The sequence below is a fragment of the Oncorhynchus clarkii genome, chromosome 24, assembly GCF_045791955.1.
Source record: "Oncorhynchus clarkii lewisi isolate Uvic-CL-2024 chromosome 24, UVic_Ocla_1.0, whole genome shotgun sequence".
NCBI classification, from domain to species: domain Eukaryota; kingdom Metazoa; phylum Chordata; class Actinopteri; order Salmoniformes; family Salmonidae; genus Oncorhynchus; species Oncorhynchus clarkii.
The window spans coordinates 44,330,891-44,475,069 of record NC_092170.1 but is presented as its reverse complement, the minus strand read 5'-3'; the positions used below and the strand labels follow the sequence as shown (position 1 = coordinate 44,475,069).

Sequence of the window (144,179 nt, the reverse complement as noted above, 5' to 3'; positions counted from 1 at the left end):
TACACCTACAGTAATATAAATACAGTATTATATTACAGTACATCTACAGTAATATAAATACAGTATATTACAGTACACCTACAGTAATATAAATACAGTATTATATTACAGTACATCTACAGTAATATAAATACAGTATATTACAGTACACCTACAGTAATACAGTAATATGAATAGTGTATCAGGTTGACACTTCTACATCTAGAGGCCTTAATTAACCAAGGCTTCCAAACTGGCAGGGACTCCATGGTTAAACAGACCAAAAGAACATGGCAACACGCTCAACCATTTAAGGGTAAAGTCTTCCTGCCACTCCAATCTGCCCCCTGTACATTTTAAACGTGTGGGCATTATAACCTCATAGGAGTGCTTGTTTGGTACAGCATTCTCATTCAAGGGTGCAACAAATATAGCCTCTTTACAAGCCACGCCTCAAAATATGTTAATGAGCGAGAAACAACAACACCATGCACCCACTAGTGGTCAAATGGTTTTTGGACCACCAAAAATACAGTATGTCACTGTATTCTGTGGCGTTGAATTACACTACCTTTCAAAATACAGCAATTATTTCCAAGCCAACAACATTTTTCCCACAATGCACCACCATTTACATTGTGCTGCAGTAAAAAATATTCAGAGTATTTTACTGCTGATTATACCGCAAGTGATGATGGTATAATAAAAGTTTTTCAGTACAGTGTACATTACTGTTAGGGACTGGGCCTCATTCCTCTACTGCCCCCCCCCCCCCCCCCCCCCCCCCGCTCTGCTCTGCTAAAGGGATGGACACATCTGGGCAGTGTGTGTGCGTGCGTGCGTGCGTGTGTGTGAATACTTGGCACGTTGGATCGGAGCGAGCGAGCGCTGCGACAGGTGGTTGATTAGTGTAGTCATTACCCAGCATACTTCACAACAACGTACCTCCTGATGGAGTGTCGGAGGGAAGGACCACCATATATAGACATGATATAGATATATAGATATCCTATATACATATATACATATATACAGGACCACCTATACAACAGGAATGGAACTGGGACTAGACGATGGAACCTGGAGACTAAATCACTGGAACTTTAGTTCGTCGTCAGTTGGTGTGGTTCCATTTACTTTCTTAATGCGTTGTGTTTTCATTTGTTCCCTTTAGATAGTTCAGGTAGTTCCGTTAGATTAGTTAGTTTGTTCATTTAGTTAGTTCAGTTAGTTTATTTAGTTCAGGTAGTTCCGTTAGATTAGTTAGTTTGTTCATTTAGTTAGTTCAGTTAGTTTAGTTAGTTCAGGTAGTTCCGTTAGATTAGTTAGTTTGTTCATTTAGTTAGTTCAGTTAGTTTAGTTAGTTCAGGTAGTTCCGTTAGATTAGTTAGTTTGTTCATTTAGTTAGTTCAGTTAGTTTAGTTAGTTCAGTTAGTTTAGATTAGTTAGTTTGTTCCATTAGATTAGTTAGTTTGTTCATTTAGTTAGTTCAGTTAGTTTAGTTAGTTCAGTTAGTTTATTTAGTTCAGTTAGTTCCGTTAGATTAGTTAGTTTGTTCATTTAGTTAGTTCAGTTAGTTTAGTTAGTTCAGTTAGTTCCATTAGATTAGTTAGTTTGTTCATTTAGTTAGTTCAGTTAGTTTAGTTAGTTCAGTTAGTTTATTTAGTTCAGTTAGTTCCGTTAGATTAGTTAGTTTGTTCATTTAGTTAGTTCAGTTAGTTTAGTTAGTTCAGTTAGTTCCATTAGATTAGTTAGTTTGTTCATTTAGTTAGTTCAGTTAGTTCCGTTAGATTAGTTAGTTTGTTCATTTAGTTAGTTCAGTTAGTTCCGTTAGATTAGTTAGTTTGTTCATTTAGTTAGTTCAGTTAGTTTATTTAGTTCAGTTAGTTCAGTTACTTAGTTCAGTTTGTTCAGTTAGTTTAGTTAGGTCAGTTAGTTTAGTTAGTTAGTTCAGTTAGTTCAGTTAGTTAGTTCAGTTAGTCCAGATCGTTAGTTCAGTTAGTCCAGATAGTTAGTTCAGTTAGTCCAGATAGTTAGTTCAGTTAGTCCAGATCGTTAGTTCAGTTAGTCCAGATAGTTAGTTCAGTTAGTCCAGATCGTTAGTTCAGTTAGTCCAGATAGTTAGTTCAGTTAGTCCAGATTGTTAGTTCAGTTAGTCCAGATAGTTAGTTCAGTTAGTCCAGATAGTTAGTTCAGTTAGTCCAGATCGTTAGTTCAGTTAGTCCAGATAGTTAGTTCAGTTAGTCCAGATCGTTAGTTCAGTTAGTCCAGATAGTTAGTTCAGTTAGTCCAGATCGTTAGTTCAGTTAGTCCAGATAGTTAGTTCAGTAGGTTAGTTCAGTTAGTTTAGGTAGTTTACTTAGTTAGTTCATTTAGTTAGTTAGTTCAGTTAGTTAGTTTAGTTAGTTAGTTTAGATAGTTCAGTTAGTTCAGTTAGTTTAATTAGTTCAGTAGGTTCAGTTAGCTTAGTTAGTTCAGTTAGTTCAGTTAGTTAAGTAGATTAGTTCAGAAAGTTAGTTCAGTTTGTTTAGTTTGTCCAGTAGGTTTGTTAGTTCAGTTAGTTCAGTAGGTTAGCTCAATTAGTTTAGATAGTTTAGTTAGCTCAGTTAGTTCAGTTAGTTTAGTTAGTTAGTTAGTTTAGTCAGTTAGTTAGTTTAGTTAGTTGAGTTAGTTAGTTCAGTTAGTTAGTTTAGTTAGTTCAGTTAGCTTGTTCAGTTAGTTCAGTAGGTTGGTTCAGTTAGTTTAGTCAATTTAGTTAGTTAATTTAGTTAGTTAGTTCAGTTAGTTAGTTTAGTTAGTTCAGTTACTTAGTTCAGTTGGTTCAATTAGTTTAGTTAGTTTAGTTAGTTTTCATAGTTCAATTAGTTTAGTTAGTCCAGATAGTTAGTTTGGTTAGTGTTCCTTAGTGTTCAGGGTCTATCTCTGCTCTGTCTAGCTGTTCCCTAATTACCCTACTCTACCTGAATCACATCACAGTGCCCAACATCAGCCCCACAGCCCCACTGCCCCACAGCCCCATTGACCCACAGCCCAATTGACCCACAGCCCCATTGACCCACAGCCCCACAGCCCCATTGACCCACAGTCCCACAGCCCAATTGACCCACAGCCCCATTGACCCACAGCCCCACAGCCCCATTGACCCACAGCCCCACAGCCCCATTGACCCACAGCCCCACAGCCCAATTGACCTAGAGCCCCACAGCCCCATTGACCCACAGCCCCATTGACCCACAGCCCCACAGCCCAATTGACCCACAGCCCCATTGACCCACAGCCCCACAGCCCCATTGACCCACAGTCCCATAGCCCAATTGACCCACAGCCCAATTGACCCACAGCCCCATTGACCCACAGCCCCACAGACCCATTGACCCACAGCCCAATTGACCCACAGCCCCACAGACCCACAGCCCATTGACCCACAGCCCCATTGACCCACAGCCCCATTGACCCACAGCCCCACAGCCCCATAGCCCAATTGACCCACAGCCCCATTGACCCACGGCCCCACAGCCCCACTGCCCCACAGCCCAATTGGCCCACAGCCCCACAGCCCAATTGACCCACAGCCCCACAGCCCCACAGCCCCATTGACCCACAGTCCCACAGCCCAATTGACCCACAGCCCCACAGCCCCACTGCCCCATTGACCCAAAGCCCCACAGCCCAATTGACCCACAGCCCCACAGCCCCATTGACCCACAGCCCCACAGCCCCACAGACCCAAAGCCCCACAGCCCCATTGACCCAAAGCCCCACAGCCCCATTGATCCACAGCCCCACAGCCCCACAGCCCAATTGACCCAAAGCCCCACAGCCCCACAGCCCCATTGACCCAAAGCCCCACAGCCCCACAGCCCCATTGATCCTCGGCCCCACAGCCCCATTGACCCAAAGCCCCACAGCCCTATTGATCCACAGCCCCACAGCCCCACAGCCCCATTGACCCAAAGCCCCACAGCCCCACAGCCCCGTTGATCCACAGCCCCACAGCCCCATTGATCCACAGCCCCACAGCCCCATTGATCCACAGCCCAACAGCCCCACAGCCCCATTGACCCACAGCCCCACAGCCCAATTGACCCAAAGCCATTGATCCACAGCCCAACAGCCCCACAGCCCCATTGACCCACAGGCCAACAGCCCAATTGACCCAAAGCCCCACAGCCCCACAGCCCCATTGACCCAAAGCCCCACAGCCCCACAGCCCCACAGCCCCATTGATCCACAGCCCCACAGCCCCATTGACCCAAAGCCCCACAGCCCCACAGCCCCATTGATCCACAGCCCCACAGCCCCATTGATCCATAGCCCCACAGCCCCACAGCCCCATTGACCCACAGCCCCACAGCCCAATTGACCCAAAGCCCCACAGCCCCACAGCCCCATTGATCCACAGCCCCACAGCCCCATTGATCCACAGCCCCACATCCCCACAGCCCCATTGACCCAAAGCCCCACAGCCCCACAGACCCACAGACCCAATGCCCCACTGCCACACAACCCCATTGCCTCACAGTCCCATAGTCCCACAGTGGTTCAGTCAGTGTGAGTGTATGGACCACGGGACAGCGGTAGAGAGAGATGTTCAGTCAGTGTGAGTGTATGGACCACGGGACAGCGGTAGAGAGAGATGTTCAGTCAGTGTGAGTGTATGGACCACGGGACAGCGGTAGAGAGAGATGTTCAGTCAGTGTGAGTGTATGGACCACGGGACAGCGGTAGAGAGAGAGAGAGATGTTCAGTCAGTGTAGGGGTGGTTATAGGGATTGGTCTTTAAGTACCATAGAGGCCTTCTGCAAACAACATGTGGAAAGGCTTTGGGCTCTAATGTAGCGTGGAGCGTTTATGTACTGCAGAGGACTGAGACTCCAACCACTGTCCGTTCGTCAGGCAGGCAGGGAGACAGGCAGGCAGGGAGACAGGCAGGCAGGCAGGGAGACAGGCAGGGAGACAGGCAGGGAGACAGGCAGAAGGGAGACAGGCAGGGAGACAGGGAGACAGGCAGGCAGGGAGACAGGGAGACAGGCACGGAGACAGGCAGAAGGGAGACAGGCAGGGAGACAGGGAGACAGGCAGGCAGGGAGACAGGCAGGCAGGGAGACAGGGAGACAGGCTGGCAGGGAGACAGGGAGACAGGCAGGGGGACAGGGAGACAGGCAGGCAGGGAGACAGGCAGGCAGGGAGACAGGGAGACAGGCAGGCAGACAGGCAGGCAGGGAAACAGGCAGGCAGGGAGACAGGGAGACAGGCAGGGAGGCAGGCAGGGAGACAGGGGGCGCATACAACCGTTCAGCCATGCCACGGACGCTGAGCCCAGACACTTCCTACAGAGACAGAACCTCATCATTTCCCTTCCCGTTACACACACACACACACACACACACACACACACACACACACACACACTCCTACTGCTCCTGGCTCAACTGTAAAGTGTACGGTAGCTCCTACCCACAATCCTCTCTGAGCAGGTGGTCCCTCCCTCACAGGGCTCTTTGTTTTTGTTGAGTCTCCCAGAGCAGCTGGAGAGAGAGAGAGAGTGAGAAGGAGAGAGAGAGAGAGAGAGAGGGAGAGAGAGAGAGAGAGAGGGAGAAAAGGAGGAGAGAGAGAGAAAGGGGGAGAGAGGGAGAGGGAGGGAGAGAGGGAGAGAGAGAGAGAAACAGAGGTGGCAAAGAGAGAGAGAGAGAGAGAGAGGGGGGGGGGGGGGGCAGAGAGGTAGAAGGAGAGAGAAAATAGAGAGTTCAGCAGCAGCTGCTGGAAAAAAATGTCCTCCTGCAAATATTGAAATGTAGTGGTTTTAAGAGGGGAAAAAATAAATAAACAAATAAATAAATAAACTGCAAGACTGAATGGAAGACAAAACAAGCATCAAATGAAGAAGATAGGCTTATAAGATTATAGTATTGAGCAGTTAGCTTAGCTATCTGGATTGTTTACCAATTGCTAAGCAGTTGCTAGGGCCTCTTCTAAAATAAGCTAACAAATTTGAATTAGTTAACAACACAATAGAAAGACAAAAGAAGGAAAGAAGACAAAGGACATCAAAGTAAACCTGCTCTCTAAAGACACAAGATACAATAATACAAGAAACAATGGCTGTTTTGGGAAAGGTAGGCTTCTAGTGCGACATTGTAGCCAACATCACCAGCGTTGCTATGGAAATTGTTTACCCACCAGACATCCAAAATGGAGAAAGCTTCACCTCTTTGATGATGGGACAGAACCATGAATGCCTGTTTGCAGATCTTCCCAGTGCCAAAAACAAGAGCAGAGAGGGCACATATGGAAAATAGTTATTTTCAACCATTTCCCTTTCTCAAGCAAAGAGAGGCATCAGCCAAGGATGTCAGATCAGCATTTTTGAAGAAGTTGACCAGAGCAACACGTAATCAAACAGTAAACTTCTACAATAATGGAACTGTATTGATACAAGGCAATGATTCAAGCCTCCAGGATTTAGAGAATATATTTGCTATCCTAAAAGTAGAAGCTGAACTCATCTCAGAAGCTGAGGAGAAAGTCAAGGAGGAAGATGGTGGAGAAAAGGGCCCCAACAGCCTCTGTGACCCAGCAATAAGCCCCTCAGTGTCCCTCTACGTACCTCACCTGCTGCACACAGAGCCAAGGACATGTCGACAACACCAAGAACACCTGCTATGCAACGTTTCCACAACACCCTCTCTCTAGTTGAAGCAGAGGTCATAAAACTCAGAGAGAACAAGCTTCAAGAGGAGGACACTGTCCAGAATCTCAAAGAAGAGATGAAACAGTTCAGGGAGGAGAGCAGAGCATCTATTGCTAAATTACCAGCATAGCCACCACACAGTCTGATGACACTGCACCAGCCTCCCAGTCTGCTCTAGCCCAAGTCAACCAATCAGCCTCCCAGTCTGCTCCAGCCCAGGTCAACCAATCAGCCTCACAGTCTGTTCCAGCCCAGGTCCTACCAGCCTCCTCTACTAGACCCCATCACAACACAGCTCTACTAGACCCCATCACAACACAGCTCTACTAGACCCCATCACAACACAGCTCTACTAGACCCATCACAACACAGCTCTACTAGACCCCATCACAACACAGCTCTACTAGACCCCATCACAACACAGCTCTACTAGACCCCATCACAACACAGCTCTACTAGACCCCATCACAACACAGCTCTACTAGACCCCATCACAACACAGCTCTACTAGACCCCATCACAACACAGCTCTTCTAGACCCCATCACAACACAGCAGTACTTGACCCGGCCCATCACAACACAGCTCTACTAGACCCGGCCCATCACAACACAGCTCTTCTAGACCCGGCCCATCACAACACAGCTCTACTAGACCCCATCACAACACAGCTCTTCTAGACCCCATCACAACACAGCTGTACTAGACCCCATCACAACACAGCTCTACTAGACCCCATCACAACACATCTCTACTAGACCCCATCACAACACAGCTGTACTAGACCCCATCACAACACAGCTCTACTAGACCCGGCCCATCACAACACAGCTCTACTAGACCCCATCACAACACAGCTCTACTAGACCCCATCACAACACAGCTCTACTAGACCCCATCACAACAAAGCTCTACTAGACCCCATCACAACACAGCAGTACTTGACCCGGCCCATCACAACACAGCTCTACTAGACCCGGCCCATCACAACACAGCTCTTCTAGACCCGGCCCATCACAACACAGCTCTACTAGACCCCATCACAACACAGCTCTTCTAGACCCCATCACAACACAGCTGTACTAGACCCCATCACAACACAGCTCTACTAGACCCCATCACAACACATCTCTACTAGACCCCATCACAACACAGCTGTACTAGACCCCATCACAACACAGCTCTACTAGACCCGGCCCATCACAACACAGCTCTACTAGACCCCATCACAACACAGCTCTACTAGACCCCATCACAACACAGCTCTACTAGACCCCATCACAACAAAGCTCTACTAGACCCCATCACAACAAAGCTCTACTAGACCCCATCACAACACAGCTCTACTAGACCCCATCACAACACAGCTCTACTAGACCCCATCACAACACAGGTCTACTAGACCCCATCACAACACATCTCTACTAGACCCCATCACAACACAGCTCTACTAGACCCCATCACAACACAGCTCTACTAGACCCCATCACAACACAGCTGTACTAGACCCCATCACAACACAGCTCTACTAGACCCCATCACAACACAGCTCTACTAGACCCCATCACAACACAGCTCTACTAGACCCCATCACAACACAGCTCTACTAGACCCCATCACAACACAGCTCTACTAGACCCGGCCCATCACAACACAGCTGTACTAGACCCCATCACAACACTGCTCTACTAGACCCGGCCCATCACAACACAGCTCTACTAGACCCCATCACAACACAGCTCTACTAGACCCCATCACAACACAGCTGTGCTAGACCCCATCACAACACAGCTCTACTAGACCCCATCACAACACAGCTCTACTAGACCCCATCACAACACAGCTCTACTAGACCCCATCACAACACAGCACTACTAGACCCCATCACAACACAGCACTACTAGACCCCATCACAACACAGCTCTACTAGACCCCATCACAACACAGCTCTACTAGACCCCATCACAACACAGCTCTACTAGACCCCATCACAACACAGCTCTACTAGACCCCATCACAACACAGCTGTACTAGACCCCATCACAACACAGCTCTACTAGACCCCATCACAACACAGCTCTACTAGACCCCATCACAACACAGCTCTACTAGACCCCATCACAACACAGCTCTACTAGACCCCATCACAACACAGCTCTACTAGACCCGGCCCATCACAACACAGCTGTACTAGACCCCATCACAACACTGCTCTACTAGACCCGGCCCATCACAACACAGCTCTACTAGACCCCATCACAACACAGCTCTACTAGACCCCATCACAACACAGCTGTGCTAGACCCCATCACAACACAGCTCTACTAGACCCCATCACAACACAGCTCTACTAGACCCCATCACAACACAGCTCTACTAGACCCCATCACAACACAGCACTACTAGACCCCATCACAACACAGCACTACTAGACCCCATCACAACACAGCTCTACTAGACCCCATCACAACACAGCTCTACTAGACCCCATCACAACACAGCTCTACTAGACCCCATCACAACACAGCTCTACTAGACCCATCACAACACAGCTCTACTAGACCCCATCACAACACAGCTCTACTAGACCCCATCACAACACAGCTCTACTAGACCCCATCACAACACAGCTCTACTAGACCCCAACACAACACAGCTCTACTAGACCCCATCACAACACAGCACTACTAGACCCCATCACAACACAGCACTACTAGACCCCATCACAACACAGCACTGACCACTACTCTAGGGTCGGGCAGAACACTGTCCTTCAGAGAGAGGGAGAAAGAGAGTGAGAGGGAGGGAGGGGGGAGAGGGAGAGGGCGAGATTAAGGTCTGCCAAGCTTTTTTGCTAAATTCATATCTCACAGTGTCTATAAAGGGGTGTTGATGTTAAAATGATCAAGGTTTTTATTAGACAAATACAGATAGTCAGACTGCCCCTGAGCTTACTAAGGTGAAGCACAGGACACTGCGCGAATCTCAATTGCGTTTCCTTGATCCCTCGTCCACTCTCCTCGTCCACTCTCCTCGTCTGCTTCTCGTCCAGTGAGCTTTGAGTAGGACACGAGGAGAGTGGACGTGAGAAATCAATGAAATCCAATTTCCACACTGCGTGACCAGGGCCCAGGGTTGTTCCTCAACAGGTCCTGTTGCAATCAGGGAAACTCTGTCCCTAACGAGGACTAACGAGCCGTGTAGAGTTTAAACACACAACCCCCCCATCCCTCACCCCCTCCCAGTAATTCTCCCTCACCTCAACCCCCCTCACCCACCTAAACTGTACAGAATGAGACAGATCTTTCTCTTTCAACTCCCTCCTTCTGACCTCATGTTCCCTTTGTGTGATCCTCAGCCACTTCCACTGATCAGCCTGTCTGCCATTATGTTAAATTATCTCCCCAGTCCAGACCAGTCTAGTCCATGGATAAGAGCCACTGGGCTTTATAAAGAGAAGTGATTACGTTTCTGTCTGCAATCTGTTGTTAGAGATCTACAGGGTTCATCAAAGAGAGAGAGAGAAAATTATGGTGAGTGTGTGTGTGATGCTGAAATTCTCTCATCCTATCCTGGTCCTATCCTGTCCAACTGGCCCTATCCTGGTCCTATCCTGGCCCTATCCTGTCCAACTGGCCCTATTCTGGTCATATCCTGGTCCTATCCTGTCCAACTGGCCCTATCCTCATCCTATCCTGGCCCTATCCTGTCCAACTGGCCCTATCCTGGTCATATCTTGGTCCTATCCTGGTCCTATCCTGGTCCTATCCTGTCCAACTGGCCCTATCCTGGTCCTATCCTGGCCCTATCCTGTCCAACTGGCCCTATCCTGGTCATATCCTGGTCCTATCCTGTCCAACTGGCCCTATCCTGGTCCTATCCTGTCCAACTGGCCCTATCCTGGTCCTATCCTGGCCCTATCCTGTCCAACTGGCCCTATCCTGTCCACCCCTGTCCAACTGGCCCTATCCTGGTCCTATCCTGGTCATATCCTGGTCCTATCCTGGTCATATCCTGTCCAACTGGCCCTATCCTGGTCCTATCCTGGCCCTATCCTGGTCCTATCCTGGCCCTATCCTGTATCCCGGTCCTATCCTGGCCTTATCCTGGTCCTATCCTGTATCCTGGCCCTATCCAGTCCAACTGGTCCTATCCTGTATCTTGGTCATATCCTGGTCCTATCCTGGTCCTATCCTGGTCATATCCTGGTCATATCCTGGTCCTATACTGGCCATATCCTGGTCATATCCTGGTCCTATCCTGGTCATATCCTGGAACTATCCTAGTCATATCCTGGTCCTATCCTGGTCCTATCCTGGTCTGATCCTGGTCCTCTCCTGGTCCTATCCTGGCCCTATCCTGGTCATATCCTGGTCCTATCCTGGTCCTATCCTGTCCAACTGGCCCTATCCTGGTCCTATCCTGGCCCTATCCTGTCCAACTGGCCCTATTCTGGTCATATCCTGGTCCTATCCTGTCCAACTGGCCCTATCCTCGTCCTATCCTGGCCCTATCCTGTCCAACTGGCCCTATCCTGGTCATATCTTGGTCCTATCCTGGTCCTATCCTGGTCCTATCCTGTCCAACTGGCCCTATCCTGGTCCTATCCTGGCCCTATCCTGTCCAACTGGCCCTATCCTGGTCATATCCTGGTCCTATCCTGTCCAACTGGCCCTATCCTGGTCCTATCCTGTCCAACTGGCCCTATCCTGGTCCTATCCTGGCCCTATCCTGTCCAACTGGCCCTATCCTGTCCAACCCTGTCCAACTGGCCCTATCCTGGTCATATCCTGGTCCTATCCTGGTCCTATCCTGGTCATATCCTGTCCAACTGGACCTATCCTGGTCCTATTCTGGCCCTATCCTGTCCAACTGGCCCTATCCTGGTCATATCCTGGTCCTATCCTGTCCAACTGGTCACATCCTGGTCCTATCCTGTCCAACTGGCCCTATCCTGTATCCTGATCCTATCCTGGCCCTATGCTGTCCAACTGGAAATATCCTGGTCATATCCTGTCCAACTGGCCCTATCCTGGTCCTATCCTGGCCCTATCCTGGTCCTATCCTGGCCCTATCCTGTATCCCGGTCCTATCCTGGCCTTATCCTGGTCCTATCCTGTATCCTGGCCCTATCCAGTCCAACTGGTCCTATCCTGTATCTTGGTCATATCCTGGTCCTATCCTGGTCCTATCCTGGTCATATCCTGGTCATATCCTGGTCCTATACTGGCCATATCCTGGAACTATCCTAGTCATATCCTGGTCCTATCCTGGTCCTATCCTGGTCTGATCCTGGTCCTCTCCTGGTCCTATCCTGGCCCTATCCTGGTCCTATCCTGGTCCTATCCTGGTCCTATACTGGCCATATCCTGTTCATATCCTGGTCCTATCCTGGTCCTATCCTGGAACTATCCTGGAACTATCCTAGTCATATCCTGGTCCTATCCTGGTCCTATCCTGGTCATATCCTGGAACTATCCTATTCATATCCTGGTCCTATCCTGGTCCTATCCTGACCCTATCCTGGCCCTATCCTGTCCAACTGGTCCTATCCTGGCCCTATCCTGGCCCTATCCTGTCCAACTGGTCCTATCCTGTATCCTGGCCCTATCCTGGCCCTGTCCTGTCCAACTCGTCCTATCCTGTATCCTGGTCCTATCCTGGCCATATCCTGGTCCTATCCTGGTCCTATCCTGGCCATATCCTGGTCCTATCCTGGCCATATCCTGGTCCTATCCTGGCCATATCCTGGTCATATCCTGGAACTATCCTAGTCATATCCTGGTCCTATCCTGGTCCTATCCTGACCCTATCCTGGCCCTATCCTGTCCAACTGGTCCTATCCTGGCCCTATCCTGGCCCTATCCTGTCCAACTGGTCCTATCCTGTATCCTGGCCCTATCCTGGCCCTGTCCTGTCCAACTCGTCCTATCCTGTATCCTGGTCCTATCCTGGCCATATCCTGGTCCTATCCTGGTCCTATCCTGGCCATATCCTGGTCCTATCCTGGCCATATCCTGGTCCTATCCTGGTCCTATCCTGGTCCTATTCTGGCCATATCCTAGATATCTAACAGTCTGTTGTTGGTTCCTGGATAACTAACAGTCTGTTGATGGTTCCTGGATAACTAACAGTCTGTTGATGGTTCCTGGATAACTAACAGTCTGTTGTTGGTTCCTGGGTAACTAACAGTCTGTTGATGGTTCCTGGATAACTAACAGTCTGTTGTTGATTCCTGGATAACTAACAGTCTGTTGATGTCTGGATAACTAACAGTCTGTTGTTGATTCCTGGATAACTAACAGTCTGTTGTTGGTTCCTAGGTAACTAACAGTCTGTTGTTGGTTCCTGGATAACTAACAGTCTGTTGTTGGTTCCTGGATAACTAACAGTCTGTTGGTTCCTGGGTAACTAACAGTCTGTTGATGGTTCCTGGGTAACTAACAGTCTGTTGTTGGTGTCTGGATAACTAACAGTCTGTTGATGGTTCCTGGGTAATTAACAGTCTGTTGATGGTTCCTGGGTAATTAACAGTCTGTTGATGGTTCCTGGGTCATTAACAGTCTGTTGATGGTTCCTGGGTAACTAACAGTCTGTTGTTGATTCCTGGGTAATTAACAGTCTGTTGTTGGTTCCTGGATAACTAACAGTCTGTTGGTTCCTGGGTAACTAACAGTCTGTTGATGGTTCCTGGGTAACTAACAGTCTGTTGTTGGTGTCTGGATAACTAACAGTCTGTTGTTGGTGTCTGGATAACCTCTCTAGGGTACGTGGGACAGTTGCATCCCACCTGACCAACATCCAGTGAAATTGCAGAGCCCCAAATTCAAAAACAGTAATACTGATTATAAAAATTCAGAAAAAATACAAGTGTTGTACATGTTATGTTATGTTATACATCGGTTTCACGGAGTCAGATTTCAAAAAGGCTCTACGGCGAAAGCGTACCATGCGATTATTTGAGAACATTGCCCAGCGAACAAATCATTACAAACAGTAACCAGCCAAGTAGAAGAGTTACACAAGTCAGAAACAGAGATAAAATTAATCTCTTACCTTTGATGATCTTCATATTGTTGCACTCAGAAGACATTCATTTACCCAATAAATGTTTGTTTTGTTCGATAAAGTCTCTCATTATATCCAAAAACCTCTGTTTTGTTCGCGCGTTTTCTTCAAGTAATCCACAGGCTCAAACGCAGTCACAACAGGCAGGCAAAATATCCTAATTGTATCCGTAAAGTTCATAGAAACATGTCAAACGATGTTAATATTCAATCCTCAGGTTGTTTTTAGCCTAAATAATCGATAATATTTCAACTGGACAATAACGCTGTCAATATAAAAGGTAAACAAGAAAGGCGCGCTCTCTGGATTGCGCATGACAAATGGAGTCCTTAGTCAATGGATACTGTAATGGCATTGAATAGAAAACTACAACAACAACAAAATCCTACTTCCTGGATGGATTTTTCTCAGATTTTCACCTGCTAAATCAGTTCTGTTATACTCACAGACATTATTCTAACAGTTTTAGAGTGTTTTCCATCCAATACTTCCAATTATATGCATATCCTAGCTTCTGGGCCTGAGTAACAGGTAACCTACTTCCTGGATGGATTTTTCTCAGGTTTTTCTCAGGTTTTCACCTGCTAAATCAGTTCTGTTATACTCACAGACATTATTCTAACAGTTTTGGAAACTTTAGAGTGTTTCCCATCCAATACTTCCAATTACATGCATATCCTAGCTTCTGGGCCTGAGTAACAGGCAATTTACTTTGGGCACCTCATTCATTCAAACTTCTGAAAACTGCCCCCTAGCCCGAAGAAGATAACTAACAGTCTGTTGATGATGTCATTAGTTGGCTGTATGAAACTCCTGGTAGATTAGATGGCTGTATGAAACTCCTGGTAGATTAGATGGCTGTATGAAACTCCTGGTAGATTAGATGGCTGTATGAAACTCCTGGTAGATTAGATGGCTGTATGAAACTCCTGGTAGATTAGATGGCTGTATGAAACTCCTGGTAGATTAGATGGCTGTATGAAATGTTTCTACCTAATGAAAATGCCATCCTGTACTCTGCCAGTACGTAACTGGTTGCTGCCATTGGGTGAACACATTTTTGTCCTTCTCATTCCTCTCTCCTCCCCCCTCCTCTCTTCTCCTCCTCATCCTCCTCCCATTGCATCTTTGCCCGTCTCTTCTACTCATTCCTTCTCTCCCCTCTCCCCCCTCTCTCCTCCCCCTCCCTACGCCTCTTTGCCCCTCTCGTCTCCTCATTCCTTATCCCCGCTCTCTCTTCTCCTCTCTCCTCTCTTCTCCCACTCCCTACACCTCTGTGCCCCTCTCGTCACCTCTCCCCTCTGAGATGTCAGCAATCAGTTTTGAGAAGCTTGAATCATTACATTGACTGCCTCGATTTTTGGGATACAGGACTGCTGGATCCCAAACACTGGGATCAATTTCATGGCAAGCTACCATTCCACACGCGCTCACACACATGACACAAGCATTCACCAACACACACACACACACACACAGCCTAGCCACAATTCCGCACTCCTCCCAAAGGCAACCAGACCACAGTTCTAACCATGACAGCGATAATATGATTTTCTTTGACACTTAGGCGAGTAAACAAACAACACATTAACACAAACAGAGGGGTAAACAAATCACTGGAATTTTCCAAGGAATGCAGAGAGAGGGGAAGAGGGAGAGGGAGAGAGAGAGGGGGGAGAGAGAGAGAAGGAGAGAGAGGGGGAGGAGGAGAGAGAGGGGGGAGTGAGACACAGAGAGATAGGGGGAGAGAGAGAAGGAGAGAAAGAGAGAGAGAGACAGAGAGAGAGAAGGAGAAAGAGAGAGAGGGGGGAGAGAGAGAGACAGAGAGAGCGAGAGAGAGAGAGAGAGGGGGAGAGAGAGAGAAGGAGAGAGAGGGGGAGGAGGAGAGAGAGGGGGGAGTGAGACACAGAGAGATAGGGGGAGAGAGAGAAGGAGAGAAAGAGAGAGAGAGACAGAGAGAGAGAAGGAGAAAGAGAGAGAGGGGGGAGAGAGAGAGACAGAGAGAGACAGAGAGAGCGAGAGAGAGAGAGAGAGGGGGAGAGAGAGAGAAGGAGAGAAAGAGAGAGAGAGAGAGAGAGAGAGAGAGAGAGAGAGAGAGAGAGTGGGCAGAGAGAGAGACCCTTGCTCACCAGAATAATGTCACAAATCGATAGAATGAAAAGCTTCAATAGTTGACATCGGTACAGTACTCTGTCGTCTCTCCTTGTCTTGTGCTGAAAAGACGTTTAGGGTCCATGGAGAAAATGCAATAATTCATACTTAAAATGTCCAAATTAAATCCTTTTGACCGGTTTTAAGTCAATACAAAGCTGTTAAAACGACCCAACATGGTTCTGATAAGATTTCAGTTTATACAAAAAGCTATTACAAAGCTAATGTTATAGGAGAGGACCAGAACAGTAGTCTAATGTTATAGAAGAGAGGACCAGAACAGTAGTCTAATGTTATAGGAGAGAGGACCAGAACAATAGTCTAATGTTATAGGAGAGAGGACCAGAACAGTAGTCTAATGTTATAGAAGAGAGGACCAGAACAGTAGTCTGTTATAGAAGAGAGGACCAGAACAGTAGTCTAATGTTATAGAAGAGAGGACCAGAACAGTAGTCTAATGGTATAGAAGAGAGGACCAGAACAGTAGTCTAATGGTATAGAAGAGAGGACCAGAACAGTAGTCTAATGTTATAGTAGAGAGGACCAGAACAGTAGTCTAATGTTATAGAAGAGAGGACCAGAACAGTAGTCTAATGTTATAGGAGAGAGGACCAGAACAGTCTAATGTTATAGAAGAGAGGACCAGAACAGTAGTCTAATGTTATAGAAGAGAGGACCAACTATTGCTGTAAATAAATACAGTATGTTACAGTCATTTTTACAGGAAGCTTCCAATTACAGTTAAAGTCTGCATTTACAGTCAGCATTTTACCCATAATGCAGTGCAATCTACAGCATTAATGAGGTAAAACGCATGGTATTGCACTGTGCATTCTACAGCATTAATGAGGTAAAACACATGGTATTGCACTGTGCATTCTACAGCATTAATGAGGTAAAACACATGGTATTGCCCTGTGCATTCTACAGCATTAATGAGGTAAAACGCATGGTATTGCACTGTGCATTCTACAGCATTAATGAGGTAAAACACATGGTATTGCACTGTGCATTCTACAGCATTAATGAGGTAAAACACATGGTATTGCCCTGTGCATTCTACAGCATTAATGAGGTAAAACACATGGTATTGCACTGTGCATTCTACAGCATTAATGAGGTAAAACACATGGTATTGCACTGTGCATTCTACAGCATTAATGAGGTAAAACACATGGTATTGCACTGTGCATTCTACAGCATTAATGAGGTAAAACACATGGTATTGCACTGTGCATTCTACTGCATTAATGAGGTAAAACACATGGTATTGCACTGTGCATTCTACAGCATTAATGAGGTAAAACACATGGTATTGCACTGTGCATTCTACTGCATTAATGAGGTAAAACACATGGTATTGCACTGAAGTGTTATACATGTGAATCGCACAAGAATTATACATTCATAGATTATTTATATATAATGCATTTTTTTCCCCTTTATTCAACCTGCCGGTCACCAACCCACAATATTTAATGACCCTGAAATCCTCCAGCCCTGCGGATATATCAGAGTTAACCCGCGCATCACTAATAGGGTATACAAAGGTGTACAGGCTTCCAGACTTCACCAACACCTCCAGCCCTGCAGATATATCAGAGTTAACCCGCGCATCACTAATAGGGTATACAAAGGTGTACAGGCCTCCAGACTTCACCAACACCTCCAGCCCTGCAGATATATCAGAGTTAACCCGCGCATCACTAATAGGGTATACAAAGGTGTACAGGCTTCCAGACTTCACCAACACCTCCAGCCCTGCAGATATATCAGAGTTAACCCGCGCATCACTAATAGAGTATACAGGCCTCCAGACTTCACCAACACCTCCAGCCCTGCGGATATATCAGAGTCAACCCGCGCATCACTAATAGAGTATACAGGCCTCCAGACTTCACCAACACCTCCAGCCCTGCGGATATATCAGAGTCAACCCGCGCATCACTAATAGAGTATACAGGCCTCCAGACTTCACCAACACCTCCAGCCCTGCGGATATATCAGAGTCAACCCGCGCATCACTAATAGAGTATACAGGCCTCCAGACTTCACCAACACCTCCAGCCCTGCGGATATATCAGAGTCAACCCGCGCATCACTAATAGAGTATACAGGCCTCCAGACTTCACCAACACCTCCAGCCCTGCGGATATATCAGAGTCAACCCGCGCATCACTAATAGAGTATACAGGCCTCCAGACTTCACCAACACCTCCAGCCCTGCGGATATATCAGAGTCAACCCGCGCATCACTAATAGAGTATACAGGCTTCCAGACTTCACCAACACCTCCAGCCCTGCAGATATATCAGAGTCAACCCGCGCATCACTAATAGAGTATACAGGCCTCCAGACTTCACCAACACCTCCAGCCCTGCAGATATATCAGAGTCAACCCGCGCATCACTAATAGAGTATACAGGCCTCCAGACTTCACCAACACCTCCAGCCCTGCAGATATATCAGAGTCAACCCGCGCATCACTAATAGAGTATACAGGCCTCCAGACTTCACCAACACCTCCAGCCCTGCAGATATATCAGAGTCAACCCGCGCATCACTAATAGAGTATATAGGCCTCCAGACTTCACCAACACCTCCAGCCCTGCAGATATATCAGAGTCAACCCGCGCATCACTAATAGAGTATACAGGCCTCCAGACTTCACCAACACCTCCAGCCCTGCAGATATATCAGAGTCAACCCGCGCATCACTAATAGAGTATACAGGCCTCCAGACTTCACCAACACCTCCAGCCCTCCGTAGCTCTTTACATTCATAACCTGTATAAGGTTTGAAAGTGGCATTTTTTGGGGCACTGACAAGCGCCTAAATTGGAACGTATTGGCTGTATACCGTAACATGCTTTACACGATGCCAGATTCTACTTCACAGCTCTGTATCCCATAACATGCTATACATGATGCCAGATTCTACTTCACAGCTCTGTATATCGTAACATGCTATACACAATGCCAGATTCTGCTTCTCAGAGGTGTATATCGTAACATGCTATACACGATGCCAGATTCTACTTCACAGCTATGTATACCGTAACATGCTATACACGATGCCAGATTCTACTTCACAGAGCTGTATATCGTAACATGCTATAAACGATGCCAGATTCTACTTCACAGCGCTGTATACCGTAACATGCTATACACGATGCCAGATTCTACTTCACAGCTCTGTATCCCATAACATGCTATACACGATGCCAGATTCTACTTCACAGCTCTGTATATCGTAACATGCTATACACAATGCCAGATTCTGCTTCACAGAGCTGTATATCGTAACATGCTATACACGATGCCAGATTCTACTTCACAGCTCTGTATACCGTAACATGCTATACACGATGCCAGATTCTACTTCACAGCTCGGTATCCCATAACATGCTATACACGATGCCAGATTCTACTTCACAGCTCTGTATATCGTAACATGCTATACACGATGTCAGATTCTGCTTCACAGGGCTGTATATCGTAACATGCTATACACAATGTCAGATTCTGCTTCACAGAGCTGTATATCGTAACATGCTATACACGATGTCAGATTCTGCTTCACAGGGCTGTATATCGTAACATGCTATACACAATGCCAGATTCTGCTTCACAGGGCTGTATATCGTAACATGCTATACACGATGCCAGATTCTACTTCACAGCTCTGTATCCCGTAACATGCTATACACGATGCCAGATTCTACTTCACAGCTCTGTATATCGTAACATGCTATACACGATGTCAGATTCTGCTTCACAGGGCTGTATATCGTAACATGCTATACACAATGCCAGATTCTGCTTCACAGGGCTGTATATCGTAACATGCTATACACGATGCCAGATTCTACTTCACAGCTCTGTATCCCGTAACATGCTATACACGATGCCAGATTCTGCTTCACAGAGCTTCACAACAACAACAGTAATTGTGTGATTGCGGGGATGCAGGTTTGTGTTCAAAACAACAACAAGCCTTAGTTTGTCAACAGCTAGGAGAGCTCATAAAAAGTACCTTATAGTTGAAGTTATTTTTTAGTCATAGCAGTGCAGTGAAATTGCTTAGGACCCGAGCACACTTTGGAGAGGTGTGTGTCCACTCGGAGACTCCAGTTAGTTCTCAAACCCTTGTCGTTTGGTTTTGTCTTACGTTGCACCTACAACACATTTGTCCAGGAATATTATTATCGTGTTACTGAACGTATCCAGAGTATTTTCAGATTTTTGTTATCAACAAATGAGGCAAAAAGTCCAGTAAATGTCAAATGCACATAAAATCAACAGTTGTAATGTTTGGATTCAGTCTTGTGTCAGGTGAACTGTGTCCTCACCTTGGGTCTAATCATTTTCCCATTATATCCAAACTGTTCCCATTATCTCCAAACTGTTCCCCTTATCTCCAAACTGTTCCCATTATCTCCAAACTGTTCCCATTATCTCCAAACTGTTCCCTTTATCTCCAAACTGTTCCCATTATCTCCAAACTGTTCCCATTATCTCCAAACTGTTCCCTTTATCTCCAAACTGTTCCCTTTATCTCCAAACTGTTCCCATTATCTCCAAACTGTTCCCATTATCTCCAAACTGTTCCCTTTATCTCCAAACTGTTCCCATTATCTCCAAACTGTTCCCTTTATATCCAAACTGTTCCCTTTATCTCCAAACTGTTCCCCTTATCTCCAAACTGTTCCCCTTATCTCCAAACTGTTCCCTTTATCTCCAAACTGTTCCCATTATCTCCAAACTGTTCCCTTTATCTCCAAACTGTTCCCATTATCTCCAAACTGTTCCCTTTATATCCAAACTGTTCCCATTATCTCCAAACTGTTCCCCTTATCTCCAAACTGTTCCCATTATCTCCAAACTGTTCCCTTTATCTCCAAACTGTTCCCTTTATCTCCAAACTGTTCCCATTATCTCCAAACTGTTCCCTTTATCTACAAACTGTTCCCATTATCTCCAAACTGTTCCCATTATCTCCAAACTGTTCCCTTTATCTCCAAACTGTTCCCTTTATCTCCAAACTGTTCCCTTTATCTCCAAACTGTTCCCTTTATCTCCAAACTGTTCCCTTTATTTCCAAACTGTTCCCTTTATATCCAAACTGTTCCCTTTATCTCCAAACTGTTCCCTTTATCTCCAAACTGTTCCACTTATCTCCAAACTGTTCCCATTATCTCCAAACTGTTCCCTTTATCTCCAAACTGTCCCTTTATCTCCAAACTGTTCCCATTATCTCCAAACTGTTCCCTTTATATCCAAACTGTTCCCATTATCTCCAAACTGTTCCCATTATCTCCAAACTGTTCCCATTATCTCCAAACTGTTCCCTTTATCTCCAAACTGTTCCCTTTATCTCCAAACTGTTCCCTTTATCTCCAAACTGTTCCCATTATCTCCAAACTGTTCCCTTTATCTCCAAACTGTTCCCATTATCTCCAAACTGTTCCCATTATCTCCAAACTGTTCCCTTTATCTCCAAACTGTTCCCTTTATCTCCAAACTGTTCCCATTATCTCCAAACTGTTCCCATTATCTCCAAACTGTTCTCATTATCTCCAAACTGTTCCCATTATCTCCAAACTGTTCCCTTTATCTCCAAACTGTTCCCATTATCTCCAAACTGTTCCCCTTATCTCCAAACTGTTCCCTTTATCTCCAAACTGTTCCCATTATCTCCAAACTGTTCCCTTTATCTCCAAACTGTTCCCATTATCTCCAAACTGTTCCCATTATCTCCAAACTGTTCCCTTTATCTCCAAACAGTTCCCTTTCAAAAAAATGTATTTATTTAACTAGGCAAGTCAGTTAAGAACAAATTCTTATTTTCAATGACGGTCTAGGAACAGTGGGTTAACTGGCCTAGGAACAATGGATTAACTGGTCTAGGAACAGTGGGTTAACTGGTCTAGGAACAGTGGGTTAACTGGTCTAGGAACAATGGATTAACTGGTCTAGGAACAGTGGGTTTATCTGGTCTAGGAACAATGGATTAACTGGTCTAGGAACAGTGGGTTAACTGGTCTAGGAACAATGGATTAACTGGTCTAGGAACAGTGGGTTAACTGGTCGAGGAACAGTGGGTTAACTGGTCTAGGAACAATGGATTAACTGGTCTAGGAACAGTGGGTTAACTGGTCTAGGAACAATGGATTAACTGGTCTAGGAACAGTGGGTTAACTGGTCTAGGAACAGTGGGTTAACTGGTCTAGGAACAATGGATTAACTGGTCTAGGAACAGTGGGTTAACTGGTCTAGGAACAGTGGGTTAACTGCCTGTTCAGGGGCAGAACGACAGATTTGTACCTTGTCAGCTCGGGGGTTTGAACTTGCAGCCTTTCGGTTGCTAGGCCAACGCTCTAAACACTAGGCTACCCCGCCGCCCCCCTATAATTGCTACCACAATTATCATTTTCATATTTCTACTGTATAGAAAAAACGTTCAATTTAGCCCAATCCATAAGAAACATCCATATATATAATATATATATATATATATATATATATATATATATTATCCATATAGGCCAATTCTCATGAGGGTAAAGGGTTAATGTTTTTAAGTTAAAAGAGAGAGAGAACCCATCATGACGCTATACAACTTTACAGGCATTCCTTAATTCACCTTTCTCACACAAAACAAACAACAATCAACAAATGCAATTTATTACAGTAGCAAGTTATTGCTACTTTCATTGTCTTAAACAAACTGCTTATTTTAAGTTAAATTAACCATCTGTAACTCATTAACCAAGACATTACCGACTACCTTTGGTATACATGGTACAGAAATTAACTCAGGAAAAACAATTTCTTTGTGACAGTATTTACAAATAATGATAATGTGATGAAGTCAAAGTTAGAATGTGTAGGTTTGAGATCAGCATGGCAGCCATGGACGATTCAACTGCAGTGGGAGAAGTTTAACAATTCTACAATTCAACAGAATGGTTACGCTGCCATCTACTGGTCAACATGTGATCACACACACCAAACCTCACACACACACAGGCATTTACATAGCAGTTTGCCGGAGGTGTCTTTAGTGTCTGTATCTGTATCTGTAGTGTCTGTATCTGTATCTGTAGTGTCTATATCTGTATCTGTATCTGTATCTGTAGTGTCTATATCTGTATCTGTATCTGTATCTGTAGTGTCTATATCTGTATCAGTATCTGTAGTGTCTATATCTGTATCTGTATCTGTAGTATCTGTATCTATATCTGTATCTGTAGTGTCTATACCTATATCTGTATCTGTAGTGTCTGTATCTGTATCTGTATCTGTAGTATCTGTATCTGTATCTGTAGTGTCTATATCTGTATCTGTATCTGTATCTGTAGTGTCTATATCTGTATCTGTATCTGTATCTGTAGTGTCTATACCTATATCTGTATCTGTAGTGTCTATATCTGTATCTGTATCTGTAGTGTCTGTATCTGTATCTGTAGTGTCTATATCTGTATCTGTATCTGTATCTGTAGTGTCTATATCTGTATCTGTATCTGTATCTGTAGTGTCTATATCTGTATCAGTATCTGTAGTGTCTATATCTGTATCTGTATCTGTAGTATCTGTATCTATATCTGTATCTGTAGTGTCTATATCTATATCTGTATCTGTAGTGTCTATACCTATATCTGTATCTGTAGTGTCTATATCTGTATCTGTATCTGTATCTGTAGTATCTGTATCTGTATCTGTAGTGTCTATATCTGTATCTGTATCTGTAGTGTCTATATCTGTATCTGTATCTGTAGTATCTGTATCTGTATCTGTAGTATCTGTATCTGTATCTGTAGTATCTGTATCTGTATCTGTAATATCTGTATCTGTATCTGTAGTATCTGTAGTGTCTATATCTGTATCTGTATCTGTAGTGTCTGTATCTGTAGTATCTGTATCTGTATCTGTAGTGTCTATATCTGTATCTGTATCGGTATCTGTAGTGTCTATATCTGTATCTGTAGTGTCTCTATCTGTATCTGTAGTGTCTATATCTGTATCTGTAGTGTCTATCTGTATCTGTAGTGTCTATATCTGTATCTGTAGTGTCTATATCTGTATCTGTAGTGTCTATATCTGTATCTGTATCTGTATTTGTATCTGTAGTATCTGTATCTGTATCTGTAGTGTCTATATCTGTATCTGTATCTGTAGTGTCTATATCTGTATCTGTATATGTAGTATCTGTATCTGTATCTGTAGTGTCTGTATCTGTATCTGTAGTATCTGTATCTGTATCTGTAGTGTCTATATCTGTATCTGTATCGGTATCTGTAGTGTCTATATCTGTATCTGTATCTGTAAATGTAGTGTCTATATCTGTATCTGTATCTGTATCTGTAGTGTCTATATCTGTATCTGTAGTGTCTATATCTGTATCTGTAATGTCTATATCTATATCTGTATCTGTTGTGTCTATATCTATATCTGTATCTGTAGTATCTGTATCTGTATCTGTAGTGTCTATATCTGTATCTGTATCTGTAGTGTCTGTATCTGTATCTGTAGTGTCTATATATATATCTGTATCTGTAGTGTATATATCTATATCTGTATCTTTAGTGTCTGTATCTGTATATGTAGTGTCTATATCTGTATCTGTAGTGTCTGTATCTGTAGTGTCTGTATCTGTATCTGTAGTATCTGTATATGCAGTATCTGTATCTGTAGTGTCTATATCTGTAGTATCTGTATCTGTATCTGTAGTGTCTGTATCTGTATCTGTAGTATCTGTATCTGTAGTGTCTATATCTGTATCTGTATCTGTAGTGTCTGTATCTGTAGTGTCTATATCTGTAGTGTCTGTATCTGTAGTATCTGTATCTGTAGTATCTGTTTCTGTAGTGTCTATATCTGTAGTATCTGTATCTGTATCTGTAGTGTCTGTATCTGTATCTGTAGTATCTGTTTCTGTAGTGTCTATATCTGTATCTGTATCTGTAGTGTCTGTATCTGTAGTGTCTGTATCTGTAGTATCTGTATCTGTATCTGTAGTGTCTGTATCTGTATCTGTAGTATCTGTATCTGTAGTATCTGTATATGTAGTATCTGTATCTGTATCTGTAGTGTCTGTATCTGTATATGTAGTATCTGCATCTGTAGTGTCTGTCTCTGTAGTGTCTGTATCTGTATCTGTAGTGTCTGTACCTGTAGTGTCTATATCTGTAGTATCTGTATCTGTAGTATCTGTATCTGTATATGTAGTGTCTGTATATGTAGTATCTGTATCTGTAGTGTCTGTATCTGTAGTGTCTGTATCTGTAGTGTCTGTATCTGTAGTATCTGTATCTGTAGTATCTGTATCTGTGGTATCTGTATCTGTGGTGTCTGTATCTGTATCTGTAGTGTATATCTGTATCTGTAGTGTCTATATCTATATCTATATCTGTATCTATATCTGTAGTGTCTGTATCTGTATCTGTAGTGTCTATATCTGTATCTATATCTGTATCTATATCTGTAGTGTTTATATCTGTATCTGTAGAGTCTATATCTGTATCTGTAGTGTATATCTGTATCTATATCTGTAGTGTCTATATCTATATCTGTAGTGTCTATATCTGTATCTGTAGTGTCTATATCTGTAGTGTCTATATCTGTAGTGTCTGTAGTGTCTGTATCTGTAGTGTCTGTATCTGTGGTGTCTATATCTGTAGTGTCTATATCTGTATATGTAGTGTCTATATCTGTATCTGTAGTGTCTGTATCTGTATCTGTATCTGTAGTGTCTATATCTGTAGTGTCTATATCTGTATCTGTAGTGTCTATATCTGTATCTGTAGTGTCAATATCTGTATCTATATCTGTATCTGTATCTGTAGTGTCTATATCTGTAGTGTATGTTTCTGTATCTGTATCTGTAGTGTCTATATCTATATCTGTATCTGTAGTGTCTATATATGTATCTGTATCTGTAGTGTCTATATCTGTATCTGTAGTGTCTGTTTCTGTGGTGTCAATATCTGTATCTATATCTGTATCTGTAGTGTCTGTATCGGTATCTGTATCTGTAGTGTCTATATCTATATCTGTATCTGTAGTGTCTATATCTGTATCTGTCTCTGTAGTGTTTATATCTGTTTCTGTAGTGTCTGTATCTGTAGTATCTATATCTGTAGTGTCTATATCTGTAGTGTCTGTATCTGTATCTGTAGTGTCTATATCTGTATCTGTAGTGTCTGTTTCTGTGGTGTCAATATCTGTATCTATATCTGTATCTGTATCTGTAGTGTCTATATCTATATCTGTATCTGTAGTGTCTATATCCGTATCTGTATCTGTAGTGTCTATAACTGTACCTGTTGTGTCTGTATCTGTAGTGTCTATATCCTAATCTGTATCTGTAGTATCCGTATCTGTAGTGTCTATATCTGTATCTGTATCTGTAGTGTCTATCTGTATCTGTATCTGTAGTATCTATTGTCTATATCTGTATCTGTATATGTAGTGTCTGTATCTGTAGTGTCTATATCTGTATCTGTAGTGTCTGTATCTGTAGTATCTGTATCTATATCTGTATCTGTAGTATCTGTATCTGTAGTGTCTATATCTGTATCTGTAGTGTCTATATCTGTATCTGTAATTGTATCTGTGTCTATATCTGTAGTGTCTATATCTGTATCTATATATGTAGTGTCTATATCTGTATATGTAGTGTCTATATCTGTATCTGTAGTGTCTATATCTGTATCTGTAGTGTCTATCTGTATCTGTAGTGTCTATATCTGTACCTGTATATGTAGTGCCTATATCTGTATCTATATCTGTATCTATAGTGTCTGTATCTGTAGTGTCTGTATCTGTATCTGTATCTATATCTGTATCTATATCTGTAGTGTCTATATCTGTATCTATATCTGTATCTGTAGTGTCTATATTTGTATCTATATCTGTATCTGTAGTGTCTATATTTGTATCTATATCTGTATCTGGAGTGTCTCTATCTGTATCTGTATCTGTAGTGTGTAGTATATATGTAGTATATGTAGTATATATATAGTAGATAAACAGTAAATGTAGTATATATAGTAGATAAACTGTATATATAGTATATATAGTAGATAAACAGTATCTGTAGTATATATAGTAGATAAACAGTATCTGTAGTATATATAGTAGATAAACAGTATCTGTAGTATATATAGTAGATAAACAGTATCTGTAGTATATATAGTAGATAAACAGTATCTGTAGTATATATAGTAGATAAACTGTATCTGTAGTATATATAGTAGATAAACAGTATCTGTAGTATATATAATAGATAAACAGTATCTGTAGTATATATAGTAGATAAACAGTAACTGAGTGATAGGAGCGTAGATGGATGAATTATATATGTATGTAGATATTACAGATAAATGTTATTATTGTAAGCATACCTGCATATCTATCTTATTCATATCAGGATCCTTTCACATATGACTGTGGTTAGGATACTTTGTGGGTTTGTGTGTGTGTGTGTGTGTGTGTGTGTGTGTGTGTGTGTGTGTGTGTGTGTGTGTGTGTGTGACCATGGTGTTTGTGGACCACACAGTGTGTTGAGCCGACTACTCCATTACAGAAACAATGGGCTGGGGGTATTGTTGTCACCACGGAAACAACCATTAGTTGCTAGGCAACACACATTCCATCCAGAGAGTCTGTAGTGGAGTCTAAAATCACTGCTAATGATGGGATTCCAACAGCTAGTTAAAACACTTGGAGAAGAGAAGAAAGAAGGGGGGATGGAGAGGAGAGAGGATGAGGAGGAGAGAGGGGATGGGGGATGGGGAGGAGAGGGGATGAGGAGGAGAGAGGGGATGGGGGATGGGGAGGAGAGGGGATGGGGGAAGGGGGATGGGCAGGAGAGGGGATGGAGAGGGGATGGGGGATGGGGAGGAGAGGGGAGGGGGGATGGGGAGGAGAGGGGATGGGGGATGAGGAGGAGAGAGGATGAGGAGGAGAGAGGGGAAGGGGGATGAGGAGGAGAGGGGATGGGGGATGGGGAGGAGAGGGGATGAGGAGGAGAGAGGGGATGGGGGATGGGGAGGAGAGGGGATGGGGGAAGGGGGATGGGCAGGAGAGGGGATGGAGAGGGGATGGGGGATGGGGAGGAGAGGGGAGGGGGGATGGGGAGGAGAGGGGATGGGGGATGAGGAGGAGAGAGGATGAGGAGGAGAGAGGGGAAGGGGGATGAGGAGGAGAGAGGATGAGGAGGAGAGAGGGGATGGGGGATGGGGAGGAGAGAGGGGATGATGAGGTGAGGAGAGGGCATGAAGAGGAGGAGAGGGATGAGGAGGAGAGAGGGGATGAAGAGGAGGAGAGGGGATGAAGAGGAGGAGAGAGGATGAGGGGATGAGGAGGAGAGAGGGGATGAAGAGGAGGAGAGGGGATGAAGAGGAGGAGAGGGGATGAAGAGGAGGAGAGGGGAAGGGGAGGAGAGGGGATGAAGAGGAGGAGAGGGGATGAAGAGGAGGAGAGGGGATGGGGAGGAGAGGGGATGAAGAGGAGGAGAGGGGATGGGGAGGAGAGGGGATGAAGAGGAGGAGAGGGGATGGGGAGGAGAGGAGATGAAGAGGAGGAGAGGGGAAGGGGAGGAGTGAAGAGAAGAGGAGAGAAGAGAAGAGGTGGAGAAGGGATGTTGAGGAGAAGGTATGAGGAGAAGAGGAGAGATAATGGGGAGAGGAGAGGAGAAGAACGAATTGAGAGAATGTAGAAATATTTTTTTCTTTCCACACCTACAATACTAGCGTGGAAAGTTAAACCACTCTCTCCTCCCCATCCCCTCTCCTCCCTATCCCCTCTCCTCCCCATCCCCTCTCCTCCCCATCCCCTCTCCTCCCTATCCCCTCTCCTCCCCATCCCCTCTCCTCCCCATCCCCTCTCCTACTCTTCTCTTCTCTTCTCTCCTCCCCACCCCCTCTCCTCCACATCCCCTCTCCTACTCTTCTCTTCTCTCCTCCCCATCCCCTCTCCTACTCTTTTCTTCTCTTCTCTCCTCCCCATCCCCTCTCCTCCCCATCCCCTCTCCTCCCTATCCCCTCTCCTCCCCATCCCCTCTCCTCCACATCCCCTCTCCTACTCTTCTCTTCTCTCCTCCACATCCCCTCTCCTACTCTTCTCTTCTCTCCTCCCCATCACCTCTCCTACACTTCTCCCCTCTCCTCCCCATCCCATCTCCTTCTCTTCTCTTCTCTCCTCCCCACCCCCTCTCCTTCTCTTCTCTTCTCTCCTCCCAATCCCCTCTCCTACTCTTCTCTTCTCTCCTCCGCTTCCCCTCTCCTCCCTGTCACTTCTCCTCCTCGTCCCCTCTCTCCTCCTCATCCCCTCTCTCCTCCTTATCCCCTCTCTCCTCCTCATCCCCTCATCACCTCTCTCCTCATCATCCCCTCTCTCCTCCCCGTCACCTCTCTCCTCCTCATCCCCTCTCTCCTCCTCATCCCCTCTCTCCTCCCCGTCACCTCTCTCCTCCCCGTCACCTCTCTCCTCCCCGTCACCTCTCTCCTCCCCGTCCCCTCTCTCCTTCTCGTCCCCTCTCTCCTTCTCGTCCCCTCTCTCCTTCTCATCTCCTCTCTCCTCCTCGTCCCCTCTCTCCTCCTCATCACCTCTCTCCTCCTCATCACCTCTCTCCTCATCATCCCCTCTCTCCTCCCCTCTCCTCCCAGGTAGTTAGCCTGTCTATCTAATCTCTACCTACCCAAATGTGGGTGACTCATTGCTGAGAGGTTGTTAGCCTGTCTATCTAATCTCTACCTACCCAAATGTGGGTGACTCATTGCTGAGAGGTAGTTAGCCTGTCTATCTAATCTCAACCTACCCAAACGTGGGTGACTCATTGCTGAGAGGTAGTTTGTTATCTTCCTCTTGCGCCCCAATTCCCGATGTAGGTCACAGCTTTGTACCTGGTCCTCGGGGCTCTGGTCAGAAGTAGAGCACTATGTAGGGATAGGGTTCGAATTGGGACACGCACTGAGTGTTGTTTTGTTATGCTCCCATTGCTTAGCTAGTTAGTTATTTAATTAAACATGACTGTGGGGAAGGGAAGGGTGTCTGCAATAACAACTAACGAGCTTAATCAAACTGGTAAGAGACAAACAAACACTTGAGCCACAGCCACACACACCCTCCCCATCCCACCACACACCCTCCCCTCCCCATCCCACCACACACCCTCCCCTCCCCATCCCACCACACACCCTCCCCATCCCACCACACACACCCTCCCCATCCCACCACACACCTCCCCTCCCCATCCCACCACACACCCTCCCCATCCCACCACACACCCTCCCCATCCCATCCCACCACACACCCTCCCCTCCCCAGCCCACCACACACCCTCCCCTCCCCATCCCACCACACACCCTCCCCAGCCCACCACACACCCTCCCCTCCCCATCCCACCACACACCCTCCCCAGCCCGCCACACACCCTCCCCAGCCCACCACACACCCTCCCCTCCCCATCCCACCACACACCCTCCCCTCCCCATCCCACCACACACCTTCCCCTCCCCATCCCACCACACACCTTCCCCATCCAACCACACACCCTCCCCATCCCACCACACACCCTTCCCATCCCACCACACACCCTTCTCATCCCACCACACACCCTCCCCATCCCACCACACACCCTCCCCATCCCACCACACACCCTCCCCATCCCACCACACACACCCTCCCCATCCCACGACACAAACCCTCCCCAGCCCACCACACACCCTCCCCTCCCCATCCCACCACACACCCTCCCCTCCCCACCACACACCCTCCCCTCCCCACCACACACCCTCCCCAGCCCACCACACACCCTCCCCAGCCCACCACACACCCTCCCCTCCCCATCCCACCACACACACCATCCCCGGCCCACCACACACCCTCCCCAGCCCACCACACACCCTCCCCTCCCCACCACACACCCCCTCCCCAGCCCACCACACACACCCTCCCCATCCCAGCCCACACCCTCCCCAGCCCACCACACACACCCTCCCCATCCCAGCCAACACCCTCCCCATCCCACCACACACCCTCCCCATCCCACCACACACACCCCCCCCCCAGCCCACCAAACACCCTCCCCAGCCCACCACACACCCTCACCAGCCCACCACACACCCTCCCCAGCCCACCACACACACCCTCCCCATCCTACCACACACACCCTCCCCATCCCACCACACACACCCTCCCTCCCCTCCCCAGCCCACCAAACTCCCTCCCCCAGCCCACCACACACCCTCCCCAGCCCACCACGCACCCTCCCCAGCCCACCACACACCCTCCCCATCCCACCACACACCCTCCCCTCCCCAGCCCACCACACACCCTCCCCACCACACACCCTCCCCAGCCCACCACACACCCTCCCCACCACACCACACACCCTCCCCAGCCCACCACACACCCTCCCCACCACACACCCTCCCCTCCCCACCACACACCCTCCCCTCCCCACCACACACCTTCCCCTCCCCACCACACACCCTCCCCAGCCCACCACAGTTGCTCCCCATTCTACTTAAAAGCCCTTCTTAATTACTAACGTCACTCAAGGTGGGCTGCAATGCATGAGAAGAGGCTCCTTCCAATCGCCTGTGTGTGTGTGTGTGTGTGTGTGTGTGTGTGTGTGTGTGTGTGTGTGTGTGTGTGTGTGTGTGTGTGTGTGTGTGTGTGTGTGTGTGTGTGTGTGTGTGTGCGTGCGTGTGTGTGTGCGTGTGTGTTTCATACCCTCGTGGTCTCGGTTCCAATCTGTTTCTACTCTGACTGTCTAATTTGGTTTCTTTATTATGGAGTCTGAGATTATTAATATGTTAATTATCCACAGAGATTTATGGTTGTTTCTTACTAATTTTATGAGCCTTTGACTCTCTTACCTCTTCGTCTCTTTCTTTCTCGCTTACTTCCTTCTTCATTAAATAAATAAATATTCCCTTTCTCTCTTACTTCCTTCTTCATTAAATAAATAAATATTCCCTTTCTCTCTTACTTCCTTCTTCATTAAATAAATAAATATTCCCTTTCTCTCTTACTTCTCACTTCTTTATTTATTCTCCTCAATTTCTTCCTCCCTCATCTCGCTCTTCCTCCATCTCGTCCTTCCTCCATCTCGCTCTTCCTCCATCTCGTCCTTCCTCCATCTCGCTCTTCCTCCATCTCGTCCTTCCTCCATTCCGCTCTTCCTCCCTCATCTCGCCCTTCCTCCATCTCGCCCTTCCTCCATATCGCTCTTCCTCCATATCGCTCTTCCTCCCTCAACTCGCTCTTCCTCCATCTCACTCTTCCTCCCTCATCTCGCTCTTCCTCCATCTCGCTCTTCCTCCCTCATCTCGCCGTTCCTCCATATCGCTCTTCCTTCCTCATCTCGCTCTTCCTCCCTCATCTCGCCCTTCCTCCAAATCGCTCTTCCTCCCTCATCTCGCCCTTCTTCCACCTCGCTCTTCCTCCATCTCGCTCTTCCTCCCTAATCTCGCTCTTCCTCCCTCATCTCACTCTTCCTCCATCTTACTCCTCCTCCCTCATCTCACCCTTCCTCCATCTCACTCTTCCTCCCTTATCTCGCTCTTCCTCCATCTCGCTCTTCCTCCCTCATCTCGCTCTTCCTCTATCTCGCTCTTCCTCCCTCATCTCACTCTTTCTCCCTCCTCTCATCCCTCTTCTCTCTTTACCACCATTCTCCATTTCACCTATTCTGTCCCAGTCTCAGAGGGTAAACCTATTCTGTCCCAATCTCAGAGGGTAAACCTATTCTGTCCCAGTCTGAGGGTAAACATATTCTGTCCTCTTCTCAGAGGGTAAACCTATTCTGTCCCAGTCTCAAAGGGTAAACCTATTCTGTCCCAGTCTCAGAGGGTAAACCTATTATGTCCCAGTCTCAAAGGGTAAACCTATTCTACCCCAGTATCAGAGGGTAAACCTATTCTACCCCAGTATCAGAGGGTAAACCTATTCTGTCCCAGTCTCAAAAGGTAAACCTATTCTGTCCCAATCTCAGAGGGTAAACCTATTCTGTCCCAGTCTGAGAGTAAACCTATTCTACCCAAGTCTCAGAGGGTAAACCTATTCTGTCCCAGTCTCAGAGGGTAAACCTATTCTGTCCCAGTCTCAGAGGGTAAACCTATTCTACCCCCGTCTCAGAGGGTAATCCTATTCTGTCCCAGTCTGAGGGTAAACCTATTCTACCCCAGTCTCAGAAGGGTAAACCCATTCTGTCCCAGTCTCAGAGGGTAAACCTATTCTGTCCCAGTCTGAGGGTAAACATATTCTGTCCCCTTCTCAGAGGGTAAACCTATCCTGTCCCAGTCTCAGAGGGTAAACCTATTCTGTCCCAGTCTGAGGGTAAACCTATTCTGTCCCAGTCTGAGGGTAAACCTATTCTACCCCAGTGTCAGAGGGTAAACCTATTCTGTCCCAGTCTCAGAGGGTAAACCTATTCTGTCCCAGTCTGAGGGTAAACCTATTCTGTCCCAGTCTGAGGGTAAACATATTCTGTCGCCTTCTCAGAGGGTAAACCTATCCTGTCCCAGTCTCAGAGGGTAAACCTATTCTGTCCCAGTCTGAGGGTAAACCTATTCTGTCCCAGTCTGAGGGTAAACCTATTCTACCCCAGTCTCAGAGGGTAAACCTATTCTGTCCCAGTCTCAGAGGGTAAACCTATTCTGTCCCAGTCTGAGGGTAAACCTATTCTACCCCAGTCTCAGAGGGTAAACCTATTCTGTCCCAGTCTGAGGGTAAACCTATTCTACCCAGTCTCAGAGGGTAAACCTATTCTGTCCCCGTCTCAGAGGGTAAACCTATTCTGTCCCAGTCTCAGAGGGTAAAGCTATCCTGTCCCAGTCTCAGATGGTAAACCTATTATGTCCCAGTCTGAGGGTAAACCTATTCTACCCCAGTCTCAGAGGGTAAACCTATTCTGTCCCAGTCTGAGGGTAAACCTATTCTGTCCCAGTCTCAGAGGTTAAACCTATTCTGTCCCAGTCTCAGAGGGTAAACCTATTCTGTCCCAGTCTCAGTGGGTAAACCTATTCTGTCCCAGTCTCAGAGGGTAAACCTATTCTGTCCCCGTCTCAGAGGGTAAACCTATTCTGTCCCAGTCTCAGAGGGTAAACCTATTCTGTCCCAGTCTGAGGGTAAACCTATTCTACCCCAGTCTCAGAGGGTAAACCTATTCTGTCCCAGTCTGAGGGTAAACCTATTCTGTCCCAGTCTCAGAGGGTAAACCTATTCTGTCCCAGTCTCAGAGGGTAAAGCTATCCTGTCCCAGTCTCAGAGGGTAAACCTATTATGTCCCAGTCTGAGGGTAAACATATTCTGTCCTCTTCTCAGAGGGTAAACCTATTCTGTCCCAGTCTGAGGGTAAACATATTCTGTCCCCTTCTAAGAGGGTAAACCTATTCTGTCCCCGTCTCAGAGGGTAAACCTATTCTGTCCCAGTCTGAGGGTAAACCTATTCTACCCCAGTCTCAGAGTGTAAATCTGTTCTGTCCCAGTCTCAGAGGGTAAACCTATTCTACCCCAGTCTCAGAGGGTAAACCTATTCTGTCCCAGTCTCAGAGGGTAAACCTATTCTGTCCCAGTCTATGAGGGTAAACCTATTCTGTCCCAGTCTCAGAGGGTTAACCTATTCTGTCCCAGTCTCAGAGGGTAAACCTATTCTGTCCCAGTCTGAATGTAAACCTATTCTACCCCAGTCTCTGAGGGTAAACCTATTCTGTCCCAGTCTCAGAGGGTAAACCTATTCTACCCCAGTCTCAGAGGGTAAACCTATTCTGTCCCAGTCTCAGAGGGTAAACCTATTCTGTCCCAGTCTCAGAGGGTAAACATATTCTGTCCCAGTCTCAGAGGGTAAACCTATTCTGTCCCAGTCTCAGAGGGTAAACCTATTCTTTCCCCTTCTCAGAGGGTAACCCTATTCTGTCCCAGTCTGAGGGTAAACATATTCTGTCCCCTTCTCAGAGGGTAAACCTATCCTGTCCCAGTCTCAGAGGGTAAACCTATTCTGTCCCAGTCTGAGGGTAAACCTATTCTGTCCCAGTCTGAGGGTAAACCTATTCTACCCCAGTGTCAGAGGGTAAACCTATTCTGTCCCAGTCTCAGAGGGTAAACCTATTCTGTCCCAGTCTGAGGGTAAACCTATTCTGTCCCAGTCTGAGGGTAAACATATTCTGTCGCCTTCTCAGAGGGTAAACCTATCCTGTCCCAGTCTCAGAGGGTAAACCTATTCTGTCCCAGTCTGAGGGTAAACCTATTCTGTCCCAGTCTGAGGGTAAACCTATTCTACCCCAGTCTCAGAGGGTAAACCTATTCTGTCCCAGTCTCAGAGGGTAAACCTATTCTGTCCCAGTCTGAGGGTAAACCTATTCTACCCCAGTCTCAGAGGGTAAACCTATTCTGTCCCAGTCTGAGGGTAAACCTATTCTACCCAGTCTCAGAGGGTAAACCTATTCTGTCCCCGTCTCAGAGGGTAAACCTATTCTGTCCCAGTCTCAGAGGGTAAAGCTATCCTGTCCCAGTCTCAGATGGTAAACCTATTATGTCCCAGTCTGAGGGTAAACCTATTCTACCCCAGTCTCAGAGGGTAAACCTATTCTGTCCCAGTCTGAGGGTAAACCTATTCTGTCCCAGTCTCAGAGGTTAAACCTATTCTGTCCCAGTCTCAGAGGGTAAACCTATTCTGTCCCAGTCTCAGTGGGTAAACCTATTCTGTCCCAGTCTCAGAGGGTAAACCTATTCTGTCCCCGTCTCAGAGGGTAAACCTATTCTGTCCCAGTCTCAGAGGGTAAACCTATTCTGTCCCAGTCTGAGGGTAAACCTATTCTACCCCAGTCTCAGAGGGTAAACCTATTCTGTCCCAGTCTGAGGGTAAACCTATTCTGTCCCAGTCTCAGAGGGTAAACCTATTCTGTCCCAGTCTCAGAGGGTAAAGCTATCCTGTCCCAGTCTCAGAGGGTAAACCTATTATGTCCCAGTCTGAGGGTAAACATATTCTGTCCTCTTCTCAGAGGGTAAACCTATTCTGTCCCAGTCTGAGGGTAAACATATTCTGTCCCCTTCTAAGAGGGTAAACCTATTCTGTCCCCGTCTCAGAGGGTAAACCTATTCTGTCCCAGTCTGAGGGTAAACCTATTCTACCCCAGTCTCAGAGTGTAAATCTGTTCTGTCCCAGTCTCAGAGGGTAAACCTATTCTACCCCAGTCTCAGAGGGTAAACCTATTCTGTCCCAGTCTCAGAGGGTAAACCTATTCTGTCCCAGTCTATGAGGGTAAACCTATTCTGTCCCAGTCTCAGAGGGTTAACCTATTCTGTCCCAGTCTCAGAGGGTAAACCTATTCTGTCCCAGTCTGAATGTAAACCTATTCTACCCCAGTCTCTGAGGGTAAACCTATTCTGTCCCAGTCTCAGAGGGTAAACCTATTCTACCCCAGTCTCAGAGGGTAAACCTATTCTGTCCCAGTCTCAGAGGGTAAACCTATTCTGTCCCAGTCTCAGAGGGTAAACATATTCTGTCCCAGTCTCAGAGGGTAAACCTATTCTGTCCCAGTCTCAGAGGGTAAACCTATTCTTTCCCCTTCTCAGAGGGTAACCCTATTCTGTCCCAGTCTGAGGGTAAACATATTCTGTCCCCTTCTCAGAGGGTAAACCTATCCTGTCCCAGTCTCAGAGGGTAAACCTATTCTGTCCCAGTCTGAGGGTAAACGTATTCTACCCCAGTCTCTGAGGGTAAACCTATTCTGTCCCAGTCTCTGAGGGTCAACCTATTCTACCCCCGTCTCAGAGGGTAAACCTATTCTACCCAAGTCTCAGAGGGTAAACCTATTCTGTCCCAGTCTGAGGGTAAACCTATTCTACCCCAGTCTCAGAGGGTAAACCTATTCTGTCCCAGTCTCAGAGGGTAAACCTATTCTGTCCCAGACTGAGGGTAAACCTATTCTACCCCAGTCTCAGAGGGTAAACCTATTCTGTCCCAGTCTGAGGGTAAACCTATTCTACCCCAGTCTCAGAGGGTAAACCTATTCTGTCCCAGTCTCAGAGGGTAAACCTATTCTGTCCCAGTCTGAGGGTAAACCTATTCTACCCCAGTCTCAGAGGGTAAACCTATTCTGTCCCAGTCTCAGAGGGTAAACCTATTCTGTCCCAGTCTGAGGGTAAACCTATTCTGTCCCAGTCTCAGAGGGTAAACCTATTCTGTCCCAGTCTGAGGGTAAACTTATTCTGTCCTCTTCTCAGAGGGTAAACCTATTCTGTCCCAGTCTGAGGGTAAACATATTCTGTCCCCTTCTCAGAGGGTAACCCTATCCTGTCCCAGTCTCAGAGGGTAAACCTATTCTGTCCCAGTCTGAGGGTAAACCTATTCTACCCCAGTCTCAGAGGGTAAACCTATTCTACCCCAGTCTCAGAGGGTAAACCTATTCTGTCCCAGTCTCAGAGGGTAAACCTATTCTACCCCAGTCTCAGAGGGTAAACCTATTCTGTCCCAGTCTCAGAGGGTAAACCTTTTCTGTCCCCGTCTCAGAGGGTAAACCTATTCTACCCCAGTCTCAGAGGGTAAACCTATTCTGTCCCAGTCTCAGAGGGTAAACCTATTCTACCCCAGTCTCAGAGGGTAAACCTATTCTGTCCCAGTTTCAGAGTTTAAACCTATTCTGTCCCAGTCTGAGGGTAAACCTATTCTACCCCAGTCTCAGAGGGTAAACCTATTCTGTCCCAGTCTCAGAGGGTAAACCTATTCTACCCCGGTCTCAGAGGGTAAACCTATTCTGTCCCAGTCTCAGAGGGTAAACCTATTCTGTCCCAGTCTCAGAGGGTAAACCTATTCTGTCCCAGACTGAGGGTAAACCTATTCTACCCCAGTCTCAGAGGGTAAACCTATTCTGTCCCAGTCTGAGGGTAAACCTATTCTACCCCAGTCTCAGAGGGTAAACCTATTCTGTCCCAGTCTCAGAGGGTAAACCTATTCTGTCCCAGTCTCAGAGGGTCTACCTATTCTGTCCCAGTCTCAGAGGGTAAACCTATTCTACCCCAGTCTCAGAGGGTAAACCTATTCTGTCCCAGTCTCAGAGGGTAAACCTATTCTGTCCCAGTCTCAGAGGGTAAACCTATTCTGTCCCAGTCTCAGAGGGTCTACCTATTCTGTCCCAGTCTCAGAGGGTAAACCTATTCTACCCCAGTCTCAGAGGGTAAACCTATTCTGTCCCAGTCTCAGAGGGTAAACCTATTCTGTCCCAGTCTCAGAGGGTCTACCTATTCTGTCCCAGTCTCAGAGGGTAAACCTATTCTGTCCCAGTCTGAGGGTAAACTTATTCTGTCCTCTTCTCAGAGGGTAAACCTATTCTGTCCCAGTCTGAGGGTAAACATATTCTGTCCCCTTCTCAGAGGGTAACCCTATCCTGTCCCAGTCTCAGAGGGTAAACCTATTCTGTCCCAGTCTGAGGGTAAACCTATTCTACCCCAGACTCAGAGGGTAAACCTATTCTGTCCCAGTCTCAGAGGGTAAACCTATTCTGTCCCAGTCTCAGTGGGTAAACCTATTCTGTCCCAGTCTCAGTGGGTAAACCTATTCTGTCCCAGTCTCAGTGGGTAAACCTATTCTGTCCCAGTCTCAGTGGGTAAACCTATTCTGTCCCAGTCTCAGTGGGTAAACCTATTCTGTCCCAGTCTCAGTGGGTAAACCTATTCTGTCCCAGTCTCAGTGGGTAAACCTATTCTGTCCCAGTCTCTGTGGGTAAACCTATTCTGTCCCAGTCTCAGTGGGTAAACCTATTCTGTCCCAGTCTCAGAGGGTAAACCTATTCTGTCCCAGTCTCAGTGGGTAAACCTATTCTGTCCCAGTCTCAGAGGGTAAACCTATTCTGTCCCAGTCTCAGTGGGTAAACCTATTCTGTCCCAGTCTCAGAGGGTAAACCTATTCTGTCCCAGTCTCAGAGGGTAAACCTATTCTGTCCCAGTCTCAGTGGGTAAACCTATTCTGTCCCAGTCTCAGTGGGTAAACCTATTCTGTCCCAGTCTCAGTGGGTAAACCTATTCTGTCCCAGTCTCAGTGGGTAAACCTATTCTGTCCCAGTCTCAGTGGGTAAACCTATTCTGTCCCAGTCTCAGAGGGTAAACCTATTCTGTCCCAGTCTCAGTGGGTAAACCTATTCTGTCCCAGTCTCAGTGGGTAAACCTATTCTGTCCCAGTCTCAGAGGGTAAACCTATTCTGTCCCAGTGTCAGTGGGTAAACCTATTCTGTCCCAGTCTCAGAGGGTAAACTAATTTACATTCTTGTTTTGCTCAGATCTTTTCCAGTTTCCATGACAACACAGATTTATATTTTTCTCCCACCCTTCTCTCCTTCTCTACTTCTCTCTCTCCTTCTCTCCTTCTCTCTCTCTACCTCAGGATCTCTCCTCTCCTTCTCTCCCTCCTTCTCTACTTCTCTCCTTCTCTCTCTCTGCCTCAGGATCTCTCTCTCATTTCCCATTGTTTCCTACTTCTGTTATTGACCTTCCTCCTAGGTCTCATTTTATTTATCTTCATGTCTCTCTGGTGCCATCCATCCTTCCCTCCCTCCATCCTTCCCTCCCTCATCCTTCCCTCCATCCATCTCTCCATCTCTCATTTCCTCACCTTATTAATTGCTCTCCTCTGCCTGGCACAATCACATACACCAGCACTAGATAATTGATAATCAGAAAATTACCTCAAGATGGAAGGACTGAGAGCTGCAACCAAAATGTATTCATCAGTGTCCATCATATTTCCACTGTGAAACAATAATCAGTGAAAGGAAATGGTGTGTTTGGCTTCCTTCGTGGATCCTATCACAAGCCATATCTCATTGTGTTACTTCTCTCTCTGACTGTGGCTCGGTGCCTGTGGCTGAGTCTAATAATTAGGCTACTGTACACACTCAAAACAAATAGATTTTCTCATCTGCGGTAGGCTGCAATCCATGTGGCCGGTCGTTATTACACATTTATACACACAAAGACACACACACACACACACACACACAGACACAGACACACACACACACACAGACAAACACACAGACACACAGACAGACACACACAGACACATAGACACACACAGACACACACACACACACACACACACACACACACACACACAGACACACACACACACACAGACACACACAGACACATACATACATTTATACATACATACATACATACACACACACAGAGAGACACACACACACAAACACACAGACGCACACACACACAGACACCCCTTGCTCCAACTCTCTCCCCCTCGATTGCTAATCCTCTCGCCTCCACTTCTACCCTCTCCCTCTCCTACCCGCTTCTTCCTACCCTCTCTTCCTGTCTCTTCTACCCTCTACCCTCTCCCTCCTACCCTCTCCCTTCCCTCTCTCCTCCTCTCTCCTCTACCCTCTCCCCTCTCGCTCCTACCCTTTACCCCTCCCTCCTACCCTCTCCCCATCAAATCTCCTACCCTTTCCCACCCTCTTCCCCCCTCTCTCTCCCCCCTTTTCTACCCTCTTCCCCCCTTTTCTATCCTCTTCCCCACTCTCTCCTACCCTCTCTACCCTCTTCCCCCTTTCCTACCCTCTTCCCCCCTCTCTCCTACCATCCTCTACCCTCTTCCCCTCTTTCCCCTCTTCTACCCTCTCCCCGTCTCTCCTATCCTCCCCTACCCTCTTCCCTCTCTCCTACCCTCTCCTCCTCTCTTCTACCCTCTACCCCCTCTCCTACCCTCCCCTCCCCTTCTTCACCCTCTTCCCCCCTCTCTTACCCTCTCCCCCCTCTCCTACCCTTCTTCACCCTCTTCCCCCCTCTCTTACCCTCTCCCACCCTCTTCCCCCCTTTCTACCCTCTTCCCCCTCTCTCCTACCATCCTCTACCCCTCTCTCCTACCATCCTCTACCCTCTTCCCCCCTCCTACCCTCTCCCCCCTCTGTCCTACCCTTCCCCCTCCACTACCCTCTTCCCCAGTCTCTCCTATCCTACCCTTCCCCCTCCACTACCCTCTTCCCCAGTCTCTCCTATCCTACCCTCTTCCCCCTCTCATACCCTCTCTCCCACACTCTCTCCTACCCTCTTCACCCTCTCCTACCATCTTCACCCTCTCCTACCCTCTTCCCCCTTCTCCTACCCTTCCCCCTAGAGAGGGGAGGACTGAGAGCTGCATCCAAACTGTGTGGGAGGGTAGGAGAGAGGGGGGAGGGTAGGAGTGAGAGAGAGAGAGAGGGTAGGAGGGAGGGGGGAAGAGGCAAACTCAACACCAGATGTGGGAGAGACAAAGGGAATGGGGCTTGTTTCCTATGGAAATATACACCTCACTATTTCTCACACCAAAATGGTATTTCACTGGTTTCTGATCCCATGTATTCCTCTTCAAGAGTTCTAATGTACAATGCATTGGGAAAATATCCAGACCGCCTTGAATGTTTCCACATTTTATTACGTTACAGCCTTGCTCTAAAATTGTTTAAATAGATTTTTTCCCCTCATCAATCCACACACAATGCCCCATGATGCACTGCACATAGGGGCAGCAGGTAGCCTAGTGGTTAGAGCGTTGGGCCAGTAACCGAAAGGGTGCTAGATCCCCAAGCTGACAAGGTAGTTCTGCCCCTGAACAAGGCAGTTAACCCACTGTTCCTAGACCAGTTAACCCACTGTTCCTAGACCAGTTAACCCACTGTTCCTAGACCAGTTAACCCACTGCTCCTAGGTCGTCATTGTAAATAAGAATTTGCTGTTAACTGACTTGTTAAATAAATAAATGACGACAAAGCAAAAATTATTATTATTATTTTTTTTTCACATTTATGAACACACAAACAGTTGAAGTCGGGAAGTTTACATACCCCTGTCACATTCGTTGAATGGAGGAGACCAAGGCGCAGCATGAGATTAATACATACTTTTTAATGAAGACGAAGAAACACCTAAACTATACAAAAACAACAAACCGACCGTGACGCTATATAATACTAGTGCAGACACAGGCAACTAGACATAGGCAATGACCCACGAATTACCCAAAGAATATGGCTGCCTATATATGGTTCCCAATCAGAGACAACGAGAACCAATCTAGGCAACCATAGACATACATAAACACCTAGATGGTAAACAACCCCATAGACATACAAAACCCCTAGACAGTACAAAAAACCATACATCACCCATGTCACACCCTGACCTAACCAAAATAACAAAGAAAACAAAGAATACTATATATATATATATATATATATATATATATATATATATATATATACACACACACATATACATATATACACACACACACACATATATACACACACACACACACACATACACACACACACACACACATACACATATATATATGTGTGTGTGTATGTGTGTGTGTGTGTATATATGTGTGTGTGTGTGTATATATGTATATGTGTGTGTGTGTGTATATATGTATATGTGTGTGTGTATATATGTATATGTGTGTGTGTATATATGTGTGTGTGTGTGTATGTGTGTGTGTGTGTATATATGTATATGTGTGTGTGTATATATATATATATGTGTGTGTGTATGTGTGTGTGTGTGTATATATATATAATACTAATAATAATTGCGCACTATTGTTTGTCCAGATGAACATGGTACCTTCAGGCGTTTGGAAATTGCTCCCAAGGATGAAACAGACTTGTGGAGGTCTACAATTGTTTTTCTGAGGTCTTGGCTGATTTATTTTGATTTTCCCATGATGTCAAGCAAAAGAGACACTGAGTTTGAAGGTAGGCCTTGAAATACATCCACAGGTACACCTCCAATTGACTCAAATTATGTCAATTAGCCTATCAGAAGCTTCTAAAGCCATGACATCGTTTTCTGGAATTTTCCAAGCTGTTTAAAGGCACAGTCAACTTAGTGTATGTAAACTTCTGACCCACTGGAATTGTGATACAGTGAATTATAAGTGAAATAATCTGTCTGTAAACAATTGTTGGAAAAATTACTTGTGTCATGCACAAAGTAGATGTCCTAACCGACTTGCCAAAACTATACTTATTCAACAATACATTTGTGGAGTGGTTGAAAAACTAGTTTTAATGATTCCAACCTAAGTATATGTAGTATGTAAACTTCCGAATGCAACCATAAGTTTTCAGACCCTTTACTCAGTACTTCGTTGAAGCACAATTAGCAGCGATTAGAGCCTTGAGTCTTCTTGGGTATGACACTACAAGCTTGGCACACCTGTATTTGGGGAGTTTCTCCCATTCTTCTCTGCAGATCCTCTCAAGCTCTGTCAGGTTGAATGGGGAGCGTCGCTGCACAGCTATTTTCAGGTCTCTCAGAGATGTTCAATCGGGTTCATGTCTCGTCTCTGGCTGGGACACTCAAAGACATTCAGAGACTTGTCCGAAGCCACTCCTGCCTTGTCTTGGCAGTGTGCCCCAGTCTGAGGTCCTGAGCGCTCTGGAGTAGGTTTTCGTCAAGGATCTCTCTGTACTTTGCTCCGTTCATCTTTCCCTCGATCCTGACAAGTCTTCCAGTCCCTGCCACTGAAAAACATCCCCACAGCATTATGCTGCCACCACCATGCATCACCGTAGGGATGGTGCCAGGTTTCCTCCACATGTGACGCTTAGCATTCAGGCCAAAGAGTTCAATATTGTTCTCATCAGACCAGAGAATCCAGTTTTTCATGGTCTGAGAGACCTTCAGATGCCTTTTGGAAAACTCCAAGCAGGCTGTCATGTGCCTTTTACTCAGGAGTGGCTGGTCACTCTACCATAAAGGCCTAATTGGTGGAATGCTGCAGAGATGGTTGTCCTTCTGGAAGGTTTTCCCATCTCCACAGAGGAACTCTGGACTGGAGTTCTATCAGAGTGACTATCAGGTTCTTAGTCACCTCCCTGACCAAGATCCTTCTCCCCCGATGGCTCAGTTTGGCTGTGCTGCCAACTCTAGGAAGAATCTTGGTGGTTCCAAACTTGTTCCATTTAAGAATGATGGAGGTCATTGTGTTCTTAGGGAACTTCAATGCTGCAGACACTTTGTGGTACCCTTCCCCATATCTGTGCCTCGTCTCAATCCTGTATCGGAGCTCTACGGATAATTCCTTCGACCTGATGGCTTGGATTTTGCTCTGACGTGCACTGTCAACTGTTGGACCTTATATAGACAGGTGTGCCTTTCCAAATCATGTCCAATCAATTGAATTTACCACAGGTGGACTCCAATGAAGTTGTAGAAACATCTCAAGGATGATCAACGGAAACAGGATGCACCTGAGCTCATTTTCATGTTTCATAGCAAAAGGTCTGAAAACTTATGTAAATAAGGTATTTCTTTTTTTTAAATGTAATACAAAATGTGGAGAAAGTCAAGGGGTCTGAATACTTTCTGAATGCACAGTATTCCTCTTTATGGGTTCTGACGGTATGTATTCAGCTATAAGGGTTCTGATCCTATGTATTCAGCTTTCAGGGTTCTGATCCTATGTATTCAGCTGTAAGGGTTCTGATCCTATGTATTCAACTTTCAGGGTTCTGATCCTATGTTTTCAGCTGTAAGGGTTCTGATCCTATGTATTCAACTTTCAGGGTTCTGATCCTATGTTTTCAGCTGTAAGGGTTCTGATCCTATGTATTCAGCTTTACCCTTCCCGGATCCGGGAGCGTTGTCATCAACTACAGTAATTAGCATAACGCAACGGACAAAAAACGGACAAAAAATATTTTATGGAAAAATTTTCATATTCATGAAATATAGTGAAACACATCTTAGCCTTTTGTTAATCACCCTGTCATCTCAGATTTTGAAATTATGCTTTTACAGCCAAAGCAACACAAGCATTTGTGTAAGTTTATCGATAGCCTAGCATAGCATTATGCCTAGCTAGCAGCAGGCAACCTTGTCACAAAAATCAGAAAAGCAATCAAATTAAATAGTTTACCTTTGATGAGCTTCGGATGTTTTCACTCACGAGACTCCCAGTTAGACAGCAAATGTTCCTTTTTTCCAAAAATATTATTTTTGTAGCCAAAATAACTCCGTTTGTTCTTCACGTTTGGCTGAGAATTCGGCCTAAAAATATTCCAAATTAGCTCCATAATATCAACAGAAACATGGCAACTCAAGGTGTTTTTCAAATATATATTCGATAATATATCCACCGGGACAGCTGTATTTCCAGTAAGACCGGGAGGAAAAATAGCTACCTCTGTCTATTACGCAAGACTTACTCTGAGAGCCCTCAGCCGGACACTTACGCAATGTAGTCGCTTACGCTCATTCTTCAACATAAAGGTGTGAAACTACGTCAAAATGCTGTAGACACCTTGGGGAATACGTAGAAAAGGGAATCTGGTTGATAGCCCATTCACTGCTCACTAGGGACGCATCGGAACGCAGAGCTTTCAAAACATGAATCACTTCCTGATTGGATTTTTCTCAGGCTTTCGCCTACATTATCAGTTCTGTTATACTCACAGACAATATTTTTACAGTTTTGGAAACTTTAGAGTGTTTTCTATCCTAAGCTGTCAATTATATGCATATTCTAGCATCTTGACCTGACAAAATAGCCTGTTTACTTTGGGAACGTTATTTGTCCAAAAATGAAAATAGTGCCCCCTAGTTACAACAGTAAGGGTTCTGATCCTATGTATTCAGTTTTAAGGGTTCTGATCCTATGTATTCAACTTTAAGGGTTCTGATCCTATGTATTCAGCTTTAAGGGTTCTGATCCTATGTATTCAACTTTAAGGGTTCTGATCCTATGTTTTCAGTTTTAAGGGTTCTGATCCTATGTATTCAGTTTTCAGGGTTCTGATCCTATGTATTCAACTTTAAGGGTTCTGATCCTATGTATTCAGCTTTCAGGGTTCTGATCCTATGTATTCAGCTTTCAGGGTTCTGATCCTATGTATTCAGCTTTAAGGGTTCTGGTCCTATGTTTTCAGCTGTAAGGGTATCTAATTCTATAGAGTTAGGGTTATTATGTATTGTATACCACAAGAGGGAGTCCTCTGTCCTCACCTGGGAAATGAGGTTATAGATACTACCAAACTCTGTGCCATTATGGGTCACCCTGAATCAAAGGGTATATCAGTTGCCCCCCACGGGAAGCTGCTGAGGGGAGGACGACTCATAATAATGGCCGGGAACAAAGCGAATGGAATGGCATCAAACACATGGAACCCAGGTGTTTGATGCATTTGATGCCATTCCACACTACTCCGCTCCAGGCTTTTTCATGAGCCCTTCCTCCACCAATGAAGATGCCACCAACCTCCTGTGGTTGCACCACATTATACTACTAATAAGGCACTATTCATTTAGGTGGGAAGATGCTGTTTTGTCCTTCAACAAGTCACTGACTCTTAGGATCAGCGGTAATGTACTGTACATTTGCCAGATAGCATCAACATAAACATCAACACACAAACAGTAAAACTAGTACAACAATAGGAATGACAACAACAACAACAATATAATCAACAAAACAATAGCAAATATAATGTGTAGTTATAACAATCTTATTACTATATAATTATGATTATGAATATCATTATTATACTGTTATGAGACTATTATGCTATATGACATTCAATTGTAAAGAACAATATTTTGAGTAACCTAAAATTACCTGTGTTTCCAACTTAGTAATAATTAGAAATACCAATAACAATACAATACAAATACAATACAATACAATACAAAAAAAGGAGAAAGATTTCAAGGTGTGTTTGAGTGTCTCGATCAGTTTAATTGAGGTATATCAGCTTTATACGGATGTCTGTGCTGAGTGGCCACATCAGTCAGTCAGTGGCTGGTAATGAATGTGTGTGTGAATGCTATGGACACAAATGCAACGTCCTGCCTTTCCACAGCGCCGATACCGGAGTCATGATCTGCCGTTTGTACGAGAGGACGCGTCCTCCGTTTTGAACCCTAAAGTCTAAACGTGAAAACCTCGTATGGTTTTATCACCGTTGTCGAAAAAAAAAACACCCTGCAATTGCACCAGAACCGTCTACGGTTTTTTAAACCCGGGAGGAACCTTGCGCAGTGCTAAAAAAATAAGAAAAGAAGGAGCAAAGCGGTTGCAGCCTCTTCGGTGGGGAAATGTCGGTTTGGCCGTCACTCCTGACACCACATCGGCCTCCTCAGATACCAACGAAAATGGGGTAAGAAAAGCGACGTCTTCCTCTTGAACGATGTCATGACATTACTACCTAGCAGTCATTATAGGGAACATTTTGTTAACCCTCGACATGATATATATACCAAGGCAATAACACACGCCAAACCAAATTAAACTAGCAAGCTAGTTACGAACCAGTTCCAACAAATGGATTAACGTGTAGATGGATGTGTGTGTGTTTTGTCACCATCGCACCGAGACCAACGGTAACGTTAGCTTGCTACATGCTAACTGGCTAACTATAGCACAGCACAACGCAGCTTGCTACATGCTAACTGGCTAACTATAGCACAGCGCAGCTTGTTACATGCTAACTGGCTAACTATAGCACAGCGCAGCTTGCTACATGCTAACTGGCTAACTATAGCACAGCACAACGCAGCTTGCTACATGCTAACTGGCTAACTATAGCACAGTGCATCTTGCTACATGCTAACTGGCTAACTATAGCACACCACAGCGCAGCTTCCTACATGCTAACTGGCTAACTATAGCACAACGCAGCTTGCTACATGCTATAACTATAGCACAGCTTGCTACATGCTAACTGGCTAACTATAGCACAGCGCAGTGACTGTGTTAATAACATTCAGGTTGAACTCAGGCCCAGCAATAATATATTAATATTAACTCTAGCCAGACAAAGTTAACTATATAACGATTAATGTTTATGTACGCTTGTGGATCCATTAACCGGACAACGTTAGTTCGCTAACGTTACATTCCTAGACAGATGTACGACTTTTTAACAAGAATGAAAACTATTAAAGCTAGCTAACAGTTAGGCTACTCAGTTAGCTACAATGTCCGAGGACCGTCAAATAGCAGTCGGTGGACACGTTCATATTTCTTGGCGAGCTGGTTTAGCCTGATACAAGTACTCTGCGTGATTATCAAACGAGCAGTACACTTTAAAGTCTTTAACGTATGAATGACCTAACGTTAGGTACATAACTAATGTATGTATTTCGGGGCAAATATATTTATACAGCTAACTTGCCCTAACGTGACTATCAGCTGTGAAAAGTAGTTAGCTAACTGCAGTTTGGCCAGGTCCATAGCATGCCTACACCAGGGTATACTTTGCCCTCTCAGCCTGGCTACATTTAACTTCAGTGACTGTATGTAGTCAACTTGGAGAAGGTGTCACAAGCGCCCTGAATACAACAGGTGTAGGTAGACCTCACAGTGAAATGCTGAATACAACAGGTGTAGTAGACCTTACAGTGAAATGCTGAATACAACAGGTGTAGTAGACCTTACAGTGAAATGCTGAATACAACAGGTGTAGGTAGACCTTACAGTGAAATGCTGAATACAACAGGTGTAGTAGACCTTACAGTGAAATGCTGAATACAACAGGTGTAGTAGACCTTACAGTGAAATGCTGAATACAACAGGTGTAGGTAGACCTCACAGTGAAATGCTGAATACAACAGGTGTAGTAGACCTTACAGTGAAATGCTGAATACAACAGGTGTAGGTAGACCTCACAGTGAAATGCTGAATACAACAGGTGTAGTAGACCTTACAGTGAAATGCTGAATACAACAGGTGTAGTAGACCTCACAGTGAAATGCTGAATACAACAGGTGTAGTAGACCTTACAGTGAAATGCTGAATACAACAGGTGTAGTAGACCTCACAGTGAAATGCTGAATACAACAGGTGTAGGTAGACCTTACAGTGAAATGCTGAATACAACAGGTGTAGTAGACCTTACAGTGAAATGCTGAATACAACAGGTGTAGTAGACCTTACAGTGAAATGCTGAATACAACAGGTGTAGTAGACCTCACAGTGAAATTCTGAATACAACAGGTGTAGGTAGATCTCACAGTGAAATGCTGAATACAACAGGTGTAGTAGACCTTACAGTGAAATGCTGAATACAACAGGTGTAGTAGACCTTACAGTGAAATGCTGAATACAACAGGTGTAGTAGACCTCACAGTGAAATGCTGAATACAACAGGTGTAGTAGACCTTACAGTGAAATGCTGAATACAACAGGTGTAGTAGACCTCACAGTGAAATGCTGAATACAACAGGTGTAGTAGACCTTACAGTGAAATGCTGAATACAACAGGTGTAGTAGACCTTACAGTGAAATGCTGAATACAACAGGTGTAGTAGACCCTACAGTGAAATGCTGAATACAACAGGTGTAGGTAGACCTCACAGTGAAATGCTGAATACAACAGGTGTAGGTAGACCTTACAGTGAAATGCTGAATACAACAGGTGTAGGTAGACCTCACAGTGAAATGCTGAATACAACAGGTGTAGTAGACCTTACTGTGAAATGCTGAATACAACAGGTGTAGGTAGACCTTACTGTGAAATGCTGAATACAACAGGTGTAGGTAGACCTTACTGTGAAATGCTGAATACAACAGGTGTAGGTAGACCTTACTGTGAAATGCTGAATACAACAGGTGTAGGTAGACCTTACTGTGAAATGCTGAATACAACAGGTGTAGGTAGACCTTACTGTGAAATGCTGAATACAACAGGTGTAGGTAGACCTTACTGTGAAATGCTGAATACAACAGGTGTAGGTAGACCTTACTGTGAAATGCTGAATACAACAGGTGTAGGTAGACCTTATTGTGAAATGCTGAATACAACAGGTGTAGGTAGACCTTACTGTGAAATGCTGAATACAACAGGTGTAGTAGACCTTACTGTGAAATGCTGAATACAACAGGTGTAGGTAGACCTTACTGTGAAATGCTGAATACAACAGGTGTAGGTAGACCTTACTGTGAAATGCTGAATACAACAGGTGTAGGTAGACCTTACTGTGAAATGCTGAATACAACAGGTGTAGGTAGACCTTACTGTGAAATGCTGAATACAACAGGTGTAGTAGACCTTACAGTGAAATGCTGAATACAACAGGTGTAGTATACCTTACAGTGAAATGCTGAATACAACAGGTGTAGGTAGACCTTACAGTGAAATGCTGAATACAACAGGTGTAGGTAGACCTTACTGTGAAATGCTGAATACAACAGGTGTAGTAGACCTTACAGTGAAATGCTGAATACAACAGGTGTAGGTAGACCTTACTGTGAAATGCTGAATACAACAGGTGTAGGTAGACCTTACTGTGAAATGCTTACTTACAAGCCTTTAACCAACAATGCAGTTCTATAAATGGAGTTAATGAAATATTCACTAAATAAACTAAAGTTTAAAAAATATATAAAATCAATCAAAAAGTAACACAATACATTTACATAACAATAACGAGGCTATAGGGTATCTGTACCGAGTCAATGTTCAGGGTACAGGTTAGTCAAGGTAGAGTGACTATACATAGATAATAAACAGTGAGTAGCAGCAGTGTAAAAACAAAGGGGGTCAATGTAAAGAGCCCGGGTGGCCATTTGATTAGCTGTTCAGGACTCTTATGGCTTGGGGGTAGAAGCTGTTAAGGAGCCCTTTGGACCTAGACTTGGTGCTCCGTGCTGGTAGCAGAGAGAACAGTCTATCACTTGGGTGACTGGGGTCTTTGACAATTTTTTTCGGGGCCTTCCTCAGACACTGCCTAGTATAGAGGTCCTGGATGGCAGGAAGCTTGGCCCCAGTGATGTACTGGGCCGTATGCACTACGAGCAGTTGCCGTACCAGGCGATGATGCAACCGGTCACGATGGTGCCGCTGTAGACCCTTTTTGAGGATCTGAGGACCCATGCCATGTCTTGAAGATATATCTACTAGATGGTGAACAATGCATTGACCAAACTCCTCCACAACGTTTTCCCCATCAGACAGGGATCAGAGATTTCAAGTTCTCACCAATACTTTGCTACCAAATGCTACCAAATGTATTTATAAAGCCCTTCTTACATCAGCTGATATCTCAAAGTGCTGTAGAGACACCCAACCTAAAACCCCAAACAGCAAGCAAGGCAGGTGTAGAAGCACAGTGGCTAGGAAAAACTCCCTAGAAAGGCCAAAACCTAGGAAGAAACCTAGAGTGGCCAGTCCTCTTCTGGCTGTGCCGGATGGAGATTATAACAGAACATGGCCAAGATGTTCAAATGTTCATAGATGACCAGCATGGTCACACTTCCTTTCTTTCATTATGGCCTCAGTGATATGCATGCGTTTTACCAACCAGATTAACAGTCACTAATGTTATGTCACATGCTTCGTAAACAACAGGTGTAGACTAATGCTTAATTACAGGTCATTTTCCAACAATGCAAATTTAAAGATAATGATTAAAAATAGTGACACAAGGAATACACAGTGAATAAACCGGCACTGTAAATATCAACTAACTAGTGTTGACTGGCATGGCTAACACAGGTGTAATGTTATCTACTAACTAGTGTTGACTGGCATAATACAGGTGTAATGTTAACTACTAACTAGTGTTAACTGGCATGGCTAATACAGGTGTAATGTTATCTACTAACTAGTGTTGACTGGCATAATACAGGTGTAATGTTAACTACTAACTAGTGTTGACTGGCATGGCTAATACAGGTGTAATGTTATCTACTAACTAGTGTTGACTGGCATAATACAGGTGTAATGTTAACTACTAACTAGTGTTAACTGGCATGGCTAATACAGGTGTAATGTTATCTACTAACTAGTGTTGACTGGCATAATACAGGTGTAATGTTAACTACTAACTAGTGTTGACTGGCATAATACAGGTGTAATGTTAACTACTAACTAGTGTTGACTGGCATGGCTAATACAGGTGTAATGTTAACTACTAACTAGTGTTGACTGGCATGGCTAATACAGGTGTAATGTTAACTACTAACTAGTGTTGACTGGCATGGCTAATACAGGTGTAATGTTAACTACTAACTAGTGTTGACTGGCATGGCTAATACAGGTGTAATGTTAACTACTAACTAGTGTTGACTGGCATAATACAGGTGTAATGTTAACTACTAACTAGTGTTGACTGGCATGGCTAATACAGGTGTAATGTTAACTACTAACTAGTGTTGACTGGCATAATACAGGTGTAATGTTAACTACTAACTAGTGTTGACTGGCATAATACAGGTGTAATGTTAACTACTAACTAGTGTTGACTGGCATGGCTAATACAGGTGTAATGTTAACTACTAACTAGTGTTGACTGGCATGGCTAATACAGGTGTAATGTTATCTACTAACTAGTGTTGACTGGCATAATACAGGTGTAATGTTAACTACTAACTAGTGTTAACTGGCATGGCTAATACAGGTGTAATGTTATCTACTAACTAGTGTTGACTGGCATAATACAGGTGTAATTTTAACTACTAACTAGTGTTGACTGGCATGGCTAATACAGGTGTAATATCGTAGTAACATCGGTACTATGTAGTAATAACAAAGTAGTGCTCAGCACTACAGTAAATGTGGTGTGATTTGGGACACATCATATGTGGCTAGTCAAGTGCATTGGTGTGTCCCTCCCCCCCAGTCTTTGTTGTGAACACTGACCCAGTCAGTTTTGTCCATATTAAGCCTAAAAAAGGAGACGTTGTTAAGTATGGTGTGATAGCAGGCGGCTGCACTGTGGTCCTGTGGTACTGTAACAGTCTTTCCGTCACTCGGTCTGTGCAGTGCGATATCCTAGACCTATATTTAGCCGGACGTAGCCTGTAACCTGATCTGAATTGTCTTTGAGGGCTATAGAGCAGGCAAAGCAGACCCAGCGCACCTTTTGTCATTTTTAAAATAGCCTCGCTAACCCACGTCGTGTCGAACTGAGTTGTCCTCTTGAGGATCCCTATCTAATCCATAGAATTCAATCAAATGTATTTTATAAAGCCACTTTTTTTTTGTGTTGTGCTAAGAGTCACAAAGTGCTTTACAGATACCTGGCCTGGACCATAAAGAGCAAGCAATGCAGAAGCACAGTGGATAGGAAACGATCATGAGGCATAAAACACACAGATAATCTGACTGCCGATAGATACTTATCACAGTAGGAGGATGTTCCTTCTCTTGCTGGAACAAAAGACGAGCCTGCGGTTTCTACTTGCTCCTCAGTGGCGGACAACTTGACTTAGAGCCAATCGGAGCTCACAAACCTCCACGTGGGGGGAGCCGACAGGAGTGACAACTTGACTTAGAGCCAATCGGAGCGCACGAACCTCCACGTGGGGGGAGCCGACAGGAGTGACAACTTGACTTAGAGCCAATCGGAGCGCACAAACCTCCACGTGGGGGGAGCCGACAGGAGTGACAACTTGACTTAGAGCCAATCGGAGCGCACGAACCTCCACGTGGGGGGAGCCGACAGGAGTGACAACTTGATTTAGAGCCAATCGGAGCGCACGAACCTCCACGTGGGGGGAGCCGACAGGAGTGACAACTTGACTTAGAGCCAATCGGAGCGCACAAACCTCCACGTGGGGGGAGCCGACAGGAGTGACAACTTGACTTAGAGCCAATCGGAGCGCACGAACCTCCACGTGGGGGGAGCCGACAGGAGTGACAACTTGACTTAGAGCCAATCGGAGCGGACGAACCTCCACGTGGGGGGAGCCGACAGGAGTGACAACTTGATTTAGAGCCAATCGGAGCGCACGAACCTCCACGTGGGGGGAGCCGACAGGAGTGACAACTTGACTTAGAGCCAATCGGAGCGCACGAACCTCCACGTGGGGGGAGCCGACAGGAGTGACAACAAAAAGGAACAAATATTTTGTTCTAGCTATCGAATGACATGCTAACGTTAACTAGCTAGCTAAAAACAAACTGGCTAAGGGCTGACACTGGCAGTATGGGATTATGGAGAGTACATTTAATTTAAAAGAAATTGTATTCTTGCTAGCTGGCCATCTGGCATGTAGCAACATGGGTGTTCTACAACAATAGCAATATTAGCGCAGCTAGCTAGTTAGCAAACATTGGATACCTACAGAGCAAAATACACAGGGACTAGCATTGCCAAACCAGTTTTAAGAATGCAACGCTACTACCACCTTCTAGTTCAGGGTATTTTTAACTACACTGACGGCTTCAAAATCTGTGCGGTGTCAACAGAAAAGAGAGACTCTGTTTAGAGGTGCTAAGTACTCTTGGTAAGTAAACGTTTGACAATCCTACTGATGTGTGGAACCCATTAGATGGAACCTACAGAGAAACCAGGCATGGCCAGTTCACTGTAACGGGAACAGGATTAGACAGAAGGAACCTACAGAGAAACCAGGCGTGGTCAGTCCACTGTAACGGGAACAGGATTAGACAGAAGGAACCTACAGAGAAACCAGGCGTGGCCAGTCCACTGTAAAGGGAACAGGATTAGACAGAAGGAACCTACAGAGAAACCAGGCGTGGCCAGTTCACTGTAAAGGGAACAGGATTAGGTTAGACAGAAGGAACCTACAGAGAAACCAGGCGTGGCCAGTTCACTGTAAAGGGAACAGGATTAGGTTAGACAGAAGGAACCTACAGAGAAACCAGGCGTGGTCAGTTCACTGTAAAGGGAACAGGATTAGGTTAGACAGAAGGAACCTACAGAGAAACCAGGCGTGGTCAGTTCACTGTAAAGGGAACAGGATTAGGTTAGACAGAAGGAACCTACAGAGAAACCAGGCGTGGTCAGTTCACTGTAAAGGGAACAGGATTAGGTTAGACAGAAGGAACCTACAGAGAAACCAGGCGTGGCCAGTTCACTGTAACGGGAACAGGATTAGACAGAAGGAACCTACAGAGAAACCAGGCGTGGCCAGTTCACTGTAACGGGAACAGGATTAGACAGAAGGAACCTACAGAGAAACCAGGCGTGGCCAGTTCACTGTAAAGCGAAGACCGAATACAGAGAATGAGATGATTTGAATAAACTGATGAACAGGAGTTTTGTACTGTGAAGTAGCTACTAGTAGCATGCCGACACAGTCTCCCTCCCTCCAAGCACGGGCAGATTTGTTGTGTGTCCCTATAATATTTTTTCTCTCAGTGTCTAATTGTTCACTTCTCTTGACTGACTGGTATAACAATAAGGTGGAAACCCTCCAATGCTTTTAGGTTTGTGGGAAGACCAATCCAATGCTTTTAGGTTTGTGGGAAGACCAATCCAATGTTTTTAGGTTTGTGGGAAGACCAATCCAATGTTTTTAGGTTTGTGGGAAGACCAATCCAATGCTTTTAGGTTTGTGGGAAGACCAATCCAATGTTTTTAGGTTTGTGGGAAGACCAATCCAATGCTTTTAGGTTTGTGGGAAGACCAATCCAATGCTTCTAGGTTTGTGGGAAGACCAATCCAATTATTTTAGGTTTGTGGGAAGACCAATCCAATGCTTTTAGGTTTGTGGGAAGACCAATCCAATGCTTTTAGGTTTGTGGGAAGACCAATCCAGTGCTTTTAGGTTTGTGGGAAGACCAATCCAATGCTTCTAGGTTTGTGGGAAGACCAATCCAGTGCTTTTAGGTTTGTGGGAAGACCAATCCAATGCTTTTAGGTTTGTGGGAAGACCAATCCAGTGCTTTTAGGTTTGTGGGAAGACCAATCCAATGCTTTTAGGTTTGTGGGAAGACCAATCCAGTGCTTTTAGGTTTGTGGGAAGACCAATCCAGTGCTTTTAGGTTTGTGGGAATTAGTGAACAAGTTTACACTTCAGGAGACAGGATAGATTATTGGGACGCACCCTTGGTATGTTGCTGACAAAGTGTTGCTTATCTGGCTAGGTGATCTGAGACTGGCGTTGGGATGAGTTACAAGCAGCACAGTCAAGGTTGAAGCTATGAAAGAATAATGTGATATTGAGAAGGCAGAGGGAGAGGAGACACCACAGTACATGGTTGTAACAGCAGACTTGGATATATAGGCAAGGCCTTCATCTACAGTAAACTGGGTTGTTATGAACTCAGAAGGACTTGCTGTATGTAAACACATATTAGCCTATCAGGGTAGGCCTCTTTTAGTTTTACTTTAGGAGCACCTATCAGATTAGTTTTACTTTAGGAGCACCTATCAGGTTAGTTTTACTTTAGGAGCACCTATCAGGGTAGACCTCTTTTAGTTTTACTTTAGGAGCACCTATCAGGGTAGGCCTCTTTTAGTTTTACTTTAGGAGCACCTATCAGGGTAGGCCTCTTTTAGTTTTACTTTAGGAGCACCTATCAGGGTAGGCCTCTTTTAGTTTTACTTTAGGAGCACCTATCAGGTTAGTTTTACTTTAGGAGCACCTATCAGGTTAGTTTTACTTTAGGAGCACCTATCAGGGTAGGCCTCTTTTAGTTTTACTTTAGGAGCACCTATCAGGGTAGTTTTACTTTAGGAGCACCTATCAGGTTAGTTTTACTTTAGGAGCACATATCAGGGTAGGCCTCTTTTAGTTTTACTTTAGGAGCACCTATCAGGGTAGGCCTCTTTTAGTTTTACTTTAGGAGCACCTATCAGGTTAGTTTTACTTTAGGAGCACCTATCAGGTTAGTTTTACTTTAGGAGCACCTATCAGGGTAGGCCTCTTTTAGTTTTACTTTAGGAGCACCTATCAGGTTAGTTTTACTTTAGGAGCACCTATCAGGTTAGTTTTACTTTAGGAGCACCTATCAGGGTAGACCTCTTTTAGTTTTACTTTAGGAGCACCTATCAGGTTAGTTTTACTTTAGGAGCACCTCTCAGGGTAGTTTTACTTTAGGAGCACCTATCAGGGTAGTTTTACTTTAGGAGCACCTATCAGGTTAGTTTTACTTTAGGAGCACCTATCAGGTTAGTTTTACTTTAGGAGCACCTATCAGGGTAGTTTTACTTTAGGAGCACCTATCAGGTTAGTTTTACTTTAGGAGCACATATCAGGGTAGGCCTCTTTTAGTTTTACTTTAGGAGCACCTATCAGGGTAGACCTCTTTTAGTTTTACTTTAGGAGCACCTATCAGGTTAGTTTTACTTTAGGAGCACCTATCAGGTTAGTTTTACTTTAGGAGCACCTATCAGGTTAGTTTTACTTTAGGAGCACCTATCAGGTTAGTTTTACTTTAGGAGCACCTATCAGGTTAGTTTTACTTTAGGAGCACCTATCAGGGTAGTTTTACTTTAGGAGCACCTATCAGGTTAGTTTTACTTTAGGAGCACCTATCAGGGTAGGCCTCTTTTAGTTTTACTTTAGGAGCACCTATCAGGGTAGGCCTCTTTTAGTTTTACTTTAGGAGCACCTATCAGGTTAGTTTTACTTTAGGAGCACCTATCAGGTTAGTTTTACTTTAGGAGCACCTATCAGGTTAGTTTTACTTTAGGAGCACCTATCAGGTTAGTTTTACTTTAGGAGCACCTATCAGGTTAGTTTTACTTTAGGAGCACCTATCAGGTTAGTTTTACTTTAGGAGCACCTATCAGGTTAGTTTTACTTTAGGAGCACCTATCAGGTTAGTTTTACTTTAGGAGCACCTATCAGGGTAGTTTTACTTTAGGAGCACCTATCAGGTTAGTTTTACTTTAGGAGCACCTATCAGGGTAGACCTCTTTTAGTTTTACTTTAGGAGCACCTATCAGGTTAGTTTTACTTTAGGAGCACCTATCAAGTTAGTTTTACTTTAGGAGCACCTATCAGGGTAGTTTTACTTTAGGAGCACCTATCAGGTTAGTTTTACTTTAGGAGCACCTATCAGGGTAGACCTCTTTTAGTTTTACTTTAGGAGCACCTATCAGGTTAGTTTTACTTTAGGAGCACCTATCAGGTTAGTTTTACTTTAGGAGCACCTATCAGGGTAGTTTTACTTTAGGAGCACCTATCAGGTTAGTTTTACTTTAGGAGCACCTATCAGGGTAGTTTTACTTTAGGAGCACCTATCAGGTTAGTTTTACTTTAGGAGCACCTATCAGGTTAGTTTTACTTTAGGAGCACCTATCAGGTTAGTTTTACTTTAGGAGCACCTATCAGGGTAGTTTTACTTTAGGAGCACCTATCAGGTTAGTTTTACTTTAGGAGCACCTATCAGGGTAGTTTTACTTTAGGAGCACCTATCAGGGTAGTTTTACTTTAGGAGTTAACTTGGCCTTTTGAAGTCGAGACAAAACCACATGGTTCAATATGTGGCTCCATTCAATAATTAAAAAACAGAACTAATCCTGTCAAGGTGTTATAACATCCACGATTCTGTTCACTTCCCAGAGAAACCTAGATTAGCCTGCCCTTCGCATCATTCCACACCATGGTTCTGTGTAGGGTTGCAACATTTCCCAGGTTTTCCAGAAATCCTGGCAGGACGATTACACATTTTCTGCCTATTCCCTCCTGATTCTAGGAAGCTTCCAACCTGGTTATCTGGAAAACCTTGGTCATTTGGGAAAGTTACCTGAATTTTGCAACCCTAGTTCTGTAGGTTACACTCCATCCTATGCCACACCACATTCACCATTTCTCTCCCTCTCCTGTCTTCTCCCTCTCTTCTCTTCCCTCTCTTCTCTTCCCTCTCTTCTCTTCCCTCTCTTCTCCCTCTCCTCTCTTCTCTTCCCTCTCTTCTCCCTCTCTTCTCTTCCCTCTCTTCTCCCTCTCCTTTCTTCTCCTCTCTTCTCCCTCTCCTTTCTTCTCCTCTCTTCTCTTCTCCTCTCTTCTCCTCTCTTATCTTCTCCTCTCTTCTCTTCTCTTCTCTTCTCTTCTCTTCTCTTCTCCTCTCTTCTCTCTTCTCCTCTCCTCTCTTCTCTTCCCTCCTCTTCTCTTCCCTCCTCTTCTCTTCCCTCTCCTCTCTTCTCTTCTCTTCCCTCTCTTCTCTTCTCTTCCCTCTCTTCTCCCTCTCCTCTCTTCTCTTCTCCCTCTCCTCTCCTCTCTTCCCTCTCTTCTCCCTCTCTTCTCTTCCCTCTCTTCTCTTCCCTCTTCTCCCTCTTCTTCTCACTCCTCCTTTTTGGCTTTTGCTAATATGAATGCTGTTTAGTTCTTACTCACAGAAGGGCCTCTTTCCCTCTCTCTTTTCCCCACTTCTATTTAGAACGGTCTCACTACTGTCTGTACTGTGGCTGCTGTTTGTTATTTTTCCTTCTTGCTCTAGTCTAGTTGGCTCTGTTCCCTGACTGTGTTGGAAGAAATACAACCCAAGATCCTCCCAGCAAACTGAACCCAGAGAGTCTCTTCTCTTCCTGGTCCCGAGAGGAGGGAAAACCTGGGGGAGAGAGAGACAGAAAGGGAGGGTGAGAAAGAGACATCCTAAACCGACTCATGAAGTCTTTTTCCTTCTCTTTCCCTCTCTCTCTCTTTCCCTCTCTCTCTCTTTCCCTCTCTCTCTCTTTCCCTCTCTCTCTCTTTCCCCCTCTCTCTCTCTCTCTCTCTCTCTCTCTCTCTCTCTCTCTCTCTCTCTCTCTCTTTCCCTCTTTCTCTCTCTCTCTTTCCCTCTCTCTCTCTTTCCCTCTCTTTCCCTCTCTCTCTCTCTCTCTCTCTCTGTCCCTCTCTGTCCCTCTCTCTCTCTCTCTCTTTTTCCCTCTTTTCCCCCTGTCCATCCCTCTCTCTCCCCCTCTATCTCCCCCTCTCTCTTTTTCCCTCTCTTTCCCTCTCTGTCCACCTCTCTGTCCACCTCTGTCCCTCTGTCCCCCCTCTCTCTGTCGCTCTCTCTGTCGCTCTCGTATTCTGTTAGTCAGCGCCATAAACCCAAGAAGTAGCCTACTGTACCCCCCCATGCGCACACATAGAATAGCCAGCCAAATAGAGAAAGTTGCCAGCCATGATCCTCTGGGCCGAGGTTAAGAATATTTTGCCAAACCAGTTCTATTTTGGTGTCTTCTGGTACATTCTAATGCCTTGATATCATCTGAAATACGCTGCTATTGAGTTCACTGCCCAGATTGGAAAAATGTGTTTTGTTATATACAGTTTTAAAGAAGTTTACTCAAAATCCAGAAACTCCCAAGTGATGCCATAAATTTTAAATTAGTTTGGTGGAATTGGCCCTCCTCTCTCTCTGTAGTGCTGTACTGAAATGGGTCCCGTGACTCGTGACGTTGCTGGGTGCAGGACTCTGCTCCGTTGTCAGTGAATTCACGATTCAGAAATCTGTTAAAATGTGGACAAATGAGTGCTTTTATTGAAAGCATCCGACCGAGGAAATGTGGACTTTTCCACCTAAAACATCTGAGAGGATTTTCTATAATTGATTTAATGTAGCTGCCTGCCACAGCAGTGCAGGTAAGACCTGCGGATGTGCTCCCTTCGATTATCAAGTAAAAACAGATATTTCACCTTTATTTAACCAGGTAGGCCAGATCACCTTTATTTAACCAGGTAGACCAGATCACCTTTATTTAACCAGGTAGACCAGATCACCTTTATTTAACCAGGTAGACCAGATCACCTTTATTTAACCAGGTAGACCAGTTTACCTTTATTTAACCAGGTAGACCAGATCACCTTTATTTAACCAGGTAGACCAGATCACCTTTATTTAACCAGGTAGACCAGATCACCTTTATTTAACCAGGTAGACCAGATCACCTTTATTTAACCAGGTAGACCAGATCACCTTTATTTAACCAGGTAGGCCAGATCACCTTTATTTAACCAGGTAGACCAGATCACCTTTATTTAACCAGGTAGGCCAGATCACCTTTATTTAATCAGGTAGACCAGATCACCTTTATTTAACCAGGTAGACCAGATCACCTTTGTTTAACCAGGTAGACCAGATCACCTTTATTTAACCAGGTAGACCAGATCACCTTTATTTAACCAGGTAGACCAGATCACCTTTATTTAACCAGGTAGACCAGATCACCTTTATTTAACCAGGTAGACCAGATCACCTTTATTTAACCAGGTAGACCAGATCACCTTTATTTAACCAGGTAGACCAGATCACCTTTATTTAACCAGGTAGACAGACGCCAGATGAGAACAAGTTCTCATTTACAATTGCGACCTGGCCAAGATAAAGCAAAGCAGTGCGACACAAACAACAACACAGAGTTACACATGGAGTAAACAAACATACAGTCAATAACACAGTAAAAAAAGTACAGTGAGTGCAAATGAATAACTTTTTTTTAATTTAACTGAGGTGAGATTAGGGAGGTGAGGCAATAAATAGGCCGTAGTGGTGAAATGATTGCAGTATGTTAAATTAAACACGGTTGGTAGATGTGCAGAAGATCATTGTGCAAGTAGAGATACTGGGGTGCAAAGGAGCAACATAAATACATAACAATATGGGGATGAGGTAGTTGGATGGGCTGTTTACAGATGGGCTGTTTACAAATGGGCTGTTTACAGATGGGCTGTTTACAGATGGGCTGTTTACAGATGGGCTGTGTACAGATGGGCTGTGCACAGATGGGCTGTGTACAAATGGGCTGTTTACAGGGAGAGAACCTGCTACGTAGAAACATCATATTGAGCTTGATGTCACAGATTTAATTTTTGGGGGGCGGGGGTGAAGGACCTTGTATGAAAGTTGAAAGAGTCAGGCATATCGCAGGTAAAGTCAATTAAGTATACAAATAATTGTCAGGAAGAGCAAGCTGTTGTTCGGGTCCCTGGCTGCGTTTTATACAGGAAACCAAAGGAAGAAGGCACTGATTTCCTCATTTAAAGATACGGAGAGATGCAGAAGATGGTTAGTAGCAATTAGAAATGGTAAGAAAATGATGTGAATACTCCTGCAGCAGACCTTGCATCGCTGTGTGTGTCTAGACAGCACTTCAGCAACATACACATGAAGAAGATGATCAGACACGATGGGGACAGAAAGCCGAGGGATGCTGAGATACAGCTGTTGCTACTGGATCTAGAGCAGTGGCTAAATACAACGACGCGCGTTGGCCTGGTTGGAATGGAGTCTAGCAGCCTGGTTGGAATTGAGTCTAGTAGCCTGGTTGGAATGGAGTCTAGTGGCCTGGTTGGAATGGAGCCTAGCGGCCTGGTTGGAATGGAGCCATGCGGCCTGGTTGGAATGGAGCCTAGCGGCCTGGTTGGAATGGAGCCTAGCGGCCTGGTTGGAATGGAGCCTGGTTGGAATGGAGCCTAGCGGCCTGGTTGGAATGGAGTCTAGCGGCCTGGTTGGAATGGAGTCTAGCAGCCTGGTTGGAATTGAGTCTAGTAGCCTGGTTGGAATGGAGCCTAGCGGCCTGGTTGGAATGGAGCCTAGCGGCCTGGTTGGAATGGAGCCTAGCGGCCTGGTTGGAATGGAGCCATGCGGCCTGGTTGGAATGGAGCCTGGTTGGAATGGAGTCTAGGTGAATCAAAAGGAACAATCATTCACAAGGGTGTTACATTGTGACCATTACAAATACAACTGTTTATTATGGATTCTCATGACCATTAAAATTTGACTCTGTTGGCGGCGTCTCCGTGTGTTTTCGGCTTGAGGAGTCACTCACTTTAACGGCACTGCCTAGCAAGTCCTGATGGACATAAAAAAATAAAATACATTGTGGTTACGTGCACATCAACTCACAGGGACGATGAAGGAGCATCATGTGTGAAGACGTGTGGCTGATTGAAAGACGTGTGGCTGATTGAAAGACGTGTGGCTGATTGAAAGACGTGTGGCTGATTGAAAGACGTGTGGCTGATTGAAAGACGTGTGGCTGATTGAAAGACGTGTGGCTGATTGAAAGACGTGTGGCTGATTGAAAGACGTGTGGCTGCAACCACAGCGTACACAACACACACACCCAGCAGACTGTCAAAGCAGCAGTGTTTCTCTGTCATCGCTGTCTCTGAGACTGACAGGCTCCTGTCCTGTCGATAGATGGCTGTCATCGCTGTCTCTGAGACTGACAGGCTCCTGTCCTGTCGATAGATGGCTGTCATCGCTGTCTCTGAGACTGACGGGCTCCTGTCCTGTCGATAGATGGCTGTCATCGCTGTCTCTGAGACTGACAGGCTCCTGTCCTGTCGATAGATGGCTGTCATCGCTGTCTCTGAGACTGACAGGCTCCTGTCCTGTCGATAGATGGCTGTCATCGCTGTCTCTGAGACTGACGGGCTCCTGTCCTGTCGATAGATGGCTGTCATCGCTGTCTCTGAGACTGACGGGCTCCTGTCCTGTCGATAGATGGCTGTCATCGCTGTCTCTGAGACTGACAGGCTCCTGTCCTGTCGATAGATGGCTGTCATCGCTGTCTCTGAGACTGACAGGCTCCTGTCCTGTCGCTAGATGGCTGGAAGATTCATATTGTTCATTGTAGCGTGAGAGGGTTCGTAGTTAACTTAAGCTGAAATGAGTATGTAACCGCTATAGCCATTCTAGTGGAAAACACTGACGGTGTTCTGACTGGGACTCTACACTTCCTATAATTCCTCCATTTAAAAAAAATAAATAAAAAATGTAAAAAAAAAATATTTCACCTTTTATTTAACCAGGTAGGCTAGTTGAAAACAAGTTCTCATTTACAACTGCGACCTGGCCAAGATAAAGCAAAGCAGTTTGACACCAACAACAACACAGAGTTACACATGGAATAAACAAACATACAGTCAATAATACAGTAGAAAAATAAGTCTATGTACAGCATGTGCAAATGAGGTGAGATAAGAGAGGTAAGGCAATAAATAGGCCAGGGTGGCAAAGTAATTACAATACAGCAATTTAACGCTGGAGTGGTGGAGACTGGAATGGTGGTGGAGACTGGAGTGATGGTGGAGACTGGAGTGGTGGTGGAGACTGGAGTGGTGGAGGAGACTGGAGTGGTGGAGGAGACTGGAGTGGTGGAGGAGACTGGAGTGGTGGAGGAGACTGGAGTGGTGGAGGAGACTGGAGTGGTGGAGGAGACTGGAGTGGTGGAGGAGACTGGAGTGGTGGAGGAGACCGGAGTGGTGGAGGTGGTAGAGACTGGAGTGGTGGTGGTGGTAGAGACTGGAGTGATAGATGTGCAGAAGGTTAAAGGTATACTTCTGGATGTTAGTAATGAGGCCCCGTGGTATACTTCTGGATGTTAGTAATGATGCCCCGTGGTATACTTCTGGATGTTAGTAATGAGGCCCGTTATCTACTTCTGGATGTCAGTAATGAGGCCCCGTTATCTACTTCTAGATGTCAGTAATGAGGCCCCGTGGTATACTTCTGGATGTTAGTAATGAGGCCCGTTATATACTTCTGGATATTAGTAATGAGGCCCCGTGGTATACTTCTGGATGTTAGTAATGAGGCCCAGTGGTATACTTCTGGATGTCAGTAATGAGGCCCCGTGGTATACTTCTGGATGTTAGTAATGAGGCCCCGTTATCTACTTCTGGATGTTAGTAATGAGGCCCCGTTATCTACTTCTGGATGTTAGTAATGAGGCCCCGTGGTATACTTCTGGATGTTAGTAATGAGGCCCCGTGGTATACTTCTGGATGTTAGTAATGAGGCCCCGTTATCTACTTCTGGATGTTAGTAATGAGGCCCCGTTATCTACTTCTGGATGTTAGTAATGAGGCCCCGTGGTATACGTCTGGATGTTAGTAATGAGGCCCCGTGGTATACGTCTGGATGTTAGTAATGAGGCCCCGTGGTATACTTCTGGATGTTAGTAATGAGGCCCCGTGGTATACTTCTGGATGTTAGTAATGAGGCCCCGTTATCTACTTCTGGATGTTAGTAATGAGGCCCCGTTATCTACTTCTGGATGTTAGTAATGAGGCCCCGTGGTATACGTCTGGATGTTAGTAATGAGGCCCCGTGGTATACGTCTGGATGTTAGTAATGAGGCCCCGTGGTATACTTCTGGATGTTAGTAATGAGGCCCCGTTATCTACTTCTGGATGTTAGTAATGAGGCCCCGTTATCTACTTCTGGATGTTAGTAATGAGGCCTGTTATCTACTTCCCAGGAGTCACATGAACTCCTGGATAATATTGTCTCTGCATCAGTGTGTCCAGTATGAAGGAAGTTTATAGGTAGTTTCGCAAGCCCATTCTAATTAGCGTTAGCGCAATGACTGGAAGTCTATGCTAACATGCTAGCTCTTCCCATAGACTTCCTGTCAATGCGCTAACGCTAGTTAGCAACTTCCTTCAAACGGAACGCAGCGACATAAAAATGGTTAGTTCATCTGAAGAATGGGAAGTAGATGAAGGGTCAAACTATCCTTTTAATGCTGTGGACTCGTCCTTTTGGGGGGAGCGGGGTAAGTTGAGCAAAATAAAGAATTAATCATTTGACCAAATATTTGGGAAGGGGTCATCATTTCATGGAGACCGTGAGGGAAGAAACCACACAAAAAAAGTGGTTAGCAAGTTAGCGAGTGGTTAGCGAGTCCCAAAACACTGGTATTCACCAAGACAAATGCATTGATTGTGTTAAGAGGTTTCATGATGCTTGTATATAAATTAAAGTAGATCATTTCAAGATTGTTCTATATATCAGTTCTGGTCTGTATAAGCGTCAATGTGAGGTTATAAACCTGGCATGGAAGTACATCCCTGTAGCTGTATGGGCTATAGTCAACATGTTTGTAGCTGTATGGGCTATAGTCAACATGTTTGTAGCTGTATGGGCTATAGTCAACATGTTTGTAGCTGTATGGGCTATAGTCAACATGTTTGTAGCTGTATGGGCTATAGTCAACATGCTTGTAGCTGTATGGGCTATAGTCAACATGTTTGTAGCTGTATGGGCTATAGTCAACATGTTTGTAGCTGTATGGGCTATAGTCAACATGTTTGTAGCTGTATGGGCTATAGTCAACATGTTTGTAGCTGTATGGGCTATAGTCAACATGATTGTAGCTGTATGGGCTATAGTCAACATGATTGTAGCTGTATGGGCTATAGTCAACGTGATTGTAGCTGTATGGGCTATAGTCAACGTGTTTGTAGCTGTATGGGCTATAGTCAACGTGTTTGTAGCTGTATGGGCTATAGTCAACATGTTTGTAGCTGTATGGGCTATAGTCAACATGTTTGTAGCTGTATGGGCTATAGTCAACATGATTGTAGCTGTATGGGCTATAGTCAACGTGATTGTAGCTGTATGGGCTATAGTCAACGTGTTTGTAGCTGTATGGGCTATAGTCAACGTGTTTGTAGCTGTATGGGCTATAGTCAACGTGTTTGTAGCTGTATGGGCTATAGTCAACGTGTTTGTAGCTGTATGGGCTATAGTCAACATGTTTGTAGCTGTATGGGCTATAGTCAACATCCCTGTAGCTGTATGGGCTATAGTCAACATGCTTGTAGCTGTATGGGCTATAGTCAACATGCTTGTAGCTGTATGGGCTATAGTCAACATGTTTGTAGCTGTATGGGCTATAGTCAACATGTTTGTAGCTGTATGGGCTATAGTCAACATGTTTGTAGCTGTATGGGCTATAGTCAACATGTTTGTAGCTGTATGGGCTATAGTCAACATGCTTGTAGCTGTATGGGCTATAGTCAGCATGTTTGTAGCTGTATGGGCTATAGTCAACATGTTTGTAGCTGTATGGGCTATAGTCAACATGCTTGTAGCTGTATGGGCTATAGTCAACATGTTTGTAGCTGTATGGGCTATAGTCAACATCCCTGTAGCTGTATGGGCTATAGTCAACATGATTGTAGCTGTATGGGCTATAGTCAACATGATTGTAGCTGTATGGGCTATAGTCAACATCCCTGTAGCTGTATGGGCTATAGTCAACATGATTGTAGCTGTATGGGCTATAGTCAACATCCCTGTAGCTGTATGGGCTATAGTCAACATGTTTGTAGCTGTATGGGCTATAGTCAACATGTTTGTAGCTGTATGGGCTATAGTCAACATGTTTGTAGCTGTATGGGCTATAGTCAACATGTTTGTAGCTGTATGGGCTATAGTCAACGTGTTTGTAGCTGTATGGGCTATAGTCAACATGTTTGTAGCTGTATGGGCTATAGTCAACATGTTTGTAGCTGTATGGGCTATAGTCAACATGTTTGTAGCTGTATGGGCTATAGTCAACATGCTTGTAGCTGTATGGGCTATAGTCAACATGCTTGTAGCTGTATGGGCTATAGTCAACATGTTTGTAGCTGTATGGGCTATAGTCAACATCCCTGTAACTGTATGGGCTATAGTCAACATGATTGTAGCTGTATGGGCTATAGTCAACATCCCTGTAGCTGTATGGGCTATAGTCAACATGATTGTAGCTGTATGGGCTATAGTCAACATCCCTGTAGCTGTATGGGCTATAGTCAACATGTTTGTAGCTGTATGGGCTATAGTCAACATGTTTGTAGCTGTATGGGCTATAGTCAACATGTTTGTAGCTGTATGGGCTATAGTCAACATGATTGCCTTGGGGTACGTTGCGTTGTTTCCTTCCCAGATGTAATTTCACTGGGAAAATGAGGCAATGACCGGGCCTGGCATGTTAAAAATGTTCATCTGTGTTTGGGAAACAAAGATAGACATGCTTTTAAAAAGGTTATATTTAATTCAGTACAGAAATGTGTAGGCTGCTTAACATACCCTGTACCGAGGCTCAACTTACCTCATACACAGAAGAGACCACAGTCTTTCTGGAGGAGACTGGAGGAGGCTAGAGGAGACTGGAGGAGGCTAGAGGAGACTTACCTCATACACAGAAGAGACCACAAAGTCTTTCTGGAGGAGACTGGAGGAGGCTAGAGGAGACTGGAGGAGGCTAGAGGAGACTTACCTCATACACAGAAGAGACCACAAAGTCTTTCTGGAGGAGACTGGAGGAGGCTAGAGGAGACTGGAGGAGGCTAGAGGAGACTTACCTCATACACAGAAGAGACCAGTCTTTCTGGAGGAGACTGGAGGAGGCTAGAGGAGACTGGAGGAGGCTAGAGGAGACTTACCTCATACACAGAAGAGACCACAAAGTCTTTCTGGAGGAGACTGGAGGAGGCTAGAGGAGACTGGAGGAGGCTAGAGGAGACTTACCTCATACACAGAAGAGACCAGTCTTTCTGGAGGAGACTGGAGGAGGCTAGAGGAGACTGGAGGAGGCTAGAGGAGACTTACCTCATACACAGAAGAGACCACAAAGTCTTTCTTTGAAAACTGTCATGTTTAGATGAATTGTGATTTATTTCCAGGGAAACATCCTGAAATACATGTAAATACCTTTAGTTAGAAAGAATAATATATTTCCCTTGACGAAGTGATGCTCACTATAAAAAATGGCTCCCCTTACCCCACTCTCCATTTGCCCCAATCTCCGCTTACCCCACTCTCCACTTACCCCACTCTCCACTTACCCCACTCTCCACTTACCCCACTCTCCGCTTACCCCACTCTCCGCTTACCCCACTCTCCCCTTACCCCACTCTCCGCTTACCCCACTCTCCGCTTACCCCACTCTCCACTTACCCCACTCTCCGCTTACCCCACTCTCCACTTGCCCCACTCTCCATTTGCCCCACTCTCCGCATACCCCAATCTCCGCTTACCCCACTCTCCGCTTACCCCACTCTCCGCTTACCCCACTCTCCGCTTACCCCACTCTCCGCTTACCCCACTCTCCGCTTACCCCACTCTCCGCTTGCCCCACTCTCCGCTTGCCCCACTCTCCACTTGCCCCACTCTCCACTTGCCCCAATCTCCACTTACCCCATGACCACTGTTGGTGTTGGTGTGTGTGTGTGTGCTCTAATTTCCCTATTTGCTTCTTGTCTCTCCAGTCTCCTCTAGTCTCTCCAGTCTCCTCTAGTCTCTCCAGTCTCCTCCAGTCTCCTCTAGTCTCCTCTAGTCTCCTCTAGTCTCCTCTAGTCTCCTCCAGTCTGTCCAGTCTCCAGTCTCCTCTAGTCTCCTCCAGTCTCCTCCAGTCTCCTCTAGTCTCCTCTAGTCTCCTCTAGTCTCCTCTAGTCTCCTCTAGTCTCCTCCAGTCTGTCCAGTCTCCAGTCTCCTCTAGTCTCTCCAGTCTCGTCTAGTCTCTCCAGTCTCCTCTAGTCTCTCCAGTCTCCTCCAGTCTCTCCAGTCTCCTCTTGTCTCTCCAGTCTCCTCTAGTCTCTCCAGTCTGGCTCTTGTCTCTCCAGTCTCCTCTTGTCTCTCCAGTCTCCTCTAGTCTCTCCAGTCTCCTCTAGTCTCTCCATCTCCTCTAGTCTCTCCATCTCCTCTAGTCTCTCCAGGCTCCTCTAGTCTCTCCAGGCTCCTCTAGTCTCTCCAGGCTCCTCTAGTCTCTCCAGGCTCCTCTAGTCTCTCCAGTCTCTTCTAGTCTCTCCAGGCTCCTCTAGTCTCCTCTAGTCTCTCCAGGCTCCTCTAGTCTCTCCAGGCTCCTCTAGTCTCTCCAGGCTCCTCTAGTCTCCTCCAGGCTCCTCTAGTCTCCTCCAGTCTCCTCCAGTCTCTCCAGTCTCCTCCAGTCTCCTCCAGTCTGTCCAGTCTGTCCAGTCTGTCCAGTCTGTCCAGTCTGTCCAGTCTCCTCTAGTCTCCTCTAGTCTCCTCTAGTCTCCTCTAGTCTCCTCTAGTCTCCTCCAATCTGGCTCTTGTCTCCTCTAGTCTCCTCTAGTCTGGCTCTTGTCTCCTCTAGTCTCCTCTAGTCTGGCTCTTGTCTCCTCTAGTCTGGCTCTTGTCTCCTCTAGTCTGGCTCTAGTCTCCTCTAGTCTCTCCAGCCTCCTCCAGTCTCTCCAGTCTGGCTCTTGTCTCTCCATCTCCTCTAGCCTCTCCATCTCCTCTAGTCTCTCCAGTCTCCTCTAGTCTCTCCAGTCTCCTCTAGTCTCTCCAGTCTCCTCTAGTCTCTCCAGTCTCCTCTAGTCTCTCCAGTCTCCTCTAGTCTCTCCAGTCTCCTCTAGTCTCTCCAGTCTCCTCTAGTCTCTCCAGTCTCCTCCAGTCTCCTCCAGTCTCCTCTAGTCTCTCCAGTCTCCTCTTGTCTCCATCTCCACCTCACTGGCATAGAGAAGAAAACACATTCACTATTGAGTTTTACGTAGGCTGGTTGTTGTAAACTGGTGTTAGTCTTTAGGCTGGTTGTTGTAAACTGGTGTTAGCCTTTAGGCTGGTTGTTGTAAACTGGTGTTAGCCTTTAGGCTGGTTGTTGTAAACTGGTGTTAGCCTTTAGGCTGGTTGTTGTAAACTGGTGTTAGCCTTTAGGCTGGTTGTTGTAAACTGGTGTTAGCCTTTAGGCTGGTTGTTGTAAACTGGTGTTAGCCTTTAGGCTGGTTGTTGTAAACTGGTGTTAGTCTTTAGGCTGGTTGTTGTAAACTGGTGTTAGCCTTTAGGCTGGTTGTTTTAAACTGGTGTTAGCCTTTTCATGTTAGTTAGACACTTCATTGATTGAGCAGCAGAAGCTTTTTAGGCCGTTGCAGATCGCCCATATTAGGCCGTCGCAGAGCGCCCATATTAGGCCGTCGCAGAGCGCCCATATTAGGCCGTCGCAGAGCGCCCATATTAGGCCGTCGCAGAGCGCCCATATTAGGCCGTCGCAGAGCGCCCACGGAGCGCCCATATTAGGCCGTCGTGGAGCGCCCATATTAGGCCATATTTGTATTCATTGTTTGTTTTTCTCTCTTTTCGCCAAAGCAAGTTAAATAAATAAAAGTGAGAAGAAACAAATTTATCATAAAAAAACGAGCGATAAATAAACAGATCAATATAGGAGGTAATTACAATGTTTATCCTCCACTGAGTGTCCTTTTCTGACTTTCTGATTGTGGTGGAATGTGTGGCCATTGCTTCCTTTTAGGTGGTTGCCACAGGTCTGTCGTTTACTGACTGCTTCCTACCTCTGTCGTGTACTGACTGCTTCCTACCTCTGTCGTGTACTGACTGCTTCCTACCTCTGTCGTGTACTGACTGCTTCCTACCTCTGTCGTGTACTGACTGCTTCCTGCCTGTCGTGTACTGACTGCTTCCTGCCTGTCGTGTACTGACTGCTTCCTACCTCTGTCGTGTACTGACTGCTTCCTACCTCTGTCGTGTACTGACTGCTTCCTACCTCTGTCGTGTACTGACTGCTTCCTACCTCTGTCGTGTACTGACTGCTTCCTACCTCTGCCGTGTACTGACTGCTTCCTACCTCTGCCGTGTACTGACTGCTTCCTACCTCTGCCGTGTACTGACTGCTTCCTACCTCTGCCGTGTACTGACTGCTTCCTACCTCTGCCGTGTACTGACTGCTTCCTACCTCTGCCGTGTACTGACTGCTTCCTACCTCTGCCGTGTACTGACTGCTTCCTACCTCTGCCGTGTACTGACTGCTTCCTACCTCTGCCGTGTACTGACTGCTTCCTACCTCTGCCGTGTACTGACTGCTTCCTACCTCTGTCGTGTACTGACTGCTTCCTACCTCTGTCGTGTACTGACTGCTTCCTACCTCTGTCGTGTACTGACTGCTTCCTGCCTGTCGTGTACTGACTGCTTCCTACCTCTGTCGTTTACTGACTGCAACAATTTACAGGCATCCTGCTGGAGACTAAACAGAGCTACAGAGAGCTGCTGCATGTATGAAGCAGAGATACAGACAGGCAGACAGACACACAGACAGGCAGGCAGACCGGCAGCCATGATCTGGCCATACTGTGTATAAAACCAGGGCTGGTCGGATTTGTCACATTGCAAGAATACACACTGCAGAACACACACACACTGCCTTACGTCAAGTCAAATTGTCTGTGGCTCATGTCTTGTACACAGAGGCTGGTGACCTGCAGTGACCTTTTGTTCTACTGGTAGCATCTTCACACACACACTCCTCCCACGACTACTCACTGCAGAACACACACACTCCTCCCACGACTACTCACTGCAGAACACACACACTCCTCCCACGACTACTCACTGCAGAACACACACACACTCCTCCCACGACTACACACTGCAAAACACACACACACTCCTCCCACGACTACACACTGCAAAACACACACACACTCCTCCCACGACTACACACTGCAAAACACACACACACTCCTCCCACGACTACACACTGCAAAACACACACACACTCCTCCCACGACTACACACTGCAAAACACACACACACTCCTCCCACGACTACACACTGCAAAACACACACACACTCCTCCCACGACTACACACTGCAAAACACACACACACTCCTCCCACGACTACACACTGCAAAACACACACACACTCCTCCCACGACTACACACTGCAAAACACACACACACTCCTCCCACGACTACACACTGCAAAACACACACACACACTCCTCCCACGACTACACACTGCAAAACACACACACACACTCCTCCCACGACTACACACTGCAAAACACACACACACACTCCTCCCACGACTACACACTGCAAAACACACACACACTCCTCCCACGACTACACACTGCAAAACACACACACACTCCTCCCACGACTACACACTGCAAAACACACACACACACTCCTCCCACGACTACTCACTGCAGAACACACACACACTCCTCCCACGACTACACACTGCAAAACACACACACACTCCTCCCACGACTACACACTGCAAAACACACACACACTCCTCCCACGACTACACACTGCAAAACACACACACACTCCTCCCACGACTACACACTGCAAAACACACACACACTCCTCCCACGACTACACACTGCAAAACACACACACACTCCTCCCACGACTACACACTGCAAAACACACACACACACTCCTCCCACTACTACACACTGCAGAACACACACACACACACAAACACACACACACACACTCCTCTCACGACTACACACTGCAGAACACACACTCCTCCCACAACTACACACTGCAGAACACACACACACTCCTCCCATGACTACACACTGCAGAACACACACTCCTCCCACGACTACACACTGCAGAACACACACTCCTCTCACGACTTCACACTGCAGTGTGTGTGTTCTGCAGTGTGTAGTCATGGGAGGAGTGTGTGTTCTGTGCGTAATGTTCAGAAAAGCATTGTCTCAAACAAACATCCGGTGAAAGTGCAGAGCCACATCAAATTACAGAAATACTCATCATAAACATTGATAAAAGATAAGAAGTGTTAAACATACGAATACAGATAAACCTCTCCTTAATGCAACCGCTGTGTCAGATCTTAAAAAAAAAGGCTTCACGGCGGAAGCACACTTTACGGTTATGTTAGGTCAGCGCCGAGACACAGAAACCGATACAGCCATTTTCCAGCCAAGGAGAGTGTCACAAAAGTCAGAAATAGCATTAAAATGAATCACTTACCTTTGATGATCTTCATCTGGTGGCACTCCCAGGTCTCCAAAATGTTTGTTTTGTTCGATAAAGTCTTTGTCCAAATACCTCAAATACCGTTTTTTTTGGTGCGTTTAGTTCAGAAATCCAAAGGTACAATGCTCTCAAATCCAAGACGAAAAGTCAAAAAGTACAATAAAAGATAGTAGAAACATGTCAAACGATGTTTAATATTCAATCCTCAGGTTGTTTTTGTCATAAATAATCAATAATATTTCAACCGGACAAAAGCTTCGTCAATGGAAAAGGTAAACAAGAAATGCCCGCTCCCGATCACGTGCTTGGTTCATGTCTGGAAATTTCCACTGTCCTCTCATTGGAAGCGGTGTATCTCCCTCATTTTTCAGAGTAAAAGCCTGAAACAATGCCTAAAGACTGGTCACATGTAGAGGAAGTCATAGATATTGTGAACTGGGTCCTAAAACAGCCTTTCAAAATAATAGATTGACATATTATTAATTGTTGCTGTGCTGCCCTGTTCTGAGCCAATTGCAATTTTCCTGAGTCCCTATTTGTGGCACCTGACCAGACGATTGAGGTGTGACAAAACTAAACTATGGCCTGTAGTACCTGCCTTGTTGAGAGAGCAGGGCTTTATTATGGAGACTTCTCCCCATCTTACCTACTGTTGTGTCAATATGATTTGACCAGGACAGTTAACAATCCAGGGTTACTCCAACCAGGGTTACTCCATCCAGGGTTACTCCATCCAGGGTTACTCCATCCAGGGTTACTCCATCCAGGGTTACTCCAACCAGGGTTACTCCAACCAGGGTTACTCCATCCAGGGTTACTCCAACCAGGGTTACTCCATCCAGGGTTACTCCATCCAGGGTTACTCCATCCAGGGTTACTCCAACCAGTTTAGTCATCTCAACTTGCTCAATTTCCATGTTATTTATGACAAGATTTAGTTGAGGTTTAGTGAATGATTTGTCCCAAATACAATGCTTTTAGTTTTAGAAATATTTAGGACTAACGTATTCCTTGCCACCCATTCTGAACCTAACTGCAGCTCTCTGTTCAGTGTTGCAGTCATCTCAGTCGCTGTAGTAACTGACATGTGTTCAGTCATCCACATACATAGAAACTCTGGCTAGAAACAAATCCAGTGGCATGTTGTTAGTAAAGGTTGAAAAAAAAGTAATGGGCCAAGACAGCTGCCCTGGGGAATTCCTGACTACCTGGATTATGTTGGAGAGGCTTCCATTAAAGACCCTCTGTGTTCTGTTAATAACATATATTAAGGCTGTAACATATTTTATGTCGTAAGTGTTGAGTTCCTGTGGTTTTATTGTGTCAGGTTGTGTCTTCCTGTTTACCTTTCAGTAACTGTGGTGACTAGGTTCAAGGGTGGCTCTGTCAGGTGGTAGTGAGGAGAGGTGACTTCCATGGAACTTTGACCTGAACAGACTACTGTTGTCACCATACCGGGAGGGGGGGGGGGGGGGGGGGGGGAGAGAGATACAGTGCCTTGCGAAAATATTCGGCCCCCTTGAACTTTGCGACCTTTTGCCACATTTCAGGCTTCAAACATAAATATATAAAACTGTATTTTTTTGTGAAGAATCAACAACAAGTGGGACACAATCATGAAGTGGAATGACATTTATTGGATATTTCAAACTTTTTTAACAAATCAAAAACTGAAAAATTGGGCATGCAAAATTATTCAGCCCCTTTACTTTCAGTGCAGCAAACTCTCTCCAGAAGTTCAGTGAGGATCTCTGAATGATCCAATGTTGACCTAAATGACTAATGATGATAAATACAATCCACCTGTGTGTAATCAAGTCTCCGTATAAATGCACCTGCACTGTGATAGTCTCAGAGGTCCGTTAAAAGCGCAGAGAGCATTATGAAGAACAAGGAACACACCAGGCAGGTCCGAGATACTGTTGTGAAGAAGTTTAAAGCCAGATTTGGATACAAAAAGATTTCCCAAGCTTTAAACATCCCAAGGAGCACTGTGCAAGCGATAATATTGAAATGGAAGGAGTATCAGACCACTGCAAATCTACCAAGACCTGGCCGTCCCTCTAAACTTTCAGCTCATACAAGGAGAAGACTGATCAGAGATGCAGCCAAGAGGCCCATGATCACTCTGGATGAACTGCAGAGATCTACAGCTGAGGTGGGAGACTCTGTCCATAGGACAACAATCAGTCGTATATTGCACAAATCTGGCCTTTATGGAAGAGTGGCAAGAAGAAAGCCATTTCTTAAAGATATCCATAAAAAGTGTTGTTTAAAGTTTGCCACAAGCCACCTGGAAGACACACCAAACATGTGGAAGAAGGTGCTCTGGTCAGATGAAACCAAAATTGAACTTTTTGGCAACAATGCAAAATGTTATGTTTGGCGTAAAAGCAACACAGCTGAACACACCATCCCCACTGTCAAACATGGTGGTGGCAGCATCATGGTTTGGGCCTGCTTTTCTTCAGCAGGGACAGGGAAGATGGTTAAAATTGATGGGAAGATGGATGGAGCCAAATACAGGACCATTCTGGAAGAAAACCTGATGGAGTCTGCAAAAGACCTGAGACTGGGACGGAGATTTGTCTTCCAACAAGACAATGATCCAAAACATAAAGCAAAATCTACAATGGAATGGTTAAAAAATAAACATATCCAGATGTTAGAAGGGCCAAGTCAAAGTTCAGACCTGAATCCAATCGAGAATCTGTGGAAAGAACTGAAAACTGCTGTTCACAAATGCTCTCCATCCAACCTCACTGAGCTCGAGCTGTTTTGCAAGGAGGAATGGGAAAAAATTTCAGTCTCTCGATGTGCAAAACTGATAGAGACATACCCCAAGCGACTTACAGCTGTAATCGCAGCAAAAGGTGGCGCTACAAAGTATTAACTTAAGGGGGCTGAATAATTTTGCACGCCCAATTTTTCAGTTTTTGATTTGTTAAAAAAGTTTGAAATATCCAATAAATGTCGTTCCACTTCATGATTGTGTCCCACTTGTTGTTGATTCTTCACAAAAAAATACAGTTTTATATCTTTATGTTTGAAGCCTGAAATGTGGCAAAAGGTCGCAAAGTTCAAGGGGGCCGAATACTTTCGCAAGGCACTGTACATACACACATCTGTAAAGTCGAGCAGTGAATTTCAAACAGATTCAACCACAAAGACCAGGGAGGTTTTTCAATACCTCACAACAAAGGGCACCTATTGGTAGATGGCTAAAAATTAAAAAGCATACATTAAATATCCCTTTGAGCATGGTGAAATCATTAATTACACTTTGGGTGGTGTATCAATGCACCCAGTCACTACAAAGATACAGGCGTCCTGCCTAACTCAGTTGCCAGAGAGGAAGGAAACCGCTCAAGGATTTCACCATGAGGCCAATGGTGACTTTAAAACAGTTACAAAGTTTAATGGCTGTGATAGGAGCAAGGTGAGGATGGATCAACAACATTGTAGTTTCTCCACAATACTAACCTAAATGACAGGGTGGAGAAATATTCCAAAACACATTGTTTGCAACTAAAGTAATACTGCAAAAAATGTGGCAAAGCAATTAACTTTTTTGTCCTCAATACAAAGTGTTATGTTTGGGGCAAATCCAATACAACACATTACAGAGTACCACTCTCATAGTGGTGGCTGCATCATGTTATGGGTATGTTTGTAATCATTAAGAACTATGGAGTTTTTCAGGATAAAAAAAATAAACATAGTGGAGTTAAGCCTAGTTAACACTATGAATGAATGAATGAACACTGTATGTGTGAGTATGGAAACCTACCAAAGTAGGAATGAATACTGTGTGTGACTCCCCACCTGGATTTGGTCTTATGGTATATCATACACTGCATTTGAGGAAACAATAGAGAAGTAATTCTGCTTTGGAAGTTGATCAACTTGTAAATTCACTTTTGAGAAAACCGTCTTTCAATGTTTAGGTACTACTATTGGAGAGCCCTTTGTCTCCGCCCATTCAGCATCGTTCACGCCCTCTTCAGCCTTATCCCACGCATTCAGCATCGTTCACGCCCTCTTCAGCCTTATCCCACGCATTCAGCATCGTTCACGCCCTCTTCAGCCTTATCCCACGCATTCAGCATCGTTCACGCCCTCTTCAGCCTTATCCCACCCATTCAGCATCGTTCACGCCCTCTTCAGCCTTATCCCACCCATTCAGCATCGTTCACGCCCTCTTCAGCCGTATCCCACGCATTCAGCATTGTTCACGCCCTCTTCAGCCGTATCCCACGCATTCAGCATCGTTCACGCCCTCTTCAGCCTTATCCCATGCATTCAGCATCGTTCACGCCCTCTTCAGCCGTATCCCACGCATTCAGCATCGTTCACGCCCTCTTCAGCCTTATCCCACGCATTCAGCATCGTTCACTCCCTCTTCAACCTTATCCCACGCATTCAGCATCGTTCACGCCCTCTTCAGCCTTATCCCACCCATTCAGCATCGTTCACGCCCTCTTCAGCCGTATCCCACGCATTCAGCATCGTTCACGCCCTCTTCAGCCGTATCCCACGCATTCAGCATCGTTCACGCCCTCTTCAGCCGTATCCCACGCATTCAGCATCGTTCACGCCCTCTTCAGCCGTATCCCACGCATTCAGCATCGTTCACGCCCTCTTCAGCCTTATCCCACCCATTCAGCATCGTTCACGCCCTCTTCAGCCTTATCCCACGCATTCAGCATCGTTCACGCCCTCTTCAGCCGTATCCCACGCATTCAGCATCGTTCACGCCCTCTTCAGCCTTATCCCACCCATTCAGCATCGTTCACGCCCTCTTCAGCCGTATCCCACGCATTCAGCATCGTTCACGCCCTCTTCAGCCGTATCCCACGCATTCAGCATCGTTCACGCCCTCTTCAGCCTTATCCCACCCATTCAGCATCGTTCACGCCCTCTTCAGCCTTATCCCACCCATTCAGCATCGTTCACGCCCTCTTCAGCCGTATCCCACGCATTCAGCATCGTTCACGCCCTCTTCAGCCGTATCCCACCCATTCAGCATCGTTCACGCCCTCTTCAGCCTTATCCCACGCATTCAGCATCGTTCACGCCCTCTTCAGCCGTATCCTACGCATTCAGCATCGTTCACGCCCTCTTCAGCCGTATCCCACGCATTCAGCATCGTTCACGCCCTCTTCAGCCGTATCCCACGCATTCAGCATCGTTCACGCCCTCTTCAGCCTTATCCCACCCATTCAGCATCGTTCACGCCCTCTTCAGCCTTATCCCACCCATTCAGCATCGTTCACGCCCTCTTCAGCCGTATCCCACCCATTCAGCATCGTTCACGCCCTCTTCAGCCTTATCCCACCCATTCAGCATCGTTCACGCCCTCTTCAGCCTTATCCCACGCATCTCTTTAAGGGTTGATCCGTGCGTTCTGTACTAACTTACCAGCTACTTCCAGACATCTAAGAGAGAGAGAGAGCGAGAGAACAGCTCACTGAACATTACTCACCCTATCTATGGTTTTGCGTTCAGAGTGCACACTGGACGCTCTGGCCAATAAGTAGGGTTGTTCCGAAAGCTCTGACCTCACATCTACAGTCAAGCACCCAAGCTAACTGGCTAACATTGGCTAGCTACTTCCAGACACATAATGAGAGAACACCCCAGTCTGACCATTTTACTGACCCTAGCAGAGCTGGTTATCCAGAGCATTGGTGACTGTAACTGTGCTGCTGGTAACAATTGAATTATGCTTTCGTTTACTGACCCCGGATATATTCAACTGGTGTTGAGCGTTCAAAAAGTTATTCTGCGCTCTGGCACACTAAGATAAGTCTTTTGTTAAGAAATGTAGCTAGATGGCTAGCTGGGTAAACAATGAATCCCATTGCATGACACAACGTTAGTTAGCGAGCTAACAGTACACTTTAACCTGTCCAGGACTGTCTAACCTGTCTGAAAGTGCATTGCGCCAATTTCAAAACAACAAAAATCTCATAATTAAAATTCCTCAAGCATACAAGGATTTTACACCATTTTAAAGATACAATTCTCGTTAATCCAGCCACAGTGTCTGATTTCAGAAAGGATTTACAGCAAAAGCACCACAAACGATTGTTAGGTCATAAAGATACGACTATTATACATGGAACTTTAGATGAACTTCTCCTTAATGCAACCGCTGTGTCAGAGTCCAAAAAGTTCCGTTACAGCCCGTAGAAACATGCCAAACTAAGTATGGAATCAATCTTTAGGATGTTTTTAACATACAACTTCATTAATGTTCCAACCGGACAATTCCTTTGTCTGTACAAATGAAGTGGAACGTAGCTACCTTTCACGTGAGCGCGCCAGACCGAGGCTGTGGCACTCTGCCAGACCGAGGCTGTGGCACTCTGCCAGACCACTCACTCAAAGAGCCCTTATGAGCCCCTCCTTTAGAGTTGAATCCTCAAAACAGGTTCTAAATACTGTTGACATCTAGTGGAAGCCTTGGGAAGTGAAACATAACTAATATCACCCTGTATCTTTAATGGGGGCTGAGTTTAAAAACTACAAACCTCTGATTTCCCACTTCCTGATTGGATTTTTTCTCAGGTTTTTGCCTGCCAATGAGTTCTGTTATACTCACAGACATCATTCAAACAGTTTTAGAAACTTCAGGGTGTTTTCTATCCAAATTTACTAATTATAAGCATATTCTAGCTTTTACGGCTGAGTAGCAGGCAGCTTAATTTGGGCACGTTTTTCATCCAAGCTACCCAATACTGCCCCCTACCCCAAAGAAGTTAACTTGAAATGAAAATACATTGTCAAAATTGATTGGAGTCTTTTGTTAAGACATATAGCTAGCTAGCTAGCTAAACAATGAACCATAATCCCAACTCATGACGTTACTACCCTGCATGAATCTGCAGGTAACTAACCAACCAAGTTTTATGGCTATAACTAGTCAAGCAAATGTGTCTGAGATACGAAGAATAAGATCATACACATAATGTTAGCTAGCAACCCAGCCAGCTAACGTTAGCTAGCTAACAGTACACTTGAAATGAAACCACTTTCTGTCAAAATTAGAAACATGTAACATCTTGGCCAATCACGGCTAGCGGGAAGGTTGCTCACATTGTCTGTGGCTAAACCAACTAGGCTCATCATTTAACAATTGTATTCATATTTACAGATGGTATACACGTTTTTTATTGAGGCACATGAAAGTTCACATGTTCCAGAAGGCATTTCTGCCAAAAAAACAAATTTTGATAAAAACAATATGTTTACATTCAAACGGGTCTCCTGTGAAGTCGTGACTTTATAAACCTAGTTTCCTGAATCGGGTCATATTTGACAGGCTGCTTATTCATCAGTCGTCCTGGTGGGTAGTTAACACTAGGTAGGAATCAATACTGTATATAGACAGACTGGTTATTCATCCAGTCGTCCTGGTGGGTAGTTAACACTAGGTAGGAATCAATACTGTATATAGACAGACTGGTTATTCATCAGTCATCCTGGTGGGTAGTTAACACTAGGTAGGAATCAATACTGTATATAGACAGACTGGTTATTCATCCAGTCGTCCTGGTGGGTAGTTAACACTAGGTAGGAATCAATACTGTATATAGACAGACTGGTTATTCATCAGTCATCCTGGTGGGTAGTTAACACTAGGTAGGAATCAATACTGTATATAGACAGACTGGTTATTCATCAGTCATCCTGGTGGGTAGTTAACACTAGGTAGGAATCAATACTGTATATAGACAGACTGGTTATTCATCCAGTTGTCCTGGTGGGTAGTTAACACTGGGTAGGAATCAATACTGTATATAGACAGACTGGTTATTCATCCAGTTGTCCTGGTGGGTAGTTAACACTGGGTAGGAATCAATACTGTATATAGACAGACTGGTTATTCATCTGTCGTTCCAACACACAAACTGACACCCCAACACACAAACTGACACCCCAACACACAAACTGACACCCCAACACACAAACTGACACCCCAACACACAGACTGACACCCCAACACACAGACTGACACCCCAACACACAGACTGACACCCCAACACACAGACTGACACCCCAACACACAGACATATAGCCATGTCATTACCTGGTACTTCCTGTATATAGCCATGTTATTACCTGGTACTTCCTGTATATATCCATGTTATTACCTGGAACGTCCTGTATATAGCCATGTTATTACCTGGTACTTCCTGTATATAGCCATGTTATTACCTGGTACTTCCTGTATATAGCCATGTTACTACCTGGTACTTCCTGTATATATCCATGTTATTACCCGGTACTTCCTGTATATAGCCATGTTATTACCTCGTACCCCTGCACATTGACTCCCTGTATATAGCAGAGTTATTACCTGGTACTTCCTGTATATAACCATGTCATTACCTGGTACTTCCTGTATATAGCCATGTTATTACCTGGAACTTCCTGTATATATCCATGTTATTACCTGGAACTTCCTGTATATATCCATGATATTACCTGGAACTTCCTGTATATAGCCATGATATTACCTGGTACTTCCTGTATATAGCCATGTTATTACCTGGTACTTCCTGTATATAGCCATGTTATTACCTAGTATCCCTGTATATAGCCATGATATTACCTGGTACTTCCTGTATATAGCCATGTTATTACCTGGTACTTCCTGTATATAGCCATGTTATTACCTGGTACTTTCTGTATATAACAATGTTATTACCTAGTATCCCTGTATATAGCCATGTTATTACCTGGTACTTCCTGTATATAACCATGATATTACCTGGTACTCCCTGTATATAACCATGTTATTACCTAGTATCCTTGTATATAGCCATGATATTACCTGGTACTTCCTGTATATAGCCATGATATTACCTGTTACTTCCTGTATATAGCCATGATATTACCTGGTACTTCCTGTGTATAACCATGATATTACCTGGTACTCCCTGTATACAACCATGATATTACCTAGTATCCCTGTATATAGCCATGATATTACCTGGTACTTCCTGTATATAACCATGATATTACCTGGTACTTCCTGTATATAACCATGATATTACCTGGTACTCCCTGTATATAAACATTATATTTTTACTCATTATTGTTATTTGTTATTCACTGTGTAATTATTCTGTGTCGCTATTTCAATGTATTATTTTATATCTATATGTTTAAAGCTGCAATATGTAACTAGTTCGCATAGAAATGTGGGTTATAGATCTGTCACTCTCATTGAATGCAAGTCTGAGACACATTTGACAGAAGTTTTGAAAGTCAATTTTTTTCTCTTCATGTTTTCGTATCCAAACCGGTTTTCATGTTCTAGTAAAAAGAACAGAAGTTTCGTGTCTGTGTGTGTGTGTGTGTGCGCCCGACCCTTGGACCGTGCCTCCAGCCATTCAGAGAAGGGAAACTGAATATATCTCAGCATCAGCAGGGTTCACTGTGTCACAGGGTTCACTGGCAGCCTTGTGTCTGTGGTGTGAATGGTTATTTGTTCCATATTATTTACTGAAGTAGGTCTAGCTAGTTGGGGAAATGTTGGCGTATGACTCTGTTTCCCTAATTAGGTAAATATACTATCTTACTGTGTGAGAGAACAAGAGTCAGAGGGCGAGAGGTGGGCTAATGATAGAGAGAGAGAGAGAGAAAGAGAGACAGAGATATTGCTGGAGAGTGTTTATCTACTTCACTAGAGAGAGAGAGAGAGAGACATGGCTCTCAAGAGAAGACAGGCTATGTGCACACTGCCCACAAAATGAGGTGGGAACTGAGCTGCACTTCCTAACCTCCTGCCCAATGTATGACCATATTAGAGATGCATATTTCCCTCAGATTACCCAGATCCACAAAGAACCCAATGTTGATAAACTCCCATATCTACTGGGTTAAATACCACAGTGTGCCATTACAGCAACGAGATTTGTGACCTGTTGCCACGAGAAAAGGTCAACCATTTCTGTTAATTTATTTTCCATTTTGTACTTGAACTATTTGCACATCATTACAACACTGTATATAGACATAATATGAAATTTGAAATGTAAAGATATGTTTCCCATGCCAATAAAGCCCAATGAATTGAGAGGTGGAGGGAGAGAGCACTGTAGATAGTGGAGTGTTTGTGGTTAGCAGACTGTGGTTAGCAGACTGTGGTTAGCAGACTGTGCTGTGGAGTGTTTGTGGTTAGCAGACTGTGCTGTGGAGTGTTTGTGGTTAGCAGACTGTGCTGTGGAGTGTTTGTGGTTAGCAGACTGTGCTGTGGAGTGTTTGTGGTTAGCAGACTGTGCTGTGGAGTGTTTGTGGTTAGCAGACTGTGCTGTGGAGTGGAGTGTTTGTGGTTAGCAGACTGTGCTGTGGAGTGGAGTGTTTGTGGTTAGCAGACTGTGGAGTGGAGTGTTTGTGGTTAGCAGACTGTGGAGTGGAGTGTTTGTGGTTAGCAGACTGTGGAGTTGAGTGTTTGTGGTTAGCAGACTGTGCTGTGTAGTGTTTGTGGTTAGCAGACTGTGCTGTGGAGTGTTTGTGGTTAGCAGACTGTGCTGTGGAGTGGAGTGTTTGTGGTTAGCAGACTGTGCTGTGGAGTGGAGTGTTTGTGGTTAGCAGACTGTGCTGTGGAGTGGAGTGTTTGTGGTTAGCAGACTGTGGAGTGTTTGTGGTTATCAGACTGTGCTGTGGAGTGTTTGTGGTTAGCAGACTGTGGTTATCAGACTGTGGAGTGGAGTGTTTGTGGTTAGCAGACTGTGGAGTGGAGTGTTTGTGGTTAGCAGACTGTGCTGTGGAGTGTTTGTGGTTAGCAGACTGTGGAGTGGAGTGTTTGTGGTTAGCAGACTGTGCTGTGTAGTGTTTGTGGTTAGCAGACTGTGCTGTGTAGTGTTTGTGGTTAGCAGACTGTGCTGTGGAGTGGAGTGTTTGTGGTTAGCAGACTGTGCTGTGGAGTGTTTGTGGTTAGCAGACTGCTGTGGAGTGGAGTGTTTGTGGTTAGCAGACTGCTGTGGAGTGGAGTGTTTGTGGTTAGCAGACTGTGCTGTGGAGTGGAGTGGAGTGTTTGTGGTTAGCAGACTGTGCTGTGGAGTGTTTGTGGTTAGCAGACTGTGGTTAGCAGACTGTGGTTAGCAGACTGTGCTGTGTAGTGTTTGTGGTTAGCAGACTGTACTGTGTAGTGTTTGTGGTTAGCAGACTGTGCTGTGTAGTGTTTGTGGTTAGCAGACTGCGCTGTGGAGTGTTTGTGGTTAGCAGACTGTGCTGTGGAGTGTTTGTGGTTATCAGACTGTGCTGTGGAGTGTTTGTGGTTATCAGACTGTGCTGTGGAGTGTTTGTGGTTAGCAGACTGTGCTGTGGAGTGTTTGTGGTTAGCAGACTGTGGAGTGGAGTGTTTGTGGTTATCAGACTGTGCTGTGGAGTGTTTGTGGTTAGCAGACTGTGGTTATCAGACTGTGCTGTGGAGTGGAGTGTTTGTGGTTAGCAGACTGTGGAGTGGAGTGTTTGTGGTTAGCAGACTGTGGTTAGCAGACTGTGGTTAGCAGACTGTGCTGTGTAGTGTTTGTGGTTAGCAGACTGTACTGTGTAGTGTTTGTGGTTAGCAGACTGTGCTGTGTAGTGTTTGTGGTTAGCAGACTGCGCTGTGGAGTGTTTGTGGTTAGCAGACTGTGCTGTGGAGTGTTTGTGGTTATCAGACTGTGCTGTGGAGTGTTTGTGGTTAGCAGACTGTGGTTAGCAGACTGTGGAGTGGAGTGTCTGTGGTTAGCAGACTGTGCTGTGGAGTGTCTGTGGTTATCAGACTGTGCTGTGGAGTGTTTGTGGTTATCAGACTGTGCTGTGGAGTGTTTGTGGTTAGCAGACTGTGCTGTGGAGTGTTTGTGGTTAGCAGACTGTGGAGTGGAGTGTTTGTGGTTATCAGACTGTGCTGTGGAGTGGAGTGTTTGTGGTTAGCAGACTGTGGTTATCAGACTGTGGAGTGGAGTGTTTGTGGTTAGCAGACTGTGGTTATCAGACTGTGGAGTGGAGTGTTTGTGGTTAGCAGACTGTGGAGTGGAGTGTTTGTGGTTAGCAGACTGTGCTGTGGAGTGTTTGTGGTTAGCAGACTGGAGTGGAGTGTTTGTGGTTAGCAGACTGTGCTGTGTAGTGTTTGTGGTTAGCAGACTGTGCTGTGGAGTGTTTGTGGTTAGCAGACTGTGCTGTGGAGTGGAGTGTTTGTGGTTAGCAGACTGTGCTGTGGAGTGGAGTGTTTGTGGTTAGCAGACTGTGCTGTGGAGTGGAGTGTTTGTGGTTAGCAGACTGTGCTGTGGAGTGGAGTGTTTGTGGTTAGCAGACTGTGGAGTGGAGTGTTTGTGGTTATCAGACTGTGCTGTGGAGTGGAGTGTTTGTGGTTGGCAGACTGTGGTTATCAGACTGTGGAGTGGAGTGTTTGTGGTTAGCAGACTGTGGAGTGGAGTGTTTGTGGTTAGCAGACTGTGGAGTGGAGTGTTTGTGGTTAGCAGACTGTGCTGTGGAGTGTTTGTGGTTAGCAGACTGTGGAGTGGAGTGTTTGTGGTTAGCAGACTGTGCTGTGTAGTGTTTGTGGTTAGCAGACTGTGCTGTGGAGTGTTTGTGGTTAGCAGACTGTGCTGTGGAGTGGAGTGTTTGTGGTTAGCAGACTGTGCTGTGGAGTGGAGTGTTTGTGGTTAGCAGACTGTGCTGTGGAGTGGAGTGGAGTGTTTGTGGTTAGCAGACTGCTGTGGAGTGGAGTGTTTGTGGTTAGCAGACTGCTGTGGAGTGGAGTGTTTGTGGTTAGCAGACTGTGCTGTGGAGTGGAGTGTTTGTGGTTAGCAGACTGTGCTGTGGAGTGGAGTGGAGTGTTTGTTGTTAGCAGACTGTGCTGTGGAGTGTTTGTGGTTAGCAGACTGTGGTTAGCAGACTGTGGTTAGCAGACTGTGCTGTGTAGTGTTTGTGGTTAGCAGACTGTACTGTGGAGTGGAGTGTTTGTGGTCAGCAGACTGTGCTGTGGAGTGGAGTGTTTGTGGTTAGCAGACTGTGCTGTGGAGTGGAGTGTTTGTGGTTAGCAGACTGTGGTTAGCAGACTGTAGTTAGCAGACTGTGCTGTGGAGTGTTTGTGGTTAGCAGACTGTGCTGAGGAGTGTTTGTGGTTAGCAGACTGTGCTGTGGAGTGTTTGTGGTTAGCAGACTGTGCTGTGGAGTGTCTGTGGTTAGCAGACTGTGCTGTGGAGTGTTTGTGGTTATCAGACTGTGCTGTGGAGTGTTTGTGGTTATCAGACTGTGCTGTGGAGTGTTTGTGGTTAGCAGACTGTGCTGTGGAGTGTTTGTGGTTAGCAGACTGTGCTGTGGAGTGTTTGTGGTTAGCAGACTGTGCTGTGGAGTGTTTGTGGTTAGCAGACTGTGCTGTGGAGTGTTTGTGGTTAGCAGACTGTGGAGTGGAGTGTTTGTGGTTATCAGACTGTGCTGTGGAGTGTTTGTGGTTAGCAGACTGTGGTTATCAGATTGTGCTGTGGAGTGTTTGTGGTTAGCAGACTGTGCTGTGGAGTGTTTGTGGTTAGCAGACTGTGCTGTGGAGTGTTTGTGGTTAGCAGACTGTGCTGTGGAGTGTTTGTGGTTAGCAGACTGTGGTTAGCAGACTGTGGTTATCAGACTGTGCTGTGGAGTGTTTGTGGTTAGCAGACTGTGCTGTGGAGTGTTTGTGGTTAGCAGACTGTGGAGTGGAGTGTTTGTGGTTAGCAGACTGTGCTGTGGAGTGGAGTGTTTGTGGTTAGCAGACTGTGCTGTGGAGTGGAGTGTTTGTGGTTAGCAGACTGTGCTGTGGAGTGGAGTGTTTGTGGTTAGCAGACTGTGGAGTGGAGTGTTTGTGGTTATCAGACTGTGCTGTGGAGTGGAGTGTTTGTGGTTGGCAGACTGTGGTTATCAGACTGTGGAGTGGAGTGTTTGTGGTTAGCAGACTGTGGAGTGGAGTGTTTGTGGTTAGCAGACTGTGCTGTGGAGTGTTTGTGGTTAGCAGACTGTGGAGTGGAGTGTTTGTGGTTAGCAGACTGTGCTGTGTAGTGTTTGTGGTTAGCAGACTGTGCTGTGTAGTGTTTGTGGTTAGCAGACTGTGCTGTGGAGTGTTTGTGGTTAGCAGACTGTGCTGTGGAGTGGAGTGTTTGTGGTTAGCAGACTGTGCTGTGGAGTGGAGTGTTTGTGGTTAGCAGACTGTGCTGTGGAGTGGAGTGGAGTGTTTGTGGTTAGCAGACTGCTGTGGAGTGGAGTGTTTGTGGTTAGCAGACTGCTGTGGAGTGGAGTGTTTGTGGTTAGCAGACTGTGCTGTGGAGTGGAGTGTTTGTGGTTAGCAGACTGTGCTGTGGAGTGGAGTGGAGTGTTTGTTGTTAGCAGACTGTGCTGTGGAGTGTTTGTGGTTAGCAGACTGTGGTTAGCAGACTGTGGTTAGCAGACTGTGCTGTGTAGTGTTTGTGGTTAGCAGACTGTACTGTGGAGTGGAGTGTTTGTGGTCAGCAGACTGTGCTGTGGAGTGGAGTGTTTGTGGTTAGCAGACTGTGCTGTGGAGTGGAGTGTTTGTGGTTAGCAGACTGTGGTTAGCAGACTGTAGTTAGCAGACTGTGCTGTGGAGTGTTTGTGGTTAGCAGACTGTGCTGAGGAGTGTTTGTGGTTAGCAGACTGTGCTGTGGAGTGTTTGTGGTTAGCAGACTGTGCTGTGGAGTGTCTGTGGTTAGCAGACTGTGCTGTGGAGTGTTTGTGGTTATCAGACTGTGCTGTGGAGTGTTTGTGGTTATCAGACTGTGCTGTGGAGTGTTTGTGGTTAGCAGACTGTGCTGTGGAGTGTTTGTGGTTAGCAGACTGTGCTGTGGAGTGTTTGTGGTTAGCAGACTGTGCTGTGGAGTGTTTGTGGTTAGCAGACTGTGCTGTGGAGTGTTTGTGGTTAGCAGACTGTGGAGTGGAGTGTTTGTGGTTATCAGACTGTGCTGTGGAGTGTTTGTGGTTAGCAGACTGTGGTTATCAGATTGTGCTGTGGAGTGTTTGTGGTTAGCAGACTGTGCTGTGGAGTGTTTGTGGTTAGCAGACTGTGCTGTGGAGTGTTTGTGGTTAGCAGACTGTGCTGTGGAGTGTTTGTGGTTAGCAGACTGTGCTGTGGAGTGTTTGTGGTTAGCAGACTGTGGTTAGCAGACTGTGGTTATCAGACTGTGCTGTGGAGTGTTTGTGGTTAGCAGACTGTGCTGTGGAGTGTTTGTGGTTAGCAGACTGTGGAGTGGAGTGTTTGTGGTTATCAGACTGTGCTGTGGAGTGTTTGTGGTTAGCAGACTGTGGTTATCAGACTGTGCTGTGGAGTGTTTGTGGTTATCAGACTGTGCTGTGGAGTGTTTGTGGTTAGCAGACTGTGCTGTGGAGTGTTTGTGGTTAGCAGACTGTGCTGTGGAGTGTTTGTGGTTAGCAGACTGTGCTGTGGAGTGTTTGTGGTTAGCAGACTGTGCTGTGGAGTGTTTGTGGTTAGCAGACTGTGGAGTGGAGTGTTTGTGGTTATCAGACTGTGCTGTGGAGTGTTTGTGGTTAGCAGACTTTGGTTATCAGATTGTGCTGTGGAGTGTTTGTGGTTAGCAGACTGTGCTGTGGAGTGTTTGTGGTTAGCAGACTGTGCTGTGGAGTGTTTGTGGTTAGCAGACTGTGCTGTGGAGTGTTTGTGGTTAGCAGACTGTGCTGTGGAGTGTTTGTGGTTAGCAGACTGTGGTTAGCAGACTGTGGTTATCAGACTGTGCTGTGGAGTGTTTGTGGTTAGCAGACTGTGCTGTGGAGTGTTTGTGGTTAGCAGACTGTGGAGTGGAGTGTTTGTGGTTAGCAGACTGTGGAGTGGAGTGTTTGTGGTTAGCAGACTGTGCTGAGGAGTGTTTGTGGTTAGCAGACTGTGCGGTATGGACTAGAGAACACGGCCTGCCCCTCCCACCAGCCATACCCCTCTCACTCTCTCCCTTAACCCGCTAAGGTCGATGTCCCCACCCTGCTGAAATCTACTTCTGTAGTGTCCAAACGGTTTGGCCTCCAAGCTTTTATGACACCTCTATGGAAAGATGAGACTTTCACGAACACGATGGTGTTCTTGGGACTCGTACTCGTCTGAAATCGGTACAGCTGATCTGCCAATTTCTGCCTGTAGCATCTGAACAGTTTGGGCTGCACCATCTGTGGAAAGGTGAAACTCTCACAAACTCGTACGTATCGGTTGTTTTGCTTTAGGACACCCACAGGCCTCACAAGCGGACGATCTGTAGGTCCATGTAGTGAATCTGTTATTCAATGTGTTTCTATTGGCTAATAGCAGTAAGGACTATCTGTTATTCAATGTGTTTCTATGGGCTAATAGCAGTAAGGACTATCTGTTATTCAATGTGTTTCTATTGGCTAATAGCAGTAAGGACTATCTGTTATTCAATGTGTTTCTATGGGCTAATAGCAGTAAGGACTATCTGTTATTCAATGTGTTTCTATTGGCTAATAGCAGTAAGGACTATCTGTTATTCAATGTGTTTCTATTGGCTAATAGCAGTAAGGACAATGTGTTTCTATTGGCTAATAGCAGTAAGGACTATCTGTTATTCAATGTGTTTCTATTGGCTAATAGCATTAAGGACAATGTGTTTCTATTGGCTAATAGCAGTAAGGACTATCTGTTATTCAATGTGTTTCTATGGGCTAATAGCAGTAAGGACTATCTGTTATTCAATGTGTTTCTATGGGCTAATAGCAGTAAGGACTATCTGTTATTCAATGTGTTTCTATTGGCTAATAGCAGTAAGGACAATGTGTTTCTATTGGCTAATAGCAGTAAGGACTATCTGTTATTCAATGTGTTTCTATTGGCTAATAGCAGTAAGGACTATCTGTTATTCAATGTGTTTCTATGGGCTAATAGCAGTAAGGACTATCTGTTATTCAATGTGTTTCTATGGGCTAATAGCAGTAAGGACTATCTGTTATTCAATGTGTTTCTATGGGCTAATAGCAGTAAGGACTATCTGTTATTCAATGTGTTTCTATTGGCTAATAGCAGTAAGGACTATCTGTTATTCAATGTGTTTCTATGGGCTAATAGCAGTAAGGACTATCTGTTATTCAGTGTGTTTCTATGGGCTAATAGCAGTAAGGACTATCTGTTATTCAATGTGTTTCTATGGGCTAATAGCAGTAAGGACTATCTGTTATTCAATGTGTTTCTATGGGCTAATAGCAGTAAGGACTATCTGTTATTCAATGTGTTTCTATGGGCTAATAGCAGTAAGGACTATCTGTTATTCAATGTGTTTCTATGGGCTAATAGCAGTAAGGACTATCTGTTATTCAATGTGTTTCTATGGGCTAATAGCAGTAAGGACTATCTGTTATTCAATGTGTTTCTATGGGTTAATAGCAGTAAGGACTATCTGTTATTCAATGTGTTTCTATTGGCTAATAGCAGTAAGGACTATCTGTTATTCAATGTGTTTCTATTGGCTAATAGCAGTAAGGACTATCTGTTATTCAATGTGTTTCTATGGGCTAATAGCAGTAAGGACTATCTGTTATTCAATGTGTTTCTATGGGCTAATAGCAGTAAGGACTGTCTGTTATTCAATGTGTTTCTATTAGCAGTAAGGACTATCTATTATCCACTGTGTTTCTATTGGCTAATAGCAGTAAGGGCAAATACACATTTTCCTCAAATAATTGTTTTATATTTTTAGTTTGTTTATTTAGAGCTAACTTTTTAATTTGGAGATCAACTGTTTTATCGGAGGTGACAGTGCAGAATGTCACCTTTTATTTGAGGGTATTTTCTATTGAAGGGGGTAAAAATCAATACTGTTACATAGCACCATTTTATTTTGGGACAATATTATATTGATAATAAATCCAATTATCGATTTTTGTAAAAAAATATATATATAAAAGTATAAATATAAATATATACAGTGCCTTTGGAAAGTAATTCAGAGCCTTTTGACTTTTTACACATTTTGTTACAGCCTTATTCTAAATGTTTTATTTAATCTACACACAATACCCCATAATGACAAAGCGTAAACAGCTTTTTGGAAATGTTCGCAAATTTATTAGAAACTGAAATACCTTATTTATATAAGTATTCAGACCCCTTTGCTATGAGACTGTAAATTGAGCTCAGGTGCATCCTGTTTCCATTGATCATCCTTGATGTTTCTACAACTAAATTCCCAATCTGGCCCTCATACCATCACGGTCACCTAATCACCCCCAGTTTACAATGGGCTCACTCATCCCTCCTCCTCCTCCCCCTGTATCTATTCCCCAGGTCGTTGCTGTAAATTAGAATGTGTTCTCAGTCAACTTACCTGGTAAAAAAAAAAAAACCTGATTGGACATGATTTGGAAAGGCGCTCACCTGTCTATATAAGGTCTCACAGTTGACGGTGCATGTCAGAGCAAAACCAAGCCATGAGGTTGAAGGAATTATCCGTAGAGCTCCGAGACAGGAATGTGTCGAGGTACAGATCTGGGGAAGGGTACCAAAACATTTCTGCAGCATTGAAGAACACAGTGGCCTCCATCATTCTGAAATGGAAGAAGTTTGGAACCAACAAGACTCTTCCTAGAGCTGGCCACCCGGCCAAACTGAGCAATCGGGGGAGAATGGCCTTGGTCAGGGAGGTGACCAAGAACCTGATGGTCACTTTGACAGAGCTTCAGAGTTCCTCTGTGGAAATGGGAGAAGCTTCCTGAAGGACAACCATCTCTGCAGCACTCCACCAATTAGGCCATTATGATAGAGCGGCCAGACGGAAGCCACTCCTTATTAAAAGGCACATGACAGCCCGCTTGGAGTTTGCCAAAAGGCACCTAAAGGACTCAGACTATGAGAAACATTCTCTGGTCTGATGAAACCAAGATTGAACTCTTTGGCCTGAATGCCAAGCGTCACGTCTGGAGGAAACCTGGCACCATCCCTACAGTGAAGCATGGTATGGCAGGATCATGCTGTGGGGATGTTTTTCACCGGCAGGGACTGGGAGATTAGTCAGGATCGAGGGAAAGATGAACGGATGAAAGTACAGAGAGATCCTTGATGAAAACCTGCTCAGGACCTCAGGCTGGGACGAAGGTTCACCTTCCAATAGGACAATGGCCCTAAGCACACAGCCAAGGCAACGCAGGAGTGGCTTTGGGACAAGTCTCTGAATGTCCTTGAGTGGCCCAGCCAGCACCCGGACTTGAACCCGATCAAACATTTCTAGAAAGACCTGAAAAAAAAAAAAGCTTTGTAGCGACACTCCCCATCCAACCTCTCTAACATGTTTTCAGCACTTTTATTTCTGTGATCTAAACTAGTTTTCTGTTTTTATTTCCGTGATCTAAACCAGTTTTCTGTTATTATTTCCGTGATCTAAACCAGTTTTCTTATGCTCCCTCTCGTCATTCTGCAGCATGTACATATAGTGAGCAATATGTTTGGAACATCAAATCACTAAATTCCAGTATCCAATCACACCTTCAGAAGGTTATTTATTTATTCTTTTTTAAACCAATTACAAACGAAAATATGAAATGTCTTGAGTCAATAAGTATTCCACCCGTTTGTTATGGCAAGCCTAAATTAGTTCAGAAGTAAAAATTTGCTTAACAAATCGCATGAGTTGCATGCATAATAGAGGTTAACATGATTTATGAATGACTACCTCATCTCTGTACCCCACACATACATTTATCTGTAAGGTCATTCAGTCCAGCAGTGAATTTCACACACAGATTCAACCATAAAGACCAGGGAGCTTTTCCAATACCTCACAAAGAAGGGCACCTATTGGTAGATCGGTAAAACATTTTTTTTTTACATTGAATATCCCTTTTGAGTGAAGTTATTAACTATGCTTTGGATGGTGTATCAATACACCCAGTCACTACAAAGATACAGGCGTCTTGCCTAACTCAGTTGCCGGAGAGGAAGGAAACCACTCAGGGATTTTCACCGTGAGGCCAATGGTGACTTTAAAACAGTTACTGAGTTTAATGGCTGTGATAGGAGAAAGGTGAGGATGGATCAGCAACATTGTAGTTACTCCACAATACTAATCTAAATGACAGAGGGAAAAGAAGGAAGCCTGTACAGAATACACACATTCTAAAACATGCATCATGTTTGCAACAAGACACTAAAGTAATACTGCAAAAGATGTGGCAAAGCAATTAACTTTTTGTCCTCAATACAACATGTTATGTTTGGGGTAAATCCAATACAACACATTACTGAGTACCACTCTCATAGTGGTGGCTGCATCATGTTATGGGTATGCTTGTAATCGTTAAGGACTGGAGAGTTTTTCAGGAAAGAAAATATAGTGGAGTTAAACACAGGCAAAATCCTAGAGGTAAACCTGGTTCAGTCTGCTTTCCACAAGACACTGGGAGATGAATTCACCTTTCAGCAGGACAATAACCTAAAACACAAGGCCAAATCTACACTTACCAAGAAGACAGTGAATGTTCCGAGTTAGTTTTGTCTTAAATCTACTTGATAGTTTATAGTTTTCTAGCAATTAGGTCTGACCCCATTTAGTCAACTTGTCGATTGTTTTGTCGCCCGAGATGTTTTTCGTTAAGTGGTCGCAAATATATATATATTTATTTTCATGGCACATGTCTGATTGGCTCCTGTCTCAGTGGACAGTCCAATAAGAAGGGGAGTATGGCAAAGATACACAAGGCGGGTCTCTCTCCAGAATGCGCGCTCTCCCGCCAATTCGTGCCCATTCTTTGTTTCATAACTTCATTATGTGAATTGTTTTGTCCTTTGATTGTTAGTATCTATCTATCCCCATTACATATAAACTCAGAAAATAAAGGAACGGCCCTTTTTCAGGACCCTGTCTTTGAAAGATAATTCATAAACATCCAAATAACTTCACAGATCTTCATTGTAAAGGGTTTAAACACTGTTTCCCTTGCTTGTTCAACGAACCATAAACAATTAATGAACATGCATCTGTGGAACGGTCGTTAAGACACTAACAGCTTACAGACGGTAGGCAATTAAGATCACAGTTATGAAATCTTAGGACACTAAAGAGGCCTTTCTACTGACTCTGAAAAACACCAATAGAAAGATGCCCAGGGTCCCTGATCATCTGTGTGAACATGCCTTAGGCATTGCTGCAAGGAGACATGAGGACTGCAGATGTGGCCAGGGCAATAAATTGAAATGTCCGTACTGTGAGACGCCTAAGACAGCACTACAGGGAGACAGGACAGACAGCTGATTGTCCTCGCAGTGGCAGACCATGTGTAACAACACCTGCACAGGATCGGTACATCCGAACATCACACCTGCGGGACAGATTCAGGATGGCAACAACAACTGCCCGAGTTACACTAGGAACGCACAATCCCTCCATCAGTGCTCAGACTGTCCGCAATAGGCTGAGAGGGGCTGGACTGAGGGCTTGTAAGGCCTGTTGTAAGGCAGGTCCTCACCAGACATCACCGGCAACAACGTCACCTATGGGCACAAACCCACCGTCGCTGGACCAGACAGGACTGGCAAAAATTGCTCTTCACTGACGAGTCAAGGTTTTGTCTCACCAGGGGTGATGGTTGGATTCGCGTTTATCGTCAAAGGAATGAGTGTTACACCGAGGCCTGTACTCTGGAGCAGGAACAACTTGGAGGTGGAGGGTCCGTCATGGTCTGGGGCGGTGTGTCACAGCGTCATCGGACTGAGCTTGTTGTCATTGCAGGCAATCTCAACGCTGTGTGTTACAGGGAAGACATCCGAATCAAATCAAATTTTATTGTTGACCAATTGACTGGTCGAAAGAACAGAAGACCCTCGGTCGGCCAATGTTTTTTTTTTTTAGTTGGGGATAGTCCTACTAGTAATGATCAACAACCAATTTGGCTTGAGGCATTTTTTAAAGAATAATGGGCAAGTGTTGCACAATCCACATGTGGAAAGCTCTTCGAGAATTACCTTGAAAGAATCGCAGCTGTAATCGATGCCAAAAGGCTATTCTACAAAGTATTGATTCAGGGGTGTGTGAAATTTCATTTTCAATAATTGTGCCCACATTTCTTAACATGTTTTCAAAATTGTGTGATGGAAAACCTAGATTTGTACGCCCCAGATCTTTTTATTAGAGCAAAATAAACAATTTCAATATCAAATGCAAATGATTTAAATCAAAAAGCTTTTGATCATTTTGAAGATGCAGATTTCGCTAAAGCTAACGTGATCTCTAACCTCCCCTCCAGGTTATTCTGTGGTCAGTGAAGAGTCAAGGAGCAGCAGCAGCAATATGCCCCAGTGTGTCAGCTGAGACATGGACTGAGGTGAGTGAGCTGAACCCAGCCATGGTCATACATGTTGGTCATACCAATTTGAAGTTCAAGAGGTAGGGATGTAACGATTCACAGATACGCGCATCAGTCCCCCGGTTTAAATGTTTAAGATGTCCGCTGAACCCCAAAAGGATCCAAATGTCGCGTCGGTCAAAAAAAAAAACTATTAAAATGTTCACGGTTCACTAAAATGTTTTGCTGAAATTACCTCTCATCTTGTGAGAACTGCATCGTTCAGTGTCGAACTGAACTGTTGCCAGTCGTTGATCTACACGTTTACTGCCCCCAGGTGGTGAAAGGTAGGAAACAACACCTCCACTTCCTAAACACTGGGGCCCCACAGGGGTGTGTACTCAGCCCCCTCCTGTACTCCCTGTTCACCCATGTCTGCGTAGCCACACATGCCTCCAACTCAATCATCAAGTTTGCAGACGACACGACAGTTATAGGCCTGATTACCAAAAATGACTAGACAGCCTACGGGGAGGAGGTGAGGGCCCTGGGGGAGTGGTGTAAGGAAAATAACTTCTCCCTCAATGTCAACAAAACGAAGGAGATGATCGTGGACTTCAGGAGACAGGGAGGCGCTCCCTCTGCTATCTACATTGACGGGACTGAAGTGGAGAAGGTGAAAAGCTTGTAAGTTCCTCTGCGTCCACATCACCAACAATCTGATTGGTCCACCCACACAGACGATCTGAATGGTCCACCCACACAGACGATCTGAATGGTCCACATCACCGACGATCTGAATGGTCCACATCACCGACGATCTGAATGGTCCACATCACCGACGGTCTGAATGGTCCACATCACCGGCGATCTGAATGGTCCACATCACCGACGATCTGAATGGTCCACATCACCGACGATCTGAATGGTCCACATCACCGACAAGCTGAATGGTCCACCCACACAGACGAGCTGAATGGTCCACCCACACAGACGAGCTAAATGGTCCACCCACACAGACGATCTGAATGGTCCACCCACACAGACGATCTGAATGGTCCACCCACACAGACGATCTGATTGGTCCACCCACACAGACGATCTGATTGTTCCTCCCACACAGACGATCTGATTGTTCCTCCCACACAGACGATCTGATTGTTCCTCCCACACAGACGATCTGAATGGTCCACCCACACAGACGATCTGATTGTTCCTCCCACACAGACGATCTGATTGTTCCTCCCACACAGACGATCTGAATGGTCCACCCACACAGACGATCTGATTGTTCCTCCCACACAGACGATCTGATTGGTCCACCCACACAGACGGTGTGGTGTAGAAGTCGCAACAGCGCCTCCTCAACCCCAGGAGGCTGAAGAAATGTGGATTAGTCCCTAAGACCCGCACAAACTTATACCGATGCATCCTGTCGGGCTGTATCACCGCCTGGTACGGCAACTGCACCACCCTCAACCGTAAGGCTCTCCATAGGGTAGTGAGGTCTGCACAACGCATCACCGGTGGCAAACTACCTGCCCTCCAGGATACCTACACCACCCGATGTCACAGGAAGGCCATAAAGAACATCAAGGACAACAACCACCCGAGCCACTGCCTGTTTACCCCACTATCATCCAGAAGGCGAGGTCAGTACAGGTGCATTAAAGCAGGGACCGAGAGACTGAAAAACAGCTACTATCTCAAGGTCATCACACTGTTAAACGGCCATCACTAGCCGGCCTCCACCCGGTTACTCAACCCTGCACCTTAGAGGCTGCTGCCCCATATACATAGACATGGAATCACTGGTCACTTTAATAATGGAACACTGGTCACTCTCAACCCTGCACCTTAGAGGCTGCTGCCCTATAGACATGGAATCACTGGTCACTTTAATAATGGAACACTAGCCACTCTCAACCCTGCACGTTAGAGGCTGCTGCCCTATAGACATGGAATCACTGGTCACTTTAATAATGGAACACTAGTCACTCTCAACCCTGCATGTTAGAGGCTGCTGCCCCATATACATAGACATGGAATCACTGGTCACTTTAATAATGGAACACTAGCCACTCTCAACCCTGCACGTTAGAGGCTGCTGCCCCATATACATAGACATGGAATCACTGGTCACTTTAATAATGGAACACTAGTCACTCTCAACCCTGCACCTTAGAGGCTGCTGCCCTATAGACATGGAATCACTGGTCACTTTAATAATGGAACACTAGTCACTCTCAACCCTGCACCTTAGAGGCTGCTGCCCCATATACATAGACATGGAATCACTGGTCACTTTAATAATGGAACACTAGTCACTCTCAACCCTGCACCTTAGAGGCTGCTGCCCCATATACATAGACATGGAATCACTGGTCACTTTAATAATGGAACACTAGTCACTCTCAACCCTGCACGTTAGAGGCTGCTGCCCTGTAGACATGGAATCACTGGTCACTTTAATAATGGAACACTAGTCACTCTCAACCCTGCACCTTAGAGGCTGCTGCCCCATATACATAGACATGGAATCACTGGTCACTTTAATAATGGAACACTGGTCACTCTCAACCCTGCACCTTAGAGGCTGCTGCCCTATAGACATGGAATCACTGGTCACTTTAATAATGGAACACTAGTCACTCTCAACCCTGCACCTTAGAGGCTGCTGCCCCATATACATAGACATGGAATCACTGGTCACTTTAATAATGGAACACTAGCCACTCTCAACCCTGCACGTTAGAGGCTGCTGCCCCATATACATAGACATGGAATCACTGGTCACTTTAATAATGGAACACTAGTCACTCTCAACCCTGCACATTAGAGGCTGCTGCCCCATAGACATAGACATGGAATCACTGGTCACTTTAATAATGGAACACTAGCCACTCTCAACCCTGCACCTTAGAGGCTGCTGCCCCATATACATAGACATGGAATCACTGGTCACTTTAATAATGGAACACTAGCCACTCTCAACCCTGCACGTTAGAGGCTGCTGCCCCATAGACATGGAATCACTGGTCACTTTAATAATGGAACACTATCCACTCTCAACCCTGCACCTTAGAGGCTGCTGCCCCATATACATAGACATGGAATCACTGGTCACTTTAATAATGGAACACTAGCCACTCTCAACCCTGCACCTTAGAGGCTGCTGCCCCATATACATAGACATGGAATCACTGGTCACTTTAATAAAGTTTATATGGTGCTTTGCTCATCTCATATGTATATACTGTCTTCTGTTCAACTGTATTTAGTCAATGCCACTCCAACATTTCTCGTCCTAATATATATATATATATCTTTTTAACCCCCGATTTCTCCCCAATTTCGTGGTATCCAATTGGTATCCAATCACTGCAACTCCTGTACGGACTCGGGAGAGGTGAAGGTCGAGAGCCGTGCGTCCTCCGAAACACAACCCAACCAAGCCGTACTGCTTCTTGACACAATGCCCATCCAACCCGGAAGCCAGCCGCACCAATGTGTCAGAGGAAACACCGTACACCTGGCGACCTTGTCAGCGTGCACTGCGCCCGGCCCTCCACAGGTGTCGCTAGTGCACGATGAGACAAGGATATCCCTGCCGGCCAAACCCTCCCTACCCCAGACGATGCTAGGCCAATTGTGTGCCGCCACATGGGCCTCCCGGTCGCGGCCGGCTGTCACAGAGCCTGGGCTCGAACCCAGAATCTCTGGTGGCACAGCTAGCACTGCGATGCAGTACCTTAGACCACTGCGCCACCCGGGAGGCCCAGCTCGTCCTAATATTTATGTATTTCTTAACTCTATTCTTTTACTTTTAGGTTTGTGTGTATTTTTGTGAATTGTTAGATATTACTGCACTGTTACGAGCCTGTTAGTTCCCGAGCCTGTTAGTTCCCGAGCCTGTTAGTTCCCGAGCCTGTTAGTTCCCGAGCCTGTTAGTTCTGAGACTGTTAGTTCCCGGGCCTGTTAGTTCTGAGCCTGTTAGTTCCCGAGCCTGTTAGTTCTGAGACTGTTAGTTCCCGAGCCTGTTAGTTCCCGAGCCTGTTAGTTCCCGAGCCTGTTAGTTCCCGAGCCTGTTAGTTCCCTAGCCTGTTAGTTCCCGAGCCTGTTAGTTCCCGAGCCTGTTAGTTCTGAGACTGTTAGTTCCCGAGCCTGTTAGTTCCCGAGCCTGTTAGTTCTGAGACTGTTAGTTCCCGGGCCTGTTAGTTCTGAGCCTGTTAGTTCCCGAGCCTGTTAGTTCTGAGACTGTTAGTTCCCGAGCCTGTTAGTTCCCGAGCCTGTTAGTTCCCGAGCCTGTTAGTTCCCGAGCCTGTTAGTTCCCTAGCCTGTTAGTTCCCGAGACTGTTAGTTCCCGGGCCTGTTAGTTCCCGGGCCTGTTAGTTCCCGGGCCTGTTAGTTCCCGGGCCTGTTAGTTCCCCAGCCTGTTAGTTCCCGAGCCTGTTAGTTCCCGAGCCTGTTAGTTCCCGGGCCTGTTAGTTCCCGGGCCTGTTAGTTCCCGGGCCTGTTAGTTCCCGGGCCTGTTAGTTCCCGAGACTGTTAGTTCCCGGGCCTGTTAGTTCCCGGGCCTGTTAGTTCCCGAGCCTGTTAGTTCCCGAGCCTGTTAGTTCCCGAGCCTGTTAGTTCCCGAGCCTGTTAGTTCCCTAGCCTGTTAGTTCCCGGGCCTGTTAGTTCCCGGGCCTGTTAGTTCCCGGGCCTGTTAGTTCCCGGGCCTGTTAGTTCCCGAGCCTGTTAGTTCCTGTTAGTTCCCGAGCCTGTTAGTTCCCGGGCCTGTTAGCCTGTTAGTTCCCGTTAGTTCCTGTTAGTTCCCGGGCCTGTTAGTTCCCGGGCCTGTTAGTTCCCGGGCCTGTTAGTTCCCGGGCCTGTTAGTTCCCGAGCCTGTTAGTTCCCGGGCCTGTTAGTTCCCGGGCCTGTTAGTTCCCGGGCCTGTTAGAGTTCTGTTAGTGTCCCGAGGTTAGTTCCTGTTAGTTCCCGGGCCTGTTAGACTGTTAGTTCCCGGGCCTGTTAGTTCCCGGGCCTGTTAGTTCCCGGGCCTGTTAGCCTGTTAGTTCCCGAGCCTGTTAGTTCCTGTTAGTTCCCGGCCTGTTAGTTCCCTAGCCTGTTAGTTCCCGGGCCTGTTAGTTCCCGGGCCTGTTAGGTTAGTTCCCGGGCCTGTTAGTTCCCGGGCCTGTTAGTTCCCGGGCCTGTTAGTTCCCGGGCCTGTTAGTTCCCGGGCCTGTTAGTTCCCGGGCCTGTTAGTTCCCGAGACTGTTAGTTCCCGGGCCTGTTAGTTCCCGAGACTGTTAGTTCCCGGGCCTGTTAGTTCCCGGGCCTGTTAGTTCCCGGGCCTGTTAGTTCCCGGGCCTGTTAGTTCCCGGGCCTGTTAGTTCCCGGGCCTGTTAGTTCCCGGGCCTGTTAGTTCCCGAGCCTGTTAGTTCCCGAGCCTGTTAGTTCCCGAGCCTGTTAGTTCCCGGGCCTGTTAGTTCCCGGGCCTGTTAGTTCCCGGGCCTGTTAGTTCCCGAGCCTGTTAGTTCCCGAGCCTGTTAGTTCCCGAGCCTGTTAGTTCCCGAGACTGTTAGTTCCCGGGCCTGTTAGTTCTGAGACTGTTAGTTCCCGAGCCTGTTAGTTCCCGATCCTGTTAGTTCCCGGGCCTGTTAGTTCCCGGGCCTGTTAGTTCCCGAGACTGTTAGTTCCCGGGCCTGTTAGTTCCAGAGACTGTTAGTTCCCGGGCCTGTTAGTTCCCGGGCCTGTTAGTTCTGAGACTGTTAGTTCCCGGGCCTGTTAGTTCCCGGGCCTGTTAGTTCCCGGGCCTGTTAGTTCCCGGGCCTGTTAGTTCCCGGGCCTGTTAGTTCCCGGGCCTGTTAGTTCTGAGACTGTTAGTTCCCGGGCCTGTTAGTTCCCGGGCCTGTTAGTTCCCGGGCCTGTTAGTTCCCGAGCCTGTTAGTTCCCGAGCCTGTTAGTTCCCGAGCCTGTTAGTTCCCGAGCCTGTTAGTTCCCGAGCCTGTTAGTTCCCGGGCCTGTTAGTTCCCGAGCCTGTTAGTTCCCGAGCCTGTTAGTTCCCGAGCCTGTTAGTTCCCGAGACTGTTAGTTCCCGGGCCTGTTAGTTCTGAGACTGTTAGTTCCCGAGCCTGTTAGTTCCCGATCCTGTTAGTTCCCGGGCCTGTTAGTTCCCGGGCCTGTTAGTTCCCGAGACTGTTAGTTCCCGGGCCTGTTAGTTCCAGAGACTGTTAGTTCCCGGGCCTGTTAGTTCCCGGGCCTGTTAGTTCTGAGACTGTTAGTTCCCGGGCCTGTTAGTTCTGAGACTGTTAGTTCCCGAGCCTGTTAGTTCCCGAGCCTGTTAGTTCCCGAGCCTGTTAGTTCCCGAGCCTGTTAGTTCCCGGGCCTGTTAGTTCCCGGGCCTGTTAGTTCCCGAGACTGTTAGTTCCCGGGCCTGTTAGTTCTGAGACTGTTAGTTCCCGGGCCTGTTAGTTCCCGGGCCTGTTAGTTCCCGAGACTGTTAGTTCCCGAGCCTGTTAGTTCTGAGCCTGTTAGTTCCCGGGCCTGTTAGTTCCCGGGCCTGTTAGTTCTGAGACTGTTAGTTCCCGGGCCTGTTAGTTCCCGGGCCTGTTAGTTCCCGGGCCTGTTAGTTCTGAGACTGTTAGTTCCCGGGCCTGTTAGTTCCCGAGCCTGTTAGTTCCCGAGCCTGTTAGTTCTGAGCCTGTTTTCTTCTCCGTCTCACCAGCTGTGTAGACAAGCAGCAGTGTGACTTCCTCAAACAGACGGACGGACACCACATCGTCTGTACCCCTACCCCAGACCCACCCCAGCCGTTCAAATGCACCCTGACAATAAGTTGACCAATCATGGCAAGCAAGTGAGCAGCGACAGCCAATCCCAGCTCTCCAATGTGACCCAGCAGCAGGAGGGGGCCAATAAGGGCCTGGGGGCGGGCAACCCTAGCCTGAAGTCTGTCAGCCAATCGGTGAGTGGCGTTGGGGGGATGATGAAGACGAAGAGAGAGAGAAGTGTGTCCATGGACTCTGGGGAACAGAGAGACACTATCACCCCTGTGCAGGAGCCTGACGCCAAAGGTAGGGTATTACCACACACACACACACACACACACATACTAACGTCACATTGCAGCTGTAGGCTACCATCGGAAGGCAGAGGAAATTCTGACGCCTGACAGAAAGGTCAGGGCATTTCAGTGTGAGGGGAAAACAAGTTATATAGTGCACACCGAGAGACACACACACACACACACACAATACATAAACACGCACAAAATCGCACACACATCCCACACGAAACACATGCACACGTTTCCTGCTGTGGGTGGTGTAGGTAGCTAATCTGGTATTTCTGGTGCAGATTTGACCAGAGAGACACAGGAAGTCTAACAGAACAGTGGTCTCTGTAGGGCCTGTCATCTGTCTTTACTAGCAGTAAACTGTTTCCAGAACGGTGGTCTCTGTAGGGCCTGTCATCTGTCTTTACTAGCAGTAAACTGTTTCCAGAACAGTGGTCTAGGTGGCTGTCATCTGTCTTTACTAGCAGTAAACTGTTTCCAGAACAGTGGTCTAGGGGCCTGTCATCTGTCTTTACTAGCAGCAAACTGTTTCCAGAACAGTGGTCTAGGGGCCTGTCATCTGTCTTTACTAGCAGTAAACTGTTTCCAGAACAGTGGTCTAGGGGGCTGTCATCTGTCTTTACTAGCAGTAAACTGTTTCCAGAACAGTGGTCTAGGGGGCTGTCATCTGTCTTTACTAGCAGTAAACTGTTTCCAGAACAGTGGTCTAGGGGCCTGTCATCTGTCTTTACTAGCAGTAAACTGTTTCCAGAACAGTGGTCTAGGGGCCTGTCATCTGTCTTTACTAGCAGTAAACTGTTTCCAGAACAGTGGTCTAGGGGCCTGTCATCTGTCTTTACTAGCAGTAAACTGTTTCCAGAACAGTGGTCTAGGGGCCTGTCATCTGTCTTTACTAGCAGTAAACTGTTTCCAGAACAGTGGCCTAGGGGCCTGTCATCTGTCTTTACTAGCAGTAAACTGTTTCCAGAACAGTGGTCTAGGGGCCTGTCATCTGTCTTTACTAGCAGTAAACTGTTTCCAGAACAGTGGTCTAGGGGCCTGTCATCTGTCTTTACTAGCAGTAAACTGTTTCCAGAACAGTGGTCTAGGGGCCTGTCATCTGTCTTTACTAGCAGTAAACTGTTTCCAGAACAGTGGTCTAGGGGCCTGTCATCTGTCTTTACTAGCAGTAAACTGTTTCCAGAACAGTGGCCTAGGGGCCTGTCATCTGTCTTTACTAGCAGTAAACTGTTTCCAGAACAGTGGTCTAGGGGGCTGTCATCTGTCTTTACTAGCAGCAAACTGTTTCCAGAACAGTGGTCTAGGGGCCTGTCATCTGTCTTTTAGCAGCAAGGCTAGAACTGGTTGTGGATTTGCATGTCTTTGTCCATGCTGTGACTATTTGCATTTGTTTGCCTGTCTATTATTAGTGTGTGTGTGTGTGTGTGTGTGTGTGTGTGTGTGTGTGTGTGTGTGTGTGTGTGTGTGCGCTGATTTGGGGGAGATTGACAGGCAGTAATATGAATTTGTGAAACTGAGTCATCTGGGCTTCCCGTCACACACAATGCTTAGGGATGGTTTATAGAGATAGGTGAGGTGCACTGAGCAGCTGAGGGATGGTTTATAGAGATAGGTGAGGTGCACTGAGCAGCTGAGGGATGGTTTATAGAGATAGGTGAGGTGGACAGAGCAGCTGATGGATGGTTTATAGAGATAGGTGAGGTGGACAGAGCAGCTGAGGGATGGTTTATAGAGATAGGTGAGGTGCACTGAGAGCAGATGAGGGATGGTTTATAGAGATAGGTGAGGTGGACTGAGAGCAGCTGAGGAATGGTTTATAGAGATAGGTGAGGTGGACTGAGAGCAGCTGAGGAATGGTTTATAGAGATAGGTGAGGTGGACTGAGAGCAGCTGAGGAATGGTTTATAGAGATAGGTGAGGTGGACTGAGAGCAGCTGAGGAATGGTTCATAGAGATAGGTGAGGTGGACTGAGAGCAGCTGAGGAATGGTTCATAGAGATAGGTGAGGTGGACTGAGAGCAGCTGAGGAATGGTTCATAGAGATAGGTGAGGTGGACTGAGAGCAGCTGAGGAATGGTTTATAGAGATAGGTGAGGTGGACTGAGAGCAGCTGAGGAATGGTTCATAGAGATAGGTGAGGTGGACTGAGAGCAGCTGATGGATTTTTATAGAGATAGGTGAGGTGGACTGAGAGCAGCTGAGTGTAGATGAAGAGGAGGAGACGGGGTTCAATAAGGATTTGAAAGCTTTACGACAGTTGAGACTGGTGGTGTATGTGTCCCATTCAGAGGGTGAATGGGCAAGACAAAAGATTGAAGTGCCGTTGAACGGGGGCATGGTAGTAGGTGCCAGGGCGCACCGGTTTGAGTCAAGAACTGTAACGCTGCTGGGTTTTTCACGCTCAACAGTTTTCCCTATGAAGAATGGTCCACCACCCAGACAGAGAGAGTGAGAATGATTGGGCGGGTCCTTTGAAGGGAAACCTCCGGTTCTCTCTCTGATCTAATTTCCCTCTAGCTAAATAAACAGAAACGCATTCAAATGAAATGCAAGTCATCCCCCCCCCCCCCCCCCCTCCTCTCCCCTCCTCAACTCACACCTGAAGAGGGCCAATGATTAAAGAGAATGTAAACCAGCTAACACACACACACACACACACACACACACTGCCACCTGATCGTTTACGTAAACCAATGACTGTCTGCTGGGAGCAAAAGTGAATGAGTCCCTGCTGCTAGACGGGTCAGGCTGAGTCCCTGCTGCTAGACGCGTCAGGCTGAGTCCCTGCTGCTAGGCTGAGTCCCTGCTGCTAGGCTGAGTCCCTGCTGCTAGGCTGAGTCCCTGCTGCTAGGCTGAGTCCCTGCTGCTAGGCTGAGTCCCTGCTGCTAGACGGGTCAGGCTGAGTCCCTGCTGCTAGACGGGTCAGGCTGAGTCCCTGCTGCTAGACGGGCCAGGCTGAGTCCCTGCTGCTAGGCTGAGTCCCTGCTGCTAGACGTGCCAGGCTGAGTCCCTGCTGCTAGACGTGCCAGGCTGAGTCCCTGCTGCTAGACGGGCTGAGTCCCTGCTGCTAGGCGGGCCGGGCTGAGTCCCTGCTGCTAGAGATTGTGTACACTAGTCAAAGTGAGGACACATACATGGCAGTCTCCCCTTTCTCTCACTACACACACTGTCTCCCAACATTATTTGATAGTATGAGGCCAGGAACTCCCCTCCCTCTCTCCCTCCCTCCCTCCCTCACTCACTCACTCACTCACTCACTCACTCACTCACTCACTCACTCACTCACTCACTCACTCACTCCCTCCCTCCCTCCCTCCCTCCCTCCCTCCCTCTCCTTCCTTCCTTCCTTCCTTCTTCTAGTTCCTTCTTCTCCTTCCTTTCTCCTCCCTCCTCTGTCCCTCCCTCCCTTCTCTCCTTCCTTCCTCCCTCCCTCCCTCTCCTTCCTTCGTTCCTCTCTCCTCCCTCCCGCTGACCTGTAGTCTCATGATGGATGCTGTGTAATAGTTAAGCATTATGGCCTGTTATAGTTACACATCCGAAATGTGTGTGTGTGTGTGTGTGTGTTGTCCCCTCCCAGTAGAAGGTGTGATGCGCAGTAAACGGCGGTGTGTGTTGGAGAAGAAACAGCCGTACAGTGGAGATGAGTGGTGCTCTGGCCCCGACACTGAAGAGGAGGAGGACAAGCCACACCCTGCTACACACCGTGAGTAGACTGCACCCCTCACGGGACACTGTGTAGACTGCACCCCTCACGGGACACTGTGTAGACTGCACTCCTCACGGGACACTGTGTAGACTGCACCCCTCACGGGACACTGTGAGTAGACTACACCCCTCACGGGACACCGTGAGTAGACTGCACCCCTCACGGGACACTGTGAGTAGACTGCACCCCTCACGGGACACTGTGAGTAGACTGCACCCCTCACGGGACACTGTGAGTAGACTGCACCCCTCACGGGACACTGTGAGTAGACTGCACCCCTCACGGGACACTGTGAGTAGACTGCACCCCTCATGGGACACTGTGAGTAGACTGCACCCCTCACGGGACACTGTGAGTAGACTGCACCCCTCACGGGACACTGTGAGTAGACTGCACCCCTCACGGGACACTGTGAGTAGACTGCACCCCTCACGGGACACTGTGTAGACTGCACCCCTCACGGGACACTGTGTAGACTGCACTCCTCACGGGACACTGTGTAGACTGCACCCCTCACGGGACACTGTGAGTAGACTACACCCCTCACGGGACACCGTGAGTAGACTGCACCCCTCACGGGACACTGTGAGTAGACTGCACCCCTCACGGGACACTGTGAGTAGACTGCACCCCTCACGGGACACTGTGAGTAGACTGCACCCCTCACGGGACACTGTGAGTAGACTGCACCCCTCACGGGACACTGTGAGTAGACTGCACCCCTCACGGGACACTGTGAGTAGACTGCACCCCTCACGGGACACTGTGAGTAGACTGCACCCCTCACGGGACACTGTGAGTAGACTGCACCCCTCACGGGACACTGTGAGTAGACTGCACCCCTCACGGGACACTGTGAGTAGACTGCACCCCTCACGGGACACTGTGAGTAGACTGCACCCCTCACGGGACACTGTGTAGACTGCACCCCTCACGGGACACTGTGAGTAGACTGCACCCCTCACGGGACACTGTGAGTAGACCCAGATTAAGCATACTAATGGATTTAATGGGTGTCCAGTAATCTGTCTTTGTGACAGAATTGCTGTCCATAAACACCCCCCCATAGGCCCTACTGAAACCCACCTACTGAAACCCCCCTAGGCCCTACTGAAACCCACCTACTGAAACCCCCCCCTAGACCCTACTGAAACCCACCTACTGAAACCCCTCCTGGGCCCTACTGAACCCCCCCCCCCCGGACCCTACTGAACCCCCCTCCCCCTAGACCCTACTGAAACCCACCTACTGAAACCCCCCTAGGCCCTACTGAAACCCACCTACTGAAACCCCCCTGGGCCCTACTGAAACCCACCTACTGAAACCCCCCTAGACCCTACTGAAACCCACCTACTGAAACCCCCCTAGGCCCTACTGAAACCCACCTACTGAAACCCCCCCTGGACCCTACTGAACCCCCCCTGGACCATACTGACCCCCCCCCCCCCCCCCCCCCCCTGGACCCTACTGAACCCCCCTCCCCCTGGACCCTACTGAACCCCCCTCCCCCTGGACCCTACTGAACCCCCCCCTGAACCCTACTGAACTCCCCTAGGCCCTAGAACCTACTGAATCCCCCCTAGGCCCTACCCGTACTCAAATCCAATTTATTTATATAGCCCTTCGTACATCAGCTGATATCTCAAAGTGCTGTACAGAAACCCAGCCTAAAACCGCAAACAGCAAGCAATGCAGGTGTAGAAGCACGGTGGCTAGGAAAAACTCTCTAGAAAGGCCAACCCCCCTAGACCCTACTGAACCCCCCCTAAGCCCTCCCCCTACTGAACCCCCATAGGCACTACCCCTACTGAACCCCCATATGCCCTACCCCTACTAAACCCCAATAGGCCCTACCCCTACTAAACCCCCATAGGCCCTACTAACCCCCCCCCCCCCCCTAGCACCTACTGAACCCCCATAGGCCCTACCCCTACTGAACCCCCTAGCCCCTACTGAACCCCCATAGGCCCTACCCCTACTGAGACCCCCTAGCCCCTACTAAACCCCCATAGGCCCTACTAAACCCCCCCCCTAGCCCCTACTGAACCCCCATAGGCCCATATCCTACTGAGACCCCCTAGCCCCTACTGAACCCCCATAGGCCCATATCCTACTGAGACCCCCTAGCCCCTACTGAACCCCCATAGGCCCATATCCTACTGAGACCCCCTAGCCCCTACTGAACCCCCATAGGCCCATATCCTACTGAGACCCCCTAGCCCCTACTGAACCCCCATAGGCCCATATCCTACTGAGACCCCCTAGCCCCTACTGAACCCCCATAGGCCCATATCCTACTGAGACCCCCTAGCCCCTACTGAACCCCCATAGGCCCATATCCTACTGAACCCCCATAGGCCCATATCCTACTGAACCCCCATAGGCCCATATCCTACTGAACCCCCATAGGCCCATATCCTACTGAACCCCCTAGCCCCTACTGAACCCCCTAGCCCCTACTGAACCCCCTAGCCCCTACTGAACCCCCTAGCCCCTACTGAGACCCCCTAGCCCCTAATGAGACCCCCTAGCCCCTAATGAGACCCCCTAGCCCCTACTGAGACCCCCTAGCCCCTACTGAGACCCCCTAGCCCCTACTAAGACCCCCTAACCCTACTGAACCCCCCCTAGGCCCTACCCCTACTCAACCCCCTAGCCCCTACTGAACTCCCTAGCCTCTACTGAACCCCCTAGCCTCTACTGAACCCCCTAACCCTACTGAACCCCCCCTAGGCACAAACCCTACTGAACCCCCTAGCCCCTACTGAACCCCCTAGCCTCTACTGAACCCCCTCGCCCCTACTGAACCCCCTAACCCTACTGAACCCCCCCTAGGCACAAACCCTACTGAACCCCCTAGCCCCTACTGAACCTTCTAGCCCCTACTGAACCCCCTAACCCTACTGAACCCCCCCTAGGCACAAACCCTACTGAACCCCCTAGCCCCTACTGAACCCCCTAGCCCCTACTGAACCCCCTAACCCCTACTGAACCCCCTAGCCCCTACTGAACCCCCTAGCCCCTACTGAACCCCCTAACCCTACTGAACCCCCTAGCCCCTACTGAACCCCCTAGCCTCTACTGAACCACCTAACCCTACTGAACCCCCTAACCCTACTGAACCCCCCCCCCCTAGGCACAAACCATACTGAACCCCCTAGCCCCTACTGAACCCCCTAGCCCCTACTGAACCCCCTAGCCCCTACTGAACCCCCTAACCATACTGAACCCCCCCTAGGCACAAACCCTACTGAACCCCCTAGCCCCTACTGAACCCCCTAACCCCTACTGAACCCCCTTGCCTCTACTCAACCCCCTAGCCCCTACTGAACCCCCTCCCCCTACTGAACCCCCTAGCCCCTACTGAACCCCCTAGCCCCTACTGAACCCTCTAGCCTCTACTGAACCCCCTAGCCTCTACTGAACCCCCTAGCCTTTACTGAACCCCCTAACCCTACTGAACCCCCCCTAGGCACAAACCCTACTGAACCCCCTAGCCCCTACTGAACCCCCTAGCCTCTACTGAACCCTCTTGCCCCTACTGAACTCTCTAGCCTCTACTGAACCCCCTAGCCTCTACTGAACCCCCTAGCCTCTACTGAACCCCCTAACCCTACTGAACCCCCCCTAGGCACAAACCCTACTGAACCCCCTAGCCTCTACTGAACCCCATAGCCTCTACTGAACCCCCTAACCCTACTGAACCCCCCCCTAGGCACAAACCCTACTGAACCCCCTAGCCCCTACTGAAACCCCTAGCCCCTACTGAACCCCCTAGCCCCTACTGAACCCCCTAACCCTACTGAACCCCCCCTAGGCACAAACCCTACTGAACCCCCTGGCCCATATCCTACTGAGACCCCCTAGCCCCTACTGAACCCCCATAGGCCCATATCCTACTGAGACCCCCTAGCCCCTACTGAACCCCCATAGGCCCATATCCTACTGAGACCCCCTAGCCCCTACTGAACCCCCATAGGCCCATATCCTACTGAATCCCCATAGGCCCATATCCTACTGAACCCCCATAGGCCCATATCCTACTGAACCCCCTAGCCCCTACTGAACCCCCTAGCCCCTACTGAACCCCCTAGCCCCTACTGAACCCCCTAGCCCCTACTGAACCCCCTAGCCCCTACTGAACCCCCTAGCCCCTACTGAACCCCCTAGCCCCTACTGAGACCCCCTAGCCCCTAATGAGACCCCCTAGCCCCTAATGAGACCCCCTAGCCCCTACTGAGACCCCCTAGCCCCTACTGAGACCCCCTAGCCCCTACTAAGACCCCCTAACCCTACTGAACCCCCCCTAGGCCCTACCCCTACTCAACCCCCTAGCCCCTACTGAACTCCCTAGCCTCTACTGAACCCCCTAGCCTCTACTGAACCCCCTAACCCTACTGAACCCCCCCTAGGCACAAACCCTACTGAACCCCCTAGCCCCTACTGAACCCCCTAGCCTCTACTGAACCCCCTCGCCCCTACTGAACCCCCTAACCCTACTGAACCCCCCCTAGGCACAAACCCTACTGAACCCCCTAGCCCCTACTGAACCTTCTAGCCCCTACTGAACCCCCTAACCCTACTGAACCCCCCCTAGGCACAAACCCTACTGAACCCCCTAGCCCCTACTGAACCCCCTAGCCCCTACTGAACCCCCTAACCCCTACTGAACCCCCTAGCCCCTACTGAACCCCCTAGCCCCTACTGAACCCCCTAGCCCCTACTGAACCCCCTAACCCTACTGAACCCCCTAGCCCCTACTGAACCCCCTAGCCTCTACTGAACCACCTAACCCTACTGAACCCCCTAACCCTACTGATCCCCCCCCCCCCCTAGGCACAAACCATACTGAACCCCCTAGCCCCTACTGAACCCCCTAGCCCCTACTGAACCCCCTAGCCCCTACTGAACCCCCTAACCATACTGAACCCCCCCTAGGCACAAACCCTACTGAACCCCCTAGCCCCTACTGAACCCCCTAACCCCTACTGAACCCCCTTGCCTCTACTGAACCCCCTAGCCCCTACTGAACCCCCTAACCCTACTGAACCCCCCCCTAGGCCCTACCCCTACTCAACCCCCTAGCCCCTACTGAACCCCCTAACCCTACTGAACCCCCTAGCCCCTACTGAACCCCCTAGCCCCTACTGAACCCTCTAGCCTCTACTGAACCCCCTAGCCTCTACTGAACCCCCTAGCCTTTACTGAACCCCCTAACCCTACTGAACCCCCCCTAGGCACAAACCCTACTGAACCCCCTAGCCCCTACTGAACCCCCTAGCCTCTACTGAACCCTCTTGCCCCTACTGAACTCTCTAGCCTCTACTGAACCCCCTAGCCTCTACTGAACCCCCTAGCCTCTACTGAACCCCCTAACCCTACTGAACCCCCCCTAGGCACAAACCCTACTGAACCCCCTAGCCTATACTGAACCCCATAGCCTCTACTGAACCCCCTAACCCTACTGAACCCCCCCCTAGGCACAAACCCTACTGAACCCCCTAGCCCCTACTGAAACCCCTAGCCCCTACTGAACCCCCTAGCCCCTACTGAACCCCCTAACCCTACTGAACCCCCCCTAGGCACAAACCCTACTGAACCCCCTAGCCTCTACTGAACCCCCTAGCCTCTACTGAACCCCCTAGCCTCTACTGAACCCCCTAGCCCCTACTGAACCCCCTAACCCCTACTGAACCCCCTAGCCTCTACTGAACCCCCTAGCCCCTACTGAACCCCCTAACCCTACTGAACCCCCCCTAGGCACAAACCCTACTAAACCCCCTAGCCCCTACTGAACCCCCTAGCCTCTACTGAACCCCCTAGCCTCTACTGAACCCCCTAGCCTCTACTGAACCCCCTAGCCTCTACTGAACCCCCTAGCCTCTACTGAACCCCCCCTTAGGCACAAACCCTACTGAACCACCCCCCCCTAGGCACAACATCTACAGTTTTTCTACCGTACCAATGGCAACATCTACAGTTTTTCTACCAAAGCAATTGCAAATATCAGTCTATTTCACCATAGTGTTGTAGCTTTTCATGGGTTTTGGCGCCACCTAGTGTTTGAACAACATTATGAACTCACTGATCTGTGTGGGGAGAGGTTTTCATGGGTTTTGGCGCCATCTAGTGTTTGAACAACATTATGAACTCACTGATCCAGTCTGTGTGGGGAGAGGTTTTCATGGGTTTTGGCGCCATCTAGTGTTTGAACAACATCATGAACTCACTGATCTGTGTGGGGAGAGGTTTTCATGGGTTTTGGCGCCATCAAGTGTTTGAACAACATTATGAACTCACTGATCTGTGTGGGGCGAGGTTGACGGGGGCGAGGTTGACGGGGAGAGGTTGATGACAAGGCCTCTCCTTTATAATAGAGACAGTTTGTCAGAAGCGTCTTAAGGCTATGTTTAATGTTAGGACCTTCGTAGGAACATTGTTACATCGCCGAGCTGTTTCCCAAAACCATTAAGGAAGTTACTCATTAGTAAACGACTGTCCCACTCGGTAGAGCAGCTAAGTTTGCACTTTTTATTTATTTGTATTTTATTATTTCACCTTTATTTAACCAGGTAGACCAGATCACCTTTATTTAACCAGGTAGACCAGATCACCTTTATTTAACCAGGTAGACCAGATCACCTTTATTTAACCAGGTAGACCAGATCACCTTTATTTAACCAGGTAGACCAGATCACCTTTATTTAACCAGGTAGACCAGATCACCTTTATTTAACCAGGTAGACCAGATCACCTTTATTTAACCAGGTAGACCAGATCACCTTTATTTAACCAGGTAGACCAGATCACCTTTATTTAACCAGGTAGACCAGATCACCTTTATTTAACCAGGTAGACCAGATCACCTTTATTTAACCAGGTAGACCAGATCACCTTTATTTAACCAGGTAGACCAGATCACCTTTATTTAACCAGGTAGACCAGATCACCTTTATTTAACCAGGTAGACCAGATCACCTTTATTTAACCAGGTAGGCCAGATCACCTTTATTTAACCAGGTAGGCCAGATCACCTTTATTTAACCATGTAGGCCAGATCACCTTTATTTAACCAGGTAGACCAGATCACCTTTATTTAACCAGGTAGACCAGATCACCTTTATTTAACCAGGTAGACCAGATCACTTTTATTTAACCAGGTAGACCAGATCACCTTTATTTAACCAGGTAGACCAGATCACCTTTATTTAACCAGGTAGACCAGATCACCTTTATTTAACCAGGTAGACCAGATCACCTTTATTTAACCAGGTAGACCAGATCACCTTTATTTAACCAGGTAGACCAGATCACCTTTATTTAACCAGGTAGACCAGATCACCTTTATTTAACCAGGTAGACCAGATCACCTTTATTTAACCAGGTAGACCAGATCACCTTTATTTAACCAGGTAGACCAGATCACCTTTATTTAACCAGGTAGGCCAGATCACCTTTATTTAACCAGGTAGGCCAGATCACCTTTATTTAACCATGTAGGCCAGATCACCTTTATTTAACCAGGTAGACCAGATCACCTTTATTTAACCAGGTAGACCAGATCACCTTTATTTAACCAGGTAGACCAGATCACTTTTATTTAACCAGGTAGACCAGATCACCTTTATTTAACCAGGTAGACCAGATCACCTTTATTTAACCAGGTAGACCAGATCACCTTTATTTAACCAGGTAGACCAGATCACCTTTATTTAACCAGGTAGGCCAGATCACCTTTATTTAACCAGGTAGGCCAGATCACCTTTATTTAACCATGTAGGCCAGATCACCTTTATTTAACCAGGTAGACCAGATCACCTTTATTTAACCAGGTAGACCAGATCACCTTTATTTAACCAGGTAGACCAGATCACCTTTATTTAACCAGGTAGACCAGGTCTCATTTATTTAACCAGGTAGACCAGATCACCTTTATTTAACCAGGTAGACCAGGTCTCCTTTATTTAACCAGGTAGACCAGATCACCTTTATTTAACCAGGTAGACCAGATCACCTTTATTTAACCAGGTAGACCAGATCACTTTTATTTAACCAGGTAGACCAGATCACCTTTATTTAACCAGGTAGACCAGATCACCTTTATTTAACCAGGTAGACCAGATCACCTTTATTTAACCAGGTAGACCAGATCACCTTTATTTAACCAGGTAGGCCAGATCACCTTTATTTAACCAGGTAGGCCAGATCACCTTTATTTAACCATGTAGGCCAGATCAACTTTATTTAACCAGGTAGACCAGATCACCTTTATTTAACCAGGTAGACCAGATCACCTTTATTTAACCAGGTAGACCAGATCACTTTTATTTAACCAGGTAGACCAGATCACTTTTATTTAACCAGGTAGACCAGATCACCTTTATTTAACCAGGTAGACCAGATCACCTTTATTTAACCAGGTAGACCAGGTCTCCTTTATTTAACCAGGTAGACCAGATCACCTTTATTTAACCAGGTAGACCAGGTCTCCTTTATTTAACCAGGTAGACCAGATCTCCTTTATTTAACCAGGTAGACCAGATCACCTTTATTTAACCAGGTAGACCAGATCACCTTTATTTAACCAGGTAGACCAGATCACCTTTATTTAACCAGGTAGACCAGATCACCTTTATTTAACCAGGTAGACCAGATCACCTTTATTTAACCAGGTAGACCAGATCACCTTTATTTAACCAGGTAGACCAGATCACCTTTATTTAACCAGGTAGACCAGATCACCTTTATTTAACCAGGTAGGCCAGATCACCTTTATTTAACCAGGTAGGCCAGATCACCTTTATTTAACCAGGTAGACCAGATCACCTCTATTTAACCAGGTAGACCAGATCACCCTTATTTAACCAGGTAGACCAGATCACCTTTATTTAACCAGGTAGACCAGATCACCTTTATTTAACCAGGTAAATCAGATCACCTTTATTTAACCAGGTAGACCAGATCACCTTTATTTAACCAGGTAGACCAAAATCTATTTAATCTAATCTATTGATCTAATCCATTTATCTAATCTATTTATCTATTAATTAATGTTGGGAAAGGCGGGGAATACACACGTTAATATACAATACAAAAATAAAATAAATCTTCCCAAATCGTTCAGTGGTGATGCAAATCCCTACGTGGAAGAGTTGTTTGGTACCGAATTAAGACACAAAGAATGCAGGTAAGGATGCAGGTGATCTCAGAGCATGAAGTTGTATAGAGATCTCTAGTGCACGAAAGCCTGTATTACATGGGCAGCACCATTTTAAAGACATTGGGATCTTTACACATCTCTATAGCTCAGATCTTTACACCTGTAATTAAAGGAGCAGTTCATTTAAAAGTGTGAGATATTTTTTTTTGTGCCTTTTCTACAATGTCGTTAGATGCTTTTTTTCCCTTCCGCGAAGATCTCCACTAAACACAAAATCAAGACTTTTATCTGTCTTTCTGTGACCGCCAATAACTTCAGAATGAATGTGACACTGACTACAAATACAAAGAGGCATTATACATAATTCTTTACATAACACATCTTTACACAATACACCATCTTTACATAACGCATCTTTACACAATACACCATCTTTACATAACGCATCTTTACACAATACACCATCTTTACACAATACACCATCTTTACATAATTCACCATCTTTACATAATTCACCATCTTTACATAACACACCATCTTTACACAATACACCATCTTTACACAATACACCATCTTTACATAATTCACCATCTTTACACAATACACCATCTTTACACAATACACCATCTTTACACAATTCACCATCTTTACATAATTCACCATCTTTACACAATACACCATCTTTACATAATTCACCATCTTTACACAATACACCATCTTTACATAATTCACCATCTTTACATAACACACCATCTTTACACAATACACCATCTTTACACAATACACCATCTTTACACAATACACCATCTTTACACAATACACCATCTTTACACAATTCACCATCTTTACACAATACACCATCTTTACATAATTCACCATCTTTACACAATACACCATCTTTACACAATACACCATCTTTACATAATACACCATCTTTACACAATACACCATCTTTACACAATTCACCATCTTTACACAATTCACCATCTTTACACAATACACCATCTTTACATAATTCACCATCTTTACACAATACACCATCTTTACATAATTCACCATCTTTACATAATACACCATCTTTACACAATACACCATCTTTACACAATACACCATCTTTACATAACTCATCTTTACACAATACACCATCTTTACACAATACACCATCTTTACATAACACATATTTACACAATACACCATCTTTACACAATACACCATCTTTACACAATACACCATCTTTACATAATTCACTATCTTTACATAACCCATCTTTACACAATACACCATCTTTACACAATACACCATCTTTACATAATTCACCATCTTTACACAATACACCATCTTTACGCAATACGCCATCTTTACACAATACACCATCTTTACGCAATACACCATCTTTACGCAATACGCCATCTTTACGCAATACGCCATCTTTACGCAATACGCCATCTTTACGCAATACGCCATCTTTACATAAATCGCCATCTTTACATAATTCGCCATCTTTACATAATTCGCCATCTTTACATAATTCGCCATCTTTACATAATACGCCATCTTTACACAATACGACATCTTTACATAATTCGCCATCTTTACGCAATACGCCATCTTTACGCAATACGCCATCTTTACGCAATACGCCATCTTTACGCAATATGCCATCTTTACATAATTCACCATCTTTACATAATTCGCCATCTTTACATAATTCGCCATCTTTACATAATTCGCCATCTTTACATAATTTGCCATCTTTACACAATACGCCATCTTTACATAATTCGCCATCTTTACGCAATACGCCATCTTTACGCAATACGCCATCTTTACGCAATACGCCATCTTTACGCAATATGCCATCTTTACATAATTCACCATCTTTACATAATTCGCCATCTTTACATAATTCGCCATCTTTACGCAATACGCCATCTTTACATAATTCGCCATCTTTACACAATACGCCATCTTTACATAATTCGCCATCTTTACGCAATACGCCATCTTTACGCAATACGCCATCTTTACGCAATACGCCATCTTTACACAATACGCCATCTTTACACAATACATAATTAATTACATGAGAGAAGAGAAGGATATAAAGATACTCCAATGAAAACCCAGATGACTGTATTCAAATATAAATTCATTACAGGCTACACAGACCTATATATTGGAATTATATTTTAGTCAATTTTATTTTATTTCAATTGAGTTGAACTATTTGTACGCTACTGTCTGTAATTTTTGCGTCAATATATTTAATGATGTGTAACGTGCTCAAATGATGTGCCAAATTTTAATTTAAATGCATTATTTTAGGGTAAGCATTAGATTAAGCCATGCAGTGCATTTAGAAAGTATTCAACCCCCTTGACCTTTTCCCCAATAATGACAAAGCAAAAACAGGTTTTAAGAAATTTTAGGAAATGTATTAAAAAATAAAAAACAGATACCTTAGTTACATAAGTATTCAGACTCTTTGCTATGAGACTCTAAATTGAGCTCAGGTGCATCCTGTTTCCATTGATCATCCTTGAGATGTTTCTACAACTTGATTGGAGACCACCTGTGGTATATTCAATTGATTGGACATGATTTGGAAAGGCACTCACCTGTCTTTATAGGTCCCACAGTTGACAGTGCATGTCAGCATGCAGTGTTACAGTGACCTTCATCGTTCTTAAATGGAAGAAGTTTGGAACAACCTAGACTCCTAGAGCTGGCAGCCCGCCCAAACTGAGAAATCGGGAGGAGAAGGGCCTAGGTCAGGGAGGTGACCAAGAACCTGCCTAAATGACTACAGACCCGTAGCACTCACGTCTGTAGCCATGAAGAGCTTTGAAAGGCTGGTCATGGCTCACATCAACACCATTATCCCAGAAGCCCTAGACCCACTCCAATTACCATACCGAACAAACAGATCCACAGATGATGCAATCTCTATATCACTCCACACTGCCCGTTCCCACCTGGACAAAAGGAACCGCTATGTGAGAATGCTGTTCATTGACTACAGCTCAGCGTTCAACACCATAGTGCCCTCAAAGCTCATCAATACGCTAAGGATCCTGGGACTAAACACCTCCCTCTGCAACTGGACCCTGGACTGCCTGACGGGCCGCCCCCCAGGTGGTAAGGGTAGGTAACAAAACATCCGCCACGCTGATCCTCAACACGGGGGCTCCACAGGGGTGCGTGCTCAGTCCCCTCCTGTACTCCCTGTTCACTCATGACTGCATGGCCAGGCACGACTCCAACACAATCATTAAGTTTGCTGATGACACAACAGTGGTAGGCCTGATCACAGACAACGATGAGACAGCCTATAGGGAGGAGGTCAGAGACCTGGCCGTGTGGTACCAGGACAACAACCTCTCCCTCAATGTGATCAAGACAAAGGAGATGATTATGGGCTACAGGAAAAAGAGGGTCGAGCACTCCCCCATTCTCATTGACTGGGCTGTAGTGGAGCAGGTTGAAAGCTTCAGGTTCCTTGGTGTCCACATCACAAACAAACTGGTTGCATCACTGCCTGGTATGGCAACTGCTTGGCTTCCGACCGCAAGGCACTACAGAAAGTAGTGTGAACGACCCAGTACATCACTGGGGTCAAGCGTCCTGCCATCCAGGCCCTAAAAATTGCCAGACTCCAGCCACCCTAGTCATAGACTGTTCTCTCTGCTGCCGCACGGCAAGCGGGACTGGAGCGCCAAGTCTAGGTCCAAGAGGCTTCTAAACAGCTTCTACCCCCAAGACATATGACTCCTGAACATCTAGACAAATGGCTACCTAGAATATTTTCACTTCCCCTCTCCACACCGCTGCCACTCTCTGTTGTCATCTATGCATAGTCACTTTAATAACTCTACCTACATGTACATACTACCTGAACTAACCGGTGCCCCTGCACATTGACTCTGTACCGGTACCCCCTGTATATAGCCTCCACATTGACTCTGTACCGTAACACCCTGTATATAGCCTCCACATTGACTCTTTACCGTAACACCCTGTATATAGCCTCCACATTGACTCTGTACCGTAACACCCTGTATATAGCCTCCACATTGACTCTTTACCGTAACACCCTGTATATAGCCTCCACATTGACTCTTTACCGTAACACCCTGTATATAGCCTTCACATTGACTCTGTACCGGTACCCCCTGTATATAGCCTCCACATTGACTCTGTACCGGTACCCCCTGTATATAGCCTCCACATTGACTCTTTACCGTAATACCCTGTATATAGCCTCCACATTGACTCTGTACCGGTACCCCCTGTATATAGCCTCCACATTGACTCTGTACCGTAACACCCTGTATATAGCCTCCACATTGACTCTGTACCGTAACACCCTGTATATAGCCTCCACATTGACTCTGTACCGTAACACCCTGTATATAGCCTCCACATTGACTCTGTACTGTAATACCCTGTATATAGCCTCCACATTGACTCTGTACTGTAACACCCTGTATGTAGTCTCTACATTGACTCTGTACCGTAACACCCTGTATATAGACTCCACATTGACTCTGTACTGTAATACCCTGTATATAGCCTCCACATTGACTCTGTACCGTAATGCCCTGTATATAGCCTCCACATTGACTCTGTACCGTAATACCCTGTATATAGCCTCCACATTGACTCTGTACTGTAACACCCTGTATGTAGTCTCTACATTGACTCTGTACCGTAACACCCTGTATATAGACTCCACATTGACTCTGTACTGTAATACCCTGTATATAGCCTCCACATTGACTCTGTACCGTAACACCCTGTATATAGCCTCCACATTGACTCTGTACCGTAATACCCTGTATATAGCCTCCACATTGACTCTGTACCGTAACACCCTGTATATAGCCTCCACATTGACTCTGTACCGTAATACCCTGTATATAGCCTCCACATTGACTCTGTACCGTAATACCCTGTATATAGCCTCCACATTGACTCTGTACCGTAACACCCTGTATATAGCCTCCACATTGACTCTGTACCGGTACCCCCTGTATATAGCCTCCACATTGACTCTGTACCGGTACCCCCTGTATATAGCCTCCACATTGACTCTTTACCGTAACACCCTGTATATAGTCTCCACATTGACTCTGTACCGTAACACTCTGTATATAGCCTCCACATTGACTCTGTACCGGTACCCCCTGTATATAGCCTCCACATTGACTCTGTACCGGTACCCCCTGTATATAGCCTCCACATTGACTCTGTACCGTAATACCCTGTATATAGCCTCCACATTGACTCTACCGTAACACCCTGTATATAGCCTCCACATTGACTCTGTACCGTAACTTCCTGTATATAGCCTCCACATTGACTCTGTACCGGTACCCCCTGTATATAGCCTCCACATTGACTCTGTACCGGTACCCCCTGTATATAGCCTCCACATTGACTCTTTACCGTAACACCCTGTATATAGTCTCCACGTTGACTCTGTACCGTAACACCCTGTATATAGCCTCCACATTGACTCTGTACCGGTACCCCCTGTATATAGCCTCCACATTGACTCTTTACCGTAACACCCTGTATATAGTCTCCACGTTGACTCTGTACCGTAACACCCTGTATATAGCCTCCACATTGACTCTGTACCGGTACCCCCTGTATATAGCCTCCACATTGACTCTGTACTGTAACACCATGTATATAGCCTCCACATTGACTCTGTACTGTAACACCATGTATATAGCCTCCACATTGACTCTGTACCGGTACCCCCTGTATATAGCCTCCACATTGACTCTGTACCGTAACACCCTGTATATAGCCTCCACATTGACTCTGTACCGGTACACCCTGTATATAGCCTCCACATTGACTCTGTACCGGTACCCCCTGTATATAGCCTCCACATTGACTCTGTACCGGTACCCCCTGTATATAGCCTCCACATTGACTCTGTACCGGTACCCCCTGTATATAGACTCCACATTGACTCTGTACCAGTACCCCCTGTATATAGTCTCCACATTGACTCTGTACCGGTACCCCCTGTATATAGCCTCCACATTGACTCTGTACCGGTACCCCCTGTATATAGCCTCCACATTGACTCTGTACCGTAATACCCTGTATATAGCCTCCACATTGACTCTGTACCGTAATACCCTGTATATAGCCTCCACATTGACTCTGTACCGTAATGCCCTGTATATAGCCTCCACATTGACTCTGTACCGTAATACCCTGTATATAGCCTCCACATTGACTCTGTACCGTAATGCCCTGTATATAGCCTCCACATTGACTCTGTACCGTAATACCCTGTATATAGCCTCCACATTGACTCTGTACCGTAATACCCTGTATATAGCCTCCACATTGACTCTGTACCGTAATGCCCTGTATATAGCCTCCACATTGACTCTGTACCGTAATACCCTGTATATAGCCTCCACATTGACTCTGTACCGGTACCCCCTGTATATAGCCTCCACATTGACTCTGTACCAGTACCCCCTGTATATAGTCTCCACATTGACTCTGTACCGGTACCCCCTGTATATAGCCTCCACATTGACTCTGTACCGGTACCCCCTGTATATAGCCTCCACATTGACTCTGTACCGTAATACCCTGTATATAGCCTCCACATTGACTCTGTACCGTAATACCCTGTATATAGCCTCCACATTGACTCTGTACCGTAATGCCCTGTATGTAGCCTCCACATTGACTCTGTACCGTAATACCCTGTATATAGCCTCCACATTGACTCTGTACCGTAATACCCTGTATATAGCCTCCACATTGACTCTGTACCGTAATACCCTGTATATAGCCTCCACATTGACTCTGTACCGTAATGCCCTGTATATAGCCTCCACATTGACTCTGTACCGTAATACCCTGTATATAGCCTCCACATTGACTCTGTACCGTAATGCCCTGTATATAGCCTCCACATTGACTCTGTACCGTAATACCCTGTATATAGCCTCCACATTGACTCTGTACCGTAATACCCTGTATATAGCCTCCACATTGACTCTGTACCGTAATGCCCTGTATATAGCCTCCACATTGACTCTGTACCGTAATACCCTGTATATAGCCTCCACATTGACTCTGTACCGGTACCCCCTGTATATAGCCTCCACATTGACTCTGTACCAGTACCCCCTGTATATAGCCTCCACATTGACTCTGTACCGGTACCCCCTGTATATAGCCTCCACATTGACTCTGTACCGGTACCCCCTGTATATAGCCTCCACATTGACTCTGTACCGTAATACCCTGTATATAGCCTCCACATTGACTCTGTACCGTAATACCCTGTATATAGCCTCCACATTGACTCTGTACTGTAATACCCTGTATATAGCCTCCACATTGACTCTGTACCGTAATGCCCTGTATGTAGCCTCCACATTGACTCTGTACCGTAATACCCTGTATATAGCCTCCACATTGACTCTGTACCGTAATACCCTGTATATAGCCTCCACATTGACTCTGTACCGTAATGCCCTGTATATAGCCTCCACATTGACTCTGTACCGTAATACCCTGTATATAGCCTCCACATTGACTCTGTACCGTAATGCCCTGTATATAGCCTCCACATTGACTCTGTACCGTAATACCCTGTATATAGCCTCCACATTGACTCTGTACCGGTACCCCCTGTATATAGCCTCCACATTGACTCTGTACCGTAATACCCTGTATATAGCCTCCACATTGACTCTGTACCGTAATACCCTGTATATAGCCTCCACATTGACTCTGTACCGTAATGCCCTGTATATAGCCTCCACATTGACTCTGTACCGTAATACCCTGTATATAGCCTCCACATTGACTCTGTACCGGTACCCCTGTATATAGCCTCCACATTGACTCTGTACTGTAATACCCTGTATATAGCCTCCACATTGACTCTGTACCGTAATGCCCTGTATGTAGCCTCCACATTGACTCTGTACCGTAATACCCTGTATATAGCCTCCACATTGACTCTGTACCGTAATACCCTGTATATAGCCTCCACATTGACTCTGTACCGTAATACCCTGTATATAGCCTCCACATTGACTCTGTACCGTAATGCCCTGTATATAGCCTCCACATTGACTCTGTACCGTAATACCCTGTATATAGCCTCCACATTGACTCTGTACCGGTACCCCCTGTATATAGCCTCCACATTGACTCTGTACCAGTACCCCCTGTATATAGCCTCCACATTGACTCTGTACCGGTACCCCCTGTATATAGCCTCCACATTGACTCTGTACCGGTACCCCCTGTATATAGCCTCCACATTGACTCTGTACCGTAATACCCTGTATATAGCCTCCACATTGACTCTGTACCGTAATACCCTGTATATAGCCTCCACATTGACTCTGTACCGTAATACCCTGTATATAGCCTCCACATTGACTCTGTACTGTAATACCCTGTATATAGCCTCCACATTGACTCTGTACTGTAATACCCTGTATATAGCCTCCACATTGACTCTGTACCGTAATGCCCTGTATATAGCCTCCACATTGACTCTGTACCGTAATACCCTGTATATAGCCTCCACATTGACTCTGTACCGTAATACCCTGTATATAGCCTCCACATTGACTCTGTACCGTAATGCCCTGTATATAGCCTCCACATTGACTCTGTACCGTAATACCCTGTATATAGCCTCCACATTGACTCTGTACCGGTACCCCCTGTATATAGCCTCCACATTGACTCTGTACCGTAATACCCTGTATATAGCCTCCACATTGACTCTGTACCGTAATACCCTGTATATAGCCTCCACATTGACTCTGTACCCTAATGCCCTGTATATAGCCTCCACATTGACTCTGTACCGTAATGCCCTGTATATAGCCTCCACATTGACTCTGTACCGTAATACCCTGTATATAGCCTCCACATTGACTCTGTACCGTAATGCCCTGTATATAGCCTCCACATTGACTCTGTACCGTAATACCCTGTATATAGCCTCCACATTGACTCTGTACCGGTACCCCCTGTATATAGCCTCCACATTGACTCTGTACCGTAATACCCTGTATATAGCCTCCACATTGACTCTGTACCGTAATACCCTGTATTAAGCCTCCACATTGACTCTGTACCGTAATGCCCTGTATATAGCCTCCACATTGACTCTGTACCGTAATACCCTGTATATAGCCTCCACATTGACTCTGTACCGGTACCCCTGTATATAGCCTCCACATTGACTCTGTACTGTAATACCCTGTATATAGCCTCCACATTGACTCTGTACCGTAATGCCCTGTATGTAGCCTCCACATTGACTCTGTACCGTAATACCCTGTATATAGCCTCCACATTGACTCTGTACCGTAATACCCTGTATATAGCCTCCACATTGACTCTGTACCGTAATACCCTGTATATAGCCTCCACATTGACTCTGTACCGTAATGCCCTGTATATAGCCTCCACATTGACTCTGTACCGTAATACCCTGTATATAGCCTCCACATTGACTCTGTACCGGTACCCCCTGTATATAGCCTCCACATTGACTCTGTACCAGTACCCCCTGTATATAGCCTCCACATTGACTCTGTACCGGTACCCCCTGTATATAGCCTCCACATTGACTCTGTACCGGTACCCCCTGTATATAGCCTCCACATTGACTCTGTACCGTAATACCCTGTATATAGCCTCCACATTGACTCTGTACCGTAATACCCTGTATATAGCCTCCACATTGACTCTGTACCGTAATACCCTGTATATAGCCTCCACATTGACTCTGTACTGTAATACCCTGTATATAGCCTCCACATTGACTCTGTACTGTAATACCCTGTATATAGCCTCCACATTGACTCTGTACCGTAATGCCCTGTATATAGCCTCCACATTGACTCTGTACCGTAATACCCTGTATATAGCCTCCACATTGACTCTGTACCGTAATACCCTGTATATAGCCTCCACATTGACTCTGTACCGTAATGCCCTGTATATAGCCTCCACATTGACTCTGTACCGTAATACCCTGTATATAGCCTCCACATTGACTCTGTACCGGTACCCCCTGTATATAGCCTCCACATTGACTCTGTACCGTAATACCCTGTATATAGCCTCCACATTGACTCTGTACCGTAATACCCTGTATATAGCCTCCACATTGACTCTGTACCCTAATGCCCTGTATATAGCCTCCACATTGACTCTGTACCGTAATACCCTGTATATAGCCTCCACATTGACTCTGTACCGGTACCCCCTGTATATAGCCTCCACATTGACTCTGTACCGTAATACCCTGTATATAGCCTCCACATTGACTCTGTACCGTAATACCCTGTATATAGCCTCCACATTGACTCTGTACCGTAATACCCTGTATATAGCCTCCACATTGACTCTGTACCGTAATACCCTGTATATAGCCTCCACATTGACTCTGTACCGGTACCCCCTGTATATAGCCTCCACATTGACTCTGTACTGTAATACCCTGTATATAGCCTCCACATTGACTCTGTACCGTAATGCCCTGTATGTAGCCTCCACATTGACTCTGTACCGTAATACCCTGTATATAGCCTCCACATTGACTCTGTACCGTAATACCCTGTATATAGCCTCCACATTGACTCTGTACCGTAATACCCTGTATATAGCCTCCACATTGACTCTGTACCGTAATGCCCTGTATGTAGCCTCCACATTGACTCTGTACCGTAATACCCTGTATATAGCCTCCACATTGACTCTGTACCGTAATACCCTGTATATAGCCTCCACATTGACTCTGTACCGTAATACCCTGTATATAGCCTCCACATTGACTCTGTACCGTAATACCCTGTATATAGCCTCCACATTGACTCTGTACCGGTACCCCCTGTATATAGCCTCCACATTGACTCTGTACCGGTACCCCCTGTATATAGCCTCCACATTGACTCTGTACCGGTACCCCCTGTATATAGCCTCCACATTGACTCTGTACCGTAATACCCTGTATATAGCCTCCACATTGACTCTGTACCGTAATACCCTGTATATAGCCTCCACATTGACTCTGTACTGTAATACCCTGTATATAGCCTCCACATTGACTCTGTACCGTACTGCCCTGTATGTAGCCTCCACATTGACTCTGTACCGTAATACCCTGTATATAGCCTCCACATTGACTCTGTACCGTAATACCCTGTATATAGCCTCCACATTGACTCTGTACCGTAATGCCCTGTATATAGCCTCCACATTGACTCTGTACCGTAATACCCTGTATATAGCCTCCACATTGACTCTGTACCGTAATGCCCTGTATATAGCCTCCACATTGACTCTGTACCGTAATACCCTGTATATAGCCTCCACATTGACTCTGTACCGTAATACCCTGTATATAGCCTCCACATTGACTCTGTACCGTAATGCCCTGTATATAGCCTCCACATTGACTCTGTACGGTAATACCCTGTATATAGCCTCCACATTGACTCTGTACCGGTACCCCCTGTATATAGCCTCCACATTGACTCTGTACCGTAATACCCTGTATATAGCCTCCACATTGACTCTGTACCGTAATACCCTGTATATAGCCTCCACATTGACTCTGTACCGTAATGCCCTGTATATAGCCTCCACATTGACTCTGTACCGTAATACCCTGTATATAGCCTCCACATTGACTCTGTACCGGTACCCCCTGTATATAGCCTCCACATTGACTCTGTACTGTAATACCCTGTATATAGCCTCCACATTGACTCTGTACCGTAATGCCCTGTATGTAGCCTCCACATTGACTCTGTACCGTAATACCCTGTATATAGCCTCCACATTGACTCTGTACCGTAATACCCTGTATATAGCCTCCACATTGACTCTGTACCGTAATACCCTGTATATAGCCTCCACATTGACTCTGTACCGTAATGCCCTGTATATAGCCTCCACATTGACTCTGTACCGTAATACCCTGTATATAGCCTCCACATTGACTCTGTACCGGTACCCCCTGTATATAGCCTCCACATTGACTCTGTACCGTAATACCCTGTATATAGCCTCCACATTGACTCTGTACCGTAATACCCTGTATATAGCCTCCACATTGACTCTGTACCGTAATACCCTGTATATAGCCTCCACATTGACTCTGTACCGTAATACCCTGTATATAGCCTCCACATTGACTCTGTACCGTAATGCCCTGTATATAGCCTCCACATTGACTCTGTACCGTAATGCCCTGTATATAGCCTCCACATTGACTCTGTACCGTAATACCCTGTATATAGCCTCCACATTGACTCTGTACCGTAATGCCCTGTATATAGCCTCCACATTGACTCTGTACCGTAATGCCCTGTACATAGCCTCCACATTGACTCTGTACCGTAATACCCTGTATATAGCCTCCACATTGACTCTGTACCGTAATGCCCTGTAAATAGCCTCCACATTGACTCTGTACCGTAATACCCTGTATATAGCCTCCACATTGACTCTGTACCGGTTCCCCCTGTATATAGACTCCACATTGACTCTGTACCGTAATACCCTGTATATAGCCTCCACATTGACTCTGTACCGTAATACCCTGTATATAGCCTCCACATTGACTCTGTACCGTAATGCCCTGTATATAGCCTCCACATTGACTCTGTACCGTAATACCCTGTATATAGCCTCCACATTGACTCTGTACCGGTACCCCCTGTATATAGCCTCCACATTGACTCTGTACCGTAATACCCTGTATATAGCCTCCACATTGACTCTGTACCGTAATACCCTGTATATTGCCTCCACATTGACTCTGTACCGTAATACCCTGTATATAGCCTCCACATTGACTCTGTACCGTAATGCCCTGTATATAGCCTCCACATTGACTCTGTACCGTAATACCCTGTATATAGCCTCCACATTGACTCTGTACCGGTACCCCCTGTATATAGCCTCCACATTGACTCTGTACCGTAATACCCTGTATATAGCCTCCACATTGACTCTGTACCGTAATACCCTGTATATAGCCTCCACATTGACTCTGTACCGTAATGCCCTGTATATAGCCTCCACATTGACTCTGTACCGTAATACCCTGTATATAGCCTCCACATTGACTCTGTACCGGTACCCCCTGTATATAGCCTCCACATTGACTCTGTACCGTAATACCCTGTATATAGCCTCTGCATTGACTCTGTACCGTAATACCCTGTATATTGCCTCCACATTGACTCTGTACCGTAATACCCTGTATATAGCCTCCACATTGACTCTGTACCGTAATGCCCTGTATATAGCCTCCACATTGACTCTGTACCGTAATACCCTGTATATAGCCTCCACATTGACTCTGTACCGGTACCCCCTGTATATAGCCTCCACATTGACTCTGTACCGTAATACCCTGTATATAGCCTCCACATTGACTCTGTACCGTAATACCCTGTATATAGCCTCCACATTGACTCTGTACCGTAATACCCTGTATATAGCCTCCACATTGACTCTGTACCGTAATACCCTGTATATAGCCTCCACATTGACTCTGTACCGTAATACCCTGTATATAGCCTCCACATTGACTCTGTACCGGTACCCCCTGTATATAGCCTCCACATTGACTCTGTACCGTAATACCCTGTATATAGCCTCCACATTGACTCTGTACCGTAATGCCCTGTATATAGCCTCCACATTGACTCTGTACCGTAATGCCCTGTATATAGCCTCCACATTGACTCTGTACCGTAATACCCTGTATATAGCCTCCACATTGACTCTGTACCGTAATGCCCTGTATATAGCCTCCACATTGACTCTGTACCGTAATACCCTGTATATAGCCTCCACATTGACTCTGTACCGGTACCCCCTGTATATAGCCTCCACATTGACTCTGTACCGTAATACCCTGTATATAGCCTCCACATTGACTCTGTACCGTAATACCCTGTATATAGCCTCCACATTGACTCTGTACCGTAATGCCCTGTATATAGCCTCCACATTGACTCTGTACCGTAATACCCTGTATATAGCCTCCACATTGACTCTGTACCGTAATGCCCTGTATATAGCCTCCACATTGACTCTGTACCGTAATACCCTGTATATAGCCTCCACATTGACTCTGTACCGTAATACCCTGTATATAGCCTCCACATTGACTCTGTACCGTAATGCCCTGTATATAGCCTCCACATTGACTCTGTACCGTAATACCCTGTATATAGCCTCCACATTGACTCTGTACCGGTACCCCCTGTATATAGCCTCCACATTGACTCTGTACCGTAATACCCTGTATATAGCCTCCACATTGACTCTGTACCGTAATACCCTGTATATAGCCTCCACATTGACTCTGTACCGTAATGCCCTGTATATAGCCTCCACATTGACTCTGTACCGTAATACCCTGTATATAGCCTCCACATTGACTCTGTACCGGTACCCCCTGTATATAGCCTCCACATTGACTCTGTACTGTAATACCCTGTATATAGCCTCCACATTGACTCTGTACCGTAATGCCCTGTATGTAGCCTCCACATTGACTCTGTACCGTAATACCCTGTATATAGCCTCCACATTGACTCTGTACCGTAATACCCTGTATATAGCCTCCACATTGACTCTGTACCGTAATACCCTGTATATAGCCTCCACATTGACTCTGTACCGTAATGCCCTGTATATAGCCTCCACATTGACTCTGTACCGTAATACCCTGTATATAGCCTCCACATTGACTCTGTACCGGTACCCCCTGTATATAGCCTCCACATTGACTCTGTACCGTAATACCCTGTATATAGCCTCCACATTGACTCTGTACCGTAATACCCTGTATATAGCCTCCACATTGACTCTGTACCGTAATACCCTGTATATAGCCTCCACATTGACTCTGTACCGTAATACCCTGTATATAGCCTCCACATTGACTCTGTACCGTAATGCCCTGTATATAGCCTCCACATTGACTCTGTACCGTAATGCCCTGTATATAGCCTCCACATTGACTCTGTACCGTAATACCCTGTATATAGCCTCCACATTGACTCTGTACCGTAATGCCCTGTATATAGCCTCCACATTGACTCTGTACCGTAATGCCCTGTACATAGCCTCCACATTGACTCTGTACCGTAATACCCTGTATATAGCCTCCACATTGACTCTGTACCGTAATGCCCTGTAAATAGCCTCCACATTGACTCTGTACCGTAATACCCTGTATATAGCCTCCACATTGACTCTGTACCGGTTCCCCCTGTATATAGCCTCCACATTGACTCTGTACCGTAATACCCTGTATATAGCCTCCACATTGACTCTGTACCGTAATACCCTGTATATAGCCTCCACATTGACTCTGTACCGTAATACCCTGTATATAGCCTCCACATTGACTCTGTACCGTAATGCCCTGTATATAGCCTCCACATTGACTCTGTACCGTAATACCCTGTATATAGCCTCCACATTGACTCTGTACCGGTACCCCCTGTATATAGCCTCCACATTGACTCTGTACCGTAATACCCTGTATATAGCCTCCACATTGACTCTGTACCGTAATACCCTGTATATAGCCTCCACATTGACTCTGTACCGTAATGCCCTGTATATAGCCTCCACATTGACTCTGTACCGTAATACCCTGTATATAGCCTCCACATTGACTCTGTACCGGTACCCCCTGTATATAGCCTCCACATTGACTCTGTACCGGTACCCCCTGTATATAGCCTCCACATTGACTCTGTACCGTAATACCCTGTATATAGCCTCCACATTGACTCTGTACCGTAATACCCTGTATATAGCCTCCACATTGACTCTGTACCGTAATACCCTGTATATAGCCTCCACATTGACTCTGTACCGTAATACCCTGTATATAGCCTCCACATTGACTCTGTACCGTAATACCCTGTATATAGCCTCCACATTGACTCTGTACCGGTACCCCCTGTATATAGCCTCCACATTGACTCTGTACCGTAATACCCTGTATATAGCCTCCACATTGACTCTGTACCGTAATGCCCTGTATATAGCCTCCACATTGACTCTGTACCGTAATGCCCTGTATATAGCCTCCACATTGACTCTGTACCGTAATACCCTGTATATAGCCTCCACATTGACTCTGTACCGTAATGCCCTGTATATAGCCTCCACATTGACTCTGTACCGTAATACCCTGTATATAGCCTCCACATTGACTCTGTACCGGTACCCCCTGTATATAGCCTCCACATTGACTCTGTACCGTAATACCCTGTATATAGCCTCCACATTGACTCTGTACCGTAATACCCTGTATATAGCCTCCACATTGACTCTGTACCGTAATGCCCTGTATATAGCCTCCACATTGACTCTGTACCGTAATACCCTGTATATAGCCTCCACATTGACTCTGTACCGGTACCCCCTGTATATAGCCTCCACATTGACTCTGTACCGGTACCCCCTGTATATAGCCTCCACATTGACTCTGTACCGTAATACCCTGTATATAGCCTCCACATTGACTCTGTACCGTAATACCCTGTATATAGCCTCCACATTGACTCTGTACCGTAACACCCTGTATATAGCCTCCACATTGACTCTGTACCGTAACACCCTGTATATAGCCTCCACATTGACTCTGTACCGTAACACCCTGTATATAGCCTCCACATTGACTCTGTACCGTAATGCCCTGTATATAGCCTCCACATTGACTCTGTACCGTAATACCCTGTATATAGCCTCCACATTGACTCTGTACCGGTACCCCCTGTATATAGCCTCCACATTGACTCTGTACCGTAATACCCTGTATATAGCCTCCACATTGACTCTGTACCGTAATACCCTGTATATAGCCTCCACATTGACTCTGTACCGTAATGCCCTGTATATAGCCTCCACATTGACTCTGTACCGTAATACCCTGTATATAGCCTCCACATTGACTCTGTACCGGTACCCCCTGTATATAGCCTCCACATTGACTCTGTACTGTAATACCCTGTATATAGCCTCCACATTGACTCTGTACCGTAATGCCCTGTATGTAGCCTCCACATTGACTCTGTACCGTAATACCCTGTATATAGCCTCCACATTGACTCTGTACCGTAATACCCTGTATATAGCCTCCACATTGACTCTGTACCGTAATACCCTGTATATAGCCTCCACATTGACTCTGTACCGTAATGCCCTGTATATAGCCTCCACATTGACTCTGTACCGTAATACCCTGTATATAGCCTCCACATTGACTCTGTACCGGTACCCCCTGTATATAGCCTCCACATTGACTCTGTACCGTAATACCCTGTATATAGCCTCCACATTGACTCTGTACCGTAATACCCTGTATATAGCCTCCACATTGACTCTGTACCGTAATACCCTGTATATAGCCTCCACATTGACTCTGTACCGTAATACCCTGTATATAGCCTCCACATTGACTCTGTACCGTAATACCCTGTATATAGCCTCCACATTGACTCTGTACCGTAATGCCCTGTATATAGCCTCCACATTGACTCTGTACCGTAATACCCTGTATATAGCCTCCACATTGACTCTGTACCGTAATGCCCTGTATATAGCCTCCACATTGACTCTGTACCGTAATGCCCTGTACATAGCCTCCACATTGACTCTGTACCGTAATACCCTGTATATAGCCTCCACATTGACTCTGTACCGTAATGCCCTGTAAATAGCCTCCACATTGACTCTGTACCGTAATACCCTGTATATAGCCTCCACATTGACTCTGTACCGGTTCCCCCTGTATATAGCCTCCACATTGACTCTGTACCGTAATACCCTGTATATAGCCTCCACATTGACTCTGTACCGTAATACCCTGTATATAGCCTCCACATTGACTCTGTACCGTAATACCCTGTATATAGCCTCCACATTGACTCTGTACCGTAATGCCCTGTATATAGCCTCCACATTGACTCTGTACCGTAATACCCTGTATATAGCCTCCACATTGACTCTGTACCGGTACCCCCTGTATATAGCCTCCACATTGACTCTGTACCGTAATACCCTGTATATAGCCTCCACATTGACTCTGTACCGTAATACCCTGTATATAGCCTCCACATTGACTCTGTACCGTAATGCCCTGTATATAGCCTCCACATTGACTCTGTACCGTAATACCCTGTATATAGCCTCGACATTGACTCTGTACCGGTACCCCCTGTATATAGCCTCCACATTGACTCTGTACCGGTACCCCCTGTATATAGCCTCCACATTGACTCTGTACCGTAATACCCTGTATATAGCCTCCACATTGACTCTGTACCGTAATACCCTGTATATAGCCTCCACATTGACTCTGTACCGTAATACCCTGTATATAGCCTCCACATTGACTCTGTACCGTAATACCCTGTATATAGCCTCCACATTGACTCTGTACCGTAATACCCTGTATATAGCCTCCACATTGACTCTGTACCGGTACCCCCTGTATATAGCCTCCACATTGACTCTGTACCGTAATACCCTGTATATAGCCTCCACATTGACTCTGTACCGTAATGCCCTGTATATAGCCTCCACATTGACTCTGTACCGTAATGCCCTGTATATAGCCTCCACATTGACTCTGTACCGTAATACCCTGTATATAGCCTCCACATTGACTCTGTACCGTAATGCCCTGTATATAGCCTCCACATTGACTCTGTACCGTAATACCCTGTATATAGCCTCCACATTGACTCTGTACCGGTACCCCCTGTATATAGCCTCCACATTGACTCTGTACCGTAATACCCTGTATATAGCCTCCACATTGACTCTGTACCGTAATACCCTGTATATAGCCTCCACATTGACTCTGTACCGTAATGCCCTGTATATAGCCTCCACATTGACTCTGTACCGTAATACCCTGTATATAGCCTCCACATTGACTCTGTACCGGTACCCCCTGTATATAGCCTCCACATTGACTCTGTACCGGTACCCCCTGTATATAGCCTCCACATTGACTCTGTACCGTAATACCCTGTATATAGCCTCCACATTGACTCTGTACCGTAATACCCTGTATATAGCCTCCACATTGACTCTGTACCGTAACACCCTGTATATAGCCTCCACATTGACTCTGTACCGTAACACCCTGTATATAGCCTCCACATTGACTCTGTACCGTAACACCCTGTATATAGCCTCCACATTGACTCTGTACCGTAATACCCTGTATATAGCCTCCACATTGACTCTGTACCGTAATACCCTGTATATAGCCCCCACATTGACTCTGTACCGTAATACCCTGTATATAGCCTCCACATTGACTCTGTACCGTAACACCCTGTATATAGCCTCCACATTGACTCTGTACCGTAACACCCTGTATATAGCCTCCACATTGACTCTGTACCGTAATACCCTGTATATAGCCCCCACATTGACTCTGTACCGTAATACCCTGTATATAGCCTCCACATTGACTCTGTACCGTAATACCCTGTATATAGCCTCCACATTGACTCTGTACCGTAATGCCCTGTATATAGCCTCCACATTGACTCTGTACCGTAATACCCTGTATATAGCCTCCACATTGACTCTGTACCGGTACCCCCTGTATATAGCCTCCACATTGACTCTGTACCGTAATACCCTGTATATAGCCTCCACATTGACTCTGTACCGTAATACCCTGTATATTGCCTCCACATTGACTCTGTACCGTAATACCCTGTATATAGCCTCCACATTGACTCTGTACCGTAATGCCCTGTATATAGCCTCCACATTGACTCTGTACCGTAATACCCTGTATATAGCCTCCACATTGACTCTGTACCGGTACCCCCTGTATATAGCCTCCACATTGACTCTGTACCGTAATACCCTGTATATAGCCTCCACATTGACTCTGTACCGTAATACCCTGTATATAGCCTCCACATTGACTCTGTACCGTAATACCCTGTATATAGCCTCCACATTGACTCTGTACCGTATAGCCTCCACATTGACTCTGTACCGTAATACCCTGTATATAGCCTCCACATTGACTCTGTACCGGTACCCCCTGCATATAGCCTCCACATTGACTCTGTACCGTAATACCCTGTATATAGCCTCCACATTGACTCTGTACCGTAATACCCTGTATATAGCCTCCACATTGACTCTGTACCGTAATACCCTGTATATAGCCTCCACATTGACTCTGTACCGTAATACCCTGTATATAGACTCCACATTGACTCTGTACCGTAATACCCTGTATATAGACTCCACATTGACTCTGTACCGTAATACCCTGTATATAGCCTCCACATTGACTCTGTACCGTAATACCCTGTATATAGCCTCCACATTGACTCTGTACCGTAATACCCTGTATATAACCTCCACATTGACTCTGTACCGTAATACCCTGTATATAGCCTCCACACATTGACTCTGTACCGTAATACCCTGTATATAGCCTCCACATTGACTCTGTACCGTAATACCCTGTATATAGCCTCCACATTGACTCTGTACCGTAACACCCTGTATATAGCCTCCACATTGACTCTGTACCGTAATACCCTGTATATAGCCTCCACATTGACTCTGTACCGTAACACCCTGTATATAGCCTCCACATTGACTCTGTACCGTAATACCCTGTATATAGCCTCCACATTGACTCTGTACCGTAATACCCTGTATATAGCCTCCACATTGACTCTGTACCGGTACCCCCTGTATATAGCCTCCACATTGACTCTGTACCGTAATACCCTGTATATAGCCTCCACATTGACTCTGTACCGTAACACCCTGTATATAGCCTCCACATTGACTCTGTACCGTAATACCCTGTATATAGCCTCCACATTGACTCTGTACCGTAATACCCTGTATATAGCCTCCACATTGACTCTGTACCGTAATACCCTGTATATAGCCTCCACATTGACTCTGTACCGTAATACCCTGTATATAGCCTCCACATTGACTCTGTACCGTAATGCCCTGTATATAGCCTCCACATTGACTCTGTACCGTAATACCCTGTATATAGACTCCACATTGACTCTGTACCGTAATACCCTGTATATAGCCTCCACATTGACTCTGTACCGTAACACCCTGTATATAGCCTCCACATTGACTCTGTACCGTAATACCCTGTATATAGCCTCCACATTGACTCTGTACCGTAATACCCTGTATATAGCCTCCACATTGACTCTGTACCGTAATACCCTGTATATAGCCTCCACATTGACTCTGTACCGTAATACCCTGTATATAGCCTCCACATTGACTCTGTACCGGTACCCCCTGTATATAGCCTCCACATTGACTCTGTACCGTAATACCCTGTATATAGCCTCCACATTGTCTCTGTACCGGTACCCCCTGTATATAGCCTCCACATTGACTCTGTACCGTAATACCCTGTATATAGCCTCCACATTGACTCTGTACCGTAACACCCTGTATATAGCCTCCACATTGACTCTGTACCGTAATACCCTGTATATAGCCTCCACATTGACTCTGTACCGTAATACCCTGTATATAGCCTCCACATTGACTCTGTACCGTAATACCCTGTATATAGCCTCCACATTGACTCTGTACCGTAATACCCTGTATATAGCCTCCACATTGACTCTGTACCGTAATACCCTGTATATAGCCTCCACATTGACTCTGTACCGGTACCCCCTGTATATAGCCTCCACATTGACTCTGTACCGTAATACCCTGTATATAGCCTCCACATTGACTCTGTACCGTAATACCCTGTATATAGACTCCACATTGACTCTGTACCGTAATACCCTGTATATAGACTCCACATTGACTCTGTACCGTAATACCCTGTATATAGCCTCCACATTGACTCTGTACCGTAACGCCCTGTATATAGCCTCCACATTGACTCTGTACCGTAATACCCTGTATATAGCCTCCACATTGACTCTGTACCGTAATACCCTGTATATAGCCTCCACATTGACTCTGTACCGTAATACCCTGTATATAGCCTCCACATTGACTCTGTACCGTAATACCCTGTATATAGCCTCCACATTGACTCTGTACCGGTACCCCCTGTATATAGCCTCCACATTGACTCTGTACCGTAATACCCTGTATATAGCCTCCACATTGACTCTGTACCGTAATGCCCTGTATATAGCCTCCACATTGACTCTGTACCGTAATACCCTGTATATAGCCTCCACATTGACTCTGTACCGGTACCCCCTGTATATAGCCTCCACATTGACTCTGTACCGTAATACCCTGTATATAGCCTCCACATTGACTCTGTACCGTAATACCCTGTATATTGCCTCCACATTGACTCTGTACCGTAATACCCTGTATATTGCCTCCACATTGACTCTGTACCGTAATACCCTGTATATAGCCTCCACATTGACTCTGTACCGTAATACCCTGTATATAGCCTCCACATTGACTCTGTACCGTAATACCCTGTATATAGCCTCCACATTGACTCTGTACCGTAATACCCTGTATATAGCCTCCACATTGACTCTGTACCGTAATACCCTGTATATAGACTCCACATTGACTCTGTACCGTAATACCCTGTATATAGACTCCACATTGACTCTGTACCGTAATACCCTGTATATAGCCTCCACATTGACTCTGTACCGTAATACCCTGTATATAGCCTCCACATTGACTCTGTACCGTAATACCCTGTATATAGCCTCCACATTGACTCTGTACCGTAACACCCTGTATATAGCCTCCACATTGACTCTGTACCGTAACACCCTGTATATAGCCTCCACATTGACTCTGTACCGTAATACCCTGTATATAGCCTCCACATTGACTCTGTACCGTAATACCCTGTATATAGCCTCCACATTGACTCTGTACCGTAATACCCTGTATATAGCCTCCACATTGACTCTGTACCGTAATACCCTGTATATAGCCTCCACATTGACTCTGTACCATAATGCCCTGTATATAGCCTCCACATTGACTCTGTACCGTAACACCCTGTATATAGCCTCCACATTGACTCTGTACCGTAATACCCTGTATATAGCCTCCACATTGACTCTGTACCGTAATACCCTGTATATAGCCTCCACATTGACTCTGTACCGGTACCCCCTGTATATAGCCTCCACATTGACTCTGTACCGTAATACCCTGTATATAGCCTCCACATTGACTCTGTACCGTAACACCCTGTATATAGCCTCCACATTGACTCTGTACCGTAATACCCTGTATATAGCCTCCACATTGACTCTGTACCGTAATACCCTGTATATAGCCTCCACATTGACTCTGTACCGTAATACCCTGTATATAGCCTCCACATTGACTCTGTACCGTAATACCCTGTATATAGCCTCCACATTGACTCTGTACCGTAATACCCTGTATATAGCCTCCACATTGACTCTGTACCGTAATACCCTGTATATAGCCTCCACATTGACTCTGTACCGGTACCCCCTGTATATAGCCTCCACATTGACTCTGTACCGTAATACCCTGTATATAGCCTCCACATTGACTCTGTACCGTAATACCCTGTATATAGCCTCCACATTGACTCTGTACCGTAATACCCTGTATATAGCCTCCACATTGACTCTGTACCGTAATACCCTGTATATAGCCTCCACATTGACTCTGTACCGTAATACCCTGTATATAGCCTCCACATTGACTCTGTACCGTAATACCCTGTATATAGCCTCCACATTGACTCTGTACCGTAACACCCTGTATATAGCCTCCACATTGACTCTGTACCGTAATACCCTGTATATAGCCTCCACATTGACTCTGTACCGTAATACCCTGTATATAGCCTCCACATTGACTCTGTACCGTAATACCCTGTATATAGCCTCCACATTGACTCTGTACCGTAACACCCTGTATATAGCCTCCACATTGACTCTGTACCGTAACACCCTGTATATAGCCTCCACATTGACTCTGCACCGTAATACCCTGTATATAGCCCCCACATTGACTCTGTACCGTAATACCCAGTATATAGCCTCCACATTGACTCTGTACCGGTACCCCCTGTATATAGCCTCCACATTGACTCTGTACCGTAATACCCTGTATATAGCCTCCACATTGACTCTGTACCGTAACACCCTGTATATAGCCTCCACATTGACTCTGTACCGTAATACCCTGTATATAGCCTCCACATTGACTCTGTACCGTAATACCCTGTATATAGCCTCCACATTGACTCTGTACCGGTACCCCCTGTATATAGCCTCCACATTGACTCTGTACCGTAATACCCTGTATATAGCCTCCACATTGACTCTGTACCGTAACACCCTGTATATAGCCTCCACATTGACTCTGTACCGTAATACCCTGTATATAGCCTCCACATTGACTCTGTACCGTAATACCCTGTATATAGACTCCACATTGACTCTGTACCGTAATACCCTGTATATAGCCTCCACATTGACTCTGTACCGTAATACCCTGTATATAGCCTCCACATTGACTCTGTACCGTAATACCCTGTATATAGACTCCACATTGACTCTGTACCGTAATACCCTGTATATAGCCTCCACATTGACTCTGTACCGTAACACCCTGTATATAGCCTCCACATTGACTCTGTACCGTAATACCCTGTATATAGCCTCCACATTGACTCTGTACCGGTACCCCCTGTATATAGCCTCCACATTGACTCTGTACCGTAATACCCTGTATATAGCCTCCACATTGACTCTGTACCGTAATACCCTGTATATAGCCTCCACATTGACTCTGTACCGTAATACCCTGTATATAGCCTCCACATTGACTCTGTACCGTAATACCCTGTATATAGCCTCCACATTGACTCTGTACCGTAACACCCTGTATATAGCCTCCACATTGACTCTGTACCGTAACACCCTGTATATAGCCTCCACATTGACTCTGCACCGTAATACCCTGTATATAGCCCCCACATTGACTCTGTACCGTAATACCCAGTATATAGCCTCCACATTGACTCTGTACCGGTACCCCCTGTATATAGCCTCCACATTGACTCTGTACCGTAATACCCTGTATATAGCCTCCACATTGACTCTGTACCGTAACACCCTGTATATAGCCTCCACATTGACTCTGTACCGTAATACCCTGTATATAGCCTCCACATTGACTCTGTACCGTAATACCCTGTATATAGCCTCCACATTGACTCTGTACCGGTACCCCCTGTATATAGCCTCCACATTGACTCTGTACCGTAATACCCTGTATATAGCCTCCACATTGACTCTGTACCGTAACACCCTGTATATAGCCTCCACATTGACTCTGTACCGTAATACCCTGTATATAGCCTCCACATTGACTCTGTACCGTAATACCCTGTATATAGCCTCCACATTGACTCTGTACCGTAATACCCTGTATATAGCCTCCACATTGACTCTGTACCGTAATACCCTGTATATAGCCTCCACATTGACTCTGTACCGTAATACCCTGTATATAGACTCCACATTGACTCTGTACCGTAATACCCTGTATATAGCCTCCACATTGACTCTGTACCGTAACACCCTGTATATAGCCTCCACATTGACTCTGTACCGTAATACCCTGTATATAGCCTCCACATTGACTCTGTACCGTAATACCCTGTATATAGCCTCCACATTGACTCTGTACCGGTACCCCCTGTATATAGCCTCCACATTGACTCTGTACCGTAATACCCTGTATATAGCCTCCACATTGACTCTGTACCGTAATACCCTGTATATAGCCTCCACATTGACTCTGTACCGTAATACCCTGTATATAGCCTCCACATTGACTCTGTACCGTAATACCCTGTATATAGCCTCCACATTGACTCTGTACCGTAATACCCTGTATATAGCCTCCACATTGACTCTGCACCGTAATACCCTGTATATAGCCCCCACATTGACTCTGTACCGTAATACCCTGTATATAGCCTCCACATTGACTCTGTACCGGTACCCCCTGTATATAGCCTCCACATTGACTCTGTACCGTAATACCCTGTATATAGCCTCCACATTGACTCTGTACCGTAATACCCTGTATATAGCCTCCACATTGACTCTGTACCGTAACACCCTGTATATAGCCTCCACATTGACTCTGTACCGTAACACCCTGTATATAGCCTCCACATTGACTCTGCACCGTAATACCCTGTATATAGCCCCCACATTGACTCTGTACCGTAATACCCAGTATATAGCCTCCACATTGACTCTGTACCGGTACCCCCTGTATATAGCCTCCACATTGACTCTGTACCGTAATACCCTGTATATAGCCTCCACATTGACTCTGTACCGTAACACCCTGTATATAGCCTCCACATTGACTCTGTACCGTAATACCCTGTATATAGCCTCCACATTGACTCTGTACCGTAATACCCTGTATATAGCCTCCACATTGACTCTGTACCGGTACCCCCTGTATATAGCCTCCACATTGACTCTGTACCGTAATACCCTGTATATAGCCTCCACATTGACTCTGTACCGTAACACCCTGTATATAGCCTCCACATTGACTCTGTACCGTAATACCCTGTATATAGCCTCCACATTGACTCTGTACCGTAATACCCTGTATATAGCCTCCACATTGACTCTGTACCGTAATACCCTGTATATAGCCTCCACATTGACTCTGTACCGTAATACCCTGTATATAGCCTCCACATTGACTCTGTACCGTAATACCCTGTATATAGACTCCACATTGACTCTGTACCGTAATACCCTGTATATAGCCTGCACATTGACTCTGTACCGTAACACCCTGTATATAGCCTCCACATTGACTCTGTACCGTAATACCCTGTATATAGCCTCCACATTGACTCTGTACCGTAATACCCTGTATATAGCCTCCACATTGACTCTGTACCGGTACCCCCTGTATATAGCCTCCACATTGACTCTGTACCGTAATACCCTGTATATAGCCTCCACATTGACTCTGTACCGTAATACCCTGTATATAGCCTCCACATTGACTCTGTACCGTAATACCCTGTATATAGCCTCCACATTGACTCTGTACCGTAATACCCTGTATATAGCCTCCACATTGACTCTGTACCGTAATACCCTGTATATAGCCTCCACATTGACTCTGCACCGTAATACCCTGTATATAGCCCCCACATTGACTCTGTACCGTAATACCCTGTATATAGCCTCCACATTGACTCTGTACCGGTACCCCCTGTATATAGCCTCCACATTGACTCTGTACCGTAATACCCTGTATATAGCCTCCACATTGACTCTGTACCGTAATACCCTGTATATAGCCTCCACATTGACTCTGTACCGTAATGCCCTGTATATAGCCTCCACATTGACTCTGTACCGTAATACCCTGTATATAGCCTCCACATTGACTCTGTACCGGTACCCCCTGTATATAGCCTCCACATTGACTCTGTACCGTAATACCCTGTATATAGCCTCCACATTGACTCTGTACCGTAATACCCTGTATATAGCCTCCACATTGACTCTGTACCGTAACACCCTGTATATAGCCTCCACATTGACTCTGTACCGTAATACCCTGTATATAGCCTCCACATTGACTCTGTACCGTAATACCCTGTATATAGCCTCCACATTGACTCTGTACCGTAATACCCTGTATATAGCCTCCACATTGACTCTGTACTGTAATACCCTGTATATAGCCTCCACATTGACTCTGTACCGTAACACCCTGTATATAGCCTCCACATTGACTCTGTACCGTAATGCCCTGTATATAGCCTCCACATTGACTCTGTACCGTAATACCCTGTATATAGCCTCCACATTGACTCTGTACCGGTACCCCCTGTATATAGCCTCCACATTGACTCTGTACCGTAATACCCTGTATATAGCCTCTGCATTGACTCTGTACCGTAATACCCTGTATATTGCCTCCACATTGACTCTGTACCGTAATACCCTGTATATAGCCTCCACATTGACTCTGTACCGTAATGCCCTGTATATAGCCTCCACATTGACTCTGTACCGTAATACCCTGTATATAGCCTCCACATTGACTCTGTACCGGTACCCCCTGTATATAGCCTCCACATTGACTCTGTACCGTAATACCCTGTATATAGCCTCCACATTGACTCTGTACCGTAATACCCTGTATATAGCCTCCACATTGACTCTGTACCGTAATACCCTGTATATAGCCTCCACATTGACTCTGTACCGTAATACCCTGTATATAGCCTCCACATTGACTCTGTACCGTAATACCCTGTATATAGCCTCCACATTGACTCTGTACCGGTACCCCCTGTATATAGCCTCCACATTGACTCTGTACCGTAATACCCTGTATATAGCCTCCACATTGACTCTGTACCGTAATGCCCTGTATATAGCCTCCACATTGACTCTGTACCGTAATGCCCTGTATATAGCCTCCACATTGACTCTGTACCGTAATACCCTGTATATAGCCTCCACATTGACTCTGTACCGTAATGCCCTGTATATAGCCTCCACATTGACTCTGTACCGTAATACCCTGTATATAGCCTCCACATTGACTCTGTACCGGTACCCCCTGTATATAGCCTCCACATTGACTCTGTACCGTAATACCCTGTATATAGCCTCCACATTGACTCTGTACCGTAATACCCTGTATATAGCCTCCACATTGACTCTGTACCGTAATGCCCTGTATATAGCCTCCACATTGACTCTGTACCGTAATACCCTGTATATAGCCTCCACATT

The 144,179-nt window shown here is 46.0% G+C and overlaps 1 protein-coding gene across 3 annotated transcripts; it reads left to right on the top strand.

Annotated features, from left to right (window-relative positions):
- Positions 1-46,729: 46,729 nt before the first annotated feature.
- Positions 46,730-106,183, top strand: LOC139382916 (bcl9 like). 3 transcript variants are annotated; one of them, XM_071127181.1, is made up of 4 exons: positions 46,730-47,057; positions 95,311-95,388; positions 102,236-102,407; positions 105,987-106,183. In XM_071127181.1, the coding sequence occupies exons 1-4, from the start codon at positions 46,848-46,850 to the stop codon at positions 106,118-106,120; spliced, it is 594 nt and encodes a 197-aa protein (XP_070983282.1). In that variant the 5' UTR covers positions 46,730-46,847; the 3' UTR covers positions 106,121-106,183. The 3 variants fall into 3 exon arrangements, with proteins under 3 accessions (XP_070983282.1, XP_070983284.1, XP_070983283.1); XM_071127183.1 differs by having other exon boundaries at positions 102,133-102,407; XM_071127182.1 differs by having other exon boundaries at positions 46,731-47,057; positions 102,059-102,407.
- The last annotated feature ends 37,996 nt before the right edge of the window (positions 106,184-144,179 follow it).

Excerpts from the sequence above, each read along its gene's own strand:
- LOC139382916 (XM_071127181.1), top strand. The coding sequence starts at position 46,848 with ATGGTTTTATCACCGTTGTCGAAAAAAAAAACACCCTGCAATTGCACC. Across the intron at positions 47,058-95,310 it reads CAGATACCAACGAAAATGGG|GTTATTCTGTGGTCAGTGAA; the intron begins GTAAGAAAAGCG and ends CCTCCCCTCCAG. Across the intron at positions 102,408-105,986 it reads GCAGGAGCCTGACGCCAAAG|TAGAAGGTGTGATGCGCAGT; the intron begins GTAGGGTATTAC and ends GTCCCCTCCCAG.